Source organism: Centropristis striata, chromosome 19, assembly GCF_030273125.1.
Source record: "Centropristis striata isolate RG_2023a ecotype Rhode Island chromosome 19, C.striata_1.0, whole genome shotgun sequence".
NCBI classification, from domain to species: domain Eukaryota; kingdom Metazoa; phylum Chordata; class Actinopteri; order Perciformes; family Serranidae; genus Centropristis; species Centropristis striata.
Window position 1 is genome coordinate 4385931 of NC_081535.1, and position 144179 is coordinate 4530109.

The 144179-nt window shown below is 35.1% G+C and overlaps 6 protein-coding genes and 2 non-coding genes across 9 annotated transcripts in view; 5 read left to right on the forward strand and 3 right to left on the reverse strand.

The window, feature by feature from the left end:
* The window catches only part of skor2 (SKI family transcriptional corepressor 2), a 19010-nt gene extending 18822 nt beyond the window's left edge, over window positions 1-188 (forward strand). The window contains exon 9 of the mRNA XM_059358219.1: window positions 1-188. This exon is cut by the window's left edge and continues 620 nt beyond it. The gene's annotated coding sequence lies outside the window, so the exon portion shown is untranslated.
* Window positions 189-2413: 2225 nt separating this feature from the next.
* ier3ip1 (immediate early response 3 interacting protein 1) lies at window positions 2414-5479 on the forward strand. The gene is made up of 3 exons (XM_059358267.1): window positions 2414-2550; window positions 4032-4133; window positions 5033-5479. The coding sequence occupies exons 1-3, from the start codon at window positions 2460-2462 to the stop codon at window positions 5086-5088; spliced, it is 249 nt and encodes an 82-aa protein (XP_059214250.1). The 5' UTR covers window positions 2414-2459; the 3' UTR covers window positions 5089-5479.
* Window positions 5480-9786: 4307 nt separating this feature from the next.
* On the forward strand, window positions 9787-19840 carry hdhd2 (haloacid dehalogenase-like hydrolase domain containing 2). The gene is made up of 9 exons (XM_059358301.1): window positions 9787-9843; window positions 12615-12724; window positions 14793-14895; window positions 15015-15120; window positions 16029-16113; window positions 17221-17386; window positions 17779-17829; window positions 18011-18074; window positions 19671-19840. Exons 1-9 carry the CDS (start codon window positions 9835-9837, stop codon window positions 19772-19774), a joined length of 798 nt encoding a protein of 265 aa, XP_059214284.1. The 5' UTR covers window positions 9787-9834; the 3' UTR covers window positions 19775-19840.
* Window positions 19841-20387: 547 nt separating this feature from the next.
* katnal2 (katanin p60 subunit A-like 2) lies at window positions 20388-34501 on the reverse strand. Its single transcript, XM_059358159.1, has 16 exons — window positions 34362-34501; window positions 32691-32761; window positions 31323-31489; window positions 31189-31225; window positions 30166-30268; window positions 29982-30080; window positions 28668-28739; window positions 28461-28538; window positions 27479-27577; window positions 23677-23740; window positions 23438-23556; window positions 23250-23341; window positions 22257-22367; window positions 21856-22018; window positions 21646-21748; window positions 20388-20713 (listed from the first exon to the last, which is right to left on the reverse strand). Exons 1-16 carry the CDS (start codon window positions 34410-34412, stop codon window positions 20574-20576), a joined length of 1569 nt encoding a protein of 522 aa, XP_059214142.1. The 5' UTR covers window positions 34413-34501; the 3' UTR covers window positions 20388-20573.
* Window positions 34502-41346: 6845 nt separating this feature from the next.
* On the reverse strand, window positions 41347-51836 carry sigmar1 (sigma non-opioid intracellular receptor 1). 2 transcript variants are annotated; one of them, XM_059358122.1, is made up of 6 exons: window positions 51582-51836; window positions 51422-51473; window positions 49922-50070; window positions 48849-48941; window positions 47646-47843; window positions 41347-41622 (listed from the first exon to the last, which is right to left on the reverse strand). In XM_059358122.1, the coding sequence occupies exons 1-6, from the start codon at window positions 51724-51726 to the stop codon at window positions 41582-41584; spliced, it is 678 nt and encodes a 225-aa protein (XP_059214105.1). In that variant the 5' UTR covers window positions 51727-51836; the 3' UTR covers window positions 41347-41581. The 2 variants fall into 2 exon arrangements, with proteins under 2 accessions (XP_059214105.1, XP_059214106.1); XM_059358123.1 differs by having other exon boundaries at window positions 47602-47843.
* A 1842-nt stretch (window positions 51837-53678) lies between these two features.
* galt (galactose-1-phosphate uridylyltransferase) lies at window positions 53679-120151 on the forward strand. The gene is made up of 11 exons (XM_059358624.1): window positions 53679-53812; window positions 55411-55580; window positions 56197-56272; window positions 57888-57936; window positions 63577-63706; window positions 66657-66713; window positions 77921-78043; window positions 90409-90541; window positions 101374-101457; window positions 118019-118173; window positions 119554-120151. Exons 1-11 carry the CDS (start codon window positions 53776-53778, stop codon window positions 119647-119649), a joined length of 1110 nt encoding a protein of 369 aa, XP_059214607.1. The 5' UTR covers window positions 53679-53775; the 3' UTR covers window positions 119650-120151.
* On the reverse strand, window positions 91428-91499 carry trnav-cac (transfer RNA valine (anticodon CAC)). The gene has a single exon. It is a non-coding gene; the product is annotated as a tRNA-Val (tRNA).
* On the forward strand, window positions 94658-94729 carry trnal-cag (transfer RNA leucine (anticodon CAG)). Its single transcript has one exon. It is a non-coding gene; the product is annotated as a tRNA-Leu (tRNA).
* Window positions 120152-144179: the final 24028 nt, after the last annotated feature.

A 144179-nucleotide genomic window follows, 5' to 3' on the forward strand; every position in this document is an offset into this window, starting at 1 on the left:
CACATTAAGCCTGTTGTTGCTATTGTTGTTGTTGTTGCCGTGGTAACACTTAATGGGAAGCCTAAAGAGAAACAAACCATATTGGCAACATTTGATCGCAAAGCGATTCTTTTCTTCATCGTGTCTAGTTTATTAGTTTATTTTACAACTTCTATGTGAAAACAAGGTAACACTCTATATTAAGGTCCTTGTAATAACCATTAATTAACAAGTAATAAGGCCTTATAAGATGCTTATTAACATTATTGTGTGTTTATAAGCTTATATAAGTGTTAATAATGGCATTACAAACACCCATGACCCACCCATTATGTCTTTGCCATGCCTTTATTAATCTTATTTTGTTTGCTTATTGATATTAAAATATACTTTATTGCTCATCTATTATAAGTTAACTTTAAGTTAACTATGCTTTTTGCAACTACCGGATCTAAAGCGAGAACAATGCCTTATTACTTGTTAATTAATGGTTATTAATGACCTTATTAAGCGTTACTGAAAACAAATCACCATAACCAAGAGGTCAGATGGAGGCGGTGACTTTAAAATGCACCCAATGTTAAAAATGTCAACAAAATGTCACTCAAAGAGACATTTACCAACCAGGAAAAGACTCAGAATGACCACAAAGACACATAAAATGACCAGAAAGAGACACAAAACTCTGCAAAATGACCAAAACAGTTACGAAAAAGGGGCAAAACAACTACAACGAGATATAATAGTATCACAAAGTGACACAAAATAACCACAAAAAGACCAAAATAATTAAAAATTCAACACAAAACGACTCCAAAGAGACACCAAACACCTGCTGCATGGCTGCCCTGATAGACCTATTGTATCATAATCGGCCATGTCGGTTAGATATCCCTAACTTGCCAGATGAAGAACAAAATAAAAGGAGAGATGAAAAAAAAGTTTTCTTGTTTGTAAAGTTTTAAACCTGAAGATGAAGGGAAAAGCAGACTGGCAGAACAGTTTGTACGCATCATTTTAGTATTTGGGAATGATTTCTGATACATTTTTCACCTCTTATTTATACAAAAGAGTTACCTCAAAACAACATCCTGCATCACATCTACAGTATTTAGTTTAGACATATCGAACAGCTGATCAATCCACATTAAAAAGGCCAATTCTTGTTTACTTGTTTGCTCTCTGAGCGAGTGTCCGGGCCACGAGGAGCAAAAGACTGAAGTGTCTCAGTGTTGTATATCTTCCTGTAAATGATTTCTCCTGACTGTATAAAATGTCATAGTGAGAATACTGAACCTCACAGTCAGTCTATCTATATGTGTTTGTTTGTTTATTTATTTCAGTACCAGGGCCTAAGACCCTTATTGTGAAAATATTATTTATTATAATGTTAAAAGAAAAAGAAAGCAACATGATGATGATGAGGAGGAGGATGATGGTGCAGTCACGTGTATGTGCGAGAGAATAAAAATGAGAACTCAACCATCTTGTTTATAGAATGCAATGAATGAATGGATAAAGGTGTCATTTACTGAGAGAAATGTTATCATTATAAACTGTTAATGCAGATGTATTTAAATATGTTCTTGTAGTTTCTCTACTATTTATGTGTAAATTAAAAGTCTATACAATAACCAGAATGTGGTTTCATGTTCAGGCCTATTTATTTGCTTTTTATGGAAATGAAATCTACGGAAGCCCTAAACGGCCATGCATTCATATATTTTTATATAACGAGTTAATTTCATTTGTTTTCTTGAGATCTCGAGAAAATTATCTCGTTGCCTCGGGAAAACGACAGTTGTTATTTTGAGATAACGGGATAAAAAAGTGTATATTATTATTATTATTATTATTATTATTATTATTATTACTATAATAATAATAATACATTGAGATATAATTGTGCAAAATATAACCTAAATTAAGTAAAAGTTCCTTAATTTAAGAGAATAATAATAATAATAATAATAAGAATACTAAATTGAGATACAATTGTGCAAAATATAACCTAAACGAACTAAAAGTTCCTTAATTTAAGAGAATAATAATAATAATAATAATAATAATAATAATAATAATAATAATAATACATTGAGATAGAATTGTGCAAAATATAACCTAAAAGAAGTAAAAGTTCCTTAATTTAAGATAATAATGATAAAGATAATAATAAAAAAGATAATAATAATGATAGTAAATTGAGATACATTTGTGCAAAATATAACCTAAATTAACTCAAAGTTCCTTAATTTAAGAAAATAATAATAATAACAATAATGAATTGAGATACAATTGTGCAAAATATAGACTAAATTCACTAAAAGTTCCTTAATTTAAGAGACAAAAAGCACTTAGGACCACTTTCACACGGACATCCTTTACTTCTGTTTCACGACCTCCGCTGCCTGTTTACGGCAGCTGTCGCTAAGGGAGTGGTTGACGACGGAGGAGGAGAAGAAGAAGAAGAAGTTGCCAGCATGGCGTTTACTCTCTACTCTCTCATCCAGACCGCTATTCTCTGCACTAATGCAGTCGCTGTGTTGCACGAAGAAAGGTTCCTCAGCAAATGTAAGTATCCTGACATATTGTTTATAATATACGTCTTCGAATTTATTAAAATAATGGTGTGTAGCATGCTAAAAGTAGCTAACTAGGTGTGTTATTAGCTAACTGTTTACATTTGGGAGACTCCAGCAGCGATTTCTAGGGAGAAAATGTAAAATGTTTAGTGTGGAATCAGATGATTTATTAATTATTTGAGCTACTGAATGGATTTACACTACAGGCCTAAAGTTTGGAAGCAAGATCAAATTTGTACAAAAAAAAAATCATAGTTTCATTGCTACACTTTATAACAAAATAAATGTGATTATTATATAAAGAATAACTTATTAGAACACATTTTGACTCTAATTATCAGGTCTTTGGGTTTTTATTGCTTAGACTTTGTGTTTCCTTCTTTCCTTAATGTATAAATCTGAACTCTTGTTTCTTTACTCAGCTGCTTCAGTTTGATCCATTTCTTTTTTCTTTTTTTTCCAATTCTTTTTTATTTATTTACCTCATTTTGAACATAAAACATATCCGACATTACAGACAACATACACAATTACAAGTACACGCTTACATAAAAAGGTCATTTAAGTTGTATTAACTTATGTATCTCAAAATACAAAGTAGACAGATAAAAAATAATAAAAAAAATATTATACCTATATATGTAACCAAACATACATACTCTTCAGAAGTAAAAATAAATAAATAAAATAAACAGAGACAAGAATACAAATAAATAAATAAAATAAAATAGAATAAAAAATAAAAGTTATTTCCTTCTATTAAGAGCACTTCTATAACTTGCCCTCAGACTATGTGTTCTGGTTAAAATAATCAATAAATGGTTGCCTTTTCCTGATTTTTCAGTAAGAATCTGATTTTCTCCAGCTCTAAATGTCTCATAACATCTTAATTAAGTAATATCAATCTCTGCGCAAGTAGGCTGACAAACAGTTTGATCCATTTCTGTGGTAGTTTGTCAGAGATATGAACACAGTTGAGATATTTTTGGGGATTTTTGTATCCAAACTCTCAAAAAAGCCAAAGAGCTAAAGTGAATAATGCAAACTGTGATTTGTTTTTTACTTTTTCACTGAAGTTGTGACTCTTCCAAATCTCCTCCACCCTAAAACTAAGCCCTTCTTTTCTGTTGGTAACATTTATTCACCAATGGTCTGATAACATCAATGTTTACCTAAAGGTCAATGGAGGAAAATGGTTCAATTCAATAAAGGGAAAGTCTGATCATGTAGTAAACACATCCAGAAATACAAAGAATCCAGACTGGTTTTTAAGAAAGACACTATGAACAGAACATTTAAGTTGCTTCCAAACTTTTGGCCTCTAGTGTATAAGGAGGGAATGGATGTTAAAGGGTTGAAAACAAATACAAACATGCATTTGTTTTCATGCTGTCTACTAATTTCATGGTTTCTCCTTTCTACTTGGACCTCCTTCTCCTCCCTTTGGACCTCCTCCTCCTCCGTCTCCAGTCGGCTGGGGAGTTGATCAGGGAGTTGGAGGTTTTGGAGATGATCCAGGAATCAAAGCGCAGATTCTCACCCTCATCCGCTCAGTCCGGACCGTCATGAGAGGTTAGAAAGATACTTTCCTTATGTCATTCAGTCTCCTCAGATCATAGGAGATAATGAGTGAATGTCAGATTCAGCAGACTAATGCTGGGTTTACACCAAAAGATTTCAGTCCCAGACTAAAAGCTGAAAGTCTTTAGTAAATCTAGTTTTACTGGAGTCACGGCGCTCCCGTCATCTCCATGGTTAGTTTAAGGTAGTAATCTGCTCTGTTTCATATCAGTCTTTTCCTAGTCTTGGTTTGGATCATATCAAACATGTTTGATATTATCTCAAGTCTCAGTTACGTAACACAATCACCAATAGATCGGCGAGTAAAACCACTTCCACAGGAAAAAGGAACATCACAATAATGCCTCAATAAAAATATAGTGATGTCATATATTTAGATGTTTCTTAGTAAAGAGAACAGTAAGGAGACCCAGTTACAATGTATCAATAAATGTATACATAAACAAGTCATAAATAATCAAGCTGATATACTCAATGAAACAAATTACAATTTGTTACTATTAAATATATCATGAATTCATGATACACAGAGCGCCTCTTCGGCCAATCAGCACCTCCGTTTTCTTTGCTCGATTGCTCTGCCTCAACTACCCGGATGTTCGTTGCTTCCGGGTCACGTAAACCCGACCAACTAAATATTAAAATCAAATTCAGTCCTGGTGCCCGTTTTTCCATTTCATATTTTTGATCTGAGCCTAATATTAAAATATGAAAAAACAAGCATTTTTTGTGTTATAATAAAAAAACAAATAACAAAATAACCAGTCAATTTTTCATTATTTGATTTTTGATTGCCAATTGAAATGGAAAGAACCAATGATACACGGATTGTTGAGGATTTTTCAGTTTGTTCACTTTTTGTTTCCTTTCTCCTTTGTTTGTTTTCTCAGTGCCTTTGATTATAGTGAACTCGGCCTGCATCGTGCTGTTGTTACTGTTTGGTTGACACTCATCACCAAAACGAAGCCGGAGGACCAGACGTGCCAAGGAAAAACCACACAGACACAGAAATATCCGTTATTCAGAGACTGATTCAGTCAGAAAAATCAACCTGCAGGTGTTTACATCCAAAGAGAAGAAGAATAGACCAGTGAATTCTTGCTGCTGTGGACTTATCATCAACTCTCAGATAACCTGCTGGTCACTGTGACACAAAAAAGACAAAACGGAAATAATCTTTTAGTTGTAACACCACACTTGAAGATGATTTTCTCCTCATTCATTGTTGTTCTGCACAGTATTCTTGTTTTTACACATTGAGAAGAGTCTGTTACAATGATTTTATGATGTGTTATTATGTTACAATTACAAAACTTATTAAAGAAGTGTTTTCAGCAGTAGGGCTGTTTTTTTGTTTGTTTTTTGTACACATTTTGTACTTTCTGAAACCAGTTGAACATTACACTAAGTTTTGGGGTTTTAAAAAAAAAAACAGCTGGCTCCAATATGTATGCACATGCAAATGTATTGGGACATTTTGCTGCAGAAGAGGCATTTTATGAGTTACAGTGAAGGAAATGTGTCACCTACTTTCCGATTGACTTTCTCAAATATGTTTTAAATGTTCTGTGATTTTAATCTGGAAGAATTTTAGTTAAATGTGTATTTTCCAGTCACAGCTCTAAACAATGTCACTTTTATACTGTTTACACATCAACATCACCTCAATGCCACAAGCACCATTGTTTTTAAATAAATGTTTAAATAAATGTAATGAAATCGTGTTTTTCATTTAAAAAAGTCACTTTAGCCAGAGAACATTTCAAATTTACACATTTTTACTGTAATTTCTCAGCAGTACTTTAACTTCCAGTTGAGCTTATAGTTTTATAATAGAACTTTTACTTGAGTCTGATACTGAAGTATCTCTTCACCTGTACAGGTGCATCTCAATACATTAGAATATGATGGAAAAGTCAATTACCAGTAGTAGTTCAAGTCAAATTAGTCCTTTTTAAATAAGTGTGTGTCTTTTGGTAATTCTGTCATTTTGTGTCTTTTTTAAAGTAATTTAGTGTTTTTTTCAGTAATTTTGTGTCTTTTTTAAGCAATTTAGTTTTTTTCCTATCATTTTGTGTCACAGAATTAACAAAAAAAGATACAAGATTATTTAAAAAATGTAATAATCTTGTATCTTTTTTTGGTAATTCTGTGATTTTTTGTGTCATTTTGTGTCTTTTTTAAGTAATTTAGTGTTTTTTTCTATCATTTTGTGTCTTTTTTTAGTAATTTAGTGATCTATATAATGTGTTAATTCCACTTGAATAGAGTTACTGACATAAATCAACTTTTCTATGATATTCTAATGTATTGACATGCTCCTCTCCTCTCTGTAAATATTGACATATTCCTCTCAGCCCTGTTTGTTGATCTGTCTCTGCTCCACTTCATAAATAATCCCCATATGCTGTGAATTGTCACCATTTCCTGCCCCGCTAAGCTCCACAAACATTTTTATTACCACTACTGTAGTTTGTGATTCTAAACAGAGTGCGGGGGAGTGAGTGAGTGAGGGGATCTGCTGGAATTAGAAGCATATGTTGATCAGGCAGATTTACACTGTAAAGCCACTTTGATCTGTGATTAGTGAGAGTTTAGCTGCTTCACTGTAAAGTCTGTCAGCGATCATACAGGAATATGTTTCTGCACTTCACAGGTCACAATGTTTGGTGTCCGGCTGTCTCTGGGTCCTCAATGATACATTGTTTCTATTGAAGAAACAGATTTACTATTTTAGTTTTTTCTGGATTTTTTGTGCCAAGTTTAATAAGTTTAATTCCTAAAATACAATATCAACACTGCAAAAAAGGTGTGTCTAAAAACCAGATAAAAACAGTAAATCTGAGGGAAATGATCCTGCTGCATGGACAGATAATTTACCTTGACAAGATTTCTTAAATTAAGATTATTAAAACTAGAAATAAGCATGTTGAACTCTTAAAATAAGAAATAAACTCTTAAAACAAGATCAATTATCTAACACTTCTAAACCTAAGGGTTTTTTTTTTATCTTGGTAAGAAACAAATAGTTTGCAGGTCACTCTGCTCGGGCCAGTTCAGTTGCAGCTTTAATTTATCTTGTTTTAAGTTTTCTTATTTTATTTTTTTTACCTGTTTTTCTGACTATTTTTTTCAGTTTTCCTGACTTATTTTTTTCCTGGTTTTCTGACTAATTCTTATCCTAGTTTTCTGACTCTGTTTTTCTGAGTAATTTTTTTTTTCTGTTTTTCAGATTTAGTGTTTTTATCTTGTTTTTAGACACCTTTTTTGCAGTGAACATTACTAACAAACTAGACATCAGCATGGTTTTTTTTAAATAATGTATGTTCTATAGCTATGATGCAATAAATCTATATACTGTAATTACAATTTAAATTTTAAAAATGGTTTGAAACTTTACAACCTGGAAGTATTTCCATCGGAACATTATACAGTCTTGGAAAAAATATCACACCACCCTTTTTCTTTAATTTCTTGTTCATTTTAATGCCTGGTACAACTAAAGGTACATTTATTTGGACAAATATAATGATAACAACAAAAAAAGCTCCAAAAAAGTTTAATTTAAGAGCTGATATCTAGACATTTAACATGGTTTTCTTGGTAATAAGCAAAATCATTATCTATTATCTATTTTTTTAGTTATCATTATATTTGTCCAAACAAAATACCTTTATTTGTACCAGGCGTTAAAATTAACAATAAATCAAAGAAAACAAGGGTGGTCTAATGTTTTTTTCCATGACTGTAGATAGCTACTAGTTAGAAAAAAGAAATCAAAATGTTCAATGCTTCTTTTAATGACATTTACTAATAATTGTGAAGAGGAAAAATATATATCAGGGCCTTAAACTGCCTTTTTAGTCAGAAACAAAACATTAAAGCAAGTCGTGGTTTAATAAGAAGGGATTTAAAGGATGTTATTTTAGATATTATGCCCAAACATACACATTTATAGTGTGAGATTAGTTTCCCGACAGCCTGTTTTTCAGTGTTGAAAAATGAGCTTCACAATATTTGTGCAAAAAAAAGACAGAAAACTAAAAAACAACAGTGGGAAACTGTTATTCACGGGAGGTAAAGAGGATCAGTGTTGTCTGGCAGCGTGCAGAGAGAAGGTTTTTATCATTTTCATAATTCCTCCCCCCATATTAAATCTATCTGAATGTCCTAAAGAGCCACTAATGCGATACATCTGTTGGTTGTTAGTGGGATGGGATACATATGTTTTTTTTTTATTATTCTAATGAGTGATTAAGTGGTTAAGGATAACCCTCTTATGTGATTACAACATATAAATTGGAAAAATAATAGAGAAGAGAGAGTAAAAAGCAAACAAGTGTTATTGAAATATGTTTTTTTCCAAAATAGGGGGGAGAAAAACAAAAACTGAAAACTTGAAGAAAACAAAAAACATTATTTTAACCCTATAAAGCCGAATGTATCATATTTGATACATACGTTTTTGAGGCATCTGCATCAGTGTGATATGAAGTTAAGATAAGAAAAACTTATATTATAGGAATATTTAATGAACTGTTGTAATGTAAAATCTATTAATATTTCATAACTTCATTTCTAGTAAACTGTGTTGAAAATATGTGTATTTAATTTGATACAGCAGGTATTAATGACAACTTATTTAAAAATTTGGAAATTGTCATTGTTTTGCATTTCATACATTATCCATTAAATGAAGCAACATAAAGTCTTTTTTCTCATTTAGGTAAACTATATAAATGTTTAACTGACATAATTAGGTATATTTAGAGTAAAATTGAAATATCACTCGAACAAAAAGAAATACATAATTTGTTGGGTTTTTTTGGTGTGTATTTTTAGATGGCAAAAAAATGAACATTGCAGATGTGTTGAAGATAAACTGAGCAACGAATTGCACAAAAATACCAGATGTAGCCAAAATAATCTGCTGGTTCCACTGATGGATGCATCATTTCTGCATTAAAACTTCACATCAGCAGATGTTTGATGTTGTGTTATATGGGAAAATATATATATATTTTTTATGTTTGAGGAAAATGTAAAAAGGAAAGTCAAAGTTTTAATTGGTTAAAAATATTAGGTTTTATATGTTTTTATTAGTTCAAGAAAAACAAACTGTGAGCAACAAATTGGACACAAAGACCTGATGTATAAAATATGATACAAATTAGAATTCATATATATATATATATATATATATATATATATATATATATATATATATATATATGTGTATTCATATATATGAATTCTAATTTGTATCATAGCCCCCCAGGCCTCCAGTTGCCCATCCCTGATATTTATTTATTTATTTATTTATTTATTTGTTTGTCAGCAGATTCAATAAACACTCCAATTAAAAATAAATCTGGCAATTATTCATGGTTCAGGCTTTATAGGTTTTATTTTATTATTTTTATCATCATTTTATTTTGTCTTTTTATTATTATTATATTTAATCATTATTATTATTATTATTATTATTATTATCATTTTTTTATTTTATTTTTTTTATTTTTTTTTTATTTATTTATTTTTTTAAATGTTCCCCCCTATTTTAGCTGCAGTAGATGCGGTGTTTGAGCTGCAGGGGGCAGCATAGAGCCCGGAAATAGATGCTGAAACCAACTTTAACACCAGCGAAGAAGAAAACGTCAACAGCATCAAGCTAGTGGAGCGGCAGCAGCTCATGCTAAAGGTTAGCCGAGCTAAACTGTATTCAGTCATTGTGCCGCTTGTGCAATTAAACAATAAAGTCCCTCAGTGTGTGTAAATGCAAGTTACGAGCTAAATGAACGCTTGCTTTAGCTTTTACCATTCATAAAGGTCCAGCAGTGATGATTTGTAGCCCGGTGTTACGGTTTAAGTGGTGACCGGTTTAACTGGTGACAGGTAGGGCAGCAGTTAAAAACAAAAAAATAAAATACATGGCTGCTCTCTTTATGTAGAGTTATTTGATTACGAATTAAAATGTTATCTCTGGAGTCTTCATAAAATTTTACGTAAAAAGGTTAAAGTGTGAGTGCATTTTAAACCACAGACTCATTTGGCTGAAAGTCACCAGTTAAAATGGTCACCAGATAAACCATAACACCCTGCAGTTGTTTTCTCTAAAGGCTTGTGTTGTTACGTTTGACAAGTATATTTGCTGAAGTAGTAGGGCTGGGCAATACAAAAGATATATCGATATATTTTAAATGTGATATGGAATTAGACCATATCGCATATATCAATATAGTTAAATCTTTTTCTTTCTTTCTTTATATATAAATTCTGCCCTTACTAGGGTTTGTCATATTTAGTTATGATGTAATGTTCGTTCTTTTCTCATATAAATATATTATAACATATAATTTATTTCAGAAAAAGATTGGCCTATTTTATTTCATAGGCCATTTTTATTTAAGATATTTTTTTTTATTTCAATGTGCACTTTAACGAGATTAGATTTAAAAAAAAAAAAAGGTTTTCCTGTTGTTATATAGTATTTATGTTCACTTAAATAAGCAGTTTCAATAAAACCACTTGTGACATGTCATATTTGGCTTTGACTGAACATTTGCTCTCACTTTGGATATACAGGATATATATCGTATATCGATATTCAGCCTAAATATATCGCAATATGACTTTTGGTCCATATCGCCCAGCCCTAATTATTAATAAATATTTGTATAGATAGTTGTAAAAAAGTACAAAAAAGCCACATAAAAGCTCAAAATGACACACCAGAGGTCAGAGAATTGTGAAGCTTGTTGAGTTACAGCCCTGATTTCCTTTAAACAACAACACACACACACACAAACACACACACACACACACACACAGAAATAAGCTTCCTCCCTCAGCACCGTTTCCGGTTATCAGTTGAGCTAAATACAAATAATAGACACACGACCTGCAGGCTGCGTGTGTGTGTGTGTGTGTTTAAGCTATTTCTGGAGCATATTAAGAGCATTAATTGTACCCTCACATTGATAACTACATGACAGAAATCCAAGCATGTCTAAATAATAGCGGCTCACGCACAAAATACAATCCTAAAATCTGTAGTTTAGGCAGGAAGTCGGGACAAACCGGTCAATAATCCTCTCAGTTTGTCCTGATGTGGGATAAATTCTGCCACTACCTATGTGAATTATGATTATGAATGTATAATCTCTAAAATAATACATTATTATGAAAGAATAAGCTTTTTTAAACGGAGTAAAGCTCCATTTACAGTGGACCTTGGTCATATTTAGAAAATCCTAATCAGAGGCTGTCCTCCAAGCAGCTCTTATCTAACAGTGTGTTCACTGAGGACTGGAACCTGTTGGAAATATGAATATGTTCATTATTTAACTGTTTTATGTTCAGCACTTTGTAACATTTTGTTTTGAAAAGTGCTCTATAAATAAAGTTTATTATTATTATTTATTAAAAGTAAGTGAAAGTAATATTACTTACCAATTCAATTACGAGTAGTGTATTTTTTATTTTCATGACTGAATTTCCATAAACAGTCTAGAAAAATAGGAAAACAAATCTATTATATCAAAGTATGGATTGTCAAGTGTTAAACAATGTTTTTTCCACTGCGTCTGGTAGCACAAGCCCAATTCCAAAAAAGTTGGGATGCTGTGTTATACAGTCATGGAAAAAAATATTAGACCACCATTGTTTTCTTCATTTTCTTGTTCATTTTAATGCCTGGTACAACTAAAGGTACATTTGTTTGGACAAATATAATAATAATATAACAAAAAATAGCTCATGAAAGTTTAATTTAAGAGCTGATATCTAGACATTTTCTATGGTTTTCTTGATAATAACTAAAATCTTTATCAAGAAAACCATGGAATATGTCTAGATATCAGCTCTTAAATTAAACTCTTATCAGCTATTTTTGTTGTTATCATTATATTTGTCCAAACAAATGTACCTTTAGTTGTACCAGGCATTAAAATGAACAAGAAATTAAAGAAAACAATGGTGATCATTTTTTCATCTATTTTTTGTCATTTTGTGTTATTTTTAGTCATTTTTGGTCATTTTGTGTCTTTATTAGTCATTTTTACTTCAATTTTTGATAATTTTATGTCCTCTTTACATCTATTTTTGCTAATTTTGCGTCTTTTTTAGTCATTTTTTTTACATCTTTTTTTGCTCATTTTGTGTCTTTTTTGATAATTTTTACATCTATTTTTGCTCATTTTCTGTCTTTTTTAGTCATTTTTACATCTGCAGTCATGGAAACATTCTTGATAATAACTTGATTTGCTGTTTACCAAAATTAACATTTTGCCTTACTTAAATTAATTCATAACTTATCAATAATCTCAAACAATATCAAACCTTGTCTTTAAAGGCATTTCTTTGTCTTTCCACTAGATGTAGAAGCTGCTCCAAACCTTTCCTGCAGCAACATCAGTTAGTGTCATCAACCAATCAAACCCCTCTGGTCCTGTTCTCTGTGTCTGTCTGCAGGTGTCCAGGATGGCGGCCAGACGAGCTCTGAAGGCCGTCCTCATAGACCTGAGTGGAACTCTACACATAGAGGACACAGCGGTACCCGGAGCGCAGGACGCCCTCAGCAGGTAGATACTGCCCGACAACAGTATACATTACTAAATGTAATGAATAGAATAGAATAGAATGGAACGGAACAGAATGGAATGGAATAGAATAGAATCAATTCGAATAGAATAGAATCGATTCGATTCGATTCGAATGGAATGGAATGGAATGGAATGGAATGGATTGGAATGGAATGGAATGGAATAGTATGGAATGGATTGGAATGGAATGGTATGGAATGGATTGGAATGGAATGGAATGGAATGGATTGGAATGGAATGGAATGGATTGGAATGGAATGGAATGGTATGGAATGGATTGGAATGGAATGGAATGGAATGGATTGGAATGGAATGGCTTGGAATGGATTGGAATGGAATGGAATGGAATGGATTGGAATGGAATGGAATGGAATGGTATGGAATGGATTGGATTGGAATGGATTGGAATGGAATAGAATAGAATAGAATAGAATAGATTGGAATAGATTATATTAGATTAGATTAGAATAGATTCGATTCGAATAGAATAGAATAGATGAGAATAGAATCGATTCGAATAGAATAGAATCGATTCGAATAGAATAGAATTGATTCGAATGGAATGGATTGGAATGGAATGGTATGGAATGGATTGGAATGGATTGGAATGGAATGGAATGGAATGGTATGGAATGGAATGGAATGGATTGGATTGGAATGGAATGGTATGGAATGGATTGGAATGGATTGGAATGGTATGGAATGGAATGGAATAGAATAGAATAGAATAGATTGGAATAGATTATATTAGATTATATTAGAATAGAATAGATTTGATTAGAATAGAATATAATAGAATAGAATAGATGAGAATAGAATAGAATAAAATAGAATCGATTTGAATAGAATAGAATAGAATCGATTCGATTCGAATAGAATGGATTGGAATGGAATGGAATGGAATGGTATGGTATGGAATGGATTGGAATGGAATGGAATGGTATGGTATGGAATCTATTGGAATGGAATGGATTTGAATGGATTGGAATGGAATGGAATGGAATGGAATAGAATAGAATAGAATAGATTGGAATAGATTATATTATATTATATTATATTAGATTAGAATAGAATAGATTCGATTCGATTCGAATAGAATAGAATAGAATAGAATAGAATAGAATGGAATAGATTAGAATAGAATAGAATAGCCTTTATTTTCATTGTATATAATACAACCAAATTCGAGTGCAACTCGAACAAAAATACCAAAACAACTTAAGGATAATAAAGGTATAGATGTATAAAAGGTATAAAATGATCACAAGCAAGAATAAATAATTGGCATTAAAATATTGGAATATAGAATAAATAGCTATGTACGTGGAAAAGGAGGAGAATGAGGAGGAGTTAATTTGAGAATTAATTTGTGTTTTTCAGCTATACAAAAGAAGCGATCATTAATAACCAGCAGGCAGACCAGCAGCAGGGTTAGGATTTATTTTGGTTCTATGATTTTGGTGGTCCAAAAGTTTTGAATCCTCTGTCACAAGCTTTAACCCTCTGGGCCCACTTTAATTTAATTTATTTAAAAACTTATCTGAAAACACGTTGGTAAAAGTTGAAAATCTCAGGTAATTTAAAAACATTCTGTACAGTTAATCAATGTGAAAAATACGCATCCAATCATTGTTCTGTTGGTTAGAATTCATTCACATTCATAATTAAAAACACACAAGTAAGTCCCGTGTTGCAAATAAAGGGTGAAAATACAATATAAAGACAGGCCCAAAGACAGAGGTAATGTTATAAGATAATATGAATATAAATATTATTGCACTTAGAGGGTAATTGGACACAGTGGACAGTAAGTTTACAATATTGCACTGGAGTGGTAAATGCACATAAAACGTAACAGAAGGAGACGAAGCAGATACAGAAAACAGATGGAGGTTATGACTGGATCTACTTGTTTTGTATATTTATGGTGGTGATCTGAAAAAAATGTTGCTGCATCTTTCATTTTGTTGTTAAAGATTCATATGGATTATTATTATAAATATGCCTTTAATAGCCAGATGTTATCTGTTGTGTTGGCTGCTGTCAGGTTACGGCAGGCGTCTGTAGCTGTGAAGTTTGTCACCAACACAACAAAAGAGAGTAAAAGGAATTTACTAGACAGACTGCAGCGGCTCAACTTTGACGTCCAGGTAGAGTTTTAGTTTCACATGAGGTGATTTCATAAAAGATCAACACATGAAGGGATCCTTCTCTTGTGTGAGTACTTTTTTCTGAAAAATGTTTTTTTTTAATGAACTTCACTCTGCAGGAAAAAGAGATCTTCACTTCACTGAGTGCAGCGAGGAGTCTGATAGAGCAGAAAGAGCTCAGACCTCTGCTGCTGGTGGAGGACAGCGCTCTGGAGGACTTCACTGGTACGAGCTGGGTGTGTGTGTGTGTGTGAGTGTGTGAGTGTGAGAGAGATTTTTGGATTTTTCAAACCACCTTTATTTGCTCGTGACAGAATAAACAGATCAAAACAGACAAACACATAAATGAAAACAAAATGATTAAGTTGGATTCAGTTGAAAATAGTTCCAAACACCAGACATACAGAGAGAGAGAGAGAGAGAGACACACACACACACAGAAAGAGTGTGAGAGAGACCATGCTCCAGGTGAGGGATGAATTGTTTTATTTAAAATGTTTGTTCCATGTATATTTTCTGAAACTCTAGTTTCAGCAACCAAATCAAACAAATTCACAATTAATATTGATCTGAAGTTATTGTTTTTCATCATTATTGTTGGTGAATTTTTCTCAATCACGCTGGTTAAAACCTAATATTCTACTCCATTCCGTCTGTTTTTCAGTGACTGCAGGTTTATTAACCATCTTTTTGAAGAGGGTTTCTCAGTGTTTTAAGAAGACACAAGCCAAAGAGATTACAGCTTCTATTGTAGCCGATCTTGACCTCCGACCTCTCTGAATAAAGTATTACATCATTATTGTTAACCTAGCTGCATAGATTATTTGCCTCACCGAACAATATATATATATATATATTGTTAAATAAAATGTAATTTTATCAAAAAAATCAATCAAAATCAATTAAGCATTTAGTTGTAAATAGTGACCCAATAATACTCAAATTATGAGAGCCAACATCATTCATTTATTGTGACAAATAATAATAAAACACAAACTAATCAATTTGAAATAATGTGACACTCAGAAAAAACAACATCACTTTATTTGTGAATCTGTAGTTATTATTATTTAGTAAGAAAAACTTAAATGTGACTAATCCTCCTGTATGTAATACTGTCTTTCTGTTTGCAGGTATCGACACGTCGGAGCCGAACGCCGTGGTCGTCGGTCTCGCTCCGGATCACTTCAACTACCAAACACTCAACAAGGCTTTCAGGTAATAAAGACACATTTCTTTACTCAAACACAGAGCGTTTGAGTCCCAAATTATAAATTGGTTTTCCTGGTTTTTGGAGCTGGTATGAAAAAAGTATTTTTTAATTTTTTTTATTTAAAGTTAACTCGATTAGAAGTTTTTCATTTGCCTTTTTTATTTCTCCTACTGTGATTTTATTTAATTAGGAACGGTGGTTTTATCATCTATGACCTTTAATAATACTTTTTTTTAAACAGCTAGTGTTCCAACTGAAAATTAAGTTTATACAATTTTAGAAAATGCCTCCAAATTCTTCAAATGGGCCTATTACAGTGTGTTGATACATTCGAGGGTATAGTCTGTTTTATCTGTTGATACATGTGGTTTGTTTGAAAAGTGGAAAAAAAACACCATATTATGAGATGTCCAAAAATGAGCCCTTCAAAAAAAAAAAAGTCATACTATAGCATGTTGATTTTTGTCAAAAATGGTCAAATTTCAACATGCCTAAAAATGCTAGAAATGTCCCCATTATAGTCTGTTGATACATGTAGTAGTACAGTTTGTGCAAAAAGCGGGGAAAAAAACACCATATTATGGGATGTCCTAAAATGAACCCTTCAAAAAAAAAAGTCATAATATAGCATGTCGGTTTTTGTCAAAAATGGTCAAATTTTAAAATGCCTAAAAATGCTTAAAATGGCCCAATTATACTCTCTTGATACATATAGTAGTATAGTTTTGATAAGGCTTCAGTAAGCCATAATCATTATAATTACAATAAATTAAATAAATTAAGTCATGAAATGTTTCATTCTGTGTGTAATGGATCTATATAATGTGTTATTTCCACTTTTTGAATTGAATTTCTGACATAAATAAACTTTTCTATGATATTCTAATTTAGTGAGATGCACCTGTATGTGGCATTTATTATCTCCCCCTAAACATCCAAGTCCAACAACCCACAATTCTCTACAATTCTCGATCCCTATGTGGTTAACAAGTTGCAGAGTCATTGATAGAACCAAAGTCAGTAGCTCTGAAAACTTTTTTTATTACTTTTACTACCTTTTCCTGGTTTTTATATTTATAAACACACTGTTAATGGTCTCTGTTTCTCCCCAGGATGGTTCTGGATGGAGCTCTTCTCATCGCCATCCATAAAGCTCGTTACTACAAACGTAAGGATGGTTTGGCCCTCGGCCCCGGGCCCTTTGTGACGGGACTGGAGTACGCTGCAGACTGTACAGCTGCTGTGGTCGGGAAGCCGGAAAAGGCTTTTTTCACACAGGTTAGAAATGCATTTTTTCTTTTTCCATCAGTAAGAATAGAGACATTTATGTTTATCACAAACATTGGTAACACTTTATATTAGGGAACACATATTCAACATGAATTAGTTTCTTATTAGCATGCAAATTAGGAACATGTTGGCTCTTAATTAGTCATTATTAAGTAGTTATTAATGCCTTATTCTGCATGGCCTTATTGTACAACCAGTAAGACATTAACTAAGAGTTTTCCCTCAATAACCTCAGAATTATTGCTCATGCTTGTTATACATTTTTGACCAATCACAAGTCTGGTTTATTGTGTATATATATATATATACTATATAGTATGTATAGTATATATATAGAGTTTATTTCATGATGAGCCTTTCTTGTTCTTTTCTCTACCTAGGCTCTGTCTGACTTAGGATGTAGCCCCAGTGAAGCAGTCATGATAGGAGATGTAAGTATATTGTAGCTTGTGATTCATTAACAGCATGTTAACTAAGTTGTTTTTCAACATTTAGTAGACAGACAATAGATCTTTAATAAAATACAGCTTGATTAGGTAATAATCTGCAGCAGCCTGTGAACATGAATATAGTAACGTGTTCCCTTTGTGTCCCGTTGCTGTTTTCCCATAGGACGCCAGAGATGATGTGGGCGGGGCTCAGAACGCAGGAATGTTGGGAATTCTGGTCAGAACCGGTAAGGAAAAACATCATTCCTCAACCAGTTTATCTTATCCTTCCAGCTCTCTACCTAAACTTACCTGACAGCAACTGTCCAGAAGTTGTGCTTCTTTTACTCCTTCTTCTTGACTGTAATATCTTCATTATGTCATGGTATTTTCTTGGATCTTATCTTGTTCGTTACAGTACATGCAAGTCCAATATTTACAGGGATCATGTGGGTATCCTGAAGTCAAATGTATTATATTCATTATTGTGTGTTGACCAAAAATTACCCTCTTAAAAAAAAAGTCATACCATGTCAATTTTTGTCAAAAATGGTCAAATTTTAAAATGCCTACAAATGCTAGAAATGGCCCAATTATACTCTGTTGGTGCATGTTGTAGTAAATTTTGTCCAAAAAGAGTGAAAAATCACCATATTATGAGATGAACAAAAATGACCCCCTCAAAAAAAAAAAGTCATAGTATAGTATGTTGATTTTTGTCAAAAATGGTAAAATTTTAAAATGGCTAAAAATGTTAGAAATGGGTCAATTATGTTCTTTTGATACATATTCGGCCATTGTATGGTCAGAAATATGGTGATATTATGGGATGAACAAAAATGACCCCCTCAAAAAAAAGTCATACTATAGTATGTCGATTTTTGTTAAAAATGGTAAAATTTTAAAATGGCTAAAAATGCTAGAAATGGCCCAATTATACTCTGTTGATACATGTAGTAGTACAGTTAGTCCAAAAAGAGTGAAAAAACACCATATTGTGGGATGTACATAAATGACCCCCTCAAAAAAAAGTCATACTATAGTATGTCGATTTTTGTCAAAAATGGTCAAGTTTTAAAATGCCTAAAAGGGGTAAACTATAGTCTGTTGATACATATTAGAGCATAAAATGTCGACAAATGACACAACAACACCATATTATGGGATGTCCAATAATGACCCCCTCAAAAAAAAGTCATACTTTATCACCGTCTTCTTCTTGACTGTAATATCTTCATTATATCATGCTTGTCATGGTATTTTCTTGGATCTTATCGTGTTAGTTACAGTACACGTAAATCCAATATTTACAGGGAACATGTGGGTATCCTGAAGTCAAATATATTACATTTTAAGACTTTTTTTAAAGATCCTTTCTTTACATTAATTTGTGCTCTCATCACCACCTCCAGTTTATGACATTTTCTATTATTTTTTTATGTTACTTTTTAAAAAAAAAAGCTACACAGAATCTCACAGCACGCCTACACAATGATTACTATATGCATGCAAACATTTAGCATACACTTTTAGAAAAAGGTATTAATTGTAAACTACCGATAAAATCTGATACCACATAAAATGGCCTTTTAAGATGTAAAATATGTCACTACTGTAAATTAACTTGCTTTTTTTATCTGCTGCTGAACAGTTTCTACTTTATATCAGGTTTCTTGTGTAATTTAGTGGTCAAGATTGTGTAAAACAAAACATTTAAGAACTTGTTTTAGTTGCTAAATTGATTTACTCAACTTTTATTACATTTGAAAACTCCCACAGACATCCTGCATTATAAATATTGTTGTTTTGTATTATTGATAGCATTCCTCCTTCTCTCCTATCAGGTAAATACAGAGAAGGAGATGAGAATAAAATCAACCCTCCTCCTCATCTGACATGTGACAGTTTTCCAGCAGCTGTTGAACACATCCTGAAGAACCTTCTCTGAGACACAAGAGACTCTCCACTTTCATTTTCTTATAGAATATTTCATGTGCACAATAAAACACACCAGACGCCAGTTATCTTGGTGCCTCTTGGTGTTTTAGCAGTGAACCTATCCTGTAATTCTGTAAATCTCACTGATCATGTGTCATACTGTCTGTTTGTGAGCGGGACTCCGTTCTTAAGTGATAATATAAAGTGAAAGTAAAACATGCATTTGAATGTGACTACCCACAATCTGTTGCAAGAATAAAATAATATTTTGTTGTATATAGTTTTAAATAAAAACTATTCAGCTGGTATTGTTTAATTTTTAATTGTGTTTGTGATCATTAAATAGATAAATTAAGAAAGACTACAAACATGTTTTCAACTTGTTCTTTGACAGAAAAAAGTATACTATACTATCATACTATAGCATGTCGATTTTTGTCAAAAATGGTCAAATTTTAAAATGGCTAAAAATGCTTAAAATGGCCCAATTATACTCTGTCAATGCACAGATTAAGTGTTTGTGAGGGAAAATGTTTGCAAAAAAAAAATCAAGGTATGGGAAAACGATTTATTGATTGATGTAAAATATGACGGACATTTGACAGTTCAATTCATTATGTTAAACCTACAAAAGAAATTATATTTTTGTGAAACTATCATGATAGTTTGTAATTTGTATGAGGTTAAAATAAATGATTTAGGAAAGCCTTTATACAGAGCAGCATCTTTTAGGTCAGTTTGTATACACTAAACCAAGTCTTCACCGTCAGATATCAAAGTCTCTTTTTTTATGTGAACATGTGCCCGTGTCAGACAGACTGGTACTCTCTCTCCCAGGCTGCGTATCTGTCCATCAGGTTTCGGGCCGAGGGTTTGGTATGCGTCATGACTTCCAGGAAATCTGCCGTTTTCACAGTCTCCAGCTGGATGGCGGGCATGTCAGAGTCTCCTGAGAAGGAGAATCACAGTCAGGCTACAGTGTTTTATTCAGGGACACAGAAAACATGGCTGTGATCCGTGATCACAAACGTGACGGATTAAACACGGGAAACGCAACTGTGGCTGCCGTCGCAAAATGTGCGCAACGTCAGCAGCCGATCATAAACCAAGCAGCATGGCTAATTCTGCACAGAGTCTCCACTGATCATAAACATAGTGATCGTGAATTAACCGGCATCACTAACTGTGCACAGAGTGTCTGGTGCTTGTTGTAAACAAACAGAGATCACTAAGTGAACACCTCCTGTAGCAGCAGCACATACACACTGTACTGCTACAGAGCTAACTGTTAGCCTGTTAGCACATACACACTGTACTGCTACAGAGCTAACTGTTAGCCTGTTAGCAATTTGCAGACTGGACGCTAAGGGGTTAACATTCCTTCCGGCTCTGCAGCTGGGAGAGACTGCTGCAGGAGGACTGTGCCGATTTGAATTGTTCTTACTCTAACGAGCCTCCGGCCCCCGCGGCTCATTAAGAAGAGTAAGAACGAGACTCCAAAAGTCTCCAATAACACCAGAAAAAGTCACTGGATTTGTTGCCAATTGCTTTTTTGAAAAATAGTTGCTAAGGGGGTCTGAAAAGTAGCTAAATATAGCAACAAAGTCGCTAAGTTGTCAACACTGCTTCGCCGGCTTTTACAAATGGCGCGTGTTGTTGTCGTGTAGAGTACTACGTCACATCATGCTTAGAGTTCTATCCAATCAGCAACCAGGCTTTTTTCAGGGGAGAAAAACAACCCTGCTCAGGGACGAAAAAAGTCCCGTCAAAAGTCCGCTCAGGACGGCTCGTATTCAAATTAGGGGCGTTTCGGCGAGTGAGACTCGCCTCATTCCAGGTATTGGGCGGTAGTGGAAACAGCCTCTATGTGTGTCGTCCTACCTTCCTGATGTGACTCTAAAGCATCAAAAATCTTGCGGACCGGTCTCATGGCGGCCTCCTTACACACCAGTCTGATGTCAGAGCCAGAGTAACCCTCCATCTCCTGAAACACAAACACATCACATGAGTGAACACATATTTTCCAGACAACAAAACATTTTTTAATGCAGAACACAGCAATTAATAATATACACTTGACAAAGAGCAGACCTTAGCCAGAGTTTCATACTCCAGCTGGGTGCGTAGCTCCACCCCTCCAGTGGAGCTGAGAGGAGGCAGCCAATGAGAGATCATGGCTTGGCGAGCTGGCGAGGAGGGAAGACTCACGAGAATCCTCTTCTCTAACCTCCTCAGCATGGCGTGGTCCAGCTCCCTGAGAAAAAAGTTTATTTCTTGTTCCTTTTAGGAAAAAAATCCTGACTAATTATATGTTTATTATATAGAATACATTATAATCAATGAAAAACATTGCATCTTGGTTTGGTTAGTTCAGGTTATCAATATTTAGCTAATTTAACATGTAATTTGTTGAGAATCTCATCTCATCACATCTGTCTTCAATTTGTTCTTTAACCTTATAAAAAGATACATGTGGTGTGTGTGGATGTTACCATGGCAGGTTGGAGGCAGCCAGGACAAACACCAGGTCCTCTGATCTGGCCAGTCCGTCCATCTGAACCAGCAGCTCAGTCTTCATCCTGCGGCTCCCCTCATGTTCTCCTCTGAAAACACCAGTCTGCTGTTAAATCAAAGCTATATTCACGAGTTATTCCATGCTCTTTATTTTTTATTTTTTACTATAATCTCTCCAAAATTAACAGAAAAACACCATTATATATTATAGGATGTAAAAAAAAAAACACACACAAAAAAGGCATAGTATGTCAAAAAAGGTCATAGTTTAAAAATCCTTAAAATGCTACAAATGGGCATATTACCACATGTTGATACATATAACAGTATAATCCATCCAAAATGACAGAAGACCTTATTATAAGATGTCCAAAAATGAAAAAACAACAACAACAACATAAAAGTGTCGAACAAAAAAAGTCATAAAATTTTAAAATGCACCAAAATGCTACAAATGACTGTATTATCGTGTTTTGATGCATATAATAGTAGAATGTGTCAAAAATGACAGAAAATAGGTTATGATATGATGTCCAAAAAATACACCCAGAAAAGGCATAGTATGTCAAAAAAAGGTTATACTTTAAAATGTCTCAAAATGCTACAGGATGTCCAAAAAAATAAGAAAAAATCTACAAAAATGTAAAAAAAAAAGTACAATTTTAAATGTCCCCAAGGGCTTAAAATGGTCCGATTATAGTCTGTTGATACATATAACAAAATAATGAAAAAACACCATATTATAAGATGTCCAAAAATTGAAAAAATGACACTATAGAATATATAAATGATGCTATAGTATGCCGAAAACTAAAAAACAAAAGTTATAACAATTTTAAAATGCCCCAAAATGCTACAAATGACTGGATTATCATGTGTTGTTGCAAATAATAGTAGAATGTGTCCAAAAATGACAGAAAACACTTTATTATAGGATGTGAAATGTTCCAAGTCTGTGTTGTTGAGCTCACCCCGTGTTGGTCCCTCTCTGGCTCATCACTGACTCCAGCTCATCCAGGAAGATGGTGGACGGGGCGTGGTACCTGGCCAGCTCAAACAGAACCTCCACACATAGAGATACATGAATGTTTCATACAGTATCTTTACTTGTTTGGTCCTAATCAGACCTTGCTGTGTGTTGTGAATAATAATAACCTACCCTGACCAGCTTCTCAGAGTCTCCTCTCCACTTGCTGACGATGCTGGAGGCGGAGATGTTGAAGAAGGTGGTCTTACACTCTGTAGCCACGGCCTTGGCCAGGAGGGTTTTACCCGTACCTGTGTGTGTGTGTGTGTGTGTGAGTCACATGGTTACAAGAGCAAATGATTTGATGTAGACTGCTGATTAAGAGCAAGCACACATGTTTTTCTTTCATCAGCATGTGGTGAAGGTCTTACCTGGGGGGCCGTAGAGCAGCAAGCCCTTCCATGGAGACAGGATGCCTGTAAACAGCTGGGGGTACTGTAGAGAGAAAAGTAGTAAAATATGAAAACTAAAGAGAAAACAACCCCTAAGTAAACCACATATTGCAAAAAGCCACCTCACAAAAACAAGGAAAAAAAGTACAAAAATTAGGTGTATTTTTCTTTAAAATTGCAAAATTAGACTTTCCAAAACAAGTAGAATTTTTTTAATCTTAATGAACCCACAAATACCTTAGAATTGGTGTATTCTAACTAATAATAAGTGTTTTTTCTTTTTTTTTCTTTTCATTTTTTCTTGATTCTAATGAAATACACGTGACCTATTTTCTCAATATGTTGAAAAATATTCTTGAATTCAGTAAATGCCAGAGCCAACATCTTGACATAATGATATGCATATACATTATTTCTTGAAACCAGCAAAGTCAGACTAAAAACTAGTGAACTTTTCTTGATATAGCTACAAAGATTTCCATCTGGCTAAGAAATTATGACTTTGAAATAGCAGTTTTATAGTTGTAAGTGTTGATGAAACAGCTTTGTAACTTTTGATATTCTAGTTTCAAGCATGTATTTACTCAGTTCAGGTCATAAAATCTCAGTAACAAGCTGTAATATTATTGTTATTTAGATAATTAAGGACCAAAACACTTAAAACAAGTGAAACAGTTGAACATAAAAGATGCTGACTAAGAAGAACTATCTTATCAGACAAAAAATAAGCAGATATCCCCTTGATCTAAGATATTTCATCTTACTTAAAATTAAGTTTTTGCAGTGCATAATGCAAAATGACTACATATTACACTGCAAAAAAAGGTGTGTCTAAAAACACCTGGGGGGTGTTTTTAGGTGAGGGAAATGATCTTGCTGCATGGACAGATAATTTACCTTGACAAGATTTCTTAAATTAAGATGATTGAATCTAGTTTAACTTGTTTTATCTTAAAATAAGCAGCGATAAACTGGCCCGAGCAGAGTGCACTGCAAATTATTTTTCTTACCAAGATAAAAAAAATCTTTAGATTTAGAAGTGTTATATAATTTATCTTGTTTTCGGTCTTCATTTATTATTTTAAGCGTTCAACATGCTTATTTCTAGATTCAACAATCTTAATTTAAGAAATCTTGTCAAGGTAAATTATCTGTCCATGCAGCAAGATCATTTCCCTCAGATTTACTGTTTTATCTGGTTTTTAGACACACCTTTTTTGTGTATAGCTGCAAATATAACCTTTCAGCAACAAAACATACAATTCCACATCTTCCGCTGACCAATCAGAGGCTGATCTGTGTGCAAAGAAAAAGCCTCTTTGCTTGATGTTTAGCTGAGTCAGTGCTGCAAATACCCCGTTCCACAAATTAGTTTGAATGAAATGAGTCCGAGTCAAATCACCAAACTGACCTTATAGCCCAGAGAATGAATAATAATGGAGGCCGGAGTTGGGGATTGTGTGAAGGTGGAGGTGCGGTGTATTCAATAAAAGAGGCGGGCAGAACAGAGGAGAGACACATCAGTCCTCATCTCAGCCTGTAAATGTCAAGAGGATGCAGACAACCTGATCTGTTGTCATCATATCCAGAGAGAGCTCCAGCTGATGATGATAGAAGTGTGTGTGTTTTATGTGAGGGTGTGTTAGTGTGTGTCTGCTTATGTGTGTTATGTGTGCATGCTTGTGTGCACATTCTACATGCCATAGCACATGTGCATAGTGCTTGTAGTCTGTGTGTTTATGCTTTATACTATATACTAGGGCTGGGCGATATATATCGGTATAAAAAATATAACGATATATTTTTAACCCTTTGATGTACAACATGGGTCAAAAATGACCCGCAAAAGAAAAATGGGATAGTTTTGGTAGGCAGATTTGTTGATTTGCCTGCCTTGCCTGCTCACTTGCCTGTCTTATTTTTAGTTAATTTATTTTCAGATTTTGTATTTTATTTATTTACTATTATTATTGTATTATTATTATTATTATTATTATTATTATTATTATTTTTTTTTTTTTTTTTTTATGACCTCCATCATGTCTGGCTTGTTTGATGTTCGTTTGTATCTTATAAAAATTAAAAGATGATAAAAACTATGAATTATAAAAAAAAATTACCCACATTCATTCCCCATGTTATTTAATGCTGCTGTGTGTTTCTGTGCTCTATCTTTTGATATCAACTTATTTTATGATTGAATATTCCAAGTATTCTTTAAATATCTTGTTTTTGATAACAACAGATCATTTTTTCCATTTTGCCTCTCATACTTTATGAAGAAAAAAAGTTTTTTGTATGATTACATAGCTAACTACTTGGCTAAGTAGCTTGCTAAGTTTACTATTTAGCCAAGAAGTTAGCTTAGTAGTTATTTTAGCAAGCTACTTAGCTAACTACTTAGCCAAAAAGTTACTTAGCTAACTACGTGGCTAAGTAGCTTACTAAGTTTACTATTTAGCCAAGAAGTTAGCTTAGTAGTTAGCTTAGCAAGCTACTTAGCTAACTACTTAGCCAAAAAGTTAGCTAAGTAGCCAACCTAAATGTGAACTTTATGGAGCTTTGATGTAAAGAAAAGGTTCTCCTGTTGTCATAAATATATTGACATTCACTTAACCCTCTGAAATCTTGGGCTATTATGTCCATTAATCTGTTAAAAAAATAGTTTCTTCAGCGTTACCTCACCTATATGTCCTGATAATTCATTTTTAACTTTGACTTACTTGATCCAAATTTTGAACCCAAAAGAAACAAAGGAAACATGAAATCTGATCTTGAATATTATGTTTCACACGCAGAAATGTACATGTTGCAAATATGAACACAGGTTGCATGTATAACATATAACAGGTAAAATGAGAATAATATCTAGTTGTATATTTTTATACTAAATAGAGTTTATTTAGTTTAAAGCCAGAGTTTAAAGCCAGAACTTTAGAGGGAAGCTGATGGAGAGACTCAATGTTGCTTCATTTTAAGTCTTCACGTCATGAAGAAGTAATGTGCAGGTGTTTTCATGGTTAAATAAACTAAATAAAAATAAATAAAACTACTTGTGACATGTCATATTTGGCTTTTTCTTGTAAATTTGTCACTTTTTTTCTTTAAATTTGTCACTTTTTTTCTTTAAATTTGTCACTTTTTTCTTGTAAATTTATCACTTTTTCTTGTAAATTTGTCACTTTTTTCTTTAAATGTGTCCCTTTTTTCTCGTAAATTTGAGATTTTTTCCCCGTAAATTTGTCACTTTTTTGTAAATTTGACACTTTTTTCTTGTGAATTTGTCACTTTTTTCTTGTGAATTTGTCACTTTTTTTCTCGTAAATTTGAGATTTTTTTCCCGTAAATTTGTCACTTTTTTCTTGTAAATTTGTCACTTTAAAAAAAAAAAAATGTGGCCCTTTTTTTCTCGTAAAGTATGTCCTGTCTGTGTGTTTATGCTATATATTTGACTTTTACTGAACATTTGCTCTCACTTTGTGATAAAAATATCAGGATATCTATCGTATATGGATATTCAGCCTAAATATTTGGGGATATGACTCTTGGTCCATATTGCCCAGCCCTACTGTATCCCCAGCCTTCCTTCCTCTCTGCTGATCTATCCATCTGTGTATGTGTGTGTTACCATATTATCCCAGATATAGATTTAATGTCAGTGTAACAGACTGGCCTGACCCCGCTGCCCTCCTTCTCTTTAAGCCCTTTAAAGGAGATGTATTCAGAATCGAAGCTGGGCGAGCGCAGCTGAAATACCAGCGTGGCCAGGCAGCGGCTGCACCTTAATGGGATAGACGACGGCCTCTTTGACTAATCGCTTTGCGTCCTCCAGGCCGATGATGTCCTCCCACCGCACGTTGGGGCTGTGCAAATAGATGTCCTTTAGGGGAGAACACACACAACCACACACACACACACACACACAGACAGAGTGAGGGATGCATGTGGAGACACACACACATCCTGGTGCGATTAGGTTTGTGTAAATAGGTGTCCTTTAGAGTGAAACATGGGTTAAGGGAAATAGATAGAACCTGGGCCTTCATTAATACAGCAGATCAATTCATTCACAATATAGCTCTTTACTGCCCTCTAGTGCAACCTTTTTGGGTGGCGACCCCCAATTTAACATGCATGTTGTCCGCGACCCCCGCTCACTGAACACAATCCCACAGTTCAGATCATACAAACTCAGTTGATACGAAGAATTTTGGACAAATAATAAAGCACAAAATGACCCAAAAAAGAAACAAAATGACTAAAAAAAGACACAAAATGACCAAAAAAAGGAAACAAAATGACCAAAAAAGACACAAATTGACCACAAAATGATCAAAAAAAGACACAAAATTACCAGAAAAGACACAAAATGACCTAAAAAGACAAAAAATGTCCACAAAATGATCAAAAAAGACACAAATTGACCACAAAATGATCAAAAAAGACACAAAATGACCAGAAAAGACACAAAATGACCAAAAAAAGAAACAAAATGACCAAAAAAGACATAAATTGACCACAAAATGATCAAAAAAAGACACAAAATGACCAAAAAAAGACACAAAATGATAATTTCTAGATTTAAATCATCTTAAAAATTATCTGTCCATGCAGCAAGATCATTTCCCTCAGATTTACTGTTTTTATCTTGTTTTTAGACACACCTTTTTTGCAGTGTATCTCTACACGGTTTCAGCTTTTGTTTCTTATTCTTTTAATACAGAACTCGTGTGTGTGTGTGTGTGTGTGTGTGTGTGTAGTACCCTGCTGATGATTGCAGCCAGTTCTCTCATCTCTCCGCTCATTCCAGAAAAGCCACTGAGAGGCTTCAGCAGCCTTTCCTGCAGGAGAGCATAAAATCCCTTTATTGGAGGTAGTGTAGAACTTTGATGTTGTTGTTCTAATGGGTTTTGTGCCATTCAGATGTAGTTAAAATGGCACAAAATTATCATTTTACAGATTATAATTACCATGTGGTCAGAGTCACTGCCGGCTCCTTTGAGAGGGTCGTGGACTGAAACTTTGCCGTCAGTCATCTGGCCCTGTGATGAGAGTTTTTTTTTTACATATTTAAGGAAGAAAATGCATAATAAAAACAAAGCTGACAACAGTGATTCAATTTTTATGAAAGAATATGTTTGTGTTTATCAGTTTATGTGTAAGCTTTGTAGTCGTGAGAGACTTGGTATTGACTGCTGTACGTCTACCTAAAAACATAAAGGAGGTTTGCTGGTTTAGGTAGTTATGCTTTCCTTTTTTTATCAGGGGACCTACAAGTGAACTCATGAATAAAAGTAAAAATATACATAAAAACTGCATTCCTATTGGCTGATGCATTTTATACTGACAGCTAAGCTGAGCTGCAACTGACCTAGAAGTTGAAACAAACTGCTCTCTGAAAAAAAAATCATTATGCACTAACAGAAGTCATGAACAGAGAAATTATCTATAAAGTATTTTTAAAGTATTAGGAAAAAGTCGAAATTCAATGTTGAGAAAAAGAGTTGAAATGAAATCAACCCGTGAATAAAGTTGACGTTTTAAGTCTGGTAAAGTAGACTGAAAGCTTCAACCTGATTTTCCTTAATACTTCTATATTCTATCTCAGGGATGGGCAACTGGAGGCCCGGGGGCCGCATACGGCCCGCACCCTCACTTGAAGTGGCCCTCAGTACAACTACATGCATTTGAGCATGAAATCTTAAAAGTGCAGTGTAAAAATGCACAAAATTACTTCTTGCAATTAATGTTGGTCTGCTGTTCTTGCACTGAAAAAAAAAGAAATCACAGTAAGTGGTTGTTTTTTTATTTGCTTCAAACCTTTTGTATTCCTATTTATACTGTTATACATGCATTTGAGCATGAAATATGTTAAGTTACTGCACTACAAGATAAATTAAAGCTGCAAGCATTAATGAACTGGCCCGAGCAGAGTGCACTGCAAATGATTTGTTTCTTATCAAGATAAAAAAAAAAAACTTTAGATTTAGAAGTGTTGATTTCTTATTTTAGCATTCAACATACTCATTTCTAGATTTAACAATCTTAATTTAAGAAATCTTGTCAATTGAAGACACACCTTTTTTGCAGTGTAACTAATAGTATTTTGAGAAGTATTTTTTTGAACCATTCACTGTGGTGGTTGTATCTTCATTAAAGCAGTAGTTTATTCTTGGCTTCATCCTAATTGGTAGCTTTAATATGTTACATACAGTAACATCGGTAGGATTAGGGTTAGGGTTAAATAAACAACAACAATCATCACCTGTAAATAACAACAGTACCTTTCTGTTGAGGGCTGCCTCTCCAGCGGGTCCGTTCCTGATGGAGGAAACGTTGAGACCAAACTCTGAAGAACCTGGAGGAACAGAGGAACCGTTCTCCTGCAAACACAATCAGCAGGACGTCAGAATAACCAGCTTTTATTTGAGTTATTGGATATTGGTTGTTTTGTGTGCAACACTAAACATTTGTATGTGAAGTGGCAGCGGTCTTCTTGGCTGCGTTTCCAGACTGTTGGCTCGGGGACGAAGTGATTTTAGGAAGAGGCTTTACAGCTGAACAGGGACTCCTGGAGAAGACAAACATCAATAGAATAAGTTAGGTGAGCTATTATTGATCGATTCTTTTGTCTCAAATAAATCTGTCATATTTCCACTTCTAGACAACGTATGTATTGAGAGAGTATCACTATTAACCCTCTGGGAACACTCGGGACATTTTCAGCCATATTTGTTATTTTTCACTTTTGTTTTGGCAATCATTTTGGTTGTGATACTGTCATTTTGTGTCTTTTTTGTCATTTTGTGTCTTTTTAAAGTAATTTAGTATTTTTTTTCAGTCATTGTGTGTCTTTTTTGTAATTTTGTGTCTTTTTTAGCAATTCTGTGTATTTTTTGGTCATTTTGTGTCTTTTTTTAAGTAATTTTGTGTCTTTTGGTGTCATTTTGTGTCATTAAAAAAATAATTTTGTGTCTTTTTTGGTAATTCTGTGTATTTTTTGGTCATTTTGTGTCTTTTTTAAAGTAATTTAGATTTTTTTTCAGTCATTATGTGTTTTTTCAGTCATTTTGTGTCTTTTTTGGTCATTTTGTATCTTTTTTTGGTCATTTTGTGTCTTTTTAAAGTAATTTAGTGTTTTTTTTCAGTCATTATGTGTCTTTTTTGTAATTTTGTGTCTTTTTGGTCATTTTGTGTCTTTTTTTTTGGTCATTTTGTATCTTTTTTTAACTAATTTAGTGTTTTTTTCAGTCATTATGTGTCTTTTTTGTCATTTTGTGTCTGGTATTTAAAGGGGTAGAATACCAAAAATATTTAAACATTTGGTAGTTTTGAGCAGAGCAGAAGTTGTTTAAGCGGTTTAATCAATCTGTATAGTTTTTATCACGTTTTTTTGGAAGTGGACATTTTCAGCCTGAAGGGTCTAAAAAGGTTAAATTAAAGGGTTAAATTAGTCCTGAACATGAAATAAAAAAGCAGATAGAGACTCACCTCTTTACTCCACCACTTCTTGCATTTCTGTTTTCACCTTGACAAAAAAGAAACAGAAAATATGAACTGACAATAATTGTATTGCATCGTGCATTAGATATGATGTCGTCAGTGATTTAGTGGAGGTCACACACCTCCCTCTGCTGTTCTTCTGATAAGTTTGGGATATTTCTGGAACTTGACGTAGTGATAACTCTCGTACTCCATCAGCACCATCTCCAGATCGATGTTATCACAGACCTCGAACCTCCTCACACCTCCATTCGTCTCCTGGTCCAAGGCTACGGCTGCAGACACGTAGCTGGTGAACGGACACGCACAAAACCTCACACACCAGCTCACATCCACCTCAGAGAGATCAGAAAGTAACAGAACAAGGTCAACTATATCTGCTGTCTGTGATGTGAGCCTGGGGGCTCCAACGGGATTTACTGTTATTGTGTTTGGTGGATGAATTGCATTTAGCTACTAAAGTCTGACACTTTCCAACAAACATCACGTCACGGCTCCTCAAGGCTTCTTACAATGCACCAAATATAAACTGCTGCTGCCCACAAACCTGCTTAGTCTGTTACATCTACAGGTACATCTCAACAAATTAAAATATAAAATTATTTTGTGTCTTTTTTATATAATTGTGTGTCTTTTTTAATATTTTTGTGTCTTTTTTTTAAATAATTTGTGTCTTCTTTTTAAATAATTTTGTGTCTTTTTTTATAATTTTGTCTTTTTGGGTAATTTTATGTCTTTTTTAGTAATTTTTTTGTTATTTTGTGTCTTTTTTAAATATTTTTGTATCTTTTTTGGTAATTCTGTGTCTTTTTTTTGGTCATTTTGTTTCTTTTTTAAGTAATTTAGTTTTTTTCTGTCAATTTGTGTCTTTTTTGGGGGTCATTTTGTGTCTTTTTTTAATAATTTTGTGTCTTTTTTGGTAATTCTGTCTTTTTTTGTAATTTTGTGTCTTTTTTGTAATTTTGTGTCTTTTTTTAAAGTAATTTTGTGTTTTTTTCAGTCATTTTGTGTCTTATTTTGTAATTTGGTGTCTTTTTGGTCATTTTTATACTGCCTCTAGTGGCCCCAGGTAATTTGAGTTTGAGACCCCTGGTTTAAAATAACCTTTCGTTTTATTGATCTTATGTAATATTCAAATTTTCTGAGACACTGAGTTTTGTGTTTTCATTATCTCTAAGCCAGAATCATCAAAATTACAAGAAATACAGCCTTGAAATATTTCACTCTATGTGTAATAAATCTATATAATATAGAAGTTTCACTTTCTGAAATAATTGACAAAAAATATTGAACTTTTTCACGATATTCTAATTTTTGGAGATGTCTGTGTTACAGGGATTTGAAATTATTCAAAACTACAACATTTCGTGCACCTTTATGTTTTACCTGTTTTAAGAAACTCTCGGTAAGAAAACCCTCTGAATGTTGAAATGTGTTGACATGCAGCTGCAACCAGATTAGTGAACAAAAAAACACAACTAGATACAGACCCTTGGCCCAGCAGGTGCTGATAAATGAGGATGAGGAGGCTCTTCTTCCTCATCTCAGTCCTCAGCTCGTCCTGTTGGCCAGCAACACAGAACACACGGTAACTTAAACACAACTTAACTGCAACAATAAAAGGTTTGGTTCAATCAATGTGGGGTTTTATCTAGAGCTGCAACAATTATTCGATTAACTGAACAATAATCGATTATTAAATTAATCGTCAACTATTTTGATAATCAATAATTGGTTTTTAAAGAAAAAATCCAAAGTCCAAATTCTCTGATTTCAGCTTCTTCAATGTGAATATTTCTGGTTTCTTTGTTTCTTTGTTCCTTTATGACAATAAACTGAATATCTCTTTGGTTTGTGGACAAAACAAGAGATTTGAGGACGTCATCTTGTGGTTTGGGAAACACTGATTGATATTTTCAACATTTTATTGACCAAACAACTAATCGATTAATCGTTTAAATAATCGACAGATAATCATTAGTTGCAGCCCTAGTATTATCTGTGTTTTGATTGTAGGGTAAAAATCAGTGGTGGAGTGTAACTAAGTACATTTACTCAAGTACTGTACATAAGTACAATTTTGAGGTACTTGTACTTTACTTGAGTATTTCCATTTTATGTAACTTTATTCTTCTACGCCACTACATTTTGAGGCAAATATTGTACTTTTTGCTTTTTCAGTACATTTAGCAGACAACTTTAGTTACTTTTCCGGTCAAGATTTAACATAAAAAACATGATAAATTTAAAGTGATTAGACTTTTATATTTATTAAACCTCATAACAGTATATTAAGTAGTTAAAATGAGAACTACCTTGAGAAAACTTGAATGCTTCGATAATAATCCAATAATATATTTGGAATATGTAGAATATAACACTGTAAATTTGTCCATTTAGTCCATTCCATTCGTACATTTTGATGCTACTTTTGTACTTTTACTTCAGTAAGTTTTGAATGCAGGACTTTTACTTGCAGTTGAGTAATTTCACAGTGTGGTACTAGTACTTTTACTTAAGTAAGGAATCTGAATACTTCTTCCACCACTGGTAAAAAAAAAAAAAAACATAAGTAAAACTTGTCAATATCTTTGGATATTGTTGGATTTTGTGGTTTAAATAGAATTATTTCTCTGAATTAAAGCAAAATTTAATTTTTATACTTTGTCACAAGATAAAACAGACATCAATGAGTTCATTTTTAGTTATAACTCTATTTACTGAGATTCACCTGTAGATAAAGCATCATGTACATGTGGATGTGGGAGGACAAACTTCCGGTAGAGGGCGACAAAGTGCCACAGTTGACAACCAGCTGGTCTGGTATCTAGGCAACCAGCTGGTCTGGTATCTAGGCAACCAGCAGACGCAGATTAATAGTGGCACTGGATGATAACCTGATTAGCACAACGGCTAATCTACTGTGACAGTTCAGATGTTGTTTACTGCATATCATATGTATAAAAAAACAACAACAACAACAACAACAATAACCTGGGTCTGGATACATGTATGACGGATATAAATAACATGTCTGGGGCAGTTCATTGAAGCAGAAGTGGCTAAATATCGCTGCTAGTTAGCTAAAAGTTGTCACTTTTCCAACAGTTGTCCGTCAAATCTGCAACAAATCGCAAAAACAAACCTCCTTATTGACTCACCGCTTCCCGGGCTTGGTGGGCGACTTTCATAGATTGATATGAAAGCTCCATGATAAATGTAAAAAGGTTAGAGAGACAGTGGTTTAGTTTCTAAATGTCCCTCAGGACTTCTCTGTTGTTCACTGCGCGTCTTCTGTGTTTGCGTTTGGTGTTGTTTGACCCCAGCGGGCTGCCGTAGACACGTTTAGTGTTACTGTTTCTCCTTTGTCGTAAAATAAAACAAAAAATATATATATACTGCAAAATAATGCCAAAAAAATGTTCTTTTATTTGGTGGAAAAGTACTTCTGTTTTGCAATGTAATAAATTCGATTTATTTAATGAAATAATATCTAAATGCCTAATTACAAAGCTAAACATTTATATGGTAGGCTAATTCATTTTTGTTGTTTTGACTAAAGTATTTCCATCAGTTAAATATTAAACTTAAGGCACATTTAGGGGTCATATGTGGTTCCTTTTTAATCTATATAGAAATATTACAATTTTTCTCGGTCACTCAGTGTCAAAAGCGTGTCACTTTGATAGCTCATTCCTCAAAAGCAAGTATTCATGAACAAGATAGTCAAATGGTCTATCCATCTATCTATCTATCTATCTATCTATCTATCTATCTATCTATCTATCTATCTATCTATCTATCTATCTATCTATCTATCTATCTATCTATCTATCTATCTATCTATCTACCTATCAATCTATCTATCTATCTATCTATCTATCTATCTATCTATCTATCTATCTATCTATCTATAGTCCTGACACCATGTTTATGAACAAGATAGTCAAATGTCTCTGTCATGTTTTCATTATGACAGTTTACTCTGGAAATGTTTTAATGCAAAAAAAAGTCAGATCTTGGTGACACTACCTGAAAATGCTCAAGACAGCACTTTATACTATTTACAGCCATTTAAAAACTACAGTAAAGTTACACATTACTGTATTTAGTGAGGTAACTGAGTACAACACACTGAATATGTATGTTTCATATTTTTATTGCATATGCTCTTTGCAATTGTATTTTGTTTACAGCATTGTGCAAAAGGGAAAAATACACCCTTATTTACAACAAACAAAAAGTCCCTTTGGGTCGAGCTGTGCACAACTGTAAACAATATTGCAGCACATGTTGGAACTGAACATACAACATAAATATTATTATAAATCATTCATGCATATCCAGATGTTCCTCTCTGTCTGGCCACATAGTTTCATCTACATCACAGCGAATATTGTCTCTGCCAATTCATCGAGGAAAATATCTCCTCGAGTGGTGAATCCTCCCTCTGCAGGACTCTGCTGTGATGTCATCACATGCTGCATCCATGGCCGCTAGCAGGACCATTTGAGTATGTGGACGCTGGTCAAATGCCTTCCACCTCCAGGAAGAGAAAAACTCAAAATTGGATTTAGGAATGGTGAGTAGGGAGGGAGATCAGTGGTGGTTCTACACAGGGGCCTCCAGGGGCCACTGCCCCTGTGAAGAAGCCCTTGACCCCTGCTGTGGCCCCTGTGTCAAATTAATAATAAAATGATCAATTTATAACCAGAATCAGAATCAGAATCACCTTTATTGGCATTGCACAGGGTAACAAGTACTAGTACAACGAAATTAACGATGAACGATGGAACAATTCTCACCTATTTTTGGTTCAAACAATATCTTATATTACACAAAAGGAACCCAGCACACTGTACAATAGTTTAATTGTGCAATAAAAACGTGTGAATTAAGAAAAAAAGATAATTTTCACTGTACTGCACTTTCAAAATAAAAAAAAAGTAATTGTGCGAAATGAGAAATGTAATTTTCATACAAAAATAACTGTTTTATTGTTGTTAAGTCTCATTGTTTCAATCAGTGTATTTGAATCTTCCAAATATACTTAAAAGAGATTTTTAAATTAGCTAAAATAAAGGTTTTTGGCATGCTTAAATATCATCTTTGCCATTTTTTAATGGGCCCCTCTGACTAAACACTGGCCCCTCCTTGGCCCCCACAGTAAAACTGGTCTAGAACCACCACTGAGGGAGATCTTCCACCAGCATCCTGTCATGTGCTGCAAACCACTGTCTGACCACATCTGAGTGGTGAAAACACATATTATCCCAAAAAACAACATGCTTGTTCAGATGGTCTCCAGTTAGACTCCTCTCTGAGTGATTGTAGAGAAGTGGCTTATCATTGGTATCAACTAATGCATCACACAGCCTTCTCATCAGTGAAAGCTGAGGTTCACCTGAGAGAAATGTGTTCAATTCTGGAGACATTTCAATAGGGTTGTCACGATACTAAAATGTTCAACTCGATACCGATACTCAGGAAAATATTCGATACTCGATACCATTTTCGATACCACAAAGATAAAAACAAAGTTTAACAGAAATGTTTTTATTAACAAGAAAAACGCAACATGTAAAAATGAACAGAACCACAGGTTAAATATTTATAATAAAAAACAGTTGTGCAAAAAGAAACTGCAACTTTGATAACAAGCTTCAGATACTCGATACTTTTGAAAATTAGTATTGTATCCGGATACAACGTTTTAGTATCGATACTTTTGACAACCCTACATTCTTTTTAAAAATGTATAAAATGTTCTTGACAGATTTTGACAACTAGTTCAACATTTTTGTATGTAATGACTCAAGCAATCAAATGGGGACTATTAGTTTTATATGGAAGGACTATCCAGCATTCACAAGTACAGTTAATTTTGACTGACATGACATAAGCAAATAATAAAGTTATAAAACAGCAGAGAGTTGTATGAAAGCAGTTGATGCATGTCTGAAAGCATTTGTAATGTGTTGTAATGAATGAGAAACTCATACTATGATGAGCACAAATGACTAAATGTTGAACTAACTGTTGTGCAAATGTTAAACGTGATGAGAGAAATGCACCAAAGTGCCTGAGAAAAACTGTTCTATCCAAAATATAAAGTGATGTGGTACTGAAAATGTCCACTAGAGAGCAGGGCAGAGCTTTGCTGTGAGTAAACTAAAGATAGTTTCCTGTTTCCTTTATCTGTTTTATTCTAATAGTCATGTAAGTCTAATTGCAGAGGAAGTGTGTGGATACTCTTGTGACTATAAATCTGGTTTTGTGTTATTTTGCATTGTTTGCACTCATCCTTTTACTGTATTTTCTGCTGTTTGTGCAGCAGAAATGTGCGGTGGGAGGACATCATCGGCCTGGAGGACGCAAAGCGATTAGTCAAAGAGGCCGTCGTCTATCCCATTAAGGTGCAGCCGCTGCCTGGCCACGCTGGTATTTCAGCTGCGCTCGCCCAGCTTCGATTCTGAATACATCTCCTTTAAAGGGCTTAAAGAGAAGGAGGGCAGCGGGGTCAGGCCAGTCTGTTACACTGACATTAAATCTATATCTGGGATAATATGGTAACACACACATACACAGATGGATAGATCAGCAGAGAGGAAGGAAGGCTGGGGATACAGTAGGGCTGGGCAATATCAACCAAAAGTCATAACCCCAAATATTTAGGCTGAATATCGATATATGATAGATATCCTGATATTTTTAGCACAAAGTGAGAGCAAATGTTCAGTAAAAGTCAAATATATAGCATAAACGAGAAAAAAAGGGACAATTTTTTTTTTTTAAAGTGACAAATTTACGGGAAAAAAATCTCAAATTTACAGAAAAAAAAGTGACAAATTTAAAGAAAAAAAGTGACAAATTTACAAGAAAAAAGTGTCAAATTTACGGGAAAAAAATCTCAAATTTACGAGAAAAAAGGGACAAATTTAAAGAAAAAAGTGACAAATTTAAAGAAAAAAAGTGACAAATTTACAAGAAAAAGCCAAATATGACATGTCACAAGTAGTTTTATTTATTTTTATTTAGTTTATTTAACCCTCTGGAGTCCATGAAACCACCTGCACATTACTTCTATCCTGACATTTTTATCACAAAATGAGAGCAAATGTTCAGTAAAAGTCAAATATATAGCATAAACACACAGACAAGACATACTTTACGAGAAAAAAAGGGACAAAACTTTTTTTTTAAAGTGACAAATTTACAAGAAAAAAGTGACAAATTTACGGGAAAAAAATCTCAAATTTACGAGAAAAAAAGTGACAAATTTAAAGAAAAAAAGTTACAAATTTACAAGAAAAAATGGACAAATTCACAAGAAAAAAGTGTCAAATTTACAAAAAAAGTGACAAATTTATGGGAAAAAAAAATCTCAAATTTACGAGAAAAAAGGGACAAATTTACGGGAAAAAATTGACAAATTCACAAGAAAAAAGTGTCAAATTTACAAAAAAAGTGACAAATTTATGGGAAAAAAAATCTCAAATTTACGAGAAAAAAGGGACAAATTTACGGGAAAAAAATTCTCAAATTTACGAGAAAAAAAGTGACAAATTTAAAGAAAAAAAGTGACAAATTTACAAGAAAAAATGGACAAATTCACAAGAAAAAAGTGTCAAATTTACAAAAAAAGTGACAAATTTATGGGAAAAAAATTCTCAAATTTACGAGAAAAAAGGGACAAATTTAAAGAAAAAAGTGACAAATTTACAAGAAAAAAGTGACAAATATAAAGAAAAATGTTTTACAAGTAAAAGCCAAATATGTCATGTCACAAGTAGTTTTATTTATTTTTATTTAGTTTATTTAAGTGAATATAAATATATTTATGACAACGGGAGAACCTTTTCTTTACTTCAAAGCTCCATAAAGTGCACATTTAAATAAAAAAAAACATCTTAAATAACTTAAAATAAAAATAGCCCCTGGTCTTTTTTCTTTTTTTCCTTCATTTCTTTTTCACCATGTAAACTGTACGGCCTTATATATCTGTACAAATGACTGAATGACTGACAGAAAATTAAAGATGTATAGGTAACACAGTGGTAACTTACTATTTTTCATTTTATTTTATTTTTTTATTTTTATTTTATTTATTTTATTTTTGGTGTATTCCTTGTCTGCGTGCTGTACTATTTTTTTTTTTTTTTTTTTCCCTTTTCTGTGGTTTGTCATGTGAGTGCTTTATGTGGGAAATAAAAAATAAAAATAAAAAATAAAAATGCTGAAAAAAAATAGCCTATGAAATAAAATAGGGCAATCTTTTTTCTGAAATAAATATATTTATATGAGAAAAGAATAACAAATATTACAAAATAACTAAATATGCCAAACCCTAGTAAGAGCAGCATTTATATATAAAGAAAGGGGGAAAAATAACTATATTGATATATGCAATATGGTCTAATTCCATATCACATTTAAAAATATATTGACATATTTTTATACCGATATATATCGCCCAGCCCTAGTATATAGTATAAAGCATAAACACACAGACTACAAGCACTATGCACATGTGCTATGGCATGTAGAATGTGCACACAAGCATGCACACATAACACATATAAGCAGACACACACTAACACACCCTCACATAAAACACACACACTTCTATCATCATCACCTGGAGCTCTCTCTGGATATGATGACAACAGATCAGGTTGTCTGCATCCTCTTGACATTTACAGGCTGAGATGAGGACTGATGTGTCTCTCCTCTGTTCTGCCGGACTCTTTTATTGAATAACACCATCTGTTCACGCAGCATCCCTCCACCTACACAATCCCTAACCTCATCTCTATTTTTATTAACTCTCTGGAGGATAAAAAGGTCAGTTTTGTGATTTCACTCAGCTTGTTTACCACCCAAATATACCCCTCATGTTTAGATTTCTTTGTTTGTTTTGCAGGATAAAAAGGCACCTGTGAGGGAAAGTACAGGTGAGTTCAGCAAGATGGATCTTTGATGTGCATGTATTCTCAAATTTACGAGAAAAAAAGGGACAAATTTACAAGAAAAAAAGTGATGAATGTACTAGAAAAAAGTGACGAATGTACTAGAAAAAAGTGACGAATGTACTAGAAAAAAGTGACAAATTTACGGGAAAAAAGTGACAAATTTACGGGAAAAAAGTGACAAATGTATGGGGAAAAAAATCTCAAATTTACGAGAAAAAAAGGGACACATTTTATTTTAAAAAGTGACAAATTTACAAGAAAAAAGTGACACATTTACCAGAAAAAAATCTCAAATTTACAAGAAAAAAAGTGACAAATTTACAAGAAAAAAGTGACACATTTACCAGAAAAAAATCTCAAATTTACAAGAAAAAAAGTTACAAATTTAAACAAAAAAAGGCACTTTAGAAGAAAAAAAGTGACAAATTCACAAGAAAAAAGTGACAAGAAAAAAGTGACGAATTTACGGGAAAAAAATCTCAAATCCACAAGAAAAAAGACACATTTTTATTAACTCTGGAGTATAAAAAGGTTAAGATTTCTCAATTCTTAAAGCGTCTGTTCTCGTTTTTTGTTGCATTGTTCAAAATACTTTTACAATTGTTCACAAATGTTTGCATTCAGTTGAATAAGACGTATGTCAGGTGCTTGCAAAATTAAGGAGATATTTTTATGACAGTCTGGCTATTGATAATCCCATTTTGCTACAGTAAAAATGAAGTAAAACAAAAATGTGATGTGCATGTATTCTCAAATTTACGAGAAAAAAAGTGACAAATTTACGGGAAAAAAGTGACAAATTTACGGGAAAAAAGTGACAAATTTACGGGGAAAAAGTGACAAATTTACGGGGAAAAAGTGACAAATTTACGGGAAAAATGTGACAAATTTACGGGGGAAAAGTGACAAATTTGCAAGAAAAAAGTGATGAATTTACAGGAAAAAAGTATCAAAATTAACGGGAAAAAAATTGACAAATTTACGGAAATTTTTTTACAAATTTACAAGAAAAAAAGACAAATTTACGGGAAAAAAGTGACAAATCTACGGGAAAAATAAAAAAATATTGATAATCCCATTTTGCTACAATAAAACAATGAAGTAAAAAAAAAAAAGACTTTGCGTTTAGACTTTGTAGGACAGTATAAATAAGTAACAAACCAGCCGTGCACCATTTACCTTCAAAAACATTTATTCCCTCTGGCACTGTCAGTTTTTTTAAATCTTTACAGTAAATTGCACATCTGCTCATCAACATTTAAAGTACAGCAATTCATGCCATTCATCCATGAGACCACATTACTACTGACGCTGCTGTAAATAAACCAAAAGAAATCCAGTCGGAGTAGTTGTGTCGTATAATTTCACTCCCACAGACGCCCTTTTATGGTCGTTGATGGCTGTTGGCATCAGTTTGAAAATAAGGCTGTTTCATCTGAAAAGTTAAGAACTGGAAGATAGAAGGTAGAATCAGCAACTCCAACTGACATAAAACAAATATTATTTCCAAAAGGATTGGATTTTCTGCCATTTCTTCTCAGCTGTATATTAAAAGATGGAGTTGTAGAGGACAAGGCCTGTGGTTAGGGTTTTATTTTTTGCCCTACTGGGCTAGTGCAAAGATCCAGACAATGAACAGAAGCTGAAGACTCTGTAGCTGTGTAGTCTCACTGGTTAGAGCACAAAAATATTCAAGTTTATCTTTACAATTACACTTTTATAAAGGATTGTGTCGATTCTATTTAAGCTCATAAAATGTATTTTAGATACCTTTTTTCATTGTTAGATCCATTCAATGAATGAATGAAAACATGTAAAGTTACAGTAGAACATGACAAAGATTACACAACAGTGCTGGTGGTTTTTATTTATTTTTATTTATCATTATCTAAACCATGGGTCTCAAACTCGCGGCCCGCGGGCCAATTGCGGCCCTCGTGACGATATTTTGTGGCCCCCACCTTGATATGAAAGTTTAATGTGAGTTTTATATGAATGGCACTTTACTGTGTTGTGTGTGGAAGGTCCCTTTATTTACTTTTTTTTTTTTAGTAATTTTGTGTCTTTTAATAATTCTGTGTCTTTTTTTTAGTAATTTTGTGTATTTTTTTTGTAATTTTGTGTATTTTTGTAATTGAGTGTATTTTTTAAATAATTCTGTGTCTTTTTTTGGGTCATTTTGTGTCTTTTGTAATAATTGTGTATTTTTGAATAATTTTGTTTCTTTTTTAAAATAATTTTGTGTCTTTTTTGTAATTGTGTCTGTCTATTTTTAGTAATTTTGTGTATTTTTTTCATGATTTTGTGTATTTTTTTTCGTAATTTTGTGTATTTTTTGGGCCATTTTGTGTCTTTTTAAAATAATTTTGTGTCTTTTTTCCTAATTCTTCGTCTTTTTCGGTCATTTTGTGTCTTTTGTAATAATTGTGTATTTTTGAATAATTTTGTTTCTTTTTTAAAATAATTTTGTGTCTTTTTTGTAATTGTGTCTGTCTATTTTTTACTAATTTTGTGTATTTTTTTCATGATTTTGTGTATTTTTTTTCGTAATTTTGTGTATTTTTTGGGCCATTTTGTGTCTTTTTAAAATAATTTTGTGTCTTTTTTCCTAATTCTTCGTCTTTTTCGGTCATTTTGTGTCTTTTTAAAGTAATTTATTGTTTTTTCAGTCATTTTGTGTCTTTTTTACCTCCAGCAGCCCCCAGGTAATTTGAGTTTGAGACCCCTGATCTAAGCTAAATTGGAATTACATTTTAAAGGGCTTCCAAATTTCTCCCAAGCAGCATCTGTTGGTGTTTAACAGCCCGATACATTGAACTAAAAGGTACATTTGTTTGGACAAATAAAATGAGAACAAAAATAGCTGATAAGAGTTTAACGTAAGAGCTGACATCTAGACATTTTCCATGGTTTTCTTGACAATGATTTTGGTTATTATCCAGAAAACCATGGAAAATGTCTAGATATCAGCTCTTACGTTAAACTCTTATGCACTATTTTTGTTGTTCTCATTATATTTGTCCAAACAAATGTACCTTTAGTTGTACCAGGCGTTAAAATGAACAAGAAAACGAAGAAAACAAACGTGATCTAATCATTTTTTCCATGACTGTAGATATTCTGTGCAATTAGGTGGAAAAATATATGTGCATATACTGGTACCGACATCAGCAATCTGCCAAAAATGAGTAGAAAATATTGGTATATTGGTGATCAGGGAAAAAGACGATATTGTGCATCCTTCGTCATTATACAGAAGGTTTTCTAACATGTTAGACTAATTTTGTATTATTGAGTATTAATCTAACAAGGCAGGCTTTTATTTTCTTATATTTCTATATCAGCTCTTAAATTAAAACTCTTATGAGCCATTTTTGTTGTTCTCATTATATTTGTCCAAACAAATTAGTTGTACACTGTAAAAAAAAATCTGTTGCTTTTACAGAAAAAAAATGTCAGCTGTGGTTAGCAGAATAATTCTGCAAAAAAATACAGTACAAATGTAAACAACTTTACAGAACAACTTGTAAATTTTACTGGTATTCAATGCACAATAAATAATAACTGAATGTTAATTTACTGGTATTCAATGTACAATAAGCAAAATGCATGTACATTTTGCATAAATAATTAGTATAAAAGCAGCATCATCCTGTTAAATTAGCAGTGAAGGACGGTATGATCTACAACTTAAAAATGTTTTTTTTATTTTTTTAATTACTACAGTTTTAGGATGTTAAATTTACAAGTTGTTCTGTAAAGATGTTGACATTTGTACTGCATTTGTACTGCATTTTTAACGGAAATATTCTGGTAACAATAGCTGCCAGTTTTTTTTTTTTGTAAAAACAACGGGACATTTTTACAGTGTACCAGCCATTAAAATGAACAAGTAAATGAAGAAAACAAAGGTGATCTAATCATTTTTTCCATGACTGTATGTAGTGTACATTTCCTGCTTTAGAGTTTAAAAAGAAAAGATCATAAGCCGACAGATTTGATTGGATTTAGTAGATAGCCCTCTACCAAAATTTTGAGAAAAGTGCAATGTAAAACTTGCTGCACAGTATTATATATATATAACCATTAAAACTCTGCTGGTATGGACCTGACTATAACTCACACTGAGCCAAAAAAAGAGACACCACACACACATCATCCAGGCAGTTTTCTCCGTCAAACCCCTTCAGGTTTATAACATTTTCCAAAAATATATAGTGTAAACAGATCATCGATTGTGAATGAGGAAATGGAGCCAAATGTCAAATCTTTGGAGCAAACACGCTTAAATCTTCTTCTAGTTAGATCATAAAGACTCATTAACTGAGAATCCACATGCATATAAATATCAAAGGGGTATATATTAAGAAAATAGTGTGCTTTGGCTTTGCATTGTATTTTTTTTTGTTTGTTTTTGAAGCCAAATTATGCATTGCATAGTTCTTTTAAAAGTGACGCCTTGGTCCCTAAATTTATTGTCAACAAGCAGTTTTTTTTTAAATCACAGCTTCAACATTTTATAACCATACTTGTTTTTAAAAGTGATTGGTTGCTAAAATATGAATACTCAAAAGCCTGGTTTCTTATTATTCAGAGGGTAAGATTGTCCAATTGGTAACACTTTACAATAACCATCATTTACTAATGGTAAACAGACAGTTTATTAATGTTTAATCATAATTAATAAACCATTTATAGACAATTTAGAATGGTAAGTACATCATTTTATTAATGTTTAACCAACAAAATCATTTAAAAATGGCAAATAGATGATTTATTAATGTTTAATCATCATTAATAAACCATATATAGGCCATTTAGAATGGTAAATACATCATTTTATTAATGTTTAACTAACTAAATCATTTAAAAATGGCAAATAGATGATTTATTAATGTTTAATCATAATTAATAAACCATATATAGACCATTTAGAATGGTGAATACATAATTTTATTAATGTTTACCCAACAAAATCATTTAAAAATGGCAAATAGATGATTTATTAATGTTTAATCATCATTAATAAACCATATATAGGCCATTTATAATGGTAAATACATCATTTTATTAATGTTTACCCAACAAAATCATTTAAAAATGGCAAATAGATGATTTATTAATGTTTAATCATCATTAATAAACCATATATAGGCCATTTATAATGGTAAATACATCATTTTATTAATGTTTACCCAACAAAATCATTTAAAAATGGCAAATAGATGATTTATTAATGTTTAATCATAATTAGTAAACCATATATATACCATTTAGAATGGTGAATACATCATTTTATTAATGTTTAACCAACAATATAATTTAAAAATGGCAAATAGATGATTTATTAATGTTTAATCATCATTAATAAACCATATATAGGCCATTTAGAATGGTAAATACATCATTTTATTAATGTTTAACTAACTAAATCATTTAAAAATGACAAATAGATGGTATATTAATGTTTAATCATAATTAATAAACCATATATAGACCATTTAGAATGGTAAATACATCATTTTATTAATGTTTACCCAACTAAATCATTTAAAAATGGTAAATAGATGTAAGTTTATAGTTACTTTACCATTAACAAACAATTAAATTATAATTAATAGTTTATCAATAGTTTTAGTTGCACTCATTTTAACATTTTTAACACCATATTAGGTATGTTAATGACTTTGAAATGATTCATAAACCTTTAAGAAATTGGTTAAATATGATTAAATATGTATAGCACTTTGTAAATGGTTAATAATTGGTCTATAAACCATCTATAAACATTACATAGTTGGTTATTGTAAAGTGTTACCGTACAATTTGGTGAATTACTTGAAAAAAATAAGTTTCGGGGCTCCGTACTGTAAAATAACTAGTGAAGACTTCACCGTGTCGGCAGTTTGAGCTCTCAGTGGAATGATTATCTTATATAGAGAATTAGATGCTGATGTGACTGAAGGGTTTGTGTCGTGGTAAAGACTTTGTGGATGTCAGTAAATGCTGCACAGTTGTTGTAGGCGGGTGCATATATGAAAAAAAAACACCTAAACCTAAAGAAATTCTAACAAAAGGTTTCTCAGCTTCCATGAAAGCTCCGGAGCACGACTTCTTCATGACGTCACGACGTAAAAACCTCTAAAGTTTTGGCTTTTCCAGAAGTTTCCACGTCCAATTTAAATGCATCAACCCTTTTTCAGCAAAGGTAAAAACCGACTCTTACTGAAGTTTTTGCAGAGATTTGATTGAATTTTGCAGTGTGCATTCAGCATTTTGAATGCAATCTCTTGTGCTTAATATTTTTTGTGTGATTTGTGTGTTTTTATGTGTTTTTTCAGTTTTTTTTCCTGTGTGTTTTTTGCAATTTGTGTATTTTGTGTTTTTCTGTTTGTTGCCATTTTTTTTGTGTATTTTGTGTGTTTTTTCATGTATGTTTTTTGTAATTTTTTGGTGTGCTTTATGTTTTTTTTTGTGAGTGGTTTTTGTAATTTTTTGTGTGCTTTTTGTGTTCAAAATGTTGATCAAGTAAGTCAAAATGACAAAATAATAATCAGGAATTGAATTTCCACAAAAACTTCAGGTTTTAGGGGGTTATTTTAACCCATCTTGGCCTAAAACGCCTGTAAAAAATGCCTGTAAAACCTCTGGGCGAAGTTTTTCTGTAAATTCAACAGAAGTGTCAACTCTTCCTACTAAATAATAGATTTTTCAGCCTCTGTAGCAGATAGAAATGAAATTAAAAAAGTATCCGAGAGCTTATAGCTGTTATATCTGAGCTCCCTCCGCTATAGTCGTCTTCCGCCATGATTTCAGTTCTGGAAAAGTCCCATGATGCATTGCGACACTCCCACATGTATTCTGATGCATTTCATTGGCCAAGAGACCGAAAATAGGTGGAAAAAACTACAAATACTACAAAACGACGTATCTACTTTCCCTGGTTTTAATGGTAGAAATGCGGTAATGCTTTCCCGCCTTAAATGGGTAAAAATCGGCCAGAGGTTTTATAGGCATTTTTTCCAGCCGTTTTAGGCCTAAATGGGTTATTTAGCTTAGCCGCCTGACTAAAAGGAGTAATGGTCATTTGAAAGATTTGGCGGCCGCCATATTGAAAATGGGGCTTTTCTTGGGAGTCAAAAATTGGCAAACTTTTAGTATGTTTTTAAGTACATCTGAAACTACTGTAAAGCCCTGAGAAACCTTTTGTTAGAATTTATTTAGGGTTAAACCATATTTGCACCCGACTATTGATGCAGTTGGATGTTAACAGGTTAATCAACGCTTTTATTTTGAAAAGCCTAGACAAGGTGCAGAAACTTGAAGTCCTGATGCACGTTTGGATTGGTAAACATATTGAATCTTAAATGATCTAGCACAGATTTTCCCCCATGTTGGATGGTAGTGAACCTTTGTTACTGTCCCAAACCTTGAGCACGCCTCAGAAGACTCCGGCCTCTGTTAGTAGCGTACCAGCCTCTAGCAGCATGCCCTTCACATAGACTCGTACGGTGTAGAACAATGTGAGGAAGTCCTGGGTGCTGAACAAGGTGTCTGCCAGGGCGAATCCCAGCGTGGAAGGGATGAAACCGCGGCCGTACTCCACCATCCACGTCCCGGTGCTCCACTGCACCGAAGTGGCCTCGCCTACACTATGAACAATGGTGTCACCTGTGGAGGAAAAGAGTGGGAAGTACAGAAAGATGTTAATATAATCAGTGCAATTTGGTATTAACCAGGGGTCTCAAAATTCAACTCAAATTACCTGGAGGCAGGATCAAAATGACCAAAAAAAGACACAGAATGACAGAAAAATAACTAAATTACTTAAAAAAAGACACAAAGTGACAGAAAAAACTAAATTACTTGAAAAAAGAAACAAAATGACCAAAAAAGACACAAAATGACCAAAAAAAGACACAGAACTACCAAAAAATATACAAAATTACTAAAAAAGACACAAAATTAATAGAAAAAGACACAATTACCAAAAAAAGACACAAAATTACCAAAAAAAAAAGACACAAAATGGCATTCCATAACATTTCCACTTCTTGCGGTAACAACAACACGGCAGATAATAAACAGTCCGGTAGCAGCTGCCTTTCTTTTTGTTAACGTCGTCATAGAAACAAGTGAAACAAAGCTCCAGCTTGCGCAATAAAGGGACCTTCCACACACAACAATTTGAATTGAATAGAAAAGATGTAAAATTACCCCCAAAAATATGTAAAATTACCCAAGAAATATGTAAAATTACCTAAATAAGATGTAAAAATTACCAATTAAGATTACATCAAAAAATATGTAAAATTATAAAAAGATGTTAAATTACAAAAAAGTAAAATGATAAAATATAAAAATAAAAAATATGTAAAATTACCAAAATAAAATGTAAAAATTACCATTTTTTTTAAGATTACATTAAAAAAAAAGTAAAATCACCAAAAAAACAGCAGTGGACAGCTCCTCTCTCTCGTTGCAGGACGGAGAGATTCAAAAGATCCTTCACTCCTATTATTATTATTATTATTATTATTCTCTCCAAGAGCCATCAGGCTGTGTCATTCAAAAAGAGATTCTACCAGACTAACTGAATTTACCCTCAGGGATAAATAAAGTCATTTTGATTTAAAAACTAAAGAAATAGTAGCTCAAAAGGTGTTCTGGTATTACCAGGGTAGTATATTTCACTCTTTGTTGTTCCTTCCTTCCACTGTCTGAAGGTTCCAGATATGATGGTGTCAGATATTTCGGCCCAGTAACGACCTGAGAGAAAAGAGCAGAAATGGAGTCAAACTCTTATCAGGGTTCGTACACTTTTTGAGTGGTCAAATTCAATCATTTTTCAAGGACTTTCAAGATCCACTTTCAAGCTTTTCCAGTACCTTTCAACAGTTGTATGTTGCATGTTTTAGATGAGTACTTGCATGCTAAAAGGGGTAATTTCACTCAACTATACCAACATCGATGGTTTTACACTTTTAACAACCAAAAGTACAGTTTGCTAATCTCAATATTGAATTTAGTATTTTTTTTCATTGAACATGTGATTATCTATAGTCAGCTTGCGAGAGAAATTCAGGAAGAATTTCAAGCATTTTCAAGCACTTAATCCAAAATCCAAGCACTTTTAAAACCGTGAAAATACAACATTAAAATTCAAGCATTTTCAAGGATTTAAAGCAACCGTACGAACCCTGTGATTGATTTAGCAGGGACTCATAAAAATAGATAAAAATAAACTACATTGTCAATTTCATTCGAGGGAAACATATTTTATATCTGGTATTTATACATCTGGTTTTGATGCCGAGGCAGGACAAGAGAAAGAAGAGACCTTTTTTAATGCCGTTAACGCTGTTAATGGTGTTAACGGCCCAGAGATAAATAATGATAGAAATGAGTGTATTTGAAACTTTTGTTGACAGAAGGAACTAAATTTGAATGTAGCTACATTTTGAAATATCAGTCTGTTTGGTACTGAATTAGTATGTTTTATTAGGATTGTAGTTGTAGCCTATTTAATAATAATGATGATGATAATAATGACAATAATCGTAATAATAGATAGCAATAGCAATAGTTTTCTTGAATTAATAATAGTATAGAAGTAGTAATACTGCCAGTATTAGTGGTTATAGTTTGCATATAGTATACATATTAGTATTATATTTGTAACAGAAGAAATTTTTTTACTTGGGGCCCCATTTTGGTCAGGGGCAGCCCTGGTCCTGTTGGTTCCTCACCTGAGTGTCCTCCCGTGTCCACAGCGGTCCCAAACAGCAGCAGGTACTCAGTGAGCGAGGCGTGGAGGAGACACATGGAGCCCATCCAGCCTCCAGCGTTCACAAACACCCACTGCAGGTCCTCGTCTGGCAGGATGTGGCCAGGATACCTGGAACAGTTAGACTTTATTAGCTGCTTCTTAAACACACGACTCAAACTAAGAGCCTTAAAGCCATTCGCTTAAATGTTTTAAGTTTAATCGCAACAGAAACATGACTGAAAAACAACTCAAGGAAGAGTGAAGAATGATTATTCACCATTTTATTCCAATATTCATTCATAGGTTACTACATTTTGTGGCTTTAAACACATTTAACATAACAGGATCCAGTGCTGAAGTAATGATGGCCTGTTGACTGTATAAGAGTAGGGCTGGGCGATACATTCACGATTTTTTCACAAGTAAAAAAATGTATTTCTTTGTATATAAGTGCTGCTCTAACTAGGTTTTGTCATATTTAGTTATTTTGTAATATTTGTTATTTTTTTCTCATATAAATATATTTATTTCAGAAAAATAATGACCTATTTTATTTCATAGGCTATTTTTATTTAAGATATTTTTTTATTTAAATGTGCAATTTATGGAGCTTTGATTAAAAAAAAAAAAAAAAAAGTACTCCTGTTGTTATACAGTATTTATGTTCACTTAAATAAACGGTTTCAATAAAACTACTTGTGACATGTCATATTTGACTTTGACTGAACATTTGCTCTCAATTAGCGATGAAAATATCAGGATATATATCGTACATATCAATATTCTGCCTAAATATATATCGGTATATGACTTTTGGTTCATATCGCCCAGCCCTAGGTTGTAGCTGTTGAAATGTTTCAAGAAATTCAACGAAATGCAATTTTTATAAGTGTGCAGCTATGAGTTGCTTGGTGCCAGCACCTGTGTGTGTGTGTGTGTGTGTGTGTGTGTGTGTGTGTCAAAAATATCGATACTCCAAAAAGTATCGATACTAAAACGTTGTATCCGGATACGATACTCATTTTCAAAAGTATCGATGAAAAGTGTTATTTTCTCTCTTGAAGTCCCAGAATGAAGCAGAGAAAAGTCGACTTATCAAGTATAATATTATGCACAGCATACAAAATATTGTTCTGATTGTTATCGTTTATTGTATTTATTTATTTTTTGCACTACCTCAGACCTGAAGCCTGTTATCATAGTTGCAGTTTGTTAGTTGCACAACTGTTTTTTATCATAAATATTTAACCTGTGGTTCTGTTCATTATTACGGTTTTCTTGTTGTTGAAAATATTTGTTAAATTTTGGGGTCTTTGTTTTTATCCTTGTGGTATCGAAAATAGTATCGAATATTTTCCTGAGTATCGGTATCGAGTTGAAAATCTTAGTATCATGACAACCCTAGTGTGTGTGTGTGTGTGTGTGTGTGTGCAGGTATCTGTGATGCAACATGCAGTCTTGTTGTTGTTTACTTGTTTACCTCTTCCTGAGCTCCACCACCACTTTGGAGAAGGCCTGCTCATGGTCCTGTCCTGTAAACAGACATGTTTACAGCTCTAATCACTTTAAAATGCATCTGACTGAACTGAAGGTTTATTCTGGCTTTAATTAGCTAGAAAAGTCCTCATAAACCAACTCACCTGCGTACTGTTTGGCCAGTTTAGCGACGTCCTCCTTGTTGAAGACGTACTGCTTGGTGGCCATCCAGTGCCGCAGCAGCAGCACGGACAGGACGGAGACTACAGCCAGCACCGACAGTCTTAGACACGTTTTAACTACAGACATTATTAAAACAGACACAGACACAGACACAGCAGCAGGTTGAGACTACACGTGGACACAGAGGCAGACAGGTTGGTGCATACACGCCATGGGGCGAGAAGGAGGAGGAGGAGCAGAGACAGCTGACTGCTTCTTCCTGGTCAGGTGGGGGGCGGGACAATAACCGCTCAGCCAATCAGCGGACGAGCCAGTCGCTTAGGAGACGGCAGCCAGTGATGGGAAGTTCGGCTCTTTTTTAGTGATCCGGATCTTTTGTCTCAGCTCATCAAGAAGAGCCGCGCTTCATTTTACAACTTATACCTTTTATTAGAGATGGGCGGACAGTGGCGGTTCTAGACCAGTTTACTGTGGGGGCCCAGGAGGGGCCAGTGTTTAATCAGAGGGGCACATTAGCACATAAAAAAATGGCAAAGATGATATTTAAGCATTCAAAACCTTTATTTTAGCTTATTTAAACATCTCATTCAAGTATATTTGGAAGATACAAATACATTGATTTAAACAATGAGACTCACCAACAATAACAGTTTTTTATTGTATGACAATGACATTTCTCATTTAATCATTTGCAGTACAGTGAGAATGATCTTTATATATATATACACACACACATACACACACAATATTTTATTGCACAATTAACCTGTTGTACAATTTACACATTCTGGGTTCATTTTGTGTACAATGAGATATTGTTTGAACAAAAAAAGGTTAGAATTGTTCAATTTTATAATTTGATCATTTTATTATTAATTTGACACAGGGGCCACAGCAGGGGCCAAAGGCTTCTTCACAGGGGCAGTGGCCCCTGGAGGCCCCTGTGTAGAACCGCCACTGTGGGCGGATGAAGCCTTGTGAAGCTTTTGAGGCTTCTTCCTGATTGTATCGAAAAAAGATTTGAAGCTTCAAAGCCTCAAAGACAGACAGACCCTACCAGTGACTTCTAGTGGTCAGCTGCAGTTATAGCAGTCACAAACCTCCATATGATTCACACATCTTATTGATTCCAGTTCCAACATAAAACCAATAAAATCAGTTTTAAACAGCTATGTCTTCTTTCTAAGAATCATTGTTCTCACATGACAGTGTTACAACACTTTGAAATGTCAATTTACTAATGAATCAAAAGATTCAAATTCAACAATGTAGAAGTAGCTACTTCTGTTTGAGTGATTTTGAAGGACTTCCTGGTGCCACAATTAAAAAAAAGTGAATATTGTGCTTCTGCTACAGTGTCACAGAGCTTTGGTACAAGCCTCAACACAGTGTTTTGAACCAGTCTGCTTCAATAGAGTGAAACAGGCTTTGGAGCCTTTAATAATTCAGCCAAATTTAGCACTGTTTTGACTTGTGATTTGTATTTGAACACATATATCACTTAAATTTCAATAAATTGCTGTAGCCAATTGCATTTGCAACCACAAAATACAGTTTCAGTTAGTTATCTTTTTTTTTTTTTTAAACTCTCATTTTTATTTTTATTTCATTTAACGAAAAACATTTTTTCAATTATAGTTTTCGTTTTTTCGTTAGTTTTCGTTAACTATAATAACCTTGGTCGGCAGCACCAGCTGGTACTTTTCCTAATGAGAAAAGTAAAAAAAAAAGAAAAAGGACCGGTTCCGGTCGTTCACTTAAAAGATCCGGCTCTTTGAACCGGCTCATTCGCGACTGACACATCACGAACGGCAACTTCAGGGTTGCCAGCAAACTGTTAAACCCCCTTTTGGTAGTTTTTACTTGGTTTGCATATCTATAAAGAAGGAGTTATCCATAAAGATATATTTTATGACATGGTATTGAATGTGAACACCTAATTTTCATATGATAGTTATTTGGTCATTTTCACCCTTATTTTTTTGCATTTTAGAGGGTTTTCATTACACGTGATTTGTCCCAAACAGCACGTTTTTTCGCCTGTCAAACAACAGGAAGAAGCCTGACAGACAGAAAGGTTTGTGTCTATGTGCACAACTAGCTGTAACCTAAAGTTAAGAAGGAATTAATGGCTCCGTGTATTTAACTCTGGAGTGACAGTCCGGTATCTGTAACATGAGCGGCCAAAAAGAAGTCAGCTTTGACCCAAAAGGTAATAAGAGATCTGTGTAAACTTAACAGAGGAAAAGACTAATTCATTTCATTCAGACTAGCTGCTGACTGTCTTGTTTTCATAAAAGTTGCTCCAGATTTCACTTAAAAGCTGGTACATTTAAGTTATTTTTCCTTGTTGCATGGATTAATTACACTACAGAGTATTTATTGTATCGATACTGTCAGGTTACTGATTTCCTTTAGTGCTTCAGGCTTGCAATCAAACAATGTAGATCAATGATTATAACATAAATATTAAACTAAAAGCTAATTGTATACAAGCCGAATTCACTGGCAGGTCCCAGTAGTTTATAAAATGTCTTTAGATTTATTCTACCCGGAAGCTGTTTTTCCTGATTTTACTGGAATTATTGAATTAACACATTTGTCAATGGAGTTCGTCAGATTGATTCCCAAATGAAAGAGATATGTAGTTCAGTAGGTTTAACATATATTGATAATATGTATTGATGAGTCCAGTCAGGCCTGTCTTCATGTTAATTCTCTCAGTCTTGTGACTTTAGTTCCTGCTGCTTTTACTGCTGAAAGTTGCAACAACAGCAAAAAGGCTGCAGATGTTTTAGAGTTTGATGCGTTATTAATGCGTTATAATCAAGTCAAAGTTTATTTATAGAGCACATTTAAAAACAACCTCATTTGACCAAAGTGCTGTGCAGTTATTTAAATACAATAAAAATCACACACAAATATTAAAACAATGAAAACAATAAAATACTAAAAACAGTAAAACAACAAAATAGTAATACAAACTCAATCTGAAAACAGAGTTAGAGTTAAAAAAAGAAAATAAAAGAATAAGAAAGTAAAAGTAAAACTAGTGTTATAACTAGAACACAGCTTTTCCCCCCATATTTTATAGACTAAATGATTTATTCTTTCAATATCTGATCAATTAATTGATAATTGAAATAATTACTAGTTGTTGACGTGCTTGGCAGTGTTAAAAAAGACACATTATTTTATTACACATTATTATAATAAAAAACATCTTCTCATTTATTTATTCATTCATTTATTTTACTATTATTTATTAGTCTATTTTCAAATGTGTATATTTTATCATGCTCTACTTTTAATAACTTATTTATTATTTTCATCTTTTTATCTAGCTCTTTTACTTTTTATTTGTGTTATTATCTACTTTTGTTTTTTATTTTATTTTATCTTACCTTACTTAATTTTTATTTATTTTATCTCATATTATTATTATTATTATTTTATTTTAGCTGTCCTTATTATTATTATGATTATTATTATTATTATCATATTATATTATATTATATACTGTACTATTATTATAGACTGTCTAGTCACAATAACATTATTGCATTTACATTTACATTTAGTCATTTAGCAGTCGCTTTTATCCAAAGCGACTTACAGGAAGAATAAAAACAAACAATCAAGGTATTATCATCATATCATCAGTATAATTTCCATCATCATGTCTCCACTGTACCTTATCTACCAACTGATCTTCTATTTAACTTCTGAAGTGTCCTTGTTGTATTCTGTGTTTTTTTCTATTATTGTCCCTCAGTATTTCCGTGTCTCATGTCCCTAACCCCCCGTCAGAGCACCAGCACCTGCGCTACAACCCTCTGAGGGACAGCTGGGTCCTGGTGTCGGCCCACCGTATGAAGAGACCCTGGGCCGGTCAGGTGGAGAAACCTCCTGAGGAGCAGATACCCCGACATGACCCCCGAAACCCGCTCTGCCCGGGGAACACACGAGCTAACGGAGAGGTAGGAACAGGGAGATACAATATTTAAACATATGCCTCCAATAACTGAGAAGACAGCAACAAGCAAACTCCAAAAAACCCATTACTAAGTGAAACTGTATTTTGTGGTTACAAAACTAACTAAAACTAACTTAAATGATATTAAAAATGTCCTTAGTTTTCGTCTTTGTCAACTTTTTTCATACGTAAACCCTTTTTGGTTGATATGAAATCTATTTCATCTGTCTGGTTTTATGACTTAATAAACTTATTGGGGCTGAGATGGATCAGACAAAGGAAACATTTATTGTGACTTTATTGAATCTCGCACCCAACAAATACCCCATTACAAAAAAACGACAACGAATAAAAACTAAACTAAAACTAAGCATTTTCCAAAAAATTAAAACTAATTGAAACTAGCAAACTCACTCTAAAAACTCATTAAAGCTAACTGAATTTGAAAACAAACTAAAACTAATTAAAAATCATAACGTTTTCAGACATTTCATTTCAATGTTTTGGGTATTTTTTGTGTTTTGTTTTTAATTTTTGATATTGTGCCATGTCTGAAATATTATATATTTGAAATTAAATTAAATTTTTTGATATCTCTGTGTCTGTCTGTTTCCCTGCAGCTAAATCCAGATTATGACAGCACTTTTCTTTTTGAAAACGACTTCCCTGCTCTCCAGCCAGACGCTCCCGATCCTGGTGAGGGCCTTTTTTTGGTTTATATAATAATTATATTACATAAGAAAAAATATTGAACCAACTTGTTGAAATATTAGCCCATAAATATTAGTGAAAAAAAATATTTTTATTTATTTATTCTTTTGCAAATTCTACTTTATTTTTGCTCTTTTGCTGTTTAATGAAACGCCAAATATACACTGTAAAAAATATTAGATAGAAAAAAATATAAAATATAAAATATAAAAAAAATAAATAAAATATTAGTAGAAATGACAGTAAAACACTTTCAAATTGCATGAGAAATAGGGCGTAAAATAAAAAATTGCATATCACCATAATAGACACTTTTAATTACCGTAAATCAAGGCATAGTACAAAACTTTTGAAAAACTTTTGAAAACACAAACATTTTTATATTTTTACAGTAAAACTATGTCAAATTAATGGAGAAATACCATAATGTCACAAGGACACAATTACCCTAAAAATAAAAGGGCCTCTCAGTCTAAATTACAGTTTTTCATAATATTTACATATACATTTACAGTAGAAAACACGCTCACTGTATTTTTTATGGTGAAGTTCTGGTGACCACATCTGCCGGTATTTTACCGTAAATTAAACTGATTTTTTTTACAGTGTAGATGTAAAATTTAAAATCACCGTAGTAGATGCTTTTAATTACCGTAAATCAAAGAATATTACAAAACTTTTAAACTGTAGAAAACACTGTTTATTTCATGTAAAATTAAAGGAGAAGTACCATATTTTCACTAGGACACAATTACCCTAAAAATCAAAATCAAATTTACTGTACAAATCCCACTCACTGTATTCTTTACGGTGAAATTCTGCCGATATTTTACCGTAAATTTAACAGATTTTTTTTTTACACAAACATAATGTTTGCCATGTTTTATAATCTACATTTTAAGGCATAAAACATTTTATTTTTTAACTCATTTCATGGCACTATGTTCTTGTGCCTAATATTACAAAGTGAACAAATTGTTGAACATGTAATACTATTAAATTTGAATCGAAATGCATCTTAACCCTTTATCAGGCGAAGAAATATATTTGGTAAAAAGTTGCAAACTACGAGATTAAAGTGGCAAATCTACAAGAAAAAAAGCCGCAGATTTAAGAGATTTAAAGTGGGAAAAAAGCAACTTTTTTCTCCCAGATTCACCACTTTAAATCTCATAAATCTACGCATTTTTTTCTAGTAGATTTGCCACTTTAATCTCGTAATCTCAAAATATTATTTTCGTATGTTTGTTTTTTTACACATTCTGGCTGTATGTAATATCCTCCAATATTCTCTCGGGTTGAAATTTGGAATTTGCAAGTATTTCATTGAGTGTCCTATTAAGGGTTAAAGTGGTGAATATGGGAGAAAAAAGTTGCTTTTTCCCCACTTTTTTCTCGTAAATCTGCAACTTTTTTCACGCAGATTTGCCACTTTAAATCTCTAGAATCTGCAACCTTTTTTTCTAGTAAATTTGCAACTTTTTTTCTAGTAAATTTGCAACTTTTTTCTCGAAATATTACCTGAAGTTACCAAATATAGTTGTTTGCCTGATAAAGGGTTAAATTGTGAAGCAACTTTCTTTTGCTATTTTTCCTTCAGGTTCAGATCAACATCCTCTGTTCCAGTCTAAAGCTGCTCGAGGCGTCTGGTAAGAACAAAGCTTCATGTCACAAAAGCTGCAAGAATCATAATGAACAATGTTCAATTTTTTACAGTATGTGTATCTTTATTCTGAATGATACACCCTATGTGTTATTTATTAAAACATGCCACGAGCGGATAACTCGATATTTTTCAATACATCAAATAGAAACATTCATGTTTTTTGTTTTACCTTTCCAAAACAGTATCAGTCGTACAGCGAGATGAATATTAAACACATTAAAATTAAACGTCCTTAGCCAACGATGCATCTTAATCAGTGTTCCTTTTTTTTTTTAAATGATGATACATTCAAATGTATGAATAATTAAATGTGAACTGATGAGTGCAATCAGAGAATTCACACTGAGGAAACTCTGGTTCCTTGTTGTGATCTTCATCAGCATAATCAGCTATTAGGAGAAGGTAATTTAGTTCATCAACACGCTGCATGACACTTGTTTTCAGGACATCTTGAACACTTAAAAAACAGAATCACAAATCAAAACCATCCGTTCGTTGTGGATTGAGATGTGTGTGATTCTCTGTGGCGCCACCAGGTGGAGATGTTTCACCACAACTTTATTTATAAGAGCCAGATGCTTCAACGTTAGGATGATTTCAGTCCTGTGTTTTTTTAAGTCTGTGTTGGTACAAAGAGGAAGATAACTATTCCTATATATAGTTAAATATTAAGTGTGGAAAAACTTTATACCAACTTTCTGATCTATAGGCAACAGTGGTGGTAAAACTATTCAGATCCTTTACTTGACCCTTAATAGGGCACTCATTGAAATACTTGCAAATTCCAAATTTCAACCCTAGAGAATATTGGAAGATATTACATACAGCCAGAATGTGTAAAAAAAACATACAAAAATAATATTTTGAGAAAAAAGTTTACAAGATTAAAGTGGCAAATCTACAAGAAAAAATGCGTAGATTTATGAAAGTTAAAGTGGTGAATCTGGGAGAAAAAAGTTGCTTTTTTCCCACAAATCTGCGACTTTTTTTTGCACAGATTTGCCACTTTAAATCTCTTAAATCTGTGACTTTTTTCTTGTAGATTTGCCACTTTAATCTGGTAAATTTGCAACTTTTTACTCGAAATATTACCTGAAGTTACCAAATATAGTTCTTTGCCCGATAAAGGGTTAACCCATAACAACCAATGATGACACCTGTGTAACAAACACTTTAAATCTTCTAGAATCTCTCATATTCAGCTTTATGCTTCACATTAACTCATTAAATCCCTAAGTGACGTATACTCAACACCCTGGTGTGGTGGTCATTAGTGGTGGCCCTAAAAGAATATCACAATCACAATCACAATATCACAATTTTTTTTTAAGTCTGTATAAGTAATTAAAAATCTTAAATGTAGTTTGAAGTGCAAATCTCAACAGTTGCCAAATACAAAAAAATGTACTCTTGACACTTGAGTATGAGTAAATAATAAAAATAACCATTTAGGGGTTCCGGGGGCATATTTTAATGACATTTAGTAAAGGAGAATAAAGGTTATTGTATGTTTTATTTAAGGCATCTTATTTTGAAAGTCTTCTTGTAAATTCTGTGGTGGATTCTGCTAACACATCCATGTGCTCTTATTTTGAAAGCTGCATGTGTTTAGCGACAGGGAGTAATAGGAGCTTTTTGTGATTAAAACAACTTTAACCACTACATCGAGAAGTAAGAACGTTGCCAATATCATGATATGCATTTTTTTAACCATAAAAAAAAAAATACCGACATTATCGTGAACGATACGATATGGCACACCCCTAGTGGTCATGTGACTTGTATGTATTGCTGCTGCAGGAGGTGTTCACTTAGCGATCTCTGTTTGTTTACAACAAGCACCGGACACTCTGTGCACAGTTAGTGATGCCGGTTAATTCACGCATAATTAGCCATGCTGCAGTGGCGGTTCTAGACCAGTTTTACTGTGGGGGCCAAGCAGGGGCCAGTATTTAATCACAGGGGCACAAAAAAAAAAAAAAAGAAACCAAAGATGATATTTAAGCATTCAAACCCTTTATTTTAGGTTATTTAAAAATCAAATTTAAGTATATTTGGAAGATACAAATACATTGATTGAAACAATGAGACTTACCAACAATAACTATTTTTGCACAACAATGACATTTCTCATTTTTGTGCACAATTACTTTTTTTATTTTGAAAGTGCAGTAGAGTGAGAATGATCTTTTTTTTTTTATATACACAAGCTTTTATTGCACAATTCAATTATTATACAATGTTCACATTCTGGGTTAATTTTGTGCACAATGAGATATTGTTTGAACAAAAAATATGTAAGAATTGTCCCGTCATTCATCGTTATAAATTGATCATTTTATTTTTAATTTGACACAGGGGCCACAGCAGGGGCCAAGGGCTTCTTCACAGGGGCAGTGGCCCCTGGAGGCCCCTGTGTAGAACCACCACTGCCATGCTGCTTTCTTTATAATCAGCTGCTGACAATGGAGACACGCAGAGTGAGCGGACTGTTGAGAGAGCTAATCCTTATTTAAGTTGCACAACATCTTTGCTTATAAAGTTTGTTTTTTTCGCTTGAAGCTTCAGATATTTGTGAGTCAATCTGTGGATTTTGTATCTTGAAAGATTATCCTGAACAATCTTTAGGATTCTTTCTGCCTGACAGCCAGAGTTACACAACAACTGAATAATAGATAAAATCAAAACTCTGGACAGAATGTGCCTGTTGAAAGCTGAACTCGGTGTTTAAATCCCATGTGGAGGCTCTCGGTGCTTTTCTCACCGAATGATGAAGCAGAGAAATGCCGATTGGCGAGTCTTTCTATTGATTGTTACATCTCGGGGTGTTTTTCAGTTTGTGTGTTGTTTTCTTTTCATTATGTAATAGTTGTCTGTATGCTTGTTCGCTATTATTTTTCTTGTTTGCGCCGCGCTCAGTCCACATGGAAAGAGCAGCTTGGAAGCTGGATTTGTGCTTTTCTGCCCTGAAGCAACATTCAGAGAGCCAATTAGAGGGAAAACAAAATGGGAAATGGGATTTTGGGGATTTGGGTCATGGGAGAAAATAGAGAGACGGGGTGAGGGAAGAGGTGAGAAAACTCCTAATGACTTATGGTATCGCCCGTCCATCTCAGCAGAAAGATCCTAAATACTATGACAAAATATTTGGAGTCACCTTATTTAACAGGTCAAATAGTGTCCTTATAACTTCATTTAATTCAAGTTATTAAGTTATTTCAAGGGAATTTACTACTACCTCTAAATGCAAAACAAAGTAACATATCTATCAAGCAAGAAGCATCTGTGTGTGTGTGAGACACAAAATTACTAAAAAAAGACACAAAATGACTGAAAAAACACTAAATTACTTTAAAAAGACACAAAATGACAAAAAAAACCAAAATGACCAAAAAAGGATACAGAATTACCAAAAAAGACACAACATTATTAAAAAAGACACACTATTATTAAAAAAGACACAGAATTACCAAATAAGACACAGAATTTCCCAAAAAGACACAAAATTATTTAAAAAAGACACAAAATGACCCCAAAAAGACACAAAATCTCCAAGACACAAAATGATAAAAAAAAAGACACAAAATGACCCAAAAAAGACACAAAATGACAAAAAAACTAAATTACTTAAAAAAGAAACAAAATTATTAAAAAAGGCACAGAATTACCAAAAAAGACACAAAATTATTAAAAAAGACACAAAATGACCCAAAAAAGACACACAATTATTAAAAAAAGACAAAGAATTACCAAAAAAAGACACAAAATTACCAAAAAAGTAATTAAAGGGACCTTCCACCACAACACGGTGAACTTTTCACATTAAACTTTCATATCAAGGTGGGGGCCACAAAATATCATCATGAGGGCCGCAATTGGCCCGCGGGCCACGTGTTTGAGACCCCTGGACTAGAAAGAGGCATTAGCTATCGCTGCGTGGATTTGTTTGGCCAAATACGAATACATACTTCCTACAGGCACTGCACTACTATATATATATATAAATATATAAATATATATGATTCATAGAGTCCCTGTAGCTCGTATGATACTCATGAAAAAATGATAAATCTGACCATTCAGTTTTGCTCAGAGCATAAACACCAAAGTCTTCATTCAATTATTGATCTTGTATTAGCTGGCCGGCCGTGGAGGCGTCTGTCTGCTGATAGGGATTTTATATTTCACATTCTGATGGTGGAGCTGGTTCACCAGCCGGCTACATAAAAGGTGAAGCTGAGAGCAAACACACACACGGGGACCAGGATTAAACACACACACACACACACACACACACACACTTCTAAACTCTGTACACAGCGCCGTCAACATAAATACACCCTCAAGCTATTTTTCTGTTTCTCATTCAGTCGTGTTTACTTTTTGTTTTTAACAGTTTTAACAGAAGGATCAGATGTCATGAATAAAACTCTGACCACTCATTTCATTTCATGTTTTTTTGATAATACACGACACATAGATTGCAAATGATTATCCAATGCACAGTATCACAGCACTGATGGCTGCTTCTAATTCCCATAAATGCATCAATAATAATAATCCGAAATATCATTACTTTTGATACTTTAACTACATTTCGATGCTGATGCTTCTACTTGTAGTGGAGTAATTATATAGTGTGGTATTAGTACTTTAGAATTAGTTCCACACATAGACATATATGAATATAAATAATGGACGTAGTCATGGTGACGTCACCCATTGGTCGCCATCTTGATTCTGATTTCTGAATTTGTTTTAAAACTTTGATATTGGTCAATTTGACCCGCAACATAACAGGAGGGTTAAGTGAAAATGAATGAATGAACCAAATCTGAATGGTAACTCCCACAATCTCAAATCAATCAAAATTAAATCAAAATTACTTTATTTATCCCTGAGGGGAAATTCAGTGAGTCTGGTAGAATATCTGTTAGAATGAGACATTCTGATGGTGATTTTACATCTTTTTTTTTTTTTTTTTGTAAAATGCATATTTTTTGGGTAATTTTGCATATTTTTTTGGATCATTTTACATATTTTTTGGGATAATTTTACTTTTTTTGTGGTCATTTTACATATTGTTTGGGGTAATTAAAAAAAATATCGGGTAATTCTCACATCTTGTTTCGGTAATTTTACACATTAAAAAAATACACAAAATTATTAGAAGACCCAAAATTATTTAAGAAAAGACCCAAAATTACTAAAAAAAGACACAATTACCAAAAAAGACACAGAATTACCAAAAAACACACTAAATTATAAAAAAAAGACACAAAATTACCAAAAAGAAACAAAATTACCAAAAAAAGAACAAAATGACAGAAAATACTAAATTACTTTAAAAAGACAGAAAATGACCAAAAAAAGACACAAAAAATTACTTTAAAAAAAAGACAAAATTATCAAAAAAAAGACACAAAATTACCAAAAAAAGTAATTAAAGAGACCTTCGACACAACACGGTAAAGTGCCATTCATATAAAACTCACATTAAACTTTCATATAAAGGTGAGGGCCACAAAATATCTTCACAAGGGCCACAATTGGCCCGCGGGCCGCGAGTTTGAGACCCATAATCTAACATCTCTCCTGCTTTCTATCCGTCTCTCTCCCTCAGTAAGGTCATGTGTTTCCATCCCTGGTCTGACATCACCCTCCCACTCATGACAAAACAGGAAGTGGTTAAGGTGATTGACAAGTGGGCGGAGCTTGTTGAAGACCTCGGCAGCACATACCCCTGGGTTCAGGTAAGGGATACACACACACACACACACACACACACACACACACACACACACACACACACACACACACACACACACACACACACACACACACACACATTAAAAGCTATTAACATTCACACATTATTGATCTCATTACTAGGATACCTGTAAAACTACAGCAGGTAAACTTTTCACCCCGAGCTCCAGCGTCACTGATCATTTCCAATTTTTCATTTTAATGCGTCTTGTATTGGATTGGATGCAACTTTAATGATGCCTCTGGGCAACATTGCAAATTCAAACAGCTACAGCAAAAGGGAGGCTGGTGTGTGGATGTGAAATCTGTGGAAGTTTATGCAACTAGCAATTAAACGCTTCCTATATCACATGCTGAGAATTTAAACGCTGCTGTGTTTATGTTGATTGATTTAGAGATCAGACGCTGATAAACGTCTCTACTGGTTATGGTTCATTATTAGAAATACAGATGGAATGATATTCTGACTCAATCTAGAAGAAACCACTTTTTTTGTTTGTTTGTTTGTTTGTTCAGTGTGTCAAAATGCGGAAGAGGATTAGGTCCAAGTTGGAGAAAAAACATAATGAGAGAAGGAAGAAAAAAATTATTTATGCACTTCGAGAAATGAAAAAACTGGAAATGATGAGAATAAAGTCAACTTTTTGAGTTGCAAGTTACAACCTGATTTTCCTCAGTAAGTCTAATATATGACTAAAAGATTCACATAAATTACATAAAAGCAGATTTCCCCAAAAACAATAGTTGTAGTACACTGTAAAAAAAGTAAAATGTTGTTTTTACGGTAAAAAAACGGCAGCTGTGGTTGCCAGAACTTTACCATAATAAATACGGTGCAACTTTTTCTCATATTACGGTAAAATTATATTAGCACTGTTGATTTCACGTTTAAGATTGTCATTTTATTCCATATTTTACTGTTTAAAAAAGTTTTTCCATCAAAAGAAACGCTGTTTTGCCTTATAATTGACAAGAAAATACTTTATAAATGCTGCATAAATTAAAGATTTTTATCATTAAATATCAGAATATTTTTGTTAGAGATATGGTGTTTAGTACATTTAACAGTGAGAAAAAGTATTTTTACAAAAAATAAATGCAAAAATTACAGTGATGTATATGTATATGTATATGTGTATATATATATATATATATATATATATATCTATATATATATATATATATATATATATATATATATATATTACAGTATATTGTCAGTGTTTTTTACAGTAATGTATTTTTTTTAAACTGTAAAAAAAATACTGTTTTGTCTGATATAGGCCTATACATATTTACGGTGTTTCATTGTTACTGAAGCTGAATTAACCCATTTATCATTTTACCGTCTTTTACTGTCATTGTTTAGCAGTTTTTCACCGTAAAATCTTTAATCAATACATTTTTTACAGTGTAGCCTACTGCCAACAACAGCTAATTTATGTGTCGCGGGATTTTAGTTCTACTACACCATTAAATATTGTGCTTATTGCTCATTTTATTACATTGATGAAAATCAGGTTGTAGCTTGCAGTCGACCTAAATGTTCAGATAGAAAACAATGTTCCTCTGGCGACTTATTGACAACAACCAATCTGTGAAAATCTTCCCAACTTTACAGAACTCAAAAAGTTGACTTTATTCTTGTCATTTTGACTTTCTTTCTCGAAATCGTATTTCAACTTTATTCTCGACATTTTTACTTTTTTCTCAAACTGCATTAAGGAAAAAAAAATCTTTCTGTCAATATTTTTCTGTCCTACCTGGCCCTTCTTCAGTAGTCGAAATAGCACCAAGAGCAAGACACTGAATATTTTCAACAGACAAATGCATACATAGCCTCGGGGGAAATTAAACAGTTTTATACGGTGGTCCTGAGAGCTCACGGCACTGCACCTTAAGAAAACTCATGCAAATACACAAAACACAAGCAAATTGAGAAAACATCTTCATCAGTTTGACAACACAACACGATAAAGAAAAAGTGATGCAAATAGACCAGAACACAACAGAAGTGTTTCCAGAGGACACTTAAAAGTGATGCACACATCTGGACACGCTAATGATATTATCACGTTATTTCAAGATAATTATAATTTCACGTTATAACGTTATAACAATCTTAGCGTGCTAACGTTAACAGCTGATTTATAGCATGTTAACGTCAGCTGGGGATCGCTAGCATGCTAACGTTAGCGGGCTAGCAAGACCAAGACCAACTCGGTGCCGTCGAGAGAGACCAACTAAACTTGTATCATTCATTTATTTGATTTGTTTACCTGCAGTGTGGTTGATACGGGCTAGCGGGCTAACGCTATATATGTCATGTTATAACATGAAAATATCATTATCATGAAATAATGTGATAATTTAACGTTATAACGTTATAACGTGAAATCATAATTATCTTGAAATTACTTGATAATATCACAAGTGTGTCCAGACGTGTGCATCACTTTTAAGTGTCCTCTGGAAACACTTCTTGTGTTGTGTTCTGATCTATTTGCAGTGTGTTTTCTTATTGTGTTGTGTTGTGGTCTTTGCAGCACGTTTTCTAAATGCTGCGCTCATGTTTGAAATTGATGAAGATGTTTTCTCAGTTTGCTTGTGTTTTGTGTATTTGCATGAGTTTTTTGAAGTTGCAGCTCTGTGAGCTCTCAGGGCCACCGTAGTATTAAGCATCAAATATCAGCACCAAGGACAGCACCATTGTGTCTGCAGTTTCAGTAAGGATTTGCTCTGTTGAAGAGTCCTGGAGAAGACGAGCCCCCTTTTCAGGAAAGGATGGCAAATTGGCATCGTACAGGACATGTCTTTCATTTGATTTGTTCACCAAATGTGACAATATATCCTGGAGAAAGATTTTGATGAAGGAAAACATATTTCCCTTGTTTCTACATGTAGTGCATTAACTTTTCCTCTTATTTTCTGTAGATTTTTGAGAATAAAGGAGCCATGATGGGCTGTTCTAACCCTCATCCTCACTGTCAGGTAGGAAAAGCCCTCAGTGCAGAAACACACACGGTATTCATTCATTCACTCGACTTGCACGTATCTGCAAATGCGAAAAACATTGATTTCAGCTGCATGAATAAATTAAATCCTGTTGAAGTGAGAGCATCAAGTTCAAGAATACATACATACATTACCACACATACACCAGCCACTTCTTTCAGTATTAATACTACCAAGGTGCAGCATTAACATTCATTCACAAATGCTTTTATCACACGGGCAAAATACAATTCATGTCATTGGTTCACTTGGAACGTCTAAGTTGCTGGCTTTTCAGATTTACTATGACAAAGTTGCTCGTGTTAAAAAGAACTCAGTTAAAAAATTTAGAACGGGTTTCAACCAAGGTGATAATAGTTTTAGTCATTTTTTATCAGTTTTAGTTTTAATTTCGTTGTGATTTTTTGTATTCAAATTCAGTTAATTTTAATTTGTTTTTAGAGTGAGTTTGCTAGTTTTAATTAGTTTAAATTTTTTTGGAAAATGCTTAGTTTTAGTTTAGTTTTTATTAGTTTTAGTGTTAGTTTTAGATTTTTTTGTAATGGGGCATTTGTTGGGTGCGAGATTAAAAAAAGACAAAATAATAATGTTTGTGTGTATATATATATATATATATATATATATATATATATATATATATATATATATATACACACACATATATATATATATATATATATACACACACACACACATATATATATATATTTATACTTTCATATCAACCAAAAAGGTTTACATAGGAAAATTATTTGGAAAAGACAAAAACGAAGGCACAATAAATGTTTCCTTTATTTCCTTTGTCTGATCCATCTCAGCCCCAATATGTGTATATATATATATATATATATATATATATATATATATATATATATATATATATATATAATTTCATATCAACCAAAAAGGTTTACATATGAAAAAAAGTTGACAAAAACAAAGGACATTTTCTTAATAATTTGAGTTAGTTTTAGTTAGTTTTGTAACCATAAAATACAGTTTCAGTTAGTTATCGTTTTTAAAAAGAACTCTCATTTTAATTTTTATTTCAGTTAACGAAAAAAAAACTATTAACTATAATATCCTTGGTCTCAACATAGAAGCTGTTAATTGACTGCTCATCCAGAAAGGAGCAGCTGCTGTCATAGTTTGTGCAAGTATGCGTCTGTCAACTTTTCTGATGTTTTTTTAATGCACAATCACATCTATATTTCTCTTTTTTTTTTTTTTTGTCTTTTCATGTTTGCCTATTCGGTAAGGTGTTTCACACAAAACTACTCAGAGAGAGAAAGAGACACATTTGCTGTCAAACTGTCACTTCTCAGTGTGATGTTCAGAGTGAACACAATGACAAAAACAGTGATGTGTTGAATTTCAAACAGCAACACTGTTGTCAATATGGTCAAAATAATATGTCAGCTATCCAAACAATATAGGAAACAGATGGACAGGCCCATCAGGAAACAGACTCTCTCTTTCCAGTTACACATGATGGATTTTGCTGCAGCACTGAGAAAGTTTGTTTAACCCTTTGATGCACAACATATAAACACCTTCTGATGCACAACATGGGTCAAAAATAACCCGCAATCATTTCCCATGTTATTTCATGCTGGCTGTGTGTTTGAATTATTTTTATTTTTATTATTAAATGACCAAGAAAAGACACAAAATAACCCAAAAAAGACACAAAATCACCAAAAAGACACAAAATAATCAAAAAAGACACAAAATGACTAAAAAAAGACACAAAATCACCAAAAGAAAGACACAAAATAACCAAAAAAGACACAAAATTACTAAAAAAAGGGCACAAAATGATTTTTTTATTACAACAGATCATTATATCCATTTTTCCTTTCATACTTTATGAAGAAAAATTGTTTTTGTATTATTACATCAAGTTTACACACATGGGTCAAAAATGACCTTGTGCATGAGAAGCGTAGTGATACAAAAAGTGATTCACTAAATTAACAATTTAAAGTATATGTGTAACTATGTTTGTCTTATTTTGAAGGTTTAACTTTAAAAGAGTTGTTAGAACCACCAGATTACATTGGAAAATCACATATTTTAACACTTGAGACTTATTGGAGCCACCAAATAATAATTTCCATTGGAAAAAAAACACCAATTTAACAAAATAGGATAGTTAATATTTGTGTCTTCTTTGTCAGGTTTTAAATTGGTGACAACATAGAAACACCTTCTAATGCACAACATGGGTCAAAAATGACCTTGTGCATTAGAAGCATAGTGATAAAAAAGGGTTTTATTCAAAAAGTAAGAAATGAAAACAAAAAAATAGGATGTATGATGATCAAAAACAAGTTAAATTGAGGAAAACCTGCAATACTGAATTATGAAATAAATTTCTTGCAAAGATATAGAATATAAAAAGTCAGTCGGGTGACTTTAGACCATGTTGTGAGTCTTCAGATTCAGTCAAATTCAGATTCAGATTTCCTTTATTGTCATTGCACAGAGTAACAAGTACTAGGATAACGAAATTAGACATTAAACCGTCCAAACATATACTTAAAACACACATATAATATGACAGAGGTGGACAGGACAGGGAGACAGAGATGGAAGAAAAGAAAAGAGGAAAAATAAATAAATTCACATTTCATACAGCAACACTGTTGTCAATATGGTCAAAATAATATGTCAGCTATCCAAACAATATAGGAAACAGATGGACAGGCCCATCAGGAAACAGTTTCCAGTTACACATGATGTATTTTTCTGTACACTGCAAAAAAAGAAAAGTTGGGTGAACTCAAAATTTCAAGGCAACAAACTTCGATAAAATTTCAAGTTGGACAATTAAACTAAATATTTTAAGTTTTGTTTTTGAGTTTGCTCAACTCTGAATTCAGATTTTTGTCAACTCAACATGATTGTAACGCCGCTATGAAATGTCAGCTAATGTTGCAACCACAATTTTGAGTTAGCATTGATACGCTAATGGCTACTCTTGTAGCTGTAACAAGCAGCGCCGCTACCATCAGTTAGCCGCTAGCGTCAGTCAGCCGCTAGCGTCAGTTAGCCGCTAGCTTTCGCTAATGACGGAATTTCACCGCTTTCCAGCATTTCACAACAGAGAAATAAGAGTTATCAGAACTATTGTCCCTTGTTGTGAACCCCAACTTAAAGATATAAGTAACAACAACTCACCAACTTGTTTTTGAGCAGACAACTGGCTTGCTTTGTTGTGCTAACTTACATTATTGCCCTAAATGTCAATAATTTATATTTCCAAGTTTTACCAACTTAAATCACTGTTTTAGGCCAAAAAATACAAGTTGGCTTTTTTTGCAGTGTAGCACTGAGAAAGTTTGTTTAATGGATTTATTCACTCTCCCACTGACGAGTCTTGTCTTCACGCTGTCCGGTGGATTGGAGTCTTTGTCATTATGTCAGATTGTTTTGGCGGAAATGATAAACTATGATGAGGACATGATTGACTGAAGCAATCAGTAAACACATTTTCTTTTAAAGAACTTGGACTGATTGTCAATAACAGAACAGTTTAGGGGGACAGGATTTTTTTTGTTTTACTGAAAAACCATCACCTGTGTCACAGCAAAACAACACATGAACCACAGAAGAATCCCAATGTAGAGATGCAGATTTCTATAGATTCATACAGAACATTAGAGTCCCCCCAATATGATTTCATCCTGATACTTGAGTTTTTTTTTGGGTTGTTTGTTGTTGCTTTCTCTCACTGTTGTTGTTGATTTACTTTTGAATTTTTGTATATTTCTTGGGGAGGTGCTTCTTATAAGCCCATATAGGGTTTTTTAACCTCTCCCGCACTTACTATTCTTGTTTCATTTCTGTTTTTTGTAATTGTCTTTTCTTCTGGTGCAAATAAATAAATAAATAAATAAATAAATAAAAGTAAATAAAAGTAAATTTGATGAGAGGAAATAGTGCACTGCAAATGATTTGTTTCTTCCCAAGATAAAAAAAACTTTAGATTTTGAAGTGTTAGATAATTTATCTTGTTTTAAGAGTTAATTTCTTATTTTAAGCGTTCAACATCCTTATTTCTAGATTTAATAATCTTAATTTAAGAAATCTTGTCAAGTGAAATTATCTGTCCATGCAGCAAGATCATTTCCCTCAGATTTAGTGTTTTTATCTTTTTTAGACACACCTTTTTGCAGTGTGCCTTAATTATTCACTACTGTCCATAAATGCAACAGCAGTGTTCCCACTAAGCTTAAACAGTAAAAAATGCAAGAAAAGTTCTTTAGTTCTCTATTTTACCAGTCCAGTAGCTTATTAAATTGATGATTTCCTGACCTCTTGTTGAAAGTTTTTGTATTCTCAGGCTCAGAGTAAAAAAAAAAAGTTCTGACTCTATACAATAACAGGTCTAATGTACCGAAGTCTGTGCTGTGATATAAAAATGACCAGCAGAGGGCAGTATGTGACCTCATAATAACACACTGTATCACCAGGCACTTTGTAAAGTTCCTTTAAATAAGTAGTAAAAGATGCAATTACTGTAAAGGGAGAAACTTTCTGATATCAAAATGGTGTAAAAGCTATAAAATGTATGTATTCAGGACCCGTCAGAGTCTTTGTTTGTTCTAATAATTGTTAAAAGATCAAACAATACGTGCTTTGTTTTCATGTGGTCCACTTTGAAAGAATTTCAGAGACAAAATCAAACCTGGCTTCAGACTTTGATGGAGTTTTATTTTTAAGTTTTAGCAGTTTTGTTTCTTTTTTCCTGCAGTCCAGATTTCTCTTTCTTAAGACATCAAAGTTATGATAAAAAAAAAGAAAGAGTAAATGTGTACAGAGTGTACAGCACAGACAAGCCCTCCAGGCCAGCACACAAGACCTAAAACTTTGAAGAATAACGAAGAGAAAATGTTAATCTTGTTCTGCTTCTGATAACTTTGCTTTCACAGGGACAGGGCTCTATGTATCTTCATGTAAGCGTAGGGAGAAAAAAATATGCCTTTGGAATAGTAATATACTTTTTCATGAAGGTAATCCTAAATGCATGCAGTAGTTATTCTGGAGGGGAAACTCTTGGAAGCTGAAGTTTTAAAAAAATGAGCCCACTAGCCTCTTAACCCTTTGATGCATAACATATTTTAACCCCTTCTAATGCACAACATGGGTCAAAAATGACCCTCATTAATTCCCCATGTTATTTAATGCTGCTGTGTGTTTCTGTGCTCTATCTTTTGATATTAACTTATTTTATGATTGAATATTTCAAGTATTCTTTAAATATCTGATTTTCTGATAACAACAGATCATTATTTCCATTTTGCCTCTCATACTTTATAAAGAAAAAAAGTGTATTATTACATAGCTAACTACTTGGCTAAGTAGCTTGCTAAGCTAACTAGTTAGCCAAGTAGTTAGCTAAGTACTTATCTTAACAAGCTACTTAGTTAAATACTTAGCCAAGAACTTAGCTAAGTAGTTAGCTTAACAAGCTACTTAGCTAAATAATTAGCCAAGAAGTTAGCTTAGTAGTTAGCTTAACAAGCTACTTAGCTAAAAAATGGATTTGGGTCATTTTTGACCCATGTTGCGTATTAGAAGGGTAGTGACATAAAAAGGGATTTTATTTAAAAAATAATACTGGAAAACATAAAAATTAGGATGTATGATGATCAAAAACAAACTTATTGAGGAAAACCTGGAATACTGAATGATGAAAATAATTTATTACAAAGATATAGAACATAAAAACTCTGTCGGGCCACTTTAGACCCATGTTGTGCATCAAAGGGTTAAAGACAGAAGTGTTGGCTGAGATCACTGTCATCCTGGTTCTCTTAGGGTTTAACTGCTCTCAGAGGATATTTTTGCCTTTTGTCTTTTGTCTTTTTCAGCTTTTATGTCCACTGATGTAAGAGAGTTTTACTGAAAGTAACATTTTGGTGTCACCAGAAGTGGGTTTTCCAATTATAATATTCCATCACATTAACCGAGTAATAATCAGAGGCATTCTCTGCAGCTTTAAGGAGTGCTGCTTCAGGCTGCATGGCAAATTGTTTTCTGATTAAACACTCCTCTACTTTTTCAACCCAGAATGCAGTTTTTCCTTCCTTTACACAGGGGGAAAGTAGCTGCTTTAACTTCATGTGTGGAAATGAAAAAGGCAAATCCTCTTGATGCAAGTGTCCTGCTGGCCTTGCCTCTAGTGCACATGTCATATAGCTGTATCATCCTGGGCTTAGATTCATGCATAATATGTAATAAAGAAAATGCAATCTTTAAAGAAAAAATAACTGGGAATTATGAATGTTTGTTGGCATTTTTGCCCTTGGTAAGATTCTGTGCATAATTCCTGCAGTGGGAGCAGAAAGCAGCTCAGCGTGATGCTAATATTAATGACTTTTGGAGTATTGGCTAAAGGCTGCACCATGTTTATGATCATGTGTGAACTATATGTGTAAATAGTGTAAATCTGCGTGCCTCCAGGCATGTATCACAGTGTGTGTGTGGATTGATTTGCACGCCTGCCAACATCTGTAGCTGCGGCTCTATTTGTACACCTGTGTGTTTGTATGCACAGATCTCTCATCTATCCAGCCTGAGACTGTTGGTTCTCAGAGATAAAACACAAGAGAAAAGTACTCAGACAAGACAGAACTTGTGAAAATAATAGCTTTATAACAGCTTTTATGACACCATTGGCCCTTTAACCCTTTGATGCACAACATGGTCTAAACTCTGAAGTGACCCGACTAAGTTTTTATCTTCTATATCTTTGCAATAAATTAATTTTATCATTCAGTATTGCAGGTTTTCCTCAAATAACTTGTTTTTGATCATCATACATTCTAATTTTTTCTTTTCATTTCTTACTTTTTGGATAAAAACCTTTTTTTTTATATCACTACGCTTCAAATATTAACAATCCTAATTTGTTAAATTGGTGTTTTTCCGATGGAAGTTATTATTTGGTGGCTGTAATATGTTAAAATATGTGATTTTCCAATGTAATCTGGTGCTTCTAACAACTCTTTTAAAGTTAAACCTTCAAAATAAGACAAACATAGTTACACATATACTCAAATTGTTAAATCAGTGTGTCACTTTTTGTGTCACTATGCTTCTAATGCACAAGGTCATTTTTGACCCATGTGTGTAAACTTGATGTAATGATACATAAACTATTTTTCTTCATAAAAATTAAAGGAAAAATGGATATAATGATCTGTTGTAATATAAAAACAGATATTCAAACACACAGCCAGTGTGAAATAACATGGGCAATGAATGCGGCTCATTTTTGACCCATGTTCATTAGAAGGTGTTTATATGTTGAGCATCAAAGGGTTGACCCCTTCGTACAACCTTCGTAGTATCTCATGTGGCCCCTTGGGAAAATAAATCGCCCACCCTTGCTCTAAACTGTCCAAATTTGTCTCAACACCTAAATAGAACACAATGCACATCTAATAAGAAACCAAGCTGGAGGCACAAAAAGACACAAAATGACCCAAAAAAGACACAAAATGACAAAAAAAAAGACACAAAATGACAAAAAAAGACACAAAATGACCCAAAAAAGACACAAAATGACAAAAAAAAGACACAAAATGACCAAAAAAAGACACAAAATGACTAAAAAAGACACAAAATGACCAAAAAAGAAACAAAATTACTAAACAAGACATGAGGGCCACAAAATATCGTCACGAGGGCCGCAAGTTTGAGACCCATGATCTACATCTATCAGGGCCATTGTAGGTTAAAAAAAACAAAAACAAAAAACATACATGGAGCTGAGCCAGGGAGGGGAGAAATATTCTGAAAAAAAAAAGTCCCAAGATTTAAGTTGTAAATATGAGTATTAAACTCAGATATTAAGCAATGAATTTAATATTGAGCAGAATTAAATTCAGAGTTTTGGTCCAAATAGTATCTCATGTGGCCCCTTGGGAAAATAAACCGCCCACCTTTGCTCTAAACTGTCAAAATATGCCTCGGCCCCTAAATAGAACACAATGTTTATTGTAGATTTATGACTAGAAAATGCACATATAATAATAAACCAAGCTAGAGGCCAGAAGAAAAAAAAACACTGTCCACTATAAACACACACAAACTGCTTTGCATCTCAGTGCAGCAATGATGAATCAATATTCTGCTGAGAGTCTCACTCATGCAGAGCATGAATATGTATTGCATACTTTAACACTATTTAGTTTTTCATTCCTGCATATACTTGTGCCCATTAGTTTGGAGGCTAATTATAACAAACCCATATGTAAATACGTCCTATTCCAAACCACAGGAAGTGTTGTCTCAGGTACTGATTTATCACGCAGCAGTGAGTCACTAGTTACATGTTAGAGTCATTTGGCACTCCTTCCCTGCTTTTACACTCATTAAAACACCATAAAGTCCAAACATAAATAATCCCAATGTCTGTCGTGATGTTCACCGTTATCCGTAAAGAGCTTTTTGAAACGCAGTAGAAGTACATTACGGAGCTAATTCTGTAGCCTAAGCGTGATGGGAAATGAAGTGCAGCGGCGTAACGCAGATGAATGTTTCCACAAATGTAATGACCTGCAGGATCTCATCTGTTTTAGAGCATCAAACTGTCTGTTTTCTCCAGGGAGGTTTGCTTTTTTCAATCACAGTTAATATCAGCGTCTCGTTCCGAGTGGATATTGTGACACAGAATGCAGGTTGGTGGCTGATGAGAGGAAACTTTCAACAACATGTTTATCTCAGTTAGATATCAAAACAGACACTTGTAAATGTTTTTTTCTGTCTCTGTGTGCGAACAGGAGAGTGCTCTGACATTATTAGTGCGACTTTAACATTATGCAGTGCAGTGTTTGTATTTGTAGCGGAATGTATTTTTTACTCTAATTCGGATAGAGGACAAAATCTATTTTACATAAATGTACAAACTCATTAAAAATTTTGTATCGTGTTGATCCCTAATAAAACCATATATAACCTATTGCATAGAAGTGTGGGGACACACATTTTAGTCAATCACCAAACCAATTTTTCTACTTCAAAAAAAAGCAATGCGACTTATAAACAAAGTTGATTATAAGCAACCAATCAATTATTTATTAATTTAAATGAACTCAAATTCAAAGAACCAACACCAAATCACGATGCACCATGGTAACAGCTGTTCATTTATGGAACAAATTGGAGAAAGACTTGAAAACTTGCAATACCATTAACTTAAAAATAGGATGATTAATTTATATAAGTTAGAGTAATGAGAGGTGACACGTTCTATGCGGCTACTATTTAGGAAAAAGAAAAATCAAGCAGCTTCTCTCTTTTCTCTCTTTGGTGACTGCTTATTTATTTTATTAATAAATAACAGATTGTACATTTCTAATTTTTAAATTAACTTGAGTTGTAACAGGGTAATAAGGCGTAATAAGCTATGCTTCAGCCTTTTCGGTCCAAATGTCTATTATTATCAATTTTCTTTCTCTGTTTACTTATTGTTTACTTTGATCAATGTTTTTTTTTCCTGGTTTGTTACTTCTGTTTTAATGACATGTATTGACCGAAATAAACGGATACGAATATTTTACATCTTATCTGGGGCAATGTAAATCCTTCATTATCTACATCTACATGATGGCCTATCAGGGCCATTGTAGGTTAAAAAAAAACACTTTTGGAGGAGGTGGTGGAGACATGCACTGTCAAAATGTTGGAGGTGGGCACCTCCTCATGTCCTCCCTACAGGTATTCACTGGCTCAGGGCCGACTCTAGGCATAGGTGACATAGACGGTTGCCTAGAGCGCAATCTGGAGGGGCGGCGCCAGTCACCCTCGAGGGAAAAAAACGGAAAAAAAAACAATAATTATTTTTGATGCTCATTGCCTTTATGTTCTGTCTTGAAAATAATAAATATTAACAAATTAAAGAAACAGATAAACAATGACATTTTCTCACTTGTGGTGCTGAGTCACGTGACGTGTGGTCATTGCCTTGCCCCCCTTTAGACGGTCAGACCGCTGTCACAGAGGTCAGGTCACGTCAAGTGACAGACACGTTATGTTTTGATAAATCTTGCAAGATGAAACAGCCGTGTGCAGTATCGAAAGAGAAGAAATGAGGAGAAGAAGTCCCAATCTTTTTTAAATGCCGTTTTGTTTGAAGATGTTTCATTTGTATTAGCTTGCTAGCTAGGTTGAAATAAAGCAATGCTAGCTTAACACAGTTAAGCACATTTTTCGCAGGGTTTTCACTTCCATTGTCTCTCTTGTCTCTAACTTTGTTAGCGGTCTCCAGCTGTGCTTCTTTGCGAATTTACTTGTACGTTAATAATTATAAACACAGACAGTTGTATTATATAGCCTGGTTGGCACCATGGGCAAACAAAAACGGGAGTTCCCCCCTCCGTGAAACAGCAAGTGGAGCTGTTCAACAGGAATGGATCTTGCCTAGTGGCACCAAATGGGCTTCAGCCGGCCCTTCACTGGCTGAAGGGGGGCTTGAACCTGCGGAAATCTATGATCATTTCCTTAGTCTTTGAGGTGTTCAGTAGGAGAAAGTTCTTGTAAACTCTGCTTATCTGCTTATCTGACTTGTTGCTAAATCACGATGCAATAGACGTCACGTCTCCACACACACCACAGACAAAACAAAAAATACTGAAAATGTATTGTGAAATAACCACAGCTTTTCAAACTTAGTCACAAAAAAAAAATTGTATCCATGTTCTTTAGGGCCCTGATGCTCTCAATAGGACGCTGATAGAGAAAATGTGTTTTCAGGGCCTGTGAATGGAAACGGTGCTGCTCACTGTGATGAAGTACCTATCTCAATTACGTTTTAGTGTCTGAAAGTGGATTTTTACACTGTATTGAAATAAATGAAAGCCAGTGGCTGCAGGGAAAACCCATTTATCAATCTAAAAAGCCTGAATGGAAAAATGAAAGTGAGATTTGAAACCCAGAAATCTCTGCACCTGCGAAACATTCATTGATTGAATTGTACTGATGAATAACCCTATTAAATCTCAGCCCTCAGTCCAAATGACCTCATTAGAGCCGGAGGAAAAAGTCAGCAGATTGCTTGTTACAACTTTAATTTTCCCAAACAGAGAGCTGTACACACATGGAGAAACTCTAAAGATTTCTGTTTTGGTCTCATCATCATATTCCTCCATCTTCTTCCTGTGACTTCGTAGGTGTGGAGCAGCAACTTCCTGCCTAATGAGCCGGCTCTGTCAGACCGCTGTCAGAGAAACTACTACCAGAAACACGGAGAACCGCTACTGCTGCAATACGCCAAACAAGAGGCGGAGAAAAAGGTACAGCTATATTCATATACACACAAAGGCAAATCATGTTTACAACATAAGACCATTTAAAGCTGAATTTTACCCTCAGAAACTTGTAATTTACTGAATCTCTGGCACTGGTGGGATGTAACTAAGTACAGTTACTCAAGGACTGAACTTAAGTAAAATTTTCCAAACCTGGTCTCACAGGAATCCGTGAAATAGCCACGGATTTGCTTAACTCAAAATCTGTGGAATAGCCACGGAATCACTCAAATTTCCGTGAAACTGACACGGATTTCGCTACAATGCAAGTTAATGACAGTCATATCCCGTGGCTATTCCATGGATATTTTTTCCTATTGGTTTGTTCCAGGTCACGTGACTTTCAAGGTCCCGGCGGTCAGAACAAAAAACATGGCGGACAGTTCTCTCAGTTTTAGTGAAAAAATCAATATTTTGACTTAGTTTCTGTATGAAAATGGATTTTGATCACATTTCTAGCGAGAAATATATGTTTTATTTTCTAAATATTCACTCAGTGAATGTGCATAATCACTTTGTATGTTGGAATAGCCACGGGATATGACTGTCATTAACTTGCATTGTAGCGAAATCCGTGTCAGTTTCACGGAAATTTGAGTGATTCCGTGGCTATTCCACGGATTTTGAGTTAAGCAAATCCGTGGCTATTTCAGTCATTCCTGTGAGACCATGTTGTCATATAAACAAAAAGGCAAATCATGTTCACAAAGACCATTTAAAGCTATATTTTACCCTCAGAAACGTATAATTTACTGAATCTCTGGCACTGGTGGAATGTAACTAAGTACAGTTACTCAAGGACTGTACTTAAGTACAATTTTGAGGTACTTTACTTGAGTATTTCTACAAATAATTTAACTTTATACTTCTTATTCACTACATTTTAGGGCATGGGTCTCAAACTCGCAGCCCACGGGCCAATTGTTGCCCTGAATAACATGGATTGTGATTTGGTGCTATATATATTGCCTTGACTTGAACTTTTGCAAAATGTCACACAGAGCAGCGTACTTCAATACGTTTGTCTTTTGTTTCCTCCATCGTTGACATTAATCTGATAAAACGCTTTTTACAATATTTGTAACTTGGATCCCGTTGCACACATAGACTGTACATTTTTTATTTTGATAAAAATGTTTTGTTCATATTCTAGATGTAATTATTTGTCCCTGAAAATTATAAATGTAATTTATTAAATTATCAAAAAATAAATAAATTCAATACATGCTTGAGCAGTCATGCAGGAAAAATATAAGCTATTGCCTACATTGACCAATGCTCACAAGTGATTTGAAAGCGCTGGAAAATGGCACCCCAGATTATAGAGGTCAGACACAGTAAATCAAACAATAATACATGGTTTAAATGCATGTATAATTAAATTAAGTGCTTAGTTTGAATGTCTAATGGATTACCTCACTAAAATTTGGATTTGATGACCATTAGCTATATTGTGAATGGTGATGAAGTACACATCATTTAACTGTGTGGTAAATGTTTACAATAAAGACCAGAGGAATCCTTTAAATATGTGGAAATACGGAGAAAAAAAGAAGTGACATCACCATTACTCTCTTATTGCCTCTCCCTTCATCCTTCTACTTCCACCTTTTCCCATAATGCTTCTCTCTCTTTCTCTTACTTCATTTTTCTCTTTTTCCCCCCATCATCATGCTGCCTGTCTTTCAGCCAGCGAAGCGTGTCATTGGACAGCAGAGATGCTCATTAGCATAATGCTGCAGCATCCATCTTTAACCTGCGTGAACATTAGGAAAACCAAATGTGTGTGTGTGTGTGTGTGTGTGTGTGTGTATTTGAGTGATTATCCAGTCGTGTGTGTGTGGAGCTTCAGCTGCAGAAACCATCACTAACGGAGTGACGAGAGCATTAAGTATGTTGGCACATGTCTAATTACAGGTACAGCTCAAAAAAAATAGAATATCGTGAAAAAGTTCAATATTTTTTGTCAATAATTTCAGAAAGTGAAACTCGTTACTTTTGGAAATTTTGAGTAATTTTGGTGTCTTTTTTGGTCATTTTTGTGTCTTTTGTTGGTCATTTTACGCCCTTTTTAGGTAATTGTATGTATTTCCTTGGTATTTTGTGTCACTTTTGGTAATTTTATGTCTCCTTTTGGTCATTTTGTGTCTCTTTTGCTCATTTCTTTTGTTTTTTTTGTCATTTTACATCCTTTTAGGTTATATTATGTAGTTCATTGGTATTTTGTGTCACTTTTGGTAATTTTGTGTTTCTTTTTGCTAAACTTTGTGTCTTTTTGGTCATTTTATGTATTTTCTTGGTAGCAAAGGAGGATAAATCCATTTACACTCAGTCATTTTATAGATTACAGGTACATCTCAAAAAATTAGAATATCGTGAAAAAGTTCAATATTTTTGTCAGTTATTTCAGAAAGTGAAACTCATACATTATATAGATTCATTACATGTAGAGTGAAATATTTCAGGCCTGTTTTTCTTGTAATTTTGATGATTCTGGCTTAGAGATAATGAAAACACAAAACTCAGTGTCTCAGAAAATGAGAATATTGATCAGCAGTTGAATATGTGAGTCCACAGTCAGTGGTGAACTTTTTTGTCACCTTCTTTGGTAATTTTATGTATTTCCTTGGTATTTATTGTCTCTTTTGGTAATTTTATGTCTTTTTTTGGTAATTTTGTGTCTTTTTTTGGTAATTTTACATCCTTTTTAGGTTATTTTATGTATTTCATTGGTGTTTTGTGTCTCTTTTGGTAATTGTGTGTCTTTTTTTGGTCGTTTTGTGTCTTTTTTGGGGTCATTTTACAACCTTTTTTGGTAATTTTATGTATTTCCTTCGTGTTTTGTGTCTCTTTTGGTAATTTTATGTCTTTTTTTGGTCATTTTTGTGTTGGAGCCCAACGAAGTACTGATGTATAGAAATGAAGATACTTTTCAGAAGCCTGACATTTGTCTTTGAAATATCTATTTTTTTCTTGATCTTATGTAATATATTCTGTGTTTCCATTATCTGTAAGCCAGAATCATCGAAATTACAAGAAAAACAGGCTTGAAATATTTCAGAGAGAGTTTCACTTTCTGAAAGAATTGACAAAAAAATATTGAACTTTTTTTACAATATTATATATTTTTTAGATGTACCTGTAGTAAACAGACATTTGGTAGGAACTGTGAAAAATCTTTCTGCAGGAGAATTTAACCTGATGGAGCCATGACTTCTCAGCTTCGCTACCTGCAGCTGCAAAGAGACGGCTTACTTATGCTACTTTACTCTTAATACTGTTAAGCTCAGGTTATATTAACAGCTAAAACCCTTCTTCAGACTGGGGTTACTTGTGTATACTGATAAGTGGATCAAATGTGCTGCCGGTTTATCAAGTCTAATGAGATTAAGTCATCAAACTTTATAGGCTTTCACCTTAAAGTGGTCCTGAGAGTTGTTTTGATGTCACTTCATCACCTTTCTTTTTATTTGTTATTTTAGACTGAATGGAAAGGCTTTCTGCCATTACTTCATTTAGCATTTAGTCGGAATTATGTGCAAGAGAAAGTCAAGCTTTTGAAGAGGTCATTGAATGCAAAAATGCTAACTTTTATTGATTAAGGTTTGATATTTTGGGAAAATTCGACTATTAACTTTCTTCCAAAAAGATGAAATAGATGAGAAGAACATAGGACCCTTTTTTTTATTTATTTTTTTTTTATTTTTTTATTTTTTTAGAAAAAAGGTTCTATGTTCCCTATGTTTCCCTATGTTTTTCTTTAATAAAAGCTGATAAAATGAGTTTTGGTTTGCCATAAAAATGGTTAAAAGAATAGTTTTAAAAGCTGGGGGCCGGGGATCAGTCAATTGACCTATGGCTAAGCCCCGCCCCCTCCACTCACTCGGACAAACTGTCAACATTCGGTGACGGGCGCTATGGCAGCTGTGACAGTCCGAGAAATTTCACAGGAGGCAATTAATCACTTTTGGAGACAGAAAAATGAAATATCATCTCAAAGTCACCAAAAGGGCCTTCATTAACAGGTTAGAGGTTTTCACTCGTCTTTTCACCCCACTGACACCGCTCACTGCGGTGCTTGTTGTAAACAAACAGAGATCGCTAAGTGAACACCTCCTGCAGCAGCAGCACATACACACTGTACTGCTACAGAGCTAACTGTTAGCCTGTTAGCACATACACACTGTACTGCTACAGAGCTAACTGTTAGCCTGTTAGCACATACACACTGTACTGCTACAGAGCTAACTGTTAGCCTGTTAGCACATACACACTGTACTGCTACAGAGCTAGCTGTTAGCCTATTAGCACATACACACTGTACTGCTACAGAGCTAACTGTTAGCCTGTTAGCACATACACACTGTACTGCTACAGAGCTAACTGTTAGCCTATTAGCACATACACACTGTACTGCTACAGAGCTAACTGTTAGCCTGTTAGCACATACACACTGTACTGCTACAGAGCTAACTGTAGCTAACTGCCGCTAACAGGTCGGCCGGCTCGTTAACAAGAGGCTCTTGTTAACGAGCCGGCCGACCTCGTTAGCGCTCGTTAAGACGGAGTCGCTGCATTTGATATTGATAGATATTGATTTCTTACGGCACACTTGTGTGCCGCGGAACAGCGGTTGGGAATCACTGCCAAAGGGAACCCGGTTACTGCTCCCATATTATTGGGCTATACCTTGTGTCAGAGTTGCATGTACCCCATGCACACCGTTTGACATTTTTAAACTTAAAATCTCAACAAAAAACACATAAAAATGATTGAAAACGGACTAACTCCAATGCATTTCAATGGATGTGGAAGCAGAGAATGTCCGAGTGTATTGAGTTAGCTATGCGCACTGTGATTGGCTCATCGCGTTTGGGGACGGGGCTTAGCCATAGGTCAATTAAAATCAATTTCAAATTTTATGATAAAAGTGAGGTTCATTAAGGGCTGCTCCGATTATTTCCTCGGAGGAGATCTAAAAGGTATAAAATGTATAAAAATGGAGTAAAATCACAATTCAAGAACCATGTAAAATAATTTACAAAAGAATAAAATTAATAAATAAAAAAACAAATGAATAATAAATTAAATAAATAGGTATGAAAGGTATAAAAAGGGTTAAAATTAGGTTAGGGTTAGGGTTAGGCCTATTTGCCATAGAATTTGACAGTGATGGTGGAAAAAGTAAGAGACTGGGAAACATAGGACCCTTTTTGGGAAAAGCGGGGAAAATGGTGTTTCCCAGTCTCATACAAAGAGGGGAACATAGACACGCTCCCAAAACTGCTTGACTGGCTTCATCCAGAGTTATATTCCAGTTTCTGAAAAATAAAAATGCTGGACTAATTTACTGGCCAGTACCAGTTGACAGGCAGCCACTACAGATGCTAATGATTAGATGGTAGTAAGAATTTGACTGATTAATACTAGTTTCACAAAGAAAACATTTAATAAAAATTAAAATGGCATTCACACTAGACACTAAAACGAAAAGGCTGAAGCATAGCTTATTACGCCTTATTACCCTGTTACAACTCAGGTTTATTTAAAAATTAGAAATGTACAATCTGTTATTTATTAATAAAAGAAATAAGCAGTCACGAAAGAGATAAAAATTACCAAAAAAACCACACAAAATTACCAAAAAATATGCAAAATGGCAAAAAAAGAGATAAAATTTCCAAAAAACACACAAAATGACCAAAAAAAGACGCAAAGTGGACAAAAAAGAGATAAAAATTAGGGAAAAGAAAGAAGCTGCTTGATTTTTCCTTTTTCTTTTTTTTTCTTCCCCCCCCCTCCTCTTCCTTTCCTTTCCCTTCCTTCCTCTTCTCCTTTCCCTTCTTCATCCTTTCTTCCTTAAAAAAGAAGAAAAAAATATATAATAAAAAAAATAAATAAAGATAAAAGACAATCAAACATACAGAACAAAACAAAACAAAAATAGTAGCCGCATAGAACGTGTCACCACTCATTACTCTAACTTATATAAATTAATCAACATGGTCTCACAGGAATCCGTGAAATAGCCACGGATTTGCTTAACTCAAAATCCGTGGAATAGCCACGGAATCACTCAAATTTCCGTGAAACTGACACGGATTTCGCTACAATGCAAGTTAATGACAGTCATATTCCGTGGCTATTCCAACATACAAAGTGATTATGTACATTCACTGAGTGAATATTTAGAAAATAAAACATATATTTCTCGCTAGAAATGTGATCAAAATCCATTTTTATCGAGAAACTAAGTAAAAATATTGATTTTTTTTCACTAAAAATGAGAGAACTGTCCGCCATGTTTTTTGTTCTGACCACCGGGACCTTGAAAGTCACGTGACTTGGAACAAACCAATAGGAACAAATATCCATGGAATAGCCACGGGATATGACTGTCATTAACTTGCATTGTAGCGAAATCCGTGTCAGTTTCACGGAAATTTGAGTTTTTTTGGTAATTTTGTGTCTTTTTGGGTCATTTTGTGTCTTTTTTGGTAATTCTGTGTATTTTTTTTGTCATTTTGTGTCTTTTTTGATCATTTTGTGTCTTTTTTAAGCAATTTAGTGTTTTTTCAGTCAATTTGTATCGTGGCTATTCCACGGATTTTGAGTTAAGCGAATCCGTGGCTATTTCACAGATTCCTGTGAGACCAGGTTCAAATGAATCATCCTATTTTTAAGTACTTTTTTTTTAATAAGTTCATGGTATTGCATGTTTTTAACCTCTGGGAGATCAAAAGAAGGAGGCAAAAGGGTGGAAGGACACAGGAAAAAGAGACACAAAGTCAACCAGAGAGATGTGGAGGTAAGAAGGAGAAGAAATCAGACGACAGCCGCTGATTCATTCAGGGGAATGAGCTTATAGCTGCTCTACTGGGAGACGGAGAAAGAAAGCAGGGATGGCATTAAGGTTTGGAGAAGAGCAGAGTACACTTGAATCTCCTAGACAGCTGCTCATGGGGACTGACCTTTATAAAATCACTGTGTGTGTGTGTGTGTGTGTGTGTGTGTTTTCAAGAATGCCCTAAACTACTTGTTCTAGCCCGCTCATGTGTGTGTATGTGTGTGTCTTTGTCTTTTTTTTTTTTTGCGCCTGTCTCTCTGACCCGAGGTTAGGACCGTAAATTGGCACACTGCAGTGTTTGGAGGAGTTTGAATTGGGGTTCGGCTCCTTGGCGACACTCTTGACTTTGAAACAAAAACTTTCTAAGCTAATTGAATAAAACTCTTCGGGATTTGCAGTCTGTGAGGTGTCTGTTTTAGGACATCCTCCACTTCCTCTGTGTCTCTCTCCCTTTTCTCCACCCCTCCTCCTCAATCATCCCTCTCCATCCTCGTTCGCCTATTTTTCTATCTTCATTCTGCTCCTTTATAATCCTGTTAAAGGCAGCAGAGGACGGATACGGTGGGGGAAAAAAAGTGTCAGGAAGGTTAAGATTGAAGAGGAGGAGAAAGCTGAAATCTTGACGAGAAGAAACAGAAGGAAGTGTTATTTCTAAAGTCATTGTTTCCGATAACTATTTAAAATGTCATTCATAGTAGTTTCACTAAATACTTTAGAGCAGGGGTCTCAAACTCAAATTACCTGGGGAAGGCAGTATGGAAATGACCAAAAAAGACACAAAATTATTTAAAAAAGACACAAAATGACCCAAAAAAGACACAAAATGACCCAAAAATGACCCAAAATTACAAAAAAGACACAAAATGACCAAAAAAAGACACAAAATTATTTTAAAAAGACACAAAAAGACACAAAATGACAAAAAAAAAGACACAAAATGACCACAAAAAGACACAAAATGACCAAAAAAAGACATTAAATTACCAAAAAGACACAAAATTACCCAAAAAAGACACAAAAAGACCACAAAAAGACACAAAATGACAAAAAAAAAGACACAAAATGACCACAAAAAGACACAAAATGACCAAAAAAAGACATTAAATTACCAAAAAGACACAAAATTACCCAAAAAAGACACAAAATGACCAAAAAAAGTAATTAAAGGGACCTTCCATGCACAACATGGTAAAGTGCCATTCATATAAAACTCACATTAAACTTTCATATCAAGGTAGGGGCCACAAAATATCGTCACGAGGGCCGCAATTGGCCCGTGGGCCGCGAGTTTGAGACCCACGCTTTAGAGATACATGAACTGTAATTTGATTCATTTCCTGCTCATTTTCTTCATTTGAAAATATTCATTGAAATGGAAGCTGTAGTCAAAGTGTTTTGGCACTGAGGCACTAAGCAGAATCCTATACTGCAAGTACAGTTCATTAAGAGAACTGAACACTTTGGGATTCAGTTAGATTACTCTGTGTTTTCCTCCACAGTTATTAAACACCGCTGCATTCCCTGTAGATGCCTTAATTATGCACTAATGCCTGGACAAGTTTGTTCAAACCTCTGGGAGATTTATGGCCTAAGATGCCCTAACATTCTCTCTTTGCTTTGGTGTCTGGTTACTGCTAATCAGTTTTTTGATTTTAATTAGTTTTCATGCAATTTGCAGAGAACAGCACAAGAATATATTTATACAATTTACTGGCATACTGTATAAAAGTGGCATAAGAAAAAAAAAGAAGTGAAAATGTAATAAATCAGGCAAGAAAGGAAAAGAAAGTGAGTAAATATAGAAAACAGATCATTTATCAACCTCTGGATCTGAAAAATGAAGCCAATGCAGAAGTGCATTAAATCTGCATTATTTATAATGGCCAGCGGGGGGCGACTACACAGCTTACAAATATGAGAAAAATTACCCTTTTCCACTTATTTTTTTAACTCAGTAAAAAATGTTCCTAATATGTTTTTGGTCTGGTGAACATTTTTTATTTGGTTTGGCTCCACATTATGCTTTATCAAGCGCACCAAACATTGTTTATTGTATTGTATCCTTTGGATCCCCATTAGTCTTCATAGAGATGAAGACTATTCTTCCTGGGGTCCACATTAAATCAAACAATTATTACACAATTACATCATTACAGCATTTATACAGAGAATAACATGAAGTCATTCATCCTAACATGATTATAATGAATATTAACATGATTATAATGTACATTAAGTAGTACAAGACATGATTATAAAATAGTTACATGATTATAGAAGAGTATATATATATATATATATATATATATATATATTGTAATCAATGTGTTGATGCTGTGGACAGAACACGTGAGGGGAAGAGTTGACACTTTTTGCGGCATTGATCAGCTGTGCGAAGACTTTGTTTTTGTGTGTAGCCACAAGCAACTGTGTTATGTGATCGTCTGACCATATTTCAATCAGGGCCTTTTGAAATTTCCGCCCAAATTCAGCCTGGCATGTCCTGGTTTTTGAACATTGCCAGTTTAGTCTTCTTTAACACAGCATGATGTTCATTTTGTAAATTGTTGTTATTTAGAGTAAAATTGACAATAAGGAGGGTATTCTTTAAGGCATGGCAACCTTGTGATTGCTTCCACGGTAAGTTTTTTTTCACTCTTTACTCGTCGTTATGGCATTCCAGTAAGTCCCAACACCCACATGTTTATACAGGGAAATATCTATCTATAAAAGCAAAAAACGTCTGTGTGTGTGTGTGTGTGTGTCTAGTTCATATCTCTCTGACCAGATTTCGTATGTGGCTTGTGTATGGCACGAAGGTGTGCAAGATTTTTAAATTAATTTTTCTACATATCATTATTTATGTAGGACGTGTTGCGGCATTGCACTGTTTCCGATCGGACGCCTTTTAGGGGAGCTCCGCCCCATTGTGTGATAGGCCTACACCTGGTCAGTAACACAATTCACTCTGGATTTCCACCCTGACTCATCTCATCTGTAAGTCTATTTAGCCTACTTATCTTTAGGAGTTTTAAAGTGGCTACAAGCTTCGATTTTACAATAATATTCTAATACTTTCCAGTGAATATCAATCTTCAGTGTGTATGTGCTGGATGGTGTGGTACCTTATGAAAAGTAAGTGTTTTATGGAGTTGCAGACGTTGTAGTGGTCTAGATGTAATGTGCAAACAAATACTTCCTACTGGTACTGCACTAGTTAATCTGGAATGTTAAAAAAAGACACAAAATGACCCAAAAAAGACACAAAATTATTTAAAAAAGACACAAAATGACCCCAAAAGACACAAAATTATTTAAAAAAAGACACAAAATGACCCAAAAAAGACAGAAAATTATTAAAAAAGACAAAATGACCAAAAAAAGACACAAAATGACAAAAAAAAGACACAAAATAACAAAAAAAAGACACAAAATGACCCAAAAAAGACACAAAATGACCCAAAAAAGACACAAAATGACCAGAAAAAGACACAAAATTACCAAAAAAGACACAAAATTATTTAAAAAAGACACAAAATGACCCCAAAAAGATGCAAAAGTACCTAAAAAGACACAAAATGACCAAAAAAAAGACACAAAATTACCAAAACAAGACACAAAATTACCAAAAAAAGTAATCAAAGGGACCTTCCACACACAGCACAGTAAAGTGCCATTCATATAAAACTCACATTAAACTTGTGGGGGCCACAAAATATCGTCACGAGGGCCGCAATTAGCCCGCAGGCCGCGAGTTTGAGATCCATGCTTTAGAGATACATGAACTGTAATACGATTCATTTCCTGCTCATTTTCATGTTAAGCTAAACAGCCTTTTATCTAGCTTGTCTCATATAACCTTGCAAAGTTACACAGCTACCATTGCAATTACCTGTTTGGTTTCATTGCAAATTGACGACATAGTTCAGTCTCACCACTCTGTTTCAGCTGCAGCAGGCAGCTTTTTGCAGCAAACTCACTCTGATGAATCCACTTTAAGCTATCTACCCAGCACCCAACAGCAAACACAGTTATTGACTAAATGTTAACATAGTGAAGCATGTACCAGATATTTCCTCTGGGAGCTGGTGAAGACTGAACCAGAGCTAAAGGAAAGTGAATATTTGACTTCATCAGGTGGTTAAAAGTGCATGAATGCCAAAGCTGCTTCTCCTCCTGCTGTCTGTTGTTTGCTAACATCTTGGTCATACTAACTTTATAAGGTGATTAAAGTGTCTGGACTGTGTGTTTTTCAGCTTGTTGTCAGGATATTTTGCCCCAAAGTTGCAAAAAAAAAAACAAAAACTGAAAAAAATCAATTAACACAGCTTTAAGAACTACACTCTACGGTCGATCAACCCTGGCGCAAATTGTGGTTTAAGCTCCGAGGCCTCTACACCCCGACGTTTCCTTTTCTGTTCGTGATCAGACTGAAGCAAGCAGGGAGTTGTGTGAGCTGGTATGTTAGTTACTGGGAGTCTAATGCAAAGAAAAACAAAAAGAGAGAAAAAAGAGAGAGAGAGAGATTGTCCTTGGTGTTTTTTGGGATTAGTATTAAGCAGACACACATTCTTGTACTTCTATCTTTGTGAGGACCCTCATTGGAACAGTGAATTACCTTGCAAGGTTAGAATAGTTTTGGATTTTTACTAGTTTTAGTTTTTTGTAATGGGGTATTTGATGGATCAGACAAAGGAAATAAAGGCAAAACTTACTGTGACTTCTTTTAATCTCCCACCCATCTTCATTATGTATGAAAAAAGTTGACAAAGACGAAAACGAAGGGCATTTTCACTAGAAATTTAGTTAGTTTTGGAACCACACAATACAGTTTCAGTTAGTCATTAATTTATTTTTTTTAAACATAATCCTAATTGTAACGTGAACCCTTAAAACAAAGTCTGAAATCTCAGACTTTGAAGACTTTAAAAGCCTTTAAAGAAGTGAGGACCGGCCGAAATGTCCTCACTTTGCAAAAATGTCCTCACTCTGTTGGTTAAAAACATGTTCTGGTCCTCACTATGTAGGAAGTACAAGAACACAAACACACACACACACACACACACACACACACACACACACACACACACACACTTTGAGCTAATCTATTTCTGATGGATTGTAATACCGAGGTCAGGTCGTGTTTGTGCCCACTCATCAGCTTGTTAAATCTCAGTTTCTGACACATTCTGCATTTAAACACATTATGATAATGAGGGCTCTCGCTGCAAACAGCCAATCCTCTCTGACCTGTTTTATTACCATTTTGAGCTCAGTTTGGTGTAAAGTGAGAGCGTGCTCAGTCAACCTTTACTCTGTTTTTATTATTATTATACTTAGCAGCCTCTGTTTTATTCATGTTGTTCTTGTCCCAGTACATGTTGTGAGCCCAGAGTGGTCTCCAGTTTATTATTACCTGACAGACAGTCAGACGTAACACATGCATGATATTTCGTCCCTTCTTCCCATCTAAAAAACATTTTAATTTTGTGTCTTTTTATAGGAGCGTGTGGTGGTGGAGAGCTCTGATTGGCTGGCCGTGGTTCCATATTGGGCAACTTGGCCCTACCAGACGTTGTTGTTACCACGACGACATGTCCTCAGGATGAGTGACCTGACAACCGAGGAGAGGGAGGGTGAGTGTGACTGAGAGAGCGCCGAGGCAATTAAGACGAGTTTAAGGTGACTCAGCGGCTCAGTGGAGGACCTGGTTCCTGGCCTCAAAGGGCCCCGGGTGTGTGTGTGTGTGTGTCTGTGTGTCTGAGTGTGTGTGTGTCTGCGTGTCTGTGTGTGTGTGTGTCTATGTGTGTGTGTCTGTGTCTATGTGTGTGTGTGTGTGTGTGTGTGTGTGTGTGTCTGTCTGTGTGTCTGTCCGTGTGTGTGTGTGTGTGCGTGCGTGTGCGTGTGTGTATGTCTGTGTCGGTGTCTGTGTGTGTGTGTGTGTCTGTGTGGAAAGTTCTTTTTCAGTTCATATGATGTTGTGGTTGTGTGCGTGTGTGTGTGTGTGTGTCTGTCTGTGTCTATATGTGTGTGTGTCTGTGTGTGTGTCTCTGTCTGTGTCTGTGTGTTTGTCTGTGTCTATGTCTGTGTGTGTGTGTGTCTCTGTGTGTGTCTCTGTGTCTGTGTCTATGTCTATGTGTGTGTGTGTGTGTCTGGGTGGAAACTCCTTTTTCAGTTCATATGATGTTGTGGTTGTGTATTTTTGTGGTTGTTTGTCTTATTTTATAAATATATATTATATTTCTTGATTTTTTTTTTTTGGGGGGGCATTTTACTGCTTTATTAGATAGTGACAGATAGGACTCTGCCTTAACGGTGCGTGCTCCAGGACGCCCTATATTTATTGATTTTTATTGATTTTATAAATAAAATATATTAACCCGACCAATTAAATATTAAAATCAAATTCAGTCCTGGTTTGTAAATAACAAAATAACCAGTCAATTTTTGATTGCCAATTGAAGAACGAATGATACACGGATCAATATACTTTTACAATTTTTATTTATTGTGCCTTTAATTTAGCAGGGGATGGTTTCGATCCATCGACCTCTGGGTTGTGGGCCCAGCACGCTTCCACTGCGCCACTCTGCTATTAGTCATCAATAGTTATTAAAGTAAAAGTATATTGTTAATTGTCTCCAGAAAAAATAAACTGTTGTGCTGAGGAGATGTACATTAAACTCAGTTTATCCAGAGAACAGATAAATATGCAGAGAACAAGGACATTTTTTTCTAAACTTCAAATCAAGAGGTTTTTTTTGCATTGTCTTTCAAAAAATAGCATTTTTTGTGATGAAAATTAATTTTTTTTTATCAGTTTCAGTGTTTTTGAACCGTTACATCATAATGTCACAATATTATACCCTCTCTATTAACCCGGGCTTGGGACCGGCACTGATGCTGCACCAGCGTGTCTCATCAGAGGCTAGATTGGTTTATTGTTTTTATTATTTAACTGGTGTTAAATAAAGGGAGAAACCTGAGCTCCAGGAGAAAACCCTACGTTTTTTCGAAATATATAGCGTACTATATATTTGCGGGAAAACCTGAGAGACCAGGAGTAAACCCTACATGAGATACTTTTTTCGAAATATATAGCTTACTATATATTTGCGGGTAAACCTGAGCAACCAGGAGGAAACCCTACGTTTTTTCGAAATATATAGACTACTATATATTTGCGGGAAAACCTGAGTACTCAGGAGAAAACCCTACAGTCAATACTTTTTTCGAAATATATAGCTTACTATATATTTGCGGGTAAACCTGAGCAACCAGGAGGAAACCCTGCGTTTTTTCGAAATATATAGCCTACTATATATTTGCGGGAAAACCTGAGTACTCAGGAGAAAACCCTACATGAGATGGTGACAGATGGTGGAGAGGGGGAGCGGAGTTTTTTTTATAAATATATACATTGGGCCAATCCAGAGTGTTCAATTAGCCGATATATTTATGGGTAAACCTGAGCCCCAGGTGAAAACCCGACATGGAGGGGGAGCGGGGGAGAGGGGTGGAGGAGGAGACAGCTACTGACAGGCAACAACTTCCTCAACCACTTTATCGTCATAGACGATCCTCTCCGCCTCCTTCTTTTTCAGCTCCTTGTCCTGCATTTTCCTCTTCATTTTCTGCAGCTCCGCATCTCTGTCATCCACCTTCTTCTTTCCAAACAGGAAGCCTTTCCTCTTCCTGTATTGGTCCAGAGCGATGTCCTGCCAGATCTTGGCCTCGGCCAGTTGGTCCCTGAACCTCTCGTTCAGGTACCTGCTGTCGTCCCTCATCCCTCTTTCCCAGGCCTCCCAGCATTGTTCCCTGGCCTCCCATCTCTGTTTTTGCTCTGCTAGGTCAGAGTCCCTCTGGCGGACATGCTCCATGACCTGGTTCAGCTTCTTTTGGTGCTGAACCTGCAGAGCTTCAAGGTTCTGGCTGTTTTCAAGCTGGACCTTTGAAAGCTCGCTTCTGGTGTTGTTGAGCACTTCAATGTCAGAATCTTTCTCCATCTTTTCTTCTAGTTCACTCACCTGGGCCTGATGTTCAGCTTGCAGACTCTGCTGCTTCTCAGCAAGGTCTTTGGTGAATTTCTCCTCCAAAGCGACGAACTTGGCCTCCAAAGCGTTTTGGCTTTGAAGGTGTTCCTCTCTGCGTTTGGACATCAGGCTTGTGGTGTTAGACAGCAGCTGTGTGAGAGTGTCGGTTTTGTTACGGAGTGCCTGGATCTCAGCGTCCTTCTGGAGGAGCTGAGTCTCAAGCTGGGCCACCTTACTCTCAGTACGAGGCTCGTCAGTGCGGACTGCGACTGCAGCCTTGAACACAAACACCTCCTTCTTTTGCTCAGAGAGGGTTTTCTCCAGGGCCTCGTACTTTGCCACAATTGCGTCGTTCTCCTGTTTGCTGAGGAGCAGAGCTGCTTGATTCTTCTCCTCCTGGAGCTGGAGGCTCTTCTTGAGACGGGAGTTTTCAGACTCTAGCTCGCAGATGGTTTCGTAGCTCTTCTTGTATTCAGCGGTGCAATGTCGGACATTGACCTCTAAAAGCTCCTCCAGACGTTTGATTCTGTCTTTGAATTTGCGAACCTGGTGACAGAAAGGCTCTCTCTTTTTCCCGGCTCCAATCTTAGACAACTCCATCTCCAGCGTCTGACTGTGGACCGGTGCCTGAGCAGGGTCCACGTCAGCTTGAGGAGAGGGAGAGTTTGGGGGAGGAGGGGGACAGCCCTGAGGACCACAGTTTGCTGGGTTGATCCTAACATCCATTGTAGCAGAAAGGAACAAATGGATTATGTATCAGAGTTGTACGAGAGTTTGTGTTGTGACAGAAGTTAATACGGTAATACAAGAAGTATCAGTATAATTATTAGCGAAGAACTAATAATAATGTACTGATACTAGTATTACTTGTTAAATTCTGTAACAGGGTTGTGTTTATAATTGCCAGCGAAAATTGGTAACAAACATATAAATGCAGTTAGTAATTGACGATTGACGTAATTTGTCAAATCCCAAGCCTATAATCACATCCTCTGATCCTGATCTGCTGTGATGTCATCATATGACATCATCAGCTGTTGGATTGTTGTGCTTTGATGTGCTTTGATGTTGCCAACTGGGGATGACATCATCGCAGGATGACGTCATGAACATTCCAAACCATCAAGCACATTCCTGAAAAGGTTTGGAATGTTCGTGATGTTCATGATTTAAGCACAACAATATAACAAATATTGTGACATTATGTTGTAATGGTTCAAATAACACTGAAACTGATCAACAAAATTAATTTACATAATAAAAAAAATTTCCAAATGGTATTTTACTCATTATTTTGTAATCAACATGTGACCCTCATCACTGATGGGCTCATGATTATTTTTTCCTATTTTTAATATTTACCGGTATTGTAAGTTCATTATTAACAGACAATTTAATGAGTATATAAAATATAAACTAATATAATTAAATAAATGAACAAATAAGGCTATGAAATGAATCCTAAAACTATCTGAATGGACAACATCCAAAGAGCATTTTTTCTTTTTTTTTGTTGGGGCAATTTTGCATTTAAAATGAGTAATTATTCAATTATTTTTTGAACAACAATGCAAAAAAAAGCTCTTGATTTGAAGTCTAGAAAATAATGTCCTTGTTCTGAACTGCACTCTGCATATTTATCTGTTTTCTGGATAAATTGAGTTTAATGTACATTTCACAATTAACAATATATTTTTATTTTAACTTTTGATGACTAATAGCAGAGTGGCGCAGTGGAAGCGTGCTGGGCCCAGAACCCAGAGGTCGATGGATCGAAACCATCCTCTGCTGAGTTTGTAATCGGAGGGTTAAAATCCCATTATGTGCTGATTTCTAACTGCATTTCCAATGTATTGTTGTTGAAGTGTCCACCGTTCATTTGTTTCAGGGCATGAAAATGTTTCTTTCTGCATAAATTTAAAAGCATTCTCACAGCTCACATCACATTCTCACATTTTATTTTTTACACAGCCTTTGTTTCCATTATTTAAAAAAAAATGCTGGCCCTCTGTGTCCTTGTATCTCACTGCAATATAAAAAAAAATCTCTATAAATCTATAAGTCCTGCACCTTTGTGGAATCAGCCAAATCAGAACAACTCAAACATAGATTAACACAGTTAGAATGTCACCAGAAAAAGAAAGAAAATCAAGTTGAATTTCCTTTTTAATCGGAATAAAATTGAATTTCTATGTAAAGTGTCATGAATGTTGGAAAATAAAAAGCGTCTCCACATATTGGACATTTAAGCTTTGTGTGTCGGGCCGAACAACGGCCCTTATAATACAACATACCGAGGCCTGAAGTGAGCTACTGCTTTTATAAAACGTTTACCAACTCTGGCAATAATAAAGTGATGGACATATTCCATTTTAAACAGTGTCTATTAACAAGAATCATCCATAAAGGATATTTCTTACATAGAAATAGGTCCTCCTGTTGCTGCCCTGTTAGCTTATCCTAACTCCTCACATACAGTCATGGAAAAATCATTCAACCACCCTTGTTTTCTTCAGTTTCTTGTTCATTTTAATGCCTGGTACAACCAGAGCTACATTTGTGAAATATATATTCTATATTTATTGTTGGATAATTCTTGTTGATGCATTTATGTAAGCAGCCATTATAGGGCTCATTTTAACTACTTAATGTACTTTTTGTGATTTAATTAGGGCCACGGGACAATCGCACCCGAGCACTACTGTTATACTGTGGATTTTTTCTTCTTCCTCTTCCGGACTTACGTCACGAAAAACTGCCCAAAATTTTGCATTGAAATGAATGGGACGGCCGAAAAAAATGAGCGAAAAAGAACAATAATTGGAGATTTTTAAACGTCTACTTCTCCTGCATTATTTCACCTAGAAACTCCATTTAAACTTTAAACAGTAGACACAAGTCTTGTGTATCGGTGTATTAATCCACGTTTTGATAGGTCATATAGTTTTTTATCAATCCCTGTTCAATGACCATGATCATTTTTGGAGAAATTCTGAGATTATAATGGGTGTGTATTGCACGGAATGTTCGTGTCACAGTGTGTGACATCATCGCCAGGGAGAGAAAAAATTGTCAAAAAATAAATGTCAAAAAACAATTTAAAAAACAATAAATAAAAGCAAACCCTAAAACAAGAGCAGAGTTTCATGCGTGGTTGAAAGCCAAGGAATATAAATAGGTTTTAAGACACTTTACATCATAAAAAAACAAAAACAAAAGCAAGAAAAAGTATAAACAAAATTGGTAAAAAAAACAGCTACAGTTTATTATTACTAGTGGGGCGGATTAGCTGAACAATCGTTCACTTTGTGATAAAAGCATGAAATTTGGTAGATGTGTTGGTGAATATGTTTCAAACAAATCTGGATATTGGGCCACCTCAAAAGCGCCCCCTAGTGGCCGGGGCAGGCATTTGTTATACAAATAAATCAATGATGAATAAAAACTGCCCTTTTAATAATACCAACTGGTGATGAATTGTATATTGTTGGAAAGCCTGATTAGTCACCTTTACAACGAGGTACAGCTTGTAAGGATCGTGCATTCATGGAATGTGCAACGGGGCTAAACGTGTGGGTAGCAACCCCCAAAAATGTGCATCCCCTGTGGGGCGGATTAGCTCAATAAATCACAAGAATTGTTTATTTTGTGATAGAAGCACACAATTTGGTGGATGTGTTGGTGGATATGTTTCAAACAAATCTGTATATTAGGCCATCGCAAATTCGCCCCCTAGTGGCCATAGCAGTCATTTTCTTCGTTAAAATTACAAAAAATATTTAAATTATTTCTTAAAATATTTAAAAAATTTAAACTAAATATACAAACGTAAATTAAAAAATGTCAATACACATATTAAATTAACAAAAATCCAGTTAGACACTCTTTCAGTTATTTTTCCTGCCCCACCACAATCGGGCTAGCCATCGAGCTAGCTAGCAAATGAGCTAGCTAGCATTTGCTTCCTGGGACAAGCAGTACAGTGGACTGTCCATCAAGGTATGTCTAAATATTTTTATTTCACCTGTTATAATTATGAATAAAATATGCTATGAACATCATAAAGGCTAAAGAGAAAAACAAACATCATGGGCCTTGGCGGAAAAGTAAATTAGCAAGATAGCAAAAATAGGTACTTAAGCTAGCTAGTTAGCTTGGAACATGTATCAGTGGCTGTTGGGTGTGAAAGCTTAATAGGACACTGTTAAATTATGTCCTGTGGAATGTGGACATCCCTCTCTGCACACACACACACACACACACACACACACAGGCACACACACTATATGTAATGTCTCCTTTGCCCATGTGGTTCTTTTTTTTAAATGTATTTTATAACTCCATCACAGTTAGTCAGGCGGCTTAGGACCAGATTTGAGAAGAAAGGGACACGCCGGACAAAAGCACCAAAATTTTTCCACATGCTCTCTATCACCAAAGGTTTCAACTTTTGGTAGGAGCCACTTCATCAAGATTGCAGATAGGAGATGGCAGCCATAAGCCATAAGTCTATGAGAACCAATATATCTTCCAAGCCACTTAGAAGGTCAATCTTGGTGTCAAAATATACATTTTCTGGGTCAAAGAATCATTTAAAGCTATTGAGAATATCACTGGATGACTCACTGTAAATAATTTGTTGATCAAGATCTGACATGAGATGAAAGCGTACCCTTGATTTTTTTGAGCAGCGTACATGGCAGCTAATCCACACTCTCCCGTGAACATTGATTCCAAACGGTTTCAACTCAGGATACCCTGCTGCAACTTGAAGCGAGTTGCCCAGTCTGAGTGAAAATTAACATATCTATTTGATCAAATAATCATCTAGTGATATTCTCAATAGCTTTAAATGATTCCTGGACCCAGAAAATGTATATTTTGACACCAATTGACCTTCTAAGTGGCTTGGAAGATATAGCATTTCTCATAGACTTTATATGGCTGCCATCACCGCAATCTTGATGAAGTGGCTCCTACTAAAAATTGAAACCTATAATGATAGAGAGTATGTGGAAAAAATGTGGTGCTCTTGTCCGGCGTGTCCCCTTTATTTGGCTAAGCCGCCTGACTAAGTCACACACCTCAGTACAAGGATTTTGCCAGAAAGAGTAACCTGCCACAAGTAACCCTAGTAGAATTTTTAAAATGTATGATTTTTTTCTCTGTCTAAATGTGTTTTGTTTTTATTGTTGCAGGTCATACAATATTGAAAATTATTTTTTCTTTTTAAGGAGCAACAGAAGAATACAAGCCAAAGAGGAGGCCGTAGCCTGTGAATGGGAATATCAAGACCTAATAAAATGTTATACAAAGTTAATGTTCTTTCCTATTAGACTGTAATAAAGCTTTTGTCACTTTAACATGTCTCTAAATTATATTTGTGGTGCTGAAAACATGAAACAGCAGCTGTAGGGTAGGCAAAGCATTCCACGCCAGTAACCACCGGCGGCCATTTTTAAAAATGGCCGCTTTTAAATGGCCATTTTTAAAAATGGCCGCCACAGCCATCAGAATTTTTTTTGCGATGGCCCAATATCCAGATTCATTAAACATGTATTCAGCAATGAGTGTACCAAATTTGATGCTTTTATCACAAAATGAACGATTGTTCAGCTAATCTGCCCCACTACACAGGGGATGCACATTTTTGGGGGGTGCTACCCACACGTTTAGCCCCGTTGCTCATTCCATGAATGCACGATCCTTACAAGCTGTACCTCGTTGTAAAGGTGACTAATCAGGCTTCCCAACAATATACAATTCATTACCAGTTGGTATTATTAAAAGGGCAGTTTTTATTCATCATTGATTTATTAGTATAACAAATGCCTGCCACGGCCACTAGGGGGCGCTTTTGAGGTGGCCCAATATCCAGATTTGTTCGAAACATATTCACCAACACATCTACCAAATTTCATGCTTTTATCACAAAGTGAACGATTGTTGTAAAATATTGAGCTAATCCGCCCCACTATACTGGATTATGTAGCTTCCAGTCTGTTATACTTTTAAAGGTGGTTACATAGAAAGCTTACTTTGGTTGGACAATTAAACTAAATATTTAAAGTTTTGTTTTTGAGTTTGCTCAACTCTGAATTTCTCTGGCACGATTGTAACGCCGCTATGAAATGTCAGCTAATGTTGTGACCACAATTTTGAGTTAGCATTGATACGCTAATGGCTACTCTTGTGGCTGTAACAAGCAGCGCCATTAGCATCAGTTAGCCGCTAGCATCAGTTAGCCGCTAGCGTCAGTTAGCCGCTAGCTTTTGCTAATGACCGAATTTCACAACAAAGAAATAAGAGTTATCAGAACTATTGTCCCTTGTTGTGAACCCCAACTCAAAGATATAAGTAACAACAACTCACCAACTTGTTTTTGAGCAGACAACTGGCTTCCTTTGTTGTGCTAACTTACATTATTGCCCTAAATATCAATAATTTATATTAAGTTTTACCAACTTAAATCACTGTTTTAGGGTAAAAAATACAAGTTGGCTTTTGTGTCAAACACCCAAAATCATTTGGTTTATTAAAAACTAAGAAACACTTTGATTTTTAACTGCCGTTCACATTACGGTGTTGAAACGACTCTGGCAGATGTTGTTGTTGTTGCCATAGAGTGAATTCTCCTCAGATCCAGGAGATCTGGTGAGATTATCTCCATTCCCTCTCAAGGACAAACACCGTTGCTTCTGTGAATCAACTACAGGCTCATTTGGACGACTGGTGTTGACAGCTGAGAGTGTGTTGAGTTGATTGAGCTTGTGTGTGGTGATGGTGTGAAGCCCAAAGGAACGTAGATAAGACGGATGGGTGGGATGGGGCTCTTCTGAGACACGGCCCATTACCGATGTTTTAACACACTGAACATGAGAGAAGAATGAGAGAGAGCAGAGCCTGCAGCCATGTGAGACAACAGGTGGATGGTGTCTGCTGTAGAGACGTTAACGATTACTCACTAACCAATTAATCACCATTAACAACTGGATCAATCAAGAGTTTATTAATTGAATGTGGGCAAAGCTGCTCCACAGTGTTTGTGTATCACTGGGACCAAGACTGGGAAGTTTTTACAGTGTTTTCTTCTGGTTTTTATAACAGTAATATGACATGTTTTTTATCCATAACTAATAATAATAAATAATATATAATACTTCATCCAATTAGGGATCAGCAATATGTCAATTTATGTCAATATTGGGTAACACTTTATAATAAGGTACACGTATTTAACATTAATTTGTTGCTTATTATTATGGTGAAAAATACTTAATTTAGAGTTATTTGGACTCTATTAACACTTGTAGTTTTGTGTTTTGTTTTTGTAACTCATATACAATAACTTCATCACCTACTATTAATAAGCAATAATTCTGAGTTTATTGAGGGAAAACTCTTAAAAGACAATTCTTCTTAATCTACAGCAGTTTTTCCACATGTTTAAAGTACAAAACATGTAAAGAGAAACAAAAAAGTTAATCTCTTTGAACTCTTAAATGTCTTACTGGTTGTATAATAAGGCCATGCAGAATAAGGCATTAATAACTACTTAATAATGACTAATTAAGAGCCAATATGCTACTAATTTGCATGCTAATAAGCAACTAATTAATGTTGATTTGTGCCTCAATATAAAGTTTTGTTGTTATTTGTAACTCAATATTGTCTTGTCATCATATCATAATATCAAATTTTCCTGGTTATAAAGTGTGTATTAAATGAAAATGATTTCATTTTCTGAACTTTCTAGGCAGTTCTACATGTTATTATAGTCATTATGTCCTGTGATTGTTAATCAAAAATCCTATTTTGGAAATATTTTAGCACCATCGGTGAACCAGACAATATAAAGAAGGAATTTGTTCAAAAATATTGTGATTTTTGATATCTTTTCCATATCGCCCAGCCCTAAATCCAAATACCCGATCCATAATATCCAGTCCACAATACCATATTGATTTGGGTTGAGTCTGTAAATGCACACCTCAGTTGTAAGATAAAGATTTCATAGAGTAAAAACATACTTTTAAATAACTAATAATTTACTAATTGTTTGCTTTGTATCTTTCAGTTTGAGAGTCAGACAGACGTGACAAATCTGTGTTCATGTTACTATGCAGTTTATTTTTCTGCCTGGTCAGTCTGACTTTCTCAGGCATTTTCTTTTATATTTCATGTCCCCTCAAGCATAATACATATTTAACATTTTCAATTTACAGATTTTTCTTTTTTTTTTTCTAGTTCTGTACAATACACACACACAATTTTTTAGTTTTTATTTCTCAGTTTTTATTCTTACTTGCTCTTGCTTCAGCTCCCTTTCCTTATGTCATTCATTATTAACAAATATCTTCTTTCTACTTCCTGCCCCCCCTCGTCCTCGTCTTTTCTCACGTCTTCTCTGTCTCTTCTGTCTTTGTGTTCATCAGGTCTGGCTGACATTATGAAGCGACTGCTGACCAAGTACGACAATCTGTTTGAAATCTCCTTCCCCTACTCCATGGGCTGGCACGGTAAGTCAGAGTGGGAGTGGGAGGGTTTATAACAAAGTTTTGATAACCTGTTGTAAAAAGTCTTTTTTGATTATGAAGCATGACTGAGTGCTGTTTTAAAAGTATCAAAATGCTCAATCCACGGAGAAATGCACACAGTCCGTAACTGTGTCTTTAAACCATAGACTGTATATAAATAATGGACGTAGTCATGGTGACGTCACCCGTTGGTTTGTGGCCCGTTGGAAGCATTAATGAACAAAACGTTCAAATTCAGTCATTAAGTGAAAATACAGTGAAAGGGTCAAAGTTATGAGACCAAACTGCTAACCGTCCTTTGTTATATCTATATAACGTTATATTTAACTTTATTGACACGTTGCCGTGGATACGGATTGCTTTTCTTCTCTCCTGATGACGGCTCGCCTTGTTAGTGACCTGTCAATCAAAGGTAGCCCCGCCCCAAATCATACGATTCTTTATCTTCTATTTTCTTCTAAATGGGGCCATTATTTACACTATTAACATCAAATTGTCTTGAAGAAGAATTTTTTTGCAGCCCCCTGCTGGAATGTTCGGTAGAATGCAGCTTAAAGCACTTCCTGGTTTGCCTCCTTACTCGGATCCGGAGGTTGCCGCCTGCCTCAGAACTGAATACTCGGCCGTGTTTCAGTTCAGTGATACTGATACGCAGTCAGAGATAAAATAAAAAAATATACAGATTGTTTAAAAATTCTACGTGATCGACCAAATTCCTAACGACCATTTATCGATTAATTACCCCCATCCCTAACTGAGACAGACAACTGTATGAGAAATATGTTGTGTTTTTTTGAACGCTAAACCATGTAAACATGCTCCAGTAAACTATGAGACTATAAGACTATAAACCTGAAAATAAGCATAATATGTCCCCCTTTAATGTCTCTTTTGTCTAGTAACAGGAGATGGGAAAGATTAAAATGTTGTATTTCTTAATACATTAAAAATCTCTAGATGCTTTTGCAGACTGGAACACAAACGCTGCTCCAAACTAGAAGCAGTTCACATATCAGCTATGAATGAATTCACTTAGTTTCATATGTTAACAAGCTCGGCTCCCGGTAGACTGAAGCCAGTGTGCTGATCTGTGTCTTCATCTGCTAAAGTCAGTCATGAAACATGTAAAGTCGAATCACAGTCAGGATCCTAAAAGGCTTCTTGTGTCCTCTCAAGCATAATTTAACACATGCTCACATTATGCAAGAACATGTCATTAATGCCACATGAATATTGATTTGCTTGTCCAGTGTCATTGGGGAAATGTATGCAGGTTAAGGTGCAGCATGCATTCCCTGCAGGTTATAGAACTCTTGTTGCATTTCAATCATCTCTGCTGTAATTAACTGACAAACCAGAAACTGTCACTCTGACTGATGCCACCCACTTATAACCACTTCACTCACAGGTTAAGAGCACTCATGGTGTAATTCTAGCCTTTTACCAGCCTTTAGTAGCAAGGTGAGACAGGAAAACTGTATAGTCGTGTGTGTTGAATAGCATGATGTCAGGGTTACCAAGTCTTTATTAGCATCTAATGGATGGTTTAAACCAGGGGTCTCAAACTCAAATTCCCTGGGGGAGACTGGAGGCAGCATCAAAATGACCAAAAAAAGACACAAAATTACTTAAAAAAGACACAAAATGACCAAAAAAGACATAAAATTACAAAAAAAAAAGACACAAAATGACCAAAAAAGACATAAAATTAAAAAAAAAAGACACAAAATTACTAAAAAAAGACACAAAATGACCAAAAAAAGACACAGAATTACCAAAAAAGACACAAAATTATTTAAAAGGACACATAATTATTAAAAAAAGACACATAATTACCAAAACAAGACACAGAAAAAAAAGTAATTAAAGGGACCTTCCACACACAACACGGTAAAGTACCATTCATATAAAACTTAAAAAAAACAAATAATCATCAGGTCACTCTGCTCGGGCCAGTTCATCGCTGCTTGCAGCTTTAATTTATCATGTTTTAAGAGTTAATTTCTTATTTTAAGCAGTCAACATGCTTTTTTCTAGATTTAATCATCTTAATTTAAGAAATCTTGTCAAGTGAAATTATCTGTCCATGCAGCAAGATAATTTCCCTCAGATTTACTGTTTTTATCTGGTTTTTAGACACACCTTTTTTGCAGTGCAAGTATTTCATACAACTTAATCTCCAGAATCTCAAACTTTCCCTTTAGAGAGACTGATGTCCCTCAGGAGTTGGTAGGGACCAAAATAGAGCTAAAAGGAAAGTGAATATTGGGTTAATATTCATCAGTTAGAAGGACACACCACTCATATTGATTGAAATGCAACAAGAGTTATTTAACCTGCAGGGAACATATGCTGCACCTTAACCTGCATACGTTGTTCCCATGACATCGGACAAGCAAATCAATATTTCATACAATGTTATGCATAATGTACACTGATTTTTAGAGCTTTTTGTTGCTGATGTTGAAAAGAGCACCACGATCCAGAATAATAGCCTCAATTAAGTAAACACATTATTCATGAGTGCTTGACATGGTGAGTTTAAGATTAATTGCGGGCAATTTCATTGATTGTGAACTTTAAATTACAGTGATTTAAACAGTCTAACTGAAAAGACTTTATGCACTTTTCTACACTACATTATGTAGAACATGGGTCTCAAACTTGCGGCCCGCGGGCCAATTGTGGCCCTCGTGACGATATTTTGTGGCCCTCACCTTGATATGAAAGTTTAATGTGAGTTTTATATGAATGGCACTTTACTGTGTTGTGTGTGGAAGGTCCCTTTAATTACTTTTTTAGTAGTTTTGTGGGGTTTTTTTTTGGTCATTTTGTGTTTTTTTTAAGTAGTTTAGTTTTTTTTTTGTCATTTTGTGTCTTTTTTTGTCATTTTGTGTCTTTTGTTGGGTAATTTTGTGTCTTTTTTAAGTAATTTAGTGGGGTTTTTATGTCAGTTTGTGTCTTTTTTTGTAATTTTGTGTCTTTTTGGTAATTTTGATACTGCCTCCAGCGACCCCCAGTTAATTTGAGTTTGAGACCCCTGATGTAGAAGTTTAGATCGCTCTTTACATGTTTGTTGCAGTTTGTCATCCTAAAAGAGCTCGGGTAAACATTTCTTTTCATTGTGATCCAGAACCTATTTTCCTGTAGTTGAAATAACTCACAGTGACACAACAGTCAAAGGAAATAAAAGAATCAGTAGAAGCCAGAGAGCAAGAGACTAAGCAAGCAAACATAGAAAAGAAATGCTGGGAGATGTCACCTTTGCTATAAAAACCATATTACCTTTTCATTTTGACAGAACATGCAGAGCGACAAACACATTTGCAAAGATCTCAGATGATAAAAATTCCTAAATAAATCCATTTTGAAATACCACACATCAAAAAAGTCAAGATGTGGTTATTAAAGGGATGCTGTGGATTTTTTTGAAGTGGTATTGAATGAGGTATTTATACATACTCAGTGAACATTTTGCCTTCTTTACCTTGCTGCCAGACAGACAGCCCTTTCTGACTTTGAACTGAAGCCATTATCTATTTATCTATCTGTGCTTTCTCAAAGCTACCAGACTCCTTTTACGGGTTATGTTATGTTATTTTATGTGACTTTGATGAATCCAAACTAACCCTTTAATGGTGCTTTCACAACCCGAAATGTAGTCTTTTAAAAAAAGAACTCATACAGGAGATACTGAATAAAGCCCACAAAAATAATGACTTTATAAAATAGTTCAAGATCGACTGGAGGAAAAAGGATTTGTGAGCACAATAGATCAGTGAAAAAACTTAACCCTTTATCAGGCAAAGAACTATATTTGGTAACTTCAGGTAATATTTCGAGAAAAAATTTACTAGATTAAAGTGGCAAATCTACAAGAAAAAAAGTTGCAATTTTAAGAGATTTAATGGCAAATCTGCGCGAAAAAAAGTTGCAGATTTACGAGAAAAAAGTGGGAAAAAAGCAACTTTTTTCTCCCAGATTCACCACTTTAAATCTCATAAATCTGCACATTTTTTCTCTTAGATTTGCCACTTTAATCTCATAAACTTTTTTCTCAAAATATCATTTTCGTATGTTTTTTTTACACATTCTGGCTGTATGTAATATCCTCCAATATTCTGTAGGGTTGAAATTTGGAATTTGCAAGTATTTCAATGAGTGCCCTATTAAGGGTTAAAGTGGTGAATCTGGGAGAAAAAAGTTGTTTTTTCACACTTTTTTCTTGTAAATCTGCTACTTTTTGTGCAGATTTGCCACTTTAAATCTCTTAAATCTGCAACTTTTTTTCTTGCAGATTTGCCACTTTAATCTAGTAAATTTGCAACCTTTTTCTCGAAATATTGATGATATCCACTGAAGTTACCAAATATAGTTCTTCGCCTGATAAAGGGTTAAACAGCAATAAAATTATGGTGTGTTTGGTCCCATGTTGCTTTGTTTATTTTAGTATTTATATTTTCCACCACCAACTTTCCAACCAATAAGAAATAATTCTGTGAGTATATTTCCAGCTCTCCACCTTCAAACATGCCCCTCCACAAACTTTTTTACTTTTTATTTAGTCAGCTTACATGTATGCACTGTGAAAGAAAACCACACTAAATACAAAACCAACCAACATGATCAATTTCACTCTGATTCAAACGAACCAAGTGGATTTTGGTTGTGAAAATGCCCTGAAACTACTAGAACAGAAAGTGTTTGTAATCTTTATTGCTTAGAAACAGCCTGAGTATTTATTTAATAGAACCACTTATTTTTTTATGACAATACACAAGTAAATTGCAGATTCACTGATGTCCCTCAATTGCATTTTACTTGGAAAAATCAACTAATTAAACCAATTAACTGGTTAAGTGAATATTACTTGGAACAAATGATTAAATTTACAGACAAAACTGATAACAGACAATCACAAAGTAATGCACTACATGAAAAACTGCTATTTCAAAGTAAAAGCACTGAATTCGTATTTCGTTGTAGAATTTATATAGATGGTAAGGCAAGGCAAGGCAAGTTTATTTGCACAATTCAACACAAGGTAATTCAAAGTGCTTTACATAAACATTAAAAACAGCAAGACACAATTGAAAACAGTAAAAACAGTCAATTAAAACAGCAGGATAAGAAAATAGATAAAATAATAAAAAGCACAAGTCAAACATTGCGTAGTTAAAAAGTAAAGGCAGTAGAGTAGAGCAGATAAGTGTTAAAGTTAAGAGTCCGCTGCAGTAAACGATAGTGTTTTTAGTCCTAATTTAAAGGAGCTGATGATTGAAATAATGATTACAGGGCCAAAAAATCTCTTTTTTTCAGTGTAGGAAAAGGGGGTAATATTTAATATTCAACATGGTCTCACAGGAATCTGTGAAATAGCCACGGATTCGCTTAACTCAAAATCCGTGGAATAGCCACGGAATAACTCAAATTTCCGTGAAACTGACACGGATTTCGCTACAATGCAAGTTAATGCCAGTCATATCCCGTGGCTATTCCAACATACAAAGTGATTATGTACATTGACTGAGTGAATATTTAGAAAATAAAACATAGATGTGATCAAAATCCATTTTTATGCAGAAATTAAGTCAAAATATTGATTTTTTCACTAAAAATGAGAGAACTGTCCGCCATGTTTTTTTGTTTTTTGTCCTTGAAAGTCACGTGACTTGGAACAAACCAATAGGAAAAAATATCCATGGAATAGCCACGGGATATGACTCATTAACTTGCATTGTAGCGAAATCCGTGTCAGTTTCACGGAAATTTGAGTGATTCCGTTGCTATTCCACGGATTTTGAGTTAAGCGAATCCGTGGCTATTTCACGGATTCCTGTGAGACCAGGTTCTTAATATTCTACCGTGAAGGAGCACAAACACACCAAGACTTCATAAAGAAAGGTGTTTGCTGTTCCTCTTGTGGATGTGAACCTCTGGCTGCTATCTACCTGTGCTGAGACAGTGAGGGGACTACCTATTGTCAGACAAACTCTTCCTCGGCTGCTTCTAACTGGAACAAAGGTTAGCAGAGTGCAGTGATGCGATGACTGATGTGTGACAGAAAGGAGAGCAGTGTCATCACGGCTGAGTGCTCAGAGTTATCCTGGTATCAGCTAAAGGTTGCAGGTTCAATCCCTGCAGCAGTTGTGTCCCGCTGAGTTGTTTTTACAGAAAGGAAACCTCTCTGCTCACTGACTAAGGCTCTTTTACTCGATAAAGATGTGCAGGCTAAGAACACAAACACTGCAGGGTGCATGGCTAAACCCAGAGGCGTCACAACTGAACAAATAGAAGGCTAAAATGTTTGTTTTCTGTTTCCCCGGCCTATCCGGTACTCATTATCTTTCTGTTTTTATGCCAAACTAAACTAAGATAGGGAACGCAGTAAACATTATACATTATGCAGATCTACAAGAAAAAAAGTTGCAGATTTAAGAGATTTAAAGTGGCAAATCTGCATGGAAAAAAGTCACAAATTTACGGGAAAAAAATAACTTTTTTTCCACATTTATACATTCTGGCAATATGTAATATCCTCCAATATTCTCTAGGGTTGAAATTGCGAATTTGCAAGTATTTTACTACTAACTACTAAAATACTTGCAAATTCCAAATTTCAATCCTAGAGAATAATATAGAGAACAAAAATCGCAGATTAAAGAGATTTATAGTGGCAAATCTGTGCGAAAAAAGTCACAGATTTACGAGAAAAAAGTGGGAAAAAACTACTTTTTTCTTGCAAATTCACCACTTTAAATTTCATAAATCTGTACATTTTTTTTTCATAGATTTGCCACTTTAACCTCGTAAACTTTTTTCTTAAAACATTACCCCCCTCCTCCGTATGTTTTTACACATTCTGGCAGTATGTAATATGGCAACATGTCAATAAAGTAAAAAAAAAAAAAGGAAGTTTGCCGGTTTTGTCTCATAACTTTGAAAATACAGTGAAAGGGTCACTTAATGACAGTTTATTTGAACGTTTTGTTCAGTAAAAATGTCTTGTTCAGCGTTTGGTTGAACTAACAGAAAACTGAGCAGCGACTCCTTGGAGTGTCTGAGATCAGTAACAAACATTTTGTTTTTGTTTTTTGCCAAAACTAACATCCCAGTTAATGCTCCAGTTAATGCTAACATGAATTAGCAGCAGCTTCTCTCAGTCAGGTTGAGGTGTAGAGAGGCTGTAGTCAGTGATCAGATCCCTCTCCTCCTCCACAGTCCAAATATGGTCTGCTTCCTGTTTCCGAAAACAAGATGGCGACACACATAAAGAAAGATGGCGGCAAGCACAAAGACGAACTTGATGCTTCAAATGGGCGGTCCACTACGTCCATTATTTATACAGTCTATGGCCTAAAAATAATCATTTTTACAACTTTAGCAACAAGTTTGAAACAGTGATTGTCACGTCATCGCATGTCCGCAATGTATTGAGGTCTCGTCTCTTTGTCACTGGCAGGGCCAGATTAACACTCTGCTCTGGGCAACAATATTCAGGGGCCCCATCATCACAACCCCAGAATCACCATAATCTTGCAAAATACAGAATAAATTACAGTAATATACAGTTAATTTACTCAATACATCATTAACTAACTGTCATCAAGTGCATTTTCATGTACAGATGTGCAAACGCTCATAGAACTACAAATGCACCACGATGTCCAAACAAAACACGTCAGCATCAGTATAATCTGGCAAAACTGACCCACCATATAGATAATAATAATAATTATAATATATTTTATTTTATTTGGAAGGCGCCTTTCTTGGTACTCAAGGACACCGTACAAAAAGATAGAAACAGATCGGGAAGGAAGTGTCCTCAATTTTCACAAAAAAATAAGTAAGCAAACACTTTCAAAGCATCCAATATTCATTTAACAACACCTATTCCCAGCAGCACAAATGTATTGAATTGATAGAGTCATCACAGAGGAAGACAAGACACAAACAAGAATCTAGAATCTAGAATCAAGTAGCATTTTGGTCCTCAGCTCATTTTAAACAGAAATCACCTCAAAATTCATTTTTGAGCAATGTCTGTGATGGACAGTTTAACATATTAATTTAATTTAATTGCCCAGTTGCCCATATGGTTCATCCGGCCTTGGTCACTGGTCTTGTTTTTGTAGGATATCATATAAATCAGACTCCAAAAGTTTAAGAAATCCTAAAAATCTGCACTAAAGTTAGTTGATTATATTCAGCCTCACAGAGCCACTAGCATTAATTTATTTCAGACATAGAGAATGTAATAGCCTCAAAGTTTTGAATTGTTTTGTTTTTAGAGAACTTTCATAAATCATAAAACTATTCTTCTAAGATTGATGTTGTCCGTCTGCACTGTTTCAACACAGACAGACAATCAGCTGTAACGTGCTCAATAGTTCTGATGGAATCGATTCATCAGGCTGTTGTGCTTTCTCTTCTTCTGTTGTTTTGACTGTTTTGGTTTTTTTCTCATTTATCCAAAATGATGGGCTTTTTGTGATCTCTTTCATCTTCCATGAAGTGCCTCGGGCCAATGAGGTGTGCACAGAGTCTGACTAATAAGGACTAACGACGAGGCTGAAATTAATCTTGTTTGATTTAGTCCACGGCGCCGCACTCAGGAAGAGACTAATCCAAATTTGAGATTGTTAAAGAGAGACAATTTGTATTGATTATACTGTCTCAGATCCATTTCAGAGAATGAAGTGCTGCAGCTTTGTGAGCATTTATCACCTCGCTCTCTGATTTGCTGTTTTTTTTCCGTCCCAGCCCACATGAAAGATTTTTAACAAGAGAGATGATGCATTCAAACTTTAGTGTGGAGGAAAAGGACAGAGGCCTCTCACTCTCTTTCTTCTTTTTATTTTATCAGACATCAGATCTTTGAAGTTAAATTTCAGTCTAAAGTTGCCTGTGATGAATGCTCCTAAAGAAGCTGCGTTAAGTTTTAGCTTTAACCCATTAAGGTTTAAAATGCCTGGAAAAAAATGCCTGTAAAACCTCTGAAGTGTCAACTGTAGCAGATAGATATAACAGCTATAAGCTCTCAAATACCTTTTTGAATTTCAGTCCTGAGCTCCTCCGCTATAGTCGTCTTCCGCCATGATTTCAAAGTTCTGGAAAAGTCCCATGTTGCATTGCGACACTCCCACATGTATACTGATTTTGTGTCTTTTTTTAGTCGTTTTGTGTCTTTTTTTGGTCGTTTTGTGTCTTTTTTTGGTCATTTTGTGTCTTTTATTTTGTCTTTTTTTGGTGATGATTTCAAAGTTCTGGAAAAGTCCCATGATGCATTGTGACACTCCCACATGTATTCTCATCTTGTGTCTTTTTGCGTCTTTTTTGTCATTTTGTCTTTTTTTGGTCATTTTGTGTCTTTTTTTGGTCATTTTGTGTCTTTTTTTTTGTCATGTTGTGTATTTTTGAGTCTTTTGGTCATTTTGTGTCTTTTTTTGGTGATGATTTCAAAGTTCTGGAAAAGTCCCATGATGCATTGCGACACTCCCACATGTATTCTCATCTTGTGTCTTTTTGTGTCTTTTTTTGGTCATTTTGTGTCTTTTTGGTCATTTTGTGTCTTTTTTTTGTCATGTTGTGTATTTTTGAGTCTTTTGGTCTTTTTGTGTCTTTTTTTGGTGAAGATTTCAAAGTTCTGGAAAAGTCCGATGTTGCATTGCGACACTCCCACATGTATTCTGATGCATTTCATGAAAAACAAAATGACTAAAAAACACACAGAAAGACACAAAATGACTAAAAAAAAGACACAAAATGACAAAAAAAGACACAAAATGACATGGAAAGGATTCAAAAATGGACAAAATAGACCTTTAGGGAAAAGAGACTGCTGAGATTATGAATTTATGTGTGTTAAGAGTCACACACTGACCACCTAATACACACACACACACACACACACACACACACACACAGACCTGGCTCACATAAGGAGTTGCCTTATCTCCGTCTGTGTTTGTGCTTTATTTCAGCTGGTTCTGAAGCAGCTAGCTTGACTTTGGGGGAGGCTCATTAGCTGCAGTGTGGAGACAGAAGTGGTTGGATGGTGTTTGTGTCACCTGGGAAATCATGGATTAGATAAAGCTACCTTCTTATTCCTTCAGGAGGAAAACACACAACACATTACAGAGCGTATTAACTGGCTGGGTGAAGGACGAGGACAGAGACATGTAGGGACACGACAGTTCATAACATGACAACATCCTGAAAATATACAAGTAGTACAAAGACTTGATCTCTCAATATCTGTTACAGTTGGTGGTTTACCTATACAGGATTTTTTATATCTTTAAAGGGGTCCCATTATCCTTTTTTTCTGTCATATATTTATAATGTCACAATGTTGGATGTTCATATTAGACATGGCCAAAGTTTAAATAATGTCATAAATAAATGTAAAAGTAATTCATGTGAGCAAAAAGCCAGAAACGGAAACTTACTGTTCAGAAATCCTTTTTTTCTAACAGTGTCCTGGTGATTTTAACAAGCTCTTAACAAGCCGCCGGCCCCCGCAGCTCGCTAAGAAGAGCCGAAAAGTTGCTAATTATAGCAACAGTGTTGCTAAGTTGGCAACACTGCTTCGCCGGCTTTTACAAATGGCGCATGTTGTTGTCGTGTAGAGCAGAAATTCTCAACCTTTTTGAGTCACGACCCCTAATTTAACATGCATCTTGTCTCACTGAACAGAATCTCACATTTCAGATCAGACAAACTCAGTTGATACGACGAATTTTGGACAAATAATGAAGCAGACAACAACTAAAACATCTCTCTGTCTGTGCATTTATATATTTTTTTATATTTTATTGTTACTTTTAATCGAAGTGCTTTGCTATAAGTTTAAAGGTCCATTCTGACCTCCTGAGTGTGTAACAGTCAGCTTCAAGACAGAGACTCCTTGGAAAGTAACAACTTGATACTTTGGGATTTGTCAGAAAAGACACAAAATTACCCAAAAAAGAATCAAATTGACCACAAAATGACACAAAATGATCAAAAAGACACAAAATGACCAAAAAATTACTTAAAATGACCACAAAAAGACACAAATTGACCAAAAATGACACAAAATGACCAAAAAAAGGAAACAAAATGACCAAAAAAGACACAAATTGACCACAAAATGATCTGAAAAAGACTCAAATTGACCAAAAATGACACAAAATGACCAAAAAAAGGAAACAAAATGACCAAAAAAAGACACAAATTGACCACAAAATGATCTGAAAAAGACACAAAGGAAACAAAATGACCAAAAAAGACACAAAGTTACCAAAACAGACACAAAATCACCAAAAAATGATAGAAAATGACCAAAAAAGACACAAAATGACACCCCAAAAAAGACATTAAATGACCAAAAAGACTAAAACACATGAACACTTTAACACAGTGGAGACAGAGCTGACTTCCAAAATGATTTGGTGACCCCCAGAAATCATCTCGCGACCCCAAGGTTGAATATAGCTGGTGTAGAGTATTACATCACATCCTGCTTAGCGTTCTATCCAATCAGCAACCAGGCTTTTTTCATCATTCATACCTCATTCCGGGTATTGCCCGGTAGTGGAAACAGCCCTTATGTGTCCATTTGAACCTGGTCTCACAGGAATCCGTGAAATAGCCACGAATTCCCTTAACTCAAAATCCGTGGAATAGCCACGGAATCACTCAAATTTCCATGAAACTGACACGGATTTCGCTACAATGCAAGTTAATGACAGTCATATCCCGTGGCTGTTCCATGGATATTTGTTCCTATTGGTTTGTTCCAAGCCACGTGACTTTCAAGGTCCCAGCGGTCAGAACAAAAAACATGGCGGACAGTTCTCTCATTTTTAGCGAAAAAAAACAATATTTTGACTTAGTTTCTGCATAAAAATGGATTTTGATCACATTTCTAGCGAGAAATATATGTTTTATTTTCTAAATATTCACTCAGTGAATGTACATAATCACTTTGTATGTTGGAATAGCCACGGGATATGACTGGCATTAACTTGCATTGTAGCGAAATCCGTGTCACTTTCACGGAAATTTGAGTGATTCCGTGGCTATTCCACGGATTTTGAGTTAAGCAAATCCGTGGCTATTTAACGGATTCCTGTGAGACCATGTTGGACCATTTACGTTCACTTAGCAGCTGGTTGTCTACGGTACGCATGGTTGAAAAACAAGTATATTTGAACCCTTATGCTCACACAAACACCCCCAGAACAATTTAAAAGTAGGTAATTGTCTCCTAATAGAAGCATCTGTCTCTATTCATTCCTTATCTGGTCTCTTCAGTGTTTTCTTTGTTCTTCCTTTTTCTTCACCAGCCATTAGTTTCCTTTGTCGACCTCCCGTCGCCTCTATCTGTGTCTGATCAGCCCCCATTGTCAGCAAACCCACTCTAAAGAAACAAGCTTTTATTGTAAATTCCACTTCTCCAGGGATCTATATATTAGATTATGTTTAGTGTGTGAAAAGAGAAACCATACGTATGTTTCTACTTCTAATCACCTCATTATCGCCCGCTGAGATCAGACAGCAACGCAGGCAACAAAGACAGTAATTAAAAATTAAAGACAGTCACAAATCACTGAAAATGTGTGTTTGTTAACGAGCCTCTTGAGAGGATTTAGAGAGTTGAGTAATAATTCAATTTTTCATGCAGTAATCTGCACATTTTGACGTGGAGATGGTGACTAATCGGAGTGAAAATATTTGCAGCATATTGATTCAGAATACCCATAAAACAATGCAACTGGCGTCTCTTCATTTAGTAAGTCATGAATAAAATATTATAGAAGATGAAAGTGTCTTTTTGAAGACAGAAAGAAAGAAAATACACACACATGCACATAAAAAATAAATTAAGTATTTCACTCTCCATGCATACTTAGGCTGAATAAAACAGGGTTTCGGATTATTTTAAAAAAATATACAACTATGAAGCCTTTTATTTTTATTTTCTCCCCACAATATTTTAATTTTATTTTCAGTTTGACATACATGTATCTTCATTCAACTTCCATATTTTAATATAGCTGCATTTACATAGAGACAAAAAATAAAAACAAACAAAACATAACACTTGGAACAGGTTCACTCCTCCTTTTAAAGAAAATGGTAATCTATATACAATTGAGTATGGTTTGTAATTGATGTAAATTAAAACACATATATAGAAAAGCAAATATGAATCTGAAAAGATCGGAATCTGCATTGTCCACAAAGACTAGTTATCCACTTCTTCATCCGTTAAATCTAAATCTTTAATGTAGTTGATGAAAGGCTCCATTTGTCCTCAAATACATGCTGTTTAGCCTTTAACACATGGGTCTCAAACTCGCGGCCCGCGGGCCAATTGCGGCCCTCGTGGCGATATTTTGTGGCCCCCACCTTGATATGAAAGTTTAATGTGAGTTTTATATGAATGTCACTTTACCGTGTTGTGTGTGGAAGGTCCCTTGAATTACTTATTTTTGGTAATTTTGTGTCTTTTTGAAATGATTTTGTGTCTTTTTTTGGTAATTTTGTGTCTTTTTTAAATAATTTTGTGTCTTTTTTTGGTCATTTTGTGTCTTTTTAAAATAATTTTGTGTCTTTTTCTGGTAATAATGTGTCTTTTTAAAATAATGTGTGTCTTTTTGTGGGGGGTTTTTTGGTAATTTTGTGTCTTTTTTAAACCATTTTGTGTCTTTTTTGGTAACGCTGTGAATTTTTTGGTCATTTTGTGTCTTCTTTTGTAATTTTGTGTCTTTTTTAAGTAATCTAGTGTTTTTTCAGTAATTTTGTGTCTTTTTTTTTTTTTAGCAATTTTGTGTCTTTTCTTTTTCTTTTTCTTTTTTTTTAAAGTAATTTAGTTTTTTTCTGTCATTTTGTGTCTTTTTTTAGTATTTTCGTGTCTTTTTTTAGTCATTTTGATACTGCCTGCAGCGGCCCCCAGGTAATTTGAGTTTGAGACCCCTGCTCTAAAGGAAGGCTTGCGAACATCTATCTTATCCATTGAGTAACTATGAAACCTTTTATGCCATGAAAATGAAAAACTTTGTCACAGACCACAGGACATACAACAACCTCTGTCCTTAGAATAATTGATTCCAAAAAAACTCCTTTTCATGGAAAAAAGAGAGTCTGTTTATATGCTTTTTCTTTATTAAACTAAAAAACACAAAGCTCTTAGACAACCCATTGAAGCCTGGACTCTCCTACAGTTTAATACTGATGCATTCATTGAGCGTACCAACCCCTGCATCACTGCCGTCTGCTTATTACGTCCAGTTACCAGAATTTAGTAGACCCCTGCCAGCTGATCACAGTGGAGACTTCTCAGCGGTCGTGATATTAAACCGTCTCTGAAAGGAACGGATCATCGCTTCCTCCTCGCAAAAAACACTTTATCACTATAAAATCTCTTTTTTTTATTACACTTGTAAGATTATTGCTCCGTTGCACACAGAAACAACCTCGTCTGCTTCTTTAATTTACCTTGTTAGCCACCTGATGGGGGGGCTTCTGCTCTGCAGCTTAAAGGTGTTAATGAGCAGAGGGCCGGGTTCACGCCGCGTGGACAGCAGAGAGATAAATGAGCTTGTTGTGTCTCGGCTATGCATATCCTTAATTAGCCTTTAGTGTTCGATTGGGCTGTGATTCTGCTTGTGTTTGTGTGTTTACAGAAACATTGAAGAAATGTTCATATTGTGTCCATATGTGCAAATTTTACTGCCATCTGGCACTTGTTGTCTCTTTTTTTAAGAATTGGAATAAAATGGAATTTATATATAAAACACCTTTCCAAGGGCCTAAGTGTCAAGAATATTGGGTTAAAAAAATGGGTCACTTCATGCTATAATATTGAACTATTTGCTTTTTTTCAACTTCTACTTGCAACCTCTCCTGTCCTCTCCTCTCTGGTCTGTGTAAACCTTCTGTTCCGTCTGATTTTCGGTGAATATTTGTCACGTGACTTTTTGTCCTAGCAAAATCAATCATGGATTCTGCAGAACTTAATGTTTCTGTTTCTGTGATTCTGCTTGTGTTTGTGTGTTTACAGAAACTTTGAAGAAATGTTTATATTGTGTCCATATGTGCACATTTTACTGCCATTTGGCACTTGTTGTTGTTCCGTACAGTTTGTTAAAGAAAATACAAACGTCCTGACCCAGGTTATTATAGTTAACAAAAACTAATGAAATAAAGAAAACTGGAGTTGAAAAAACATTTTTGTTAACTGAAATAGAAATCCATTATCAATGACTCATCCCACCCTGGCCACACCTTTTTCGAACAGGCAGTATACTGCCCTACAAAGTCTAACTGCAGTAACTCAATTTTTGGTCAAATTGAGTTATAACTAAAAATGAACTCCTTCATGTCTGTTTTATCTTGTGACAAAGTTTTAGATTTCAATTTTGCTTTATTTCAGATAAATAATGATATAAAAACCACAAAATCCAACTCAAAACCAAAGCAGTAATTGCACTTACCACAGTCTGCTTTGGATATATATACTAATTTAAACATAAAAATAATAGAAATTATAAGTTTGTTTGAAAGGGAAATTATTATCTAGATAGTGATGAAGTGAAAAAAAAAGTGAGATAAATGATATTAAGACTAAAATATAACATTACTTTGTAATGTTAAGTCTAAAATACACAAATCTTTGAATAGAGTTGTTAAACACTTCTAAATACATTTATAACAAAATCAATTTGAAAATGTTTATTCACTGGAAACTAGATATAAAAGCTGAAAAAAGACAACAACACTGTAGTTACTCCACTCCGCATTACTATTAGAACCTTTTACAGCAATGCAGTAACTTCGTTTTTGGGGTCAAGGGGCAAATAAATCATCATGATTTTTGAGCTTTAAAATTACATCATCAATACATGTAGCCTTACCTACATATAACCAATTTGGCTGGCCAGTTAAAAAGCAGTTTCCAAATTTTTTTTCTTGAAAATATTTTTTCTCTCTCCCTCTCCACTCTAGCGATGATGTCATTCACTCTAGCCTCTTCACTGGGTTACATTAGGGGGATTTGTTGGAGTGTTGTTGACAAATAATTTGAAAACCATTTGCCGAAACCCTTAGAAAAGTCCTAGCACACTTATCATGGCCGAGTCGGTCGATTTGATACCTTTTTAGTGTATGTGCGACCAAAACTCTGGGAGGAGTAGTCGACTGAAAAAAACATGGAAGAAACGGAAGAATAAAATCTAGGATTAAGCCCGGTGAAAAGTATATAGTGTGCTCTTTCAAGCACACTCAGTTAAATCTAAAACTAATGAAAAATCCAAAACGATTATAACCTTGGTCCTGACTCCACCAAGTCATTTTTTCCTGTTTAATAATTTTTCTGAGTATCCTGATGATTTTGGCCTTGCTCACAGTGTTTTAACAGTAGATCAGCGGTTATCCTGTTATCCTACCTTAAAGCCGTCTGGATTATGTTTGTCGTGTGAACACAGACTCTGACTCAGAGAGTAAAGCTGCTTCTGTGTCTCCAGTCTGAAGTCTGCCTCTCTCCCCTCAGGGGCCCCGACCGGCCCCCATTTAAAGGAGGACAACTCTCACTGGCAGCTCCACGCTCACTACTACCCCCCTCTGCTGCGCTCCGCCACCGTCAAGAAGTTCATGGTGGGATATGAGATGTTGGCCCAGGAGCAGAGGGACCTCACCCCAGAGCAGGTGGGCTAGTGATGTCATATGGATGCATGAATGAATGAATGAATGAATGAATGAATGATAAGATAAGATAAGATAAGATAAGATAAGATAAGATAAGATAAGATAAGATAAGATAAGATAAGATAAGATAAGATAAGATAAGATAAGATAAGATAAGATAAGATAAGATTTATTTATCCCAGCAGAGAAATGTAGGTGTTCCAGCAGCCAACATAAACACAACACAACACAACACAACACAACACAACACAACACAACACAACACAACACAACACAACACATGTTTCCATACACATTCCACCTATACATAAAATGAGCCCACAATACATAGCCTAGGATAGAAAAAGTGGAATGGATGGTGCATGTGCATAAGCAGCTGTTACTCATAGATAACAGTTACAGCAAGTGTGCAAATATACAGGTGTGTAAATAAACAGGGGTGCAAATATACATGTGCAAAAATACAGTTTGATAAGCAGCTTCAGCTAAAGTTTAAGTAAATATAAAAAAAATATTATTCTGTCCTTACTAAAAGGGGAATCATGCTTTATTTCGGTTAAAAAACCCCAACAAAAATTTAAATAAAATCATGTTTTTACAAAAGAATCCATCAGACAGCAACTGAAAAATGACTAGGCTGAAGCCCCACTAAAGGCTGATTTTTGCCTCTCCTGTACCATCTACATGTATACATTATATATATTACATTAACTGAATAATTCACATCGTTACAAAACACATGATACCTTAAACTGAAAAATCAAATTCAATCAAATTTCATTGTAACCCTTGATAATTTTAGACTTTAAAGTCTTCTTGAAAACTAACATAGAATTACACTTTATCTTTATTTCATCATTTAGTCCATAATTCCATAATTTTACACCCAAAACTGACACACATCTGTACTTGAGATTAATTCTATAACATTGTGAGTTTCAAACATTAGCATTAACCCTCTAAAGTTATAAATCCGCTGCCTGTTTGTCCTAGCAAAATCAATCATGGATTCTGCAGAAATTAATGTTTTCAACAGGATCAGGTTTGTGCAGAAGATACTTTTTTTTATTTTATTTTGAAATTAGACATGTAGAATAAAGGGATTTGGACCGAAATATCACAATATTAAGCTTCATTTTGGTTACATTTTCTAATGGAAACTTTCGCTACCAATGATCCATTCAAGGACTGTTGGAAAGTTCAAATTCCGATTATAATGCTGTTTTTTTTCTTTCCACGACAAATGGTGGATTTTTGGCGATCAAAAAAAGATTGTCAAATGAAGATGCCAAAGAAAACATATGTTTCAATCCTGCTGGGGTTCAGAGGGTGAAAACTGTTTAAAATCTGTACAGTAATACTGTTTTCTTGTATTTTTAGGCTGCTGAGAAGCTCAGGAATCTACCAGAAGAGCATTATAAAACCAGAGAGAACCCGGGAAAAGGAGGAAAAGAGAAAGAAGATGGAGAAAAGTAAAAGTGAAACAACCTGTGTGATGACTAAAGACGAAAGGTTGGAGAGTTTAAGTGCCTTTATGAACACGGTGCTTCAAAATATTCTTACATGTACAATCTAGAACATATGTATACATTTTCAATACATTTCTGTGTACATAAAGCGGATACTGGGCTCCTCACTATAATTATGAAAGCTCCTCATCCATGTTTTAGGGAGATAATGAGAAAACACTGTTCTTTTCCCCCACAGTCTCTTCTGTTGAAATTAAACAAACTGTTTGTTGTTTCGTTGTGTTAAAAAGCCTTTTCAAACCACAAAGCTTTTTCTTCCAACAACACAATGAGTTATTTGTGATTTAAATGAATGCCTTTGTTTCTTGTGAACGAATTACATGGAAATTATTTCTTGAAGTGCTTAACTGTTTAACAGCTTTCAGCCCCAAAGCTGTGACAGCTTGATGTTTAATTTTATGGAGAAAATAAATGATTTATTAGATGAAATGTCACCTGAGTTAACAGACTGTTTATTCAATAATAACTGTTCTCCTGCCAAGTGTTCAAGGGCTTTATTTAAGCTGCAACATCCGGGCTTATTAAAGCAAAACCAATGCTCAAGTGCCTTTAACCTGCATTCTTTCTAATGGCCAGCAGGGGGCGACTCCACCGGCTGCAAAAAGAAATCTGATTGTATAAAAGTCAATGAGAAAATTACGCTACTTCTCACTTGATTTATTACCTGAGGAAAAAATGTCCTCATGAGTTTAATCATTAGTTTTAAGTCTTCAATACAGCATGATGTTAATTTTGTAAATGATGGTCTTGTTTAGAGTATTATAGACAATAAAAAAGGGTATAATTTTTTAGGGCGGGGCTACCTTGAGCCGTTTTTATTACTTATTTTTGGTGTTTTTCATGCTTTTGTGTTAAAGTTTTGATCCTTTTACATTGTGTTTTTAGTTCAAAGTTTTTCCAAGGAGCACTTTTTTTTAAAGCCTGTTTTTTTGCAATATCACAGTTGAGGGGGAGTGGTTAGCACTCTTGCACCTCAGCAAGAGGGTCGCCGGTTCGACTCCGGCCTGCGGCTCTTCTGTGTGGAGTTTGGATGTTCTCCCCGTGTCAGTGTGGGTTCTCATCGGGTACTCTGGCTTCCTCCCTCAGTCCAAAAACATGCACTTAGGTTTAATTGGTGACTCTAAATTGCCCGTAGGAGTGAATGAGACCGTGTCTAATCGGTTAAGGATAATGAATGAACAGTTCATGAAAATTATGGATGCACCTCTCTTAGCATTAGCATAATGCTAAGCTACCTTGGTGGCAGGCTGCTAATATGTCTGTCTTCCCCAGCTTCATCCTGTTGTGCAAATATGGTCACTTCTGGTTCAAGATTCAAGAATTATGATTGTCATTATACAAGATAGAGAAAAATTTCCTTCAGACTCATGACTTAAAGACACACAATAAGTTAAAAAGACACACAATAAGTTAAAAAGGAACATGTTGGCGTAAAAAGAATAAAATAAAATAGATATGACTGCACTGCAAAAAAGGGGTGTCTAAAAACAAGATAAAAACACTAAATCTGAGGGAAATTAACTTAAATAAGTAATTAAAACTTAAACAAGATAAATTAAAGCTGCAAGCAGCGATGAACTGGCCCGAGCAGAGTGACCTGACAATTATTTGTTTCTTACCAAGATAAAAAAAAACTTTAGATTTAGAAGTGTTAGACAATTTATTTTGTTTTAACAGTTAATTTCTTATTTTAGGCGTTCAACATGCTTATTTCTAGATTTAATAATCTTAATTTAAGAAATCTTGTCAAGTGAAATTATCTGTCCATGCAGCAAGATAGTTTTTTAAAGTTTAATAGTTTTAGACACTCCTTTTTTGCAGTTGTGTATAAGATATTAAAAGACTGACTAAAAACAACAAAAACAAATTGGCGCCGGCCAAATTATTAAACTCAAGGCTTCAAAACAATGAAAACAGTAGTCCACAAAGATCATCATCATCATCATCACCACAGTTCTAGAGTTATATTTCAGCACCATGGACAGAGACACAGCCACAGAGAGACACTGAGACAGAGCGGAGGTGAATCTTTCAGCACCACGGACAGAGACACAGACTGCATGACTGGATCAGCATGTTCAAGGAGAGCTGCACTTTTATTTCAACTGTCAGGCACATATAGCACATGTGGGTATTGTTTTCAGACAGCCTGGGAGCTTATCCTTCAAGTTTGAGTTCTTTATATGAAACTAGTGATCAGGCTTTTAGAATAAGTGTTGAATCTGTCCAGCAAGTAAGTATTAAATAGAGCAATATGGATTTCCACTTGGGTTTATGCATGCAATGTTCATTCTAATGACTTCATTATGATTAAGTCAAGTCAAGTCAAGTCAATTTTATTTATACAGCAAGAAAAGGACAGAGAAAAGTCCTTTGTCTGAAGAAATTAAAAGGTAATTTGTAATTTTTACCAGTGCTGTTTCTGTGCTATGATGAGTTCTAAATCCTGACTGAAAGTCCTCATATAAACTGTTGTGTTGTAGAAAATCACAAAGGATCTTAGAGAGGAACGGGAGGTTAGATATTGGTCTATAGTTTGCTAAAACACCAGGATCTAAATTAACCTGTTTCAGAAGAAGTTTAATTACAGCTACTTTAAAGGATTGTGGCACATAGCCTGTTTAGTAATTTTGTGTATTTTTTTGCTCATTTTCTGTATTTTTTAAGTAATTTAATTTTTTTGGGTCATTTTATGTCTTTTCTTTAGTAATTTTGTGTTTTATTTTTTCTGTCATTTTGTGTCTTTTTTAAGTAATTTAATTTTTTTCAGTCATTTTGTTTCTTTTTTAAAATAATTTACTTCTTTTGGGTAATTTTGTGTCTTTTTTTTGGTAATTTTGTGTCTTTTTTTGTAATTTTTTTAGTTTTATTTTTTCTGTCATTTTGTGTGTTTTTTAAGTAATTTAATTTTTTCGGTCATTTTGTTTCTTTTTTTTTTAAAGTAATTTTGTGTCTTTTTTGGTCATTTTGTGTCTTTTTTCAGTAATTTCGTTTTTTTTTCTGTCATTTTGTGTCTTTTTTTGGTCATTTTGATACTGCCTCCAGTGGCCCCCAGGTAATTTGTGTTCGAGACCCCTGGTTTAGATGAAGAAATCATTGAGGTTAGTTGTTGTAAATTGATGGGGGCAAAGCAATCAAAATATATGTCTGGGTTTGTACCCTTTCCTGGGTTTAAAGATGCCTCAGTGCCTGTAAATGGCAGGAGGAAGTGAACTTTATCTCCAATAGTTATAATTTTCTCATTGAAAATGAACTGCTACTAACATTACATTCTGAAAATCTGCTCTTTCTAGAAAGATACATGCAGTGTAATCACATAAACACTCTGTTACTAATGAAAATCCTAAAGGGATTACTGAGACTCCTGGAGAGGGGGTGGGCGAGAACCAGGGGGGTCCAGGATTCATGTGGATTAAGATGCTTGCAGCCACTGAGCGCTACGAGTGAATGTGTAAAAACAAGCTGACATGCATTTATCAGGTGATTGCAGAGCATGAAAATAAAAATGCCAAGCTGATTCCTGACATGTTAAATGAGGTAAATGAGGTGTGCTCTCACCGTGACACCAGCAGGTGGTGCTGCTGCTTAAAAAGTGAAACAGCTGAGCTTCTGCTTTGGGGTTATACCAGTACCTTTAACCCTCTGGAGTCTCCAAAAGCTCCAAATCCAGACTTCTTCATGACATCCAGACTAGAAAACAAAGCAGCGTGGAGCCCTACTGTAAATTTACCTCTAAAGTTCTGGCTGTAAACTCCATGAGGCCAGTTTCAGTTTGATGATGATATACCAAGTAAAACTGGAGACAAGCTCAGATATATTTAGTATAAAATGATAGAACTGGATGGAACCCTCTTATATGTTTTATTTGCAACCTTTAACCATTTAAAATTCTTTATTGAGCATGATAGTGTGACCAAAAAAAGATTCAAAATGACCAAAAAAAGACACAAAATTACTAAAAAAGACACAAAATGAGAAGACAGAATGACCAAAAAAACCCCACAGAAGACACAAAATGACTAAGAAGAGACACAAAATGACTTAATAAAGATACAAAATGACTAAAAAAAAGGCACAAAATGACGAAAAAAAGACACAAAATGACTAAAAAGACACAAAATAGCTAAAAAAAAAGACACAACAACAGACAAAAAATGACAAGACAGAATGACCAAAAAAAACCCCACACAGAACACACAAAATGACTAAAAAAAGACACAAAATGACTAAAAAGACACAAAATAACTAAAAAAAAGACACAACACCAGACACAAAATTACCAAAAAGACACAAAAAAGACACAAAAAGACATGAAAATGATTCAAAAATGGACAAAATAGCCCAAGACTCCATAGAGTTGAATGCAATCTCCACTCATCAGTTTGACTAAAAGCATCTAAACACACTCGTAGGGTTTTCCTCCTGCAGCAGGGAGGTCAGCTTCAGCTTCAGAATATCACCACTAGAGCCAACAGTGCTCAGTATTTTGCTCAAGGACACTTCAGCAGGTTGTTGGCCATGAAGAGTGTGTGTCCTGGAGCGTACAGATGGGCTTCATATCTATAAACACCACTCTGCTGCACCCAATAATCTCAGTGGAGATGTTCAGTCACAGCAGGACCAGATCCTCTTTACTTCCTGGAATCAGTGTCTTTTTACAGTCGACGTTCTCCAACAGATATTAGATGATTAATGCATTAAAATAATCTAATTGATGCATGCAATGTTTTTAGATATTCATATTCCAGGCTGGGGGGTTCCCATCATGATGCTGAAGGCAGGTACTGCATGTATGTGCCTCAACAAGTAGGAAAGAGAAGAATTAGAAGAGAACAGGTGATGAGACTTGTTGAAAAGAAACAGAATATTAATCAGCTCAGCCAAGACATGGAAAGGCAAGTGATCCATTTGGTTTATCAACAATTCATAAAAGCTTTGGTTTTTAACCTTTTATCAGGCGAAGATAAAACATTTTTTTTGTCATTTTGTGTCCTTTTTTTAGTTATTTTATGTCTTTTTGTGTCTTTTTTTGGTCATTTTGTGTCTTTTTTAGTCATTTTGTGTCTGTTTGTGTCTTTTTTCGGACATTTTGTGTCTTTTTGTGGTCATTTTGTGTCTTTTTTTTGGTCATTTTGTGTCTTTTTTAGTTATTTTGTCTTTTTTTGGTCATTTTGTACATGTATTACATGAACTGGCCCGAATAGAGTGCACTGCAAATTATTTTTTTCTTACCAAGATAAAAAAAAAAAACTTTAGATTTAGAAGTGTTACATAATTTATCGTTTTATGAGTTAATTTCTTATTCTAAGCGTTCAACATGCTTATTTCTAGATTTAATAATCTTAATTTAAGAAATATTGTCAAGTGAAATTATCTGTCCATGCAGCAAGATCATTTCCCTCAGATTTAGTGTTTTTATCTTGTTTTTAGACACACCTTTCAACAGTTTTCTTCTTTTTTTTCTTCACACAAATGCAGTGTTTCATGTTTTGTTTGTCTTTCAAGTTTTATTATACATTTTTCAACCAGCTGACATCATCATACAGGCAGAAAAGAGTTTTATTCCAATGGTGGCATTACTGTCAGCCAGAGAGAATAATGATTGGAGGCAGCTCAGCCTGATGAAGCTATCTGCTCCACCTGTTCCTCCGTTCTCTGACTCTGTGATGTTTTCACTGCCAAGACAGACTTATGCATTGCAGATCACTGATTTTATTTTGTGCAACAAGCAGCAGACTGTTGCAAAATAACTTCAGAAACGTCTGTGCACATCAAACATGTTACTTGTTGTTTGAAAAAAATATTCTACATTATTCCACAAAGCTTCCAACACAAATCAAAAGGCATGTTGGAGACAGAAACATTAAAAACATTCTACTAAACTTTGTGGATTAATTCAACTTCTCTCTCTGCTAATAACTCCCTGGGGACTGCCTGTTCCTGCCACTCATACATCAATGTCTCCACATAAAACACTGAGTTATACGAGTATGGAATCAGGTTTTATCTGAATCTTTAATCAAACATATTTTCTGGATTCATAGAAATCCCACATGCATACAATTATATAATCTTGCAGTAGTATCTAGTAGTGCTTATTTTAAGATTTGCAGTGTGTGTGTGTGAGTAAAAGAACAAAAAAATGTCACAGTTAAGACAAGTGGAAAAATAAAGGGGGCGTTAAAAAACACAGATCTCTATTGTCCAGTGTAGAGGCACATTTTCTACAACTACAAACAAAAATTAAATTATTTTGGATGTTAAAAAGTCCAGGAAGTGCCTTAAGATGCATTCTACTGAAAAATACCAGCAGGGGGCGCTAAGTTTGGCTGCAGAAGCATTTGGGTCCATTCATTTCAGTGCAAAACAAGACTTCTCACTTGATTTATTACCTCAGATTTTTTTTTAAGACAACACTATGGTCTCAATCACTAGTAAAAAATCTTCTTCAAGACAATTTAATGTTAATAGTGTAAATAATGGCCCCATTTAGAAGAAAATAGAAGATAAAGAATCATATGATTTGGGGCGGGGCTACCTTTGATTGACAGGTCACTAACAAGGCGAGCCGTCATCAGGAGAGAAGAAAAGCAATGTGTATCCACGGCAACGTGTCAAAGTAAAAAAAAAAAAAAAAAGGACGTTTACCGGTTTTGTTTCATGACTTTCACACTGTATTTTCACTAAATGACAGTTTATTTGAACGTTTTGTTAACTCTATGGTAAGGTGTTGCCTTCAGGCAACACGCCCATATTTGGCCTGTCAAATTTCAAGCAGACAAGAAAACAGTTAATTACAAAAATTATGTTAAAATTAATTTTAAAATTCTCTTTTTCACTTGTGCACTGTTATGGTACAATGTTGCCTATGGTGATGGGGTCAAACACACTGGCACAAGACAAGGGAAACACAGACTATTGGAACACATGGAGGGAAGGGAGCACCAGGTGAACACAGACTGTGATTAGGGGAGACAATCAGACAGATGACACACGGGGAAGGGCAAGTGACCTGAAACGAGAGGAGAGTTACTATTTCAAAATAAAAACAGGAAATAACGAGACCAGAACACAAAATAAAACACCTCACGGCGGTGTGACAGAAGTGTTCCAATCAGACAGCAACACAAAACAAAACCCTTCAGACGGTTCCCTGGGGAAAGTCTCCTGAGGCGCTCAGGTTTCTTCTTTTTACACCTCTGCCCTTATTTTATGACCATCAGACTCTTCAAGACAAACAATGGGCTTGTTATGTAGCTGCTGCTGGCCTGTCTGACACCATTAGACCAGTTCTGTGCCTGCATACACAGGTGCAGCTGGTTTATCTGGTGGGCTCCTTCTCCAGGTCAGTCATAGTCCACAGCTGATGTTTCCGTTTTATATCAAAAGCTTGCCCGTTGCCATGACGCACTAAAGACACACACACACTCTGTCCCATCTCACAGGAACATCAGATACACACATTTCTAAAGGGCTGACTGAGTTTTCCTCACACACACTTTGCTGACTCTCTTCAACACTACTTCTTTTTTTGTAATTTTGTGTCTTTAAAATAATTTTGTGTCTTTTTTAAATAATTTGTGTGTCTTTTTTGGTAATTCTGTGTCTTTTTTGGTCATTTTGTGTCTTTTTTGGGTCATTTTGGGTCTTTTTTGGGTCATTTTGTGTCTCTTTTTGTGGTCAATTTGTGTCTTTTTGGAGAAATTGTGTTTTTTCAGTCATTTTGTGTATTTTTTGGTCATTTTGTATCTTTTTTGGCAATTCTGTGTCTTTTTTGATCATTTTGTTTCTTTTTTTAAGTAATTTAGTTTTTTTCTGTCATTTTCTGTCTTTTTTTAGTCATTTTCTGTCTTTTTTTGGGTCATTTTGTGTCTTTTTTTGGTAATTTTGTTTCTTTTTTTATGTGATTTCGTTTTTTTTCTGTCATTTTGTGTCTTTTTTTGGTCATTTTGTGTCTTTTTAAAGTAATTTTGTGTTTTTTCAGTCATTTTGTGCCTTTTTTTTTTAATTTTATGTCTTTTTTGTGCCTCCAGCGGCCCCCAGGTCATTTGAGTTTGAGACCCCTGATTTAAACCCTGGAGGACTTTGTTACTAGCTTCCCCTCCTGCTGTTGACCCAACCACACCAGTCTAACTCCCCGAGTGGATCTGGGGCAGACTGACTGAACCAGCAGCCTCCACTGCTTTAACTGGAATGTACCATCTACTCAGGTAAACACAGGGGTGGACTGAACCTCTACAGAGGATTCAACTCATTCACAATAAAGAACAGGGAAATCATTTAAGATTTCTCAGTTACTGCTTACAATTAAATGTAACTGTGGGTACACAGACACACACACAGCTTCACCAACATAGTAGAATATGTTCTTCTACAGAACAGCTTAACTCCTCCTTCTCACTTGAAAGTGTCCAGTCACTTCCTGCTCTGAGGGTCTAATGATGCACACCTGTTTCTACTATCACTAATCAATCTGCAGCTGCATCACCAAAAGAAAACTGATCACTTTAAACACAACTTAAACAAGATTAACAGAATAAACTGACTATAATTAGAATTTTAAAACAAGAAAAAAAGTTTTAATGTTTGTGTGCAGCATGTATTTTTCTTTTTTTCTCTCTCTAATAAGTAACATTTCATTCGCTGGCTTTTGTTTGCCCCGTCTTGACAGATAAATTTGAAGCTTAAGTGCTTTTGACTTCTTGTTTCTTAGAGTTGCATCATTTAGCCTGACCTGACTCAATAGACCCTTTCAACAGCAAACACTTTGGCTTGTCATAGTGGGAAAAGCACAGTACAGGTGTATCTGATGGCATTAAAAAACTATGCCATTAAAGGTGAGATTGTTCCAGGTCCTGTATTGTACTTACTGGCTCACTGCCACGGCTAATGCTACCTATACATCAGAAGACTTTGAAAATATTTGGAAAATACTCCCTGAAAACTACCAGCTCACATCTAAAGACAAGTGTTTGGAGTTTCTAGTCTCACACTGAGATTTTAGACAGACTGTCAATCTAGCAGGGAACTATTTACAAGACTACAACTAGATTCTTTCAGCAGTTTTTCCATCATGCTCGAAGTAAAAACTGAATGAATGGAGGAGAAGCAGCTTTTGGCTCCAGCTGCTCTAGTGTGTTCAGTGGTTTGTGTTGAAAAAAACAACAAAAAGAAGAAGAGAAGATGCCACAAAATGCTTTACGATCGTCGCCATCTTGTTTCGGACACGGGGAGCAGACCATATTTGGACTGTGGAGGAGCGAGAGGGAGAAGTCGCTGCTAATTCATGTTAGCATTAGCTGTAGTATTAACTGGGATGTTAGTTTTGGCTATCAAAACAAAAAACAACAACTAAATGTACGTTACGTACCTAAGAAAAAGGAACAGCAACTCCTTGGAGTGTCTGTTAGTCCAACCAAACACTGAACAAGACATTTAATGAAAAATGTTTAAAAAATAATTAAGTTAAAATACAGTGTGAAAGGGTCGACGTCATGAGACGAAACCAGTAAATGTCCTTTAAAAAACAACAACTTTATTGACACGTTGCCGTAGATACAAATTGTTCTGCTTCTCTTCTGATGACGGCTCGCCTTGTTAGCCACCTGTCAATCAAAGGTAGCCCCGCCCCAAATCATACGATTCTTTATCTTCTATTTTCTTCTAAATGGGGCCATTATTTACACTATTAACATCAAATTGTCTTGAAGAAGATTTTTTACTAGTGATTGAGACCATAGTGTCCTAAAAAAAAATCTGAGGTAATAAATCAAGTGAGAAGTTTTCTCATTTTGTATTCAGATAGATAGGACCCAAATGCTTCTGCAACCTTCGTGAGCACCCCCTAATGTATTTTTGGTAGAATGCAGCTTAAGGCACTTCCTGGTTTGCCTCCCTGCTCAGACCCGGAGGTTGCCGCCTGGTCGTGAACTAATTATTTCTGTTTCCTGTCTTCACTGAGCTTATGCAGCTGACAGGGAGGGAACGTGTCAAAATGAACGAATCGCTCGCTGACTAAATAATAAATAATAAAAGATTCGTTCAAAGTGAACAAAACGTTTACAAATGACACAGAGTGGTTTTTTTAAACCCTATCCACACAACATGGCAATTATTATAATAAACAAATGTATCTCCTTTTCCACACAACATGTAGATCTCTAGTCCGTTTCTCTTTTCATCCATTATTTCTTGTCTTTCTGGTGGACTAAAGACTATATGTAGTATTGTTGTATTTACTGAAGAAAAACAGAGGCAGAAATGCCAATGTCATTGTTATTATGAAGAAAAAAAAAATCAATTTTCATCAGACTTTATCGCAGCTATTGCCCCTCAGCCAATCATATAAAGTTTCTGCAGATTTTTTCGGACGGGGGCTGCAGGTAAAAAAAAAAAAAAAGAAAAAAAAAGTAGTGCACATGCAATGGCCTGTGGGAAATGACACATATCAGCCACACACACACTCACCACTTTCATAATTTATGCCACTTCCAGTGAAGCTATTGCAGTTTCTTTATAAATATTAATATTGATTCCAGGTTTTGTTGAAATATACGGTTGAACAGCGAGTACACAGGTAAGTTACTGGCTTCGAGGTTCTTCGAGGGCATGGATGTTGGAGAGTCGGTGTGTGTGTGTGTGTGTGTGTGTGTGTGTGTGTGTGTGAGTGTATAGCCCTTTTTATGTACTGTGACAGACCTCATTCATTCAGGTCAATATTTATCCAGTCCTCCAGGCTCACCGTGGATCCTCTTCTCATCTATTTCATCACTCCTTGGAGACTCTCTGTGTAAGCGCGTGTGTTTCGTGTGTGTGTGTGTTTGTGTGTGTGTATTCAGGATATATATTTCTATCTGCGCACAGATAGCGAGGCATGTTTGTGTGTGTGTGTGTTTGTGTGTAACCCCTGTGTATCCTCCCTGGCAGAGTGAGGGGGAGAGTTTAGCTCCTTTGCCAAATTCTTGTTGCTTGTCTTTTCCAGCTCTGTTCTGGTAGAGAATTGTTCTCCCAATGCAGCTAATGATGCCAAATGTGCTTTATGAAATCTGATTAGTTAAATTTGCATTTCCTCGTTGTAACAACATGTTGGGGGTATTTAAAAAATGTACAGAAGGCAAGTTATATCAACAGTCAACAAATGATCACCAGCTTTTCAACACGAAAACAGCATGAATATGTTTTTAGATCTAAACAGTTTAAATGAATAAATATGGGTTGTGTTTTATTATAATTTGAAGAGGTTCTATGAAAAATGAATAGGTGAGTTTGTTCCTTTTTTTTTTTTAGATCTTTGAATACAAAAGAGCAGTGGTGAGTTCTTCAAGCCTTACATTATACACCTGAATGTAAAAATACTCTTAATTTTCTACCATAAAAAAGTAAAAAACAACAACTATGAAAAGGTCTGGAAGCACTTTGACTTCTTCTCTCATCTTGAACTCGCCCACCACTGCTTCTTGACTCAAGTTTACCAGTGAACGACCAGAGCACATCAGGATGGCTAGCAGAGGAATCATTGGAGCTTGTTAGCTCGTAACTAACTGGCAGTGGTTGACATTAGTGCAACAATAATATCTGCTACAATGTTACAGTGTGTTTCAGGTTTCGTTCTTGGCTTTTGCACATTTTTTTGCACAGTGATTGGCTTTTGAAGTTATGACATATAAAGACTAGCTTGATATAAACATAACAAAGACAATTTTTGCAGTATTGCCAGCTTAGCGACTTTGTTGCTATGTAGCGACTTTTCAGACTATTTTTTAAAAAAGTGACAAATCTAGGGGCTTTTTCTGGTGTTATTGGAGAATTTTGGAGACTCGTTCTTATTCTTCCTTACAAGTTGCGGGACTGCCGGCGGTCCCTCCCTCGTCCCAAAGCACTCACAAGCGGCAGAGTCCTCGGCGTCCAGTCTGCAAATCGCGCATGTGCAAAGTCAGCTCTTTTGGGTCACTTTTGCCGGTTGGAATTGTGACAGAAGACAGTGCACTTGCAGTTCTAAACATATTTAGGGTGTTTTTTACTCACTTTTTGTCTTTCCCACAACATTACTCCTCTCTCCTACAGCATCCATTACAAAAACATGCACATGGTAAATTATGCAAATTATGTGATGATGTCATTTAGCGACTTCTAGCCACTTTTAGGACAGCCAATAGCTACTTTCCTTACTGAGGAGTTGGCAAAAGGGAATTTTTGAGTAGAAGGTGTCTTTTGGCGTTTATGAGATATTTTTTATTTTATTTTTATTCAACCTTTATTTAACCAGGTCGGTCCCACTGAGACACAAAGACCTCTTTTTCAGGGGAAGCCTGGCCAACATAGCAGCAGGGGTAAAAGTTACAACAATAAGACAGACAGTGCATCATGACAAGAACAGACAATAAAACATGGACCTACAGTAAAATACAAGCAAGCCAGACAACACAGTAAAATAGGCATGGACAGTACAAGATCATGACATCATAAAAAACAAGTGCAAAGGCGATACAAGGCGAACAATTGGCGTTTAGCAGGTATAATGTTTACAATGTTAAAATTAGCATTAAAAAAAACAAAGCTGAGGTTAGTTTTCTCAATATTTAGTAAAAAATAACCAATTACCACCCCCAAAAGACAACAACCAAAAGCTAATTTCATGGCAGTCCTTTCAGTAGTTGAAACATTTCACTAAAACCAAAAATTCCAACATGCTAGCGAAATAACGGTAAATAGGTTTTAAAGTCTGCATAGAGGTATGCTGACCTCTTGTTTAACGAGGATTTATTGAAGAATAATGAAGGACTTTACTCCTCTCCTCTCCTGGTTGACCACAGAGAGTCAGAGAGATGCAGACAGAGCTAACAGCTCAGTGGACTCCAATTAGAAGGAGGCGTGAGCGAGCCTCTCTCCTGCTAATCTGTCACTTCACTGGGTGCTATAGATCCCAAGATGATAAAGAGGAGAGGGCTGGAGAGGCAGACAAGAGAGCAGGACATACAGGGAGGATAAGAAGACGGAGGAGTGTGTGGTGGCAGGATGTGAGGACACCGCAGAGTGACTTAATTTGAATTTGAAAGATAATATATTAAAAAATCCACCCCTCCACAAGCTGCAGCTTCAGAAATGATGATAGTCGTATCATGGCCTCCGCTGTACAATCTCAGTAACAGCTTGTTCATCTCAGGACTGTTGGACTGCGGTATATTGTGGGATGTTCCTGCAATTTGTTCCAGTTTATGGACTCAGTGGCTTCTTTTATGAGGCTCTGACACAGCACCCTCCCCCCAATCATGCTCCCTTTGCAGTTAACTCACCACTTCAACTTCAGCTCAATCTCAGATCGCATCATCTATCGCCTGACAGCTATTTAGCCTCCGGGGAGACAAGGGCTGATGTTTCTGGGGTGGCGAGCAGATATCCGGTCATTGTTCACAGTCTGATTAGGAACTTGAGACATGAGGATGGAGTTGGAGTGGAGGGATGACGTCTATAACCAGATTGTTTCACTATAAAAAAGTTTAGCAGTGTTAGCTAAGCTGATTTAAAGCTCAATATATGATGGCCAATGCATTCCCAGATTGCATTTCTGCCTTTTTTGCTCTCCACATGGGCTGTTTCCCTGCAGTCAACCAAAGCCTACTATAATGTGATTGGTCAATATTAGTCAGACTACAAACTGACACCAGAAGAGATGAACTTCAACTTAACCCACAGCTCTGACATAGCACATTGTAGCCATAGCTGTTGTGTTAGCAATCCAGAGAACATGGAGAAACCTCAGTATTCATTTTGAGTCTTGTTTCTGAACCTCTCAACAAAGGGTACCCGTCCTTTGTGGTTTTCTTAAACCCTCGAACGGTCCTTGTCCAATCCTACCTTAGCAACCGTTACTAAGAGAAGAATGTCCGTCAAGCTTTGAGCTCTGAGCAACAAGGTGAAACTGTCTGAGAGTTTAGAGGGAGGAGTCGATTTTTCTCCATTTCCAAAACCCAAAACGCCAGAGAAGCGTTGCTGGCTGTGGATTAAACAGTGTGGGGAAACCCCACTTGCAGCATAAAATCTCCAAATTAAGCTGCTAGCTAGCTAACATGAGCTAACTAACTATTGTCTAGCTATATCAGATGAGATAACCCAAACCGAATTAAACAGTTATAGTACCTGTCAACTTATATTATTACCACTACTAGTGCATAACTAGTCCAACTAACTTATGTTAATGATATTGTCTGTTAAATAGGCATGCTAAGCTTGCTAACAATGTTGCTAGGAGCTTAGCATAATACAGGGCTGTACAGTGCTACATATATGTAGCAAATGCTACAAAAAATCAGTTCGTGCTATGGATGATTTACCACTTTAGCACCATTGACACCTTATTTTACATGTTTTCTAGAGTGTAGCCTACAGATGAGGTGTTTGTAACTACATACTAATGCTAGAGATTTTGTGCTACATGATTTTGCGTTACAAAACAATCAACCTCTGTAGCACCAGTGCTATGAGTTAATGCAGGGATGGGCAACTTAAATGCTGCAGGGGGCCACAATTTTTTTATCACCACTACCACAGGGCCACATATAGGAGCGTGCACTTAACCAGATATGATGAAACTGCAATTTTAAATATGTTTACAGTGCAGTAACTTAACATATTTCATGCTCAAATGCATGTTTAACAGTATAAATAGGAATACAAAAGGTTTGAAGCAAATAAAAAATAACCACTTACTGTGATTTCTTTTTTTTTCAGTGCAAGAACAGCAGACCAACATTAATTGCAAGAAGTAATTTTGTGCATTTTTACACTGCACTTTTAAGATTTCATGCTCAAATGCATGTAGTTGTACTGAGGGCCACTTCAGGTGAGGGCGTGGGCCGTATGCGGCCCCCGGGCCTCCAGTTGCCCATCCCTGAGTTAATGTAATCAATATTGAACATAACGTCCCCACAGGCCATTATGACACTTATTTTATTTTAATATTTGTAGCATTTTGTGAATAGGCAGCCTTAATCCAAAAACACTTGCTAAAACAGCGCCTGTCCACTCCATGGCTGCTGGAAGCTTGACGGACATAGCAACAGTAACTAAGGGGCAGAGCTTTCGGTCAATTGTAGAATTCTGATCTTCATCATATCTACCAATCAAAATCTTTGTCAGATGGAGGTCCCTTAATGGAATCTGTGATGTACTGTTTGACACAAAAACATTCGAGAAAAAAAACGTTTTGCTGTATGGGCCTTTAGATTGGCTAGATGTGTTTTCTTTACATTTCTTCTAATTTTGCTTTTCTGCTGTACACGTCCCTGCTTCTGCTGGAAACATTGAGCCATGGTCAGGTCTAACAGCCAGGACTAATGGGCTAAAAATCTCTGTGACTGGCAGTGAAAATTCAATCTGTTCAAAACAAATATTTCACACTACTCAATCGAATTATTTTACTGACATTTTTGTCTTTTGCTGCATTGAAATGAACAGGAAAACAGGAATAGTAGATACACTTTTTAACTTTTGCAATGGCTGAATACATAAGCAAAAAGTTTTAATACAAGCTGATCCATGAAGGGTAAAAATAAGTTTCAAAAACAACCCACAATGAGCAAGACAAAAGTGAATATTGGACCAGATCCAGTAGTTGGAATATGTCCAATAGTAGGCTGAATGGAACATATTATTCTAATGTATTCCAATTGTTTGTTTTCATTTCACTGTGTAAGGTGACCTCTAATAATATAGCAGCTCCAGGTTTCCTGCTTCCGCTGAACACAGCCCTGAGACTTTCAACTCTGCCGAGCCGAGTCTTTAAGAGATATAAGGCCAGTAAAGATTCTCTCCTCAGCTTTCAGGCCTTCACACCATACGTCGAGACGGATCGACTTACTGCACTGCTGAGAAAAACTTGGATAGAAGGTACAAGGGATTTATCTCTCTATCTGGGAAAGCAACTTAGCAGTCTTAAAACTTGAAATCAAACTTCCCCTTGTGTGCACCACTTGTGCATCTTCTTTAATTCTCACACCAACTGTGAGTTATCTCTGCCTTGGAGCACCATTTCAAATCACATCAGCAGCAGAGTTCAAATGAAGCTGAAAACTTTCACAGTTGGCTCCTGCAACCATGCAGCGCTGGTGCAATGGAGGTATACATTGAATTGTTTTCTCTGACATGTAGGAGGCTCTCTAGTCAGCAAAAATTATGATTAAAATGCACCAAAAGATGGTTAAAATACCCCCGCAACATTGCCGCTATCACATTAGCTTGGGAGAACCCAGCCGATGTGCTATCTGTCTATCTAAATTAACTTTGTAAAAATCAAACTTTCTTGCATGGATCATTCTTTTCTGTCAAAGTTTTTCAGGCCAACCATGACTTCATTCTGCCCCGCAGCTCCGTTTTAAATTAAACCAGCAGCAGACTTTAAACAAGGCTGAAAACTTTCACAGTTGGGTCCCAGAGTCGTGCACTGCTGGTGTTATGAAAATGAACAATGGGTTTTCATGGCATGGGGAGACTCTCTTGTGTGACAGAAGAAAAAAAAAACCTCTTTGAAAACAAGACACTCCCCAGAGGCAGTGTTGTTACTCAAACTGTGCAAAAACCATGGAGAAACCCATGGTGTGGGCCTTCTTTATGCTGTTTCCTGGTGTCAGCTCGGTGTGAAGCAGCAATGTGTAAATAAACAACAGAGGTCAGGGAGAGACTTTTAAACAGCAACCACTATGCACAAAACAGATTACAGGCAGCATGAAGGGATCGGAATTCCTCCGTTAGCACTTGAGCATCTGTGAAAATGCTGATAAGAATTTTTTTTGTCTTTTTGTGAAGGAAAATATATCAACACGACTTTAAACAATAGCTTTGTGGCTGGCATGCACCACTTGTCAATGTAGCACACTGTCATAAGCTGCATCAATATTGAAATATAATTTCAATTGTCAGCAATTAATAAACATAAATGGTGCTGTGTGGTACATAAAAAATGCTGTATTAATAAACTATAATTTGGTGACATTGCATGATTTGTAATTAATCTGTAACCTATTATCTGGTGTTTACTTTGTTTCCTGGGGAATTAAAAAAGCTAGAAGGGGTTAAAGGGAGAATTTTTTCCCATAAAAGCCCAAATTTGGTGGCCACTCACAAGGGGTGTGACGATACACTGAGTTCCCGAGAAAAGACAAGACGAGATTTTAAGAAAACTACAATGACAGAACATATAACTGGACCAACAGACTTTTATTTAACCGAGTTGCACATGTATTTTGACATGTGTTATTATAACTCATTAAATGCATGATGTAAGCATGAGTTTTTAATAAACTTCTTCTTCCACATTCCACTCGTATTAGCTGCAGTGTACAGCATTATTTTCATACAATGCTTGCATATTGTCCGTGTCTTATCAGTCGCTCTACTGTCATTTATCATCCCAAAAATGTTGCCAAGCAAACGATTTGAAAGTGGCGGGGGCGTCTTCAATGGTAATACCGGTATTTTCCGACATCATTCTGGCTGCTTGCTGCTTCCCCTCCTCCTCCTCCTCTTCTTTTCCTTCTCCTTCTTTGGGTTCTGGCAGACTAGACGTAGCAAAGGCGCATTACTGCCCCCACAGGTCACAAATAGAAGTTTGGATAGCTCACAAATCTCGCGAGACAGATTTTTAACGCAACGAGAAATATCCTCAAGTTTAATCTTGTGAGATCTAGTGGCACGAGATCTCGTCACACCCCTACCGCTCACACAGTCTAATGCCACAATTCCATCATATACACTTATCTCAAATATTGTATAGTTTCATGAATTATTTTAAAGGAGAATAAGGGTTCTTGTATGTTTTTTTTAAGGCATCTTATTTTGACAGTCTTCTTGTAAATTCTGTGGTGGATTTTGTTAACACACTCTTATTTTAAAAGCTGCATGTGTTTAGCAACAGGAAGTAATTCGTCACAGTTTAGCTTTTTGGGATTAAAACAACTTTAATTGTTAGCTAATGTTAGCTCGCAGCTAACAAACAAAACAAGTGAATTATCTAACACTTCTAAATCTAAGTTTGTTTTATCTTAAAAACCAAATTATTTGCAGTGTATAACAGTATAAATAGGAATACAACAGGTTTGAAGCAAATAAAAAAATAACCACTTACTGTGATTTATTTTTTTTTCAGTGCAAGAACAGCAGACAAACATTACTTGCATGAAGTAATTTTGTGCATTTTTACACTGCACTTTTAAGATTTCATGCTCAAATGAATGTAGTTGTACTGAGGGCCACTTCAAGTGAGGGTGCGGGCCGTATGTGGCCCCCGGGCCTCCAGTTGCCCCTCCCTGATCCATGGCATGTATCTATTGAGTTATATACACAGTAGTAGTATAATTTTATTTCCTGCTCTAACCCTGTGTGAGGGTTATTACAAAATCAAACAACATAAAGTATCTCCTCCTCCTGCTCAGCTTCACCTTTGTTCTTCTTCTCCCTCCATCTTCATCCCTCCTTTAATACCGTCTCTTATCTCCACGCCTTTATCTTCATCTTCATCTTTTGTCTTTACCCCCTCTCTTCCATTTCGTTCCCACCATCTCCCTCTTTTATCTCCGCTTCCCTATTCTCTCCTTCGTCCTCTCCTCATCCTCCGCCCCCAGGACAATTTATCAGTACAAGGGCTGACGAAGCAGCTGTTGGTGTTATCATGTTTTTTCATACATTGACAAGAGGAACAGATACAATCGATCGCCCCACAGGGCCACGTAGGAGTTTCATAGCTACCAGGAGAATTAGCAAGCAGATGGATTACAGAGGCTGAGTATTAGCTGCTGTAGCTCAGCACCGAGCCAGACTCCCTCAACTCCAATTCATAAAACGGTAGAGAGGGCTGTTGGATTATAATATTTATTAGTGTCTGCCAGATAAACAGGATAAACATGCAGCTATATCCCCAAATCTCCACGCTCTCACTGCAGAGGGAGAGAAACGCTTCGATCTCAAAGGAGTCAATGAGTCTTCTGCTATCTGATATCTGGGAAAAAAATGACACAAATGTTACTTTAGTAGATCATTTTGTGTCTTTTTTGGTAATTCTGTGTCTTTTTTTGGTAATTTTGTGTCTTTTTGGGGTAATTTTGTGTCTTTTTTGGTAATTTTGTGTCTTTTTTGGGTCATTTTGTGTCTTTTTTGGTCATTTTGTGTCTTTTTTGGGTCATTTTGTGTCTTTTTTTGGTCATTTTGTGTCTTTTTTAGGTAATTTTGTGTCTTTTTTGGGGTAATTTTGTGTCTTTTTTGGGTCATTTTGTGTCTTTTTTGGTTATTTTGTGTATTTTTTTGGTCATGTTGTGTCTTTTTTGGTAATTCTTTGTCTTTTTTTGGTCATTTTGTGTCTTTTTTGGTCATTTTGTGTCTTTTTTAGGTAATTTTGTGTCCTTTTTTGGGTAATTTTGTGTCTTTTTTGGGTCATTTTGTGTCTTTTTGGTAATTCTGTCTTTTTTTGGTAATTTTGTGTCTTTTTGGGGTAATTTTGTGTCTTTTTTGGTTATTTTGTGTCCTTTTTTTGGTCATTTTGTGTCTTTTTTGGGTAATTTTGTGTCTTTTTTGGTCATTTTGTGTCTTTTTTGGGTAATTCTGTGTCTTTTTTGGGAAATTTTGTGTCTTTTTTGGTCATTTTGTGTCTTTTCTGGTAATTCTGTGTCTTTTTTTGGTAATTTTGTGTCTTTTTTCGTAACTCTGTGTCTTTTTTTGGTCATTCTGTTTTTTTTTTAAGTATTTTAAGTATTCATAAAACGGTCGAGAGGGCTGTTGGATTATAATATTTATTAGTGTCTGCCAGATAAACAGGATAAACATGCAGCTATATCCCCAAATCTCCACGCTCTCACTGCAGAGGGAGAGAAATGCTTCCATCTCAAAGGAGTCAATGAGTCTTCTGCTGCTATCAGATATCTGGAAAAAATGACACAAATGTTACTTTAGTAGATCATTTTGTGTCCTTTTCTGGGTCATTTTGTGTCTTTTTTGTGTCATTTTGTGTTTTTTTTTTGGGTCATTTTGTGTCTTTTTTGGTAACTTTGTGTCTCTTTTGGTAATTCTGTGTCTTTTTTGGGTAATTTTGTGTCTTTTTTGGTAATTCTGTTATTTTTTGGTAATTTTGTGTCTTTTTTGGGTAATTCTGTGTCTTTTTTGGGTAATTTTGTGTCTTTTTTGGTAATTCTGTGTCTTTTTTGGGTCATTTTGTGTCTTTTTTGTGTCATTTTGTGTCTTTTTGGGGTCATTTTGTGTCTTTTTTGGTAATTCTGTGTTTTTTTGGTAATTTTGTGTCTTTTTTCATAACTCTGTGTCTTTTGTTTGGTCATTTTGTTTCTTTTTTAAGTATTTTAAGTATTCATAAAACAGTAGAGAGGGCTGTTGGATTATAATATTTATTAGTGTCTACCAGATAAACAGGATAAACATGCAGCTATATCCCCAAATCTCCACGCTCTCACTGCAGAGGGAGAGAAATGCTTCGATCTCAGAGGAGTCAATGAGTCTTCTGCTATCTGATATCTGGAAAAAATGACACAAATGTTACTTTAGTAGATAAATGAAAGACACACACTGAGAGACTGCAAGTGATAACCTCAACGCGGGTCAAATCCAGATAGGAGAGATTGAGCGCCGTAGGACTCCTGGAATCAGCCTCCAGGTCTCAAGGCTACAAGGAAAACAACAAACACTCTTTTATCCTGCTTCCCATAGCGTCCTTAAACAACACTTGTTAACCTGAGCTGTCCACCGCTGTGTTGTGGATGTTATCTGGCCGGCTACTCTGTGTTGTTTACCTCGTCATTTATTGTCCTATACCATTTGTTTTTTCATGGATATTTTCCAAAACGAGCAGATGAAACCTAGTTTTACCCCATGGGGGCAATCTGATTGCCGTTTTAATTCCAAAATGTAAATATCTTCACTGTCTGGTGTTTGAAAAAGTTTGAGAAAAGGCTTTGAGGTTTAGTTTCATATAAGTGATGGATGTCCAATCACTGAGCTGCTTAATTAGTGTTTCAACCCACCATGTGGTAGATAAAATCACACTCAAGACACACTGAAGAAACTTTTGTCCTCATGTGATGTTTTTGTGTATCTTTAAAGTGTTTTACTTCCTCTCTTTTTATGTCTCCATGCCACTAAAAGCCGTATAAACGGATCATGGAGTCGAGTTCGTCCATCTACCATCCGACATCTCAGGATCCACTGAGACTCAAGGATGATTTTTTTTTATTTTCTACAGTTCTACAATGTCATTTAACAGATGCATTTATCCAAAGCGACGTACATTTGAGAGTTAATACAATGCAAGCAAAGATGAAGTCGAGAAAGAACACAAGAGAAAGTACCAAGCCAAGTTTGAGTCCATTAGGACGTATAAGTGCTTTTAGGTTGTGCGAGCGGTCAGTGCGAACAGTTTCAGGGCGATTTATATTCAATAACTTATCGATTAATAGTTGAAAATAACATCAAAATGAGCATTTTGCGGCTCATGGTAACGCAGATTTTTCTAAAAATAAGTAATTATTTTGCATATTGTCCCACCCCCTCTTGTATTTTCTTCTGTATTTAGTAAAAAAAAACAGAAAATGAACAAATTGTTTTATGGATGACATGTATGAAAGACTTAATAAAATTATTTGAGACAAACTGTTAATAAATACAAACATAAATGCCGGAAGTAGTTACGAGGGGGATGTGAGCCACGGAAGTTACGTAAAAAACTAAAGTTATGTAAAAAACAAAAACAAACCCATAATTCACAAACTGTGAGCAACTGAAGTTACGCAAAAAACGCCATTTAAACTCTGCATTCATTCCGCCGTCAATCATTACTACTACGCTAACAAGATGGCAATGGATGGTAAATGGACTGGACTAATATATCGCTTTTATCCAAAATGCTTTACACTACAGACAGCACTTATTCACCCCAAATGCCAAGCCTTGCATAGAAATGATCGTACGCCCACTTTATGCTCACTTTCTGTCTAAGCTCGTTTGATAAATGAGGGCCATTATCTTAGGAGCAACATGTGGGAATTTCTTCAGATTTGTCACAGATGTCCAATGGACTCATTCATTTTGGTAGTGAAAGGCCATGGCCATGTTAATGTGAAATCTTTATATGTATTTTTTTCATTTTAATGTTCAACGCAGTGATAAAAATGTGCAGCTGATCACATAAATGCAGCCAAACTGTACCACTGAAGTTGAAAAATGATTTATAAATCCGTCAAAATCCTTTTGAAATAATGAATTTAAAATGTTCCTTGTGTTTCTACTGCCATTAACAAAGCAAAGAGGTAAAATAGGAGTCAAACTGTTTATTGATTTTAATGCCGCTACAATGAGGAAGCCCGCCTTTTGAAACATATTATCCTTCTCCGCTCTGCTCGGCCAAGGCCAGGAACTTTATGTCATGCTCCCTGCAAAATAAAATTTGAATTTTCTCTTCTTGCATCCTTCACAAAGCCACATAGGTCCAAGGTGTTGCAGAGACAAACAAACCTGTGCATGAAGGGACCTTCACCCTGCTACAATTTATGCTATGGGCTTTATTATCCCCCATTATTTCATCAATATATGGTAGAGCAGAAAGGTCTTCAGGGAGAGAGATTCACCTGAAAACATTTTAAAGCAGTGTTACTAGTTGTAGGAGCCAATATTATGTTTAAGAAAGTTTAGATTTTTACTGTAGATTACAGCGTGTTTTATATTGGTTTATTTCCTTTTATTGTATAGTTGAAATTTACCACAGCACCTGAAGTAGGCGCTGCACATGCGCATTATTGTTCTGAAGGACTTGGTAAAAAGGTAAAAGCGTGGATTAGCAGAGTGCTAATAGGTAGAGAGAAAAAAGGTTTTTTGACCTTCATTTCAGATGTTACCGTTCTTTTAGATGTTTCAGTTACTTCCAGGCGGCAATCTCTGTGCCTAAGCATGGAGGCCAACCAGGAAGTGCATAAAGCCTGCAATTCACCGAAAATTCCAGTAGGGGGTGCTAAGTTTGGCTGCAAAAGAAATCTGCCCATTCATTTCAGTGCTAAATTTGAAAATTTCTCACTTGATTTATTACCTCAGAAAAAAATTTCAGGGACAACATTATGGTCTCAATCGCTAGTAAAAAATCTTCTTCAAGACAATTTGATGTCAATAGTTCTAATAATGGCCCCATTTAGAAGAAAATAGAAGATAAACAATCGTATGATTTGGGGCGTTTCTAGCTTTGATTGACAGGTCACTGACAAGGCGAGCCGTCACCAGGAGAGAAGCAGAGCGTATCCACGGCAACGTGTCAATAAAGTTATATATAAGGTTATATAGATAGAAAAGAGGATGTTTAGCGGTTTGGTCTCATAACTTTGAGCCTTTCACTGTATTTTCACTTAATGACAGTTTATTTGAACGTTTTGTTCAGTAAATGTCTTGTTCAGTGTTTGGTTGGACTAACAGACACTCCAAGGAGTCGCTGCTCAGTTTTCTGAGGTAAGAAAGATACATTTTGTTTTTGTTTTTTTGCCAAAACTAACATCCCAGTTAATGCTCCAGTTAATGCTAACATGAATTAGCAGCGGCTTCTCTCAGTCGGGTTGCCGGTGTAGAGAGGCTGTAGTCAGTGATCAGATCCCTCGCGCTCCTCCACAGTCCAAATATGGTCTGCTCCGCGTATCGGAAACATGATGGCGACGAGTGTAACGCTGAACTCGAGGCTTCCAACGGGCCACAAACCAATGGGTGACGTCACGGTGACTCCGTCCATTATTTATATACAGTCTATGGTTATTTCGTGATGTTTGTGGAAAACCAAGAGAAGCTTGGATTGACGTGTATTAATGGAGTACCTGGATTCTGCAAAGATCAATAAACCAAGGAAACTACGACCTGACTCCGGTGGTTTGTGAGTAATTAAGGAACAGTAACATACGAGTCTAGCCAGCTGTACCTGCCTACTGCTAATAAATTGAGTGGCTTTAGAATTCAGATTTACGCTTGCCACCACACTAGTGTTATATTTTTTATAAAAAGTAAATACAGACTGTGTGACATTAAGTCTCCAGTGAAGCTGGAGGATATATTTCTGCTTCCCACAACAGCAGCTGTAAATGTCAGAGCTTGGTGTAAGTCCCACACAATCAAATAGAACCTGTTTCTTACAAGACTTACTGTTTTTCCCAACATTCAACAGTAACACAGGGAGAAAGTTCTGATGGATGAGGCACAGATACTATTATCTGTTTTTTTCAACCTGGTCTCACAGGAATCCGTGAAATAGCCACGGATTCGCTTAACTCAAAATCCGTGGAATAGCCACGGAATCACTCAAATTTCCGTAAAACTGACACGGATTTCACTACAATGCAAGTTAATGACAGTCATATCCCGTGGCTATTCCATGGGTATTTTTTCCTATTGGTTTGTTCCAAGTCACGTGACTTTCAAGGTCCCGGCGGTCAAAAAACAAAAAACATGGCGGACAGTTCTCTC

Bases quoted from the DNA above. Each gene is read 5' to 3' on its own strand.
- ier3ip1 (XM_059358267.1), top strand. From the start codon at position 2,460: ATGGCGTTTACTCTCTACTCTCTCATCCAGACCGCTATTCTCTGCACT. The intron at 2,551-4,031 runs GTAAGTATCCTG...CTCCGTCTCCAG, and splicing joins AGAAAGGTTCCTCAGCAAAT to TCGGCTGGGGAGTTGATCAG. The intron at 4,134-5,032 runs GTTAGAAAGATA...TTGTTTTCTCAG, and splicing joins AGTCCGGACCGTCATGAGAG to TGCCTTTGATTATAGTGAAC.
- hdhd2 (XM_059358301.1), top strand. The intron at 17,387-17,778 runs GTTAGAAATGCA...TTCTCTACCTAG, and splicing joins AAAAGGCTTTTTTCACACAG to GCTCTGTCTGACTTAGGATG. The intron at 18,075-19,670 runs GTAAGGAAAAAC...CTCTCCTATCAG, and splicing joins GGGAATTCTGGTCAGAACCG to GTAAATACAGAGAAGGAGAT.
- katnal2 (XM_059358159.1), bottom strand. From the start codon at position 34,412: ATGGAGCTTTCATATCAATCTATGAAAGTCGCCCACCAAGCCCGGGAA. The intron at 32,762-34,361 runs GTGAGTCAATAA...GCTGGCCAACAG, and splicing joins CCCACCAAGCCCGGGAAGCG to GACGAGCTGAGGACTGAGAT. The intron at 21,749-21,855 runs GTCTGCTCTTTG...TTTGTGTTTCAG, and splicing joins AGTATGAAACTCTGGCTAAG to GAGATGGAGGGTTACTCTGG.
- sigmar1 (XM_059358122.1), bottom strand. From the start codon at position 51,726: ATGTCTGTAGTTAAAACGTGTCTAAGACTGTCGGTGCTGGCTGTAGTC. The intron at 48,942-49,921 runs GTGAGGAACCAA...CTTTTCTCTCAG, and splicing joins GGACACGGGAGGACACTCAG to GTCGTTACTGGGCCGAAATA. The intron at 41,623-47,645 runs GTACGCTACTAA...TCTATCTTCCAG, and splicing joins GGGCATGCTGCTAGAGGCTG to TTCTTAACTTTTCAGATGAA.
- galt (XM_059358624.1), top strand. From the start codon at position 53,776: ATGAGCGGCCAAAAAGAAGTCAGCTTTGACCCAAAAG. The intron at 53,813-55,410 runs GTAATAAGAGAT...ACCCCCCGTCAG, and splicing joins AGTCAGCTTTGACCCAAAAG to AGCACCAGCACCTGCGCTAC. The intron at 90,542-101,373 runs GTGAGTGTGACT...TGTGTTCATCAG, and splicing joins GACAACCGAGGAGAGGGAGG to GTCTGGCTGACATTATGAAG.